The sequence below is a fragment of the Diceros bicornis genome, chromosome 4, assembly GCF_020826845.1.
Source record: "Diceros bicornis minor isolate mBicDic1 chromosome 4, mDicBic1.mat.cur, whole genome shotgun sequence".
Taxonomy (NCBI): Eukaryota; Metazoa; Chordata; class Mammalia; order Perissodactyla; family Rhinocerotidae; genus Diceros; species Diceros bicornis.
In genome coordinates, this window is record NC_080743.1 from 24,830,435 (window position 1) to 24,974,613 (window position 144,179).

The 144,179-nt window shown below is 38.9% G+C and overlaps 3 protein-coding genes across 12 annotated transcripts; all 3 read right to left on the reverse strand.

The window, feature by feature from the left end:
• Positions 1-4,711: 4,711 nt before the first annotated feature.
• On the reverse strand, positions 4,712-35,280 carry GTF2B (general transcription factor IIB). Its single transcript, XM_058538455.1, has 7 exons — positions 35,182-35,280; positions 30,506-30,612; positions 12,654-12,787; positions 10,090-10,236; positions 9,829-9,958; positions 8,367-8,648; positions 4,712-5,294 (listed from the first exon to the last, which is right to left on the reverse strand). The coding sequence occupies exons 1-7, from the start codon at positions 35,196-35,198 to the stop codon at positions 5,161-5,163; spliced, it is 951 nt and encodes a 316-aa protein (XP_058394438.1). The 5' UTR covers positions 35,199-35,280; the 3' UTR covers positions 4,712-5,160.
• Positions 35,281-48,439: 13,159 nt separating this feature from the next.
• KYAT3 (kynurenine aminotransferase 3) lies at positions 48,440-111,630 on the reverse strand. 10 transcript variants are annotated; one of them, XM_058538452.1, is made up of 15 exons: positions 111,546-111,630; positions 110,770-111,049; positions 105,223-105,322; positions 88,637-88,695; positions 87,895-88,039; positions 84,631-84,780; positions 81,244-81,330; positions 80,315-80,440; positions 80,094-80,214; positions 74,092-74,168; positions 72,520-72,609; positions 62,141-62,327; positions 57,761-57,837; positions 57,409-57,495; positions 48,440-48,842 (listed from the first exon to the last, which is right to left on the reverse strand). In XM_058538452.1, the coding sequence occupies exons 3-15, from the start codon at positions 105,319-105,321 to the stop codon at positions 48,777-48,779; spliced, it is 1,371 nt and encodes a 456-aa protein (XP_058394435.1). In that variant the 5' UTR covers position 105,322; positions 110,770-111,049; positions 111,546-111,630; the 3' UTR covers positions 48,440-48,776. The 10 variants fall into 10 exon arrangements, with proteins under 10 accessions (XP_058394435.1, XP_058394428.1, XP_058394431.1 ...); XM_058538445.1 differs by having other exon boundaries at positions 110,789-111,049; positions 111,546-111,614; XM_058538448.1 differs by lacking the exon at positions 111,546-111,630 and adding an exon at positions 111,504-111,521 and having other exon boundaries at positions 110,789-111,049.
• Positions 111,631-134,839: 23,209 nt separating this feature from the next.
• On the reverse strand, positions 134,840-142,865 carry LOC131400903 (guanylate-binding protein 1-like). Its single transcript, XM_058535713.1, is given in 10 exon segments — positions 134,840-134,946; positions 135,178-135,280; positions 136,053-136,265; positions 136,906-137,186; positions 138,039-138,206; positions 138,209-138,280; positions 138,894-139,090; positions 139,362-139,471; positions 140,650-140,777; positions 142,676-142,865. Coding segments are annotated over 10 exon segments (1,569 nt in total).
• Between the last annotated feature and the right edge of the window lie 1,314 nt (positions 142,866-144,179).

Sequence of the window (144,179 nt, forward strand, 5' to 3'; positions counted from 1 at the left end):
TGTATGTGGGACGTGGCCTCAGCATGGCCGGAGAAGTGGTGCGTCGATGTGCGCCCGGGATCCGAACCCGGGCCGCCAGCAGCGGAGCGCGCGCACTTAACCTCTAAGCCACGGGGCCGCCCCAAATCTGTTGTTGATATGAATTGCCGTTGGGCTCCAACATAACAAAGGTGTCCCTCTGACAACCACCACAAGAATCATCCCTTATTTAAGTTTATTCATTCCTAATCTACAGAGAACTTCCACACACATGCCGTCACCTGAAATTTACAAGCATTTTGAAAATTAGCACTTGGAGGTAGTGAGAGGCCTGGGACTAGTCCTCATTTTGCTACTAACTAGTAGTGTGACCTTGGACAAGTTATTTCACCTCACTAGTGATATGTGAACATTTCACCCTAATGGTCTCATCTGTAAAATGAAGGAGTTACAGCAGTTCATTCATTTTTAGCCTTCCTTTTCAAACAAGATCTTCAGTGTTACTCCAACACATAACAGACAATCAGAGCAGAAGCAGGCTGGGGGCCCAGTTTGTTACTCACTAGAGCTACTTCTGAGGTCTTCCATAGAAGCCCCTGGCCTACATAGTTTGATGTCCATGCTACCAGAGGACCCTTAAAATGCCATTTTAGAGCTGTCATTGAATATTTACCATCTGCAGTATGCAGATAGAAGAACAGGATGATAGACTTAATGTCACAGAGCTAAAATGGGGTATCAGAGCCAAGACTCAGGCCTGTATTGTATACTGAAGAGCAGACCACCCCTCACATTAACACATTAGAACAGTGAGAGAAGCTGATTGCATAGCAGATAATATTTGTTGGGCCACAGTAATGTAGGCGGGGCTGAGAGTTCTGAGTCCATCATTAAGTTTGCTGGTGTCTTATAGCCATAGAGCTAGAAGGAACCACAGAGGCAATAAGGTCATTCCAGAGAAATCTCTGACAAATCAACCAAGTCTCTGCTTAAATACCTTCAGTGAGGTATTCAACATGATTGACGTGTTCCTCTGGGAGCTCCATGTAACTTTTCCAGCCTAGACTTGACTTTTGGAGCAGTATAGAACAAACTAGCCTTTCTAACATCTCTAAGAGGACTGGACCCAATTCTTTTGTGGTTTTGTCACCTATGTCTATTTAAAACAAAATATCTTTTTGCAGAATCTTAAATTCAACATAACATCACTTCAACTTGATTTTTCTTACTCTTATTAAATACTTTGCATACCAGTGATCGTCCCTCTTTCTCATGTCTCAAAACATTTATCATTTCAAATAATGGCTGTGCCAGCCACAGCTGTTGCAGATCAGAGAAAGGGCATGAGAACTGTCTGATACGCTGCAGAGGAAACGACAAGCTTTATGGTCACCTTTTCCCTCCTTCTCTTTCACCAGGTGCGAGCTTGAGCCTCCCAGAATGGCAGTTAGAAGTCCCTCCAGCCAGAGAAATGCCAGTGAGGGTTATGAATGTAAGTTTATGCCTGTGAAAGATGCTGGGAGGCCTCCATTCAGATCAACTGAATGGTGCTTTTGCAGTGACAACTTGAAATCTTGAGATCCTGATGAAAGGAGTGTGTATGTGTAAATATCTGGGAGATGGAGAGTGAGGAGGTATTTAGGGGCCAGGTAATCTTTCAGTAGCTCCACAATTGGCAGATGAGATTAAAACTCCAGCAACAGGAAAAGTCAGGACCATTGACAATTAAAAATATTGGCATGGGCCACAGAGGCCTCTTGGCTGGATTAGGACCAGATGGGTAATAGGCTGACCCCCTCAGCTGTTCATCTTGATAATTAAAGTAAATCTTACACCTGTGATACAAAATGAGCTCAGAAACCAAAGACAACCATGGGTAAAGTATGTTTGTTGCTTTGAACACAAAGGCTTACTATCAAGAGGCATCTAGTTTAAGCATTCAGTTTGGAGGAAGGGCTAAAGAACAATTTCTAGCTATTAACTCCTTATCACCTGGGCTGACTTAAAAATAATTCAAAAACTTACTCTGAAGAACTTTCAAGAAGCCAGATACAAGTATTGCATTAAATAATTTTTAATTTAGTAATTGAACACAATTTAGTAATTTCTATTTGAAAACTACAACTAAAGTCAGTCCTGAGGCAGCCTCCTGTGTAATAAGCTTCAATAGCATGGCTTAGTGGAAAAGAGCACTGGATTGAGTGATCAAGAGATCTGAGTCAGTCCCATCTCTGTCACTAAGTGAACTTGGACAGATCTTTTGGTTTCTCTGATCTACAAAATGGGGAGATTGGAGGAGAGTGCTCAAATTTAGATTCCATGAAACTTTAATCAAATCCTTGAACTCAGAATAATAGCAGAGATAGTCAATGAAAAGTGGCTTCCAGTGAGTCTTGATGAAGAAGCCACAATAAATAACCAAGATTTCAACTGCTAAAGATGCTAGCATGCACAGGATGAATCCACTTTATCTTCATAGAAATTGCCTTGCATGGCTAATATTCCTAACTTGCTAAAATGTAGGCCCAAACAGAAGCTGGCTTCAACTTGTACCATCAACTCAACAAGGTAGGTGTCCACCTATGTATGGAGAGTTTTTCACACCTTAAGAAATAAGTAGAAGTCCTGCCCAATCACTGGTTTAGACTGTATTGTTTTCAAAGTATGCTGGATTCCTTTCACTGGTAAGATCTGGCCATGATTTTTTGAATTTCTAAGTATTAGTAATTTTGCCATACTAAATATGATTAAGTTGTTGCAATTGAACACTCCACATCTCAACGAGATTTTAGTAGAAAATGAGCCAACCATAACCTCCATTTATGATATAACAGCCTTGGAGGAGAGAGACAAATAAGGACTAGGTCCTATTCAGGTGGAGAGAGAATGCTAGAGGGAGCTGAGCCCCCAATGTGGAATTGCTGGGGATTCCCTCTTCCCTGCTAAGTGAAAATGTTCCAGTAGTCAGATTAAATGATTCCCCAAAAGGGTCATTAACAATACATCCAATTTCAAACACACCTGTCCCTTATCAAGAACACCCAGACTGTGAGGCCAGGGGTGGAGAAAAGAGGAGTTGAGCCACTGCCATACTTGACCCTTTGACTAGGCATTTTTCCTTATTTCAGTCTTGGCAATTGAGTTAAACTGATTAAACCACATGCGTGGCTTAGGGAGAATTTAGAAAAACTAGCATTTTAATTCCTTATAGTTTTAATATCTACAGTGTAAGCTCCATTCCCTAAAAAAACCAAACATACCCTCTGTCCCCAGATTAATCTTTAAAATCAGTTCTGCTGATCCAAGCTTTTTCAATGTATAGAAAACAAAAAATAAACCAAGATGTTGACATATCTGAGTGGCAGGGGCTAGGTGGGTTTTTTTTTTCTCCTTTATGCTTATCTGCATTTTTCTAGGTAATCCATTTTTGTAACCAGGAAAATGAAAAGATTAAGCAAATCATATTACTACACCTGGACCACAACTATATTTAAATAATAAGGCATAGCAAAACAGGGGAAAAGAAACAATAACATACTGGTGGTTATTTCTGGGTGGCTTATGGGTGTTTTCAGTATGCATATTCCAGATGTTCTACAATGTGCTTGTACTGACCTTTGATAATTGCAAAAACTATTGCTTGCAGAGCAAGTCCCTACTGAATGGGAAGTTCTGTGGTCCATCACTAGAAACTGGGGAGCACAGAGGGGGAGGAAGACTGCTCTCGATCCACACCTGGGAAGATGGAGAGGTGTGGTGCTGGGGACCAACAATGGTGCCCAGGAGGAGGCACTGAACTAAGATTTCTTCTTTCTAGGTCTCACTCTGGGTAGGATAGTTCTGCCTGCATGGAGTATACCTTTCACCACTAGCCTAGTGATCTTGTATTTGGGTTATAGTCTTCTTGTGTTTGTTTCTCTCTGGTGTTCTCCCCCAGCTATGAGTAGTACTGTTTGAGTACCCTACATTTTGTGCAACGGAGTACCCTACCATTGTCTTGGTGGCCCAATACCTATCCCCCTTCCGTGGTCTACAGAAATGACAGTGGAGGTCTGATCTTCCAGAGGGGAAAGTCGCTCTCTGGACCAGAGACTGCTCAGCAGGCCACCATAGGAGACTGTCCTTCTAATCTAGTGCTAACCTCTTTACAGATGTCTCAGAACCATGACACCTGTTTTAGAGCAGTGCAGTTTACAGTGGTGATGTTGAGCATGGTTTCAAGTCCCCCATACAAACTACCTAGCTGGTAAAAGGGCAAAATTTTGTTGGTCTTTGCTTACATTGCCCAGCAGTCAAGAGAACTTAAATCAATGTTCCTCAAGGAGTGATATGCAAAACACCTACACATCACATTCACATGGGGAGGGTGGGCGGATGCTTGTTAAAAAAATTCCTGGATATTCCCAAAGCCAATAATCTCCATTTTAAATATTCTTTTTTAGTACCCCACGAAGTAAAAATAAGAATTGTAGATATACAGATTCTATAAAATGAAATGTTAACAACCGAAAATTGAAATCTGTTGATCTACTGCTAATTATTTGCCAGCATCATCATCTCTGCTCAATAAGCTCATTGAGGAAAAACACATACTTAAACATTTTTCTCTCTCTCAAGCCAGTGCCTCTCAAGGTCCATTCATCACTTCTTGCTTTTTAATATATATATTTATTAATAGATCATATCCACCTCCTTTCAAACTGCAAACTAAATAAGTTCTTGATATCAACCGTGGTTCTCAAAAGCTTTGCTATTTCGACTTTATTAAAATAAAAAAACTAATGAAAAGAAAAACAAAACAAGGACCTCTATCAGCTTTATTAGCTGCAATATGCATTATTTGCAATTGTATATTATAAATTATAAATTACATATAACATGTAATTGTAACAAAAAATTTAGTTTTGAAAAATGTTTTATTCAAGAATTACATAATTTCAAATATCTTCCAAAATACAGTTTCCTAGATTGCTACAAAAGAAAGCAAATTCAATAAGAAATTTAAATCATTAAATATGTTTCACTAGTATATACATACAGAATGCCAAGCAATTAATATTTAGCCCTGGAATGCGTACCATGTCTTTCATTTCCTTATTAAAGGCTCAATCCAGCACTTTGTATAGCTATGTACAATAGGCAAAGTTCAGTGTTTAAGAGTTTGACATTAGCTGCCTCAATTTATAGCTGTGGTAGTTTGTCCACAGGAGTGTCAAATTTGAAGTCTGTAGGAAACAGATCTGGGGCTCGAGGATAGATTAGTCTGTAGGACTGTCTGATTGTAACATCAGCAACACCAGCAATATCTCCAATTTCTAAAAGACAAAAATCACAATATTAAGTATAACTTCCATCCTACCTCCCCTTCTACTACCTGCATTCCAATTTGTGAGATAGATATGATGGTATAAAATGCCAAAGTGAAAAAACCAAAACCAAAAATACTGATTTTTAAAAACTGATAATGGAAATACATACTAAAACGTAGAAAGCAAGGCTAAAGTTAATAACAACAATAATAATGGTGGTAGTACTTAATACCTCAAAGGGTTGTCAGATTAGTATTAAAAGGCTGACTATAAGGTTGACTATATGTAAAGCATTTGAATGGTGCTCAGGCCATAGCACTATGAGTGATAACTATTATACAGTCACGTCACTTAACAACGGGGATACGGTCTGAGAAAGGCGTCGTTAGGTGACTTTGTTGTTTTGTGAACGTCATAGAGTGTACTTAAGGGGAACAAAATTTGCCACCCCAAAATGTGTCTCTTTAACAAGAGGATTCTGTTAGGCTGGCTATTTTTAAGAAACACAAGACTCAAAGTTTTTCTTGTTATCTCCCCTTAACTGCCTAGAGAATTCAGATAAAAAAACCTGTCTCAGTGGGGCTGGCCTGGTCGCACAAGCAGCTAAGTGTGCGCACTCTGCTGCAGCGGCCTGGGGTTCGCTGGTTCGGATCCCAGGCACGCACCAATGCACCGCTTGTCAAGCCATGTTGTGGCGGCATCCCATATAAAGTGGAGGAAGATGGGCATGGATGTTAGCTCAGGGCCAGTCTTCCTCAGCAAAAAGGAGGAAGACTGGCAGATGTTAGCTCAGAGACGATGTTCCTCACAAAAAAAAAAAAAAAAACCTGTCTCTGGAAACAAGCAATCATCTTAGCATAACATGAACTAGGTGGTAGACGGGGAGGAACCGAGAAAAGCCTGTCTGTTGGGGTCCCCTCTGTGTTGTTCTGTTTCTGTGTGGCCAACACTTGTTTTCCAAGCACTTGCTCCTTTTCACTTGCCTGTGAATTGCCCTCCTTCCTTTTGAAGTCCCTGACTCTCCCCACCCCCAACATCTTTTGTCTTTAGCTGAGGATGGTATTTAAGGTGAGGGCTTCAGCCACTCGGGTGAGTTACTTGATTTTGCTGGATTTCTCCCACATATATGTGTTATTAAACTTTTGTTTTTCTCCTATTAATCTGCATCATGTCAATTTAATTCTCAGACCAGCCAGAAGAACCTAGAAGGGTAGAATAAAATTTCTTCCTCCCCTACAGAACTTACACAAACCTAGACGGTATAGCTTACTGCACAACTAGGCTACATGGTACTCATCTTATGGGACCACCAACATATATGCAGTCCGTTGTTGACTGAAACGTCATTATGCGGTGCATGACTGTATTGGTAATCATATTTAGAACTGACTTCTCCTTTTTCTTCACAGTAAATATATTTTTTTTTGAGGAAGATTAGCCCTGAGCTAACATCTGTTGCCAATTCCCCTCTTTTAGCTGAGGAAGATTGGCCCTGGGCTAACATCTGTGCCCATCTTCCTCTACTTTATGTGGGACACCAGCCACAGCATGGCCTGACAAGCAGTGGGTCGGTCCACGCCTGGGATCTAAACCTGCAAATCCTGGGCCACTGAAGCAGAGCTCACGAACTTAACCGCTACACCACCGGGCCAGCCCCCACAGTAAATCTTTTTTTATCCATGAATACATTCTTGTAAAGAAGTTCACTTCATTATTTCCATATTTAAAAGTTCCCCTGCAATATCTCACCCTGGCTAACTTCCGTTAAAAGTTGCTTCTGTTACGACGTTAAAACCAAAATGGGATGATACCCAGGATCCAAACCTGTGAATCCCGGGCCACCGAAGCGGAGCGTGCAAACTTAACCACTATGCCACGGGGCCAGCCCCCAAAATGGATTTTTTTAAACACACCCTTTAACACAAACTCATTTTACCACCTTTTCATAGTCAGTTCAAATCAGTGAGGTTTTATGGATTTTCAGTGTGGATGCCTGCCATCAGTGTGAAATTAGCTAATTTTAAATTTCCTTATCTTGTGTTGCATTACATTATTCTAGACAGATACCAATGAATGTCAACTACAGGAATATCAACTGGCTGCTGGGCAGGGAAGAAAAAGGCCTTAAGAAAACGCTTCATGTACAACACAAGCAGCAGAAAGTGCCAAGACAAACATTTTTGTGTTGTTGGAAGACTTTACAACTAGGAATGAAGGTAAGGATAATCTGCCTAGCTGCACCTTCTCAACTACACCAGAAGACTCAAAATTTCCTTAAAGAATATGAGTGGAGGCCAAAGGGAATAGATAATGGCACATGTAAATAACTAATGGTTGGCTTCTTTTTTCTAGTCATTCTTCTATATACGAATAGGGTATTACAAAGTTATTGCAGCAAGTAACTGCACTACTTCACTTTTAAATTTAGAATTGACTGCTTTTTCTTTATAAATCTTTTTGAAGATCACAGAAGTAATTAATGAATACATGGTTGTAAAGAAATTCACTTAATACTTCTGTTTGAAGGTTCCCCTACAACACTAAATTCAAAAATGGCTTTAGAAGGTTGAACAACTTATGTCAGTATTTTCATTATGAAACTATGACTACTGTATCAAAGGAGAAACAGAACAGCTTCTCAGAATGTTAAAGCTTGATGGGCAACACATATGTACAGTTTGCCTACCTGCAGGTCCCATGCCAGGCAGTGAGAAAGAAAGCATGGCCCACTCCTCTCAAGATTTAAAAGGTAAGTTTTGAGAGGAAAAAAAGGACTTTTCAAAATAACCAGGAACATTTACAGGAAAAAAATAAAAACTTCTAAAAATGAAAAATGTACAGACTAAAAATACTTAATTCAAATGGGAAAAAAGTCTGTACACAGGGTTGTGCCTCCAAATATTTTTATTTCTGAGCCACTTAAAAGCAAAATAATGTATTTTCTTAAGTTTTGACGCTAAGGAAATACCTCTGACATGGGTTCTGGATATTTACCTGTTTTGTACTTAAAATCAAAATACAATCACACACTTCAGCCTGCGCAATTTCATCACTACTCTTCCTGATGAAGAATCCTACCTTTTTGGGTCCTCTTCTCAGCTGATGCCTGTGAGGCCATGTAAATGGCTGCTGCCGCCACAGATATCGGGCTCCTTCCAGGAACCAAGTCCAGTTCCACAGCTTTACGCGCTATATGTGTAGCTGCCATCTGCACTTGTTTAGGAAGACAGAGGTTGGAACAAAACCTGGACATGAAGTCCCCAGTTGTAATCAAATCCACACTGGTTTCTAAAGCTTTCAAAATAAGTTTAAAACATCGACCAATTTCTTTCTTAGAAATTCGTGATACGGCACATATTTCTAAAAGAAAAAAAATTTAAATAAATAAATCCACATAAGCCACATAGTTCATTTGAAAATCTATCATTTCTGATTCTAACTGCAAAAAGTTCAATCATGCCTTCAAGATGAATCTCTAATTCTCTCACTGATACTTACCATGGAGCTAATTTAAAATTTCTAATTTAAAAGTTTATCACACTTTAAAGAAGTTTTTTTAAAATGTTAAATGTAGGTGTTAACATTTCAAAATATTAACTTCTCTGAAGTTTCAATTCATGCAAGTAACTTTCTTCAAGTAATCAAAAACTTCTTTGATATTTACATATTGATCTGTTGTAAGTATATCAAGGAGAGGAAAGAAAATACTCAAGCTAAAGAGCGCTCCTCAAGCTACCCAACGCCCTGTGTACACGCCATCCCCACACTACAGCTGTAGCAGAATGAGACCCAACGCTTGACTGTTACTCTAAAAATTCAACTACCAAACACTTGCAGAATAAATTTAACAAAACCTTAGTTTCAGTTGTAATAACAAAAATGATGATAAAAGCCACTGCCTCTTCCCTTTGACATAAGAAAACTTAAAAAATAAATATTCATGGATGAATGGAGGGTAATTATAATCTTAAGCTAAAATGAACTTTGGCAGTGAAAGTCAGTGTAAGTCTCACAGCAAGTGGTGTGAATAGGCTGTCACGTATTCCTGGGTAAACTGCAAACTGAAAAACAGTAGTTCTCTCAACTCCTCCAACTTAAGTGTGAAAGTGCAAACCATATCCCTCAAAAGGAAAAACTTCACTGATGCTTTCTAAAGCTTGACTCCCTCACTTAGAGACACCTGTGCTAGGAGCAGAAACTGTTTTCTGTGCATCAGGTGTACAGACTCACTACAAAGGCTTGCTCTGGCTTATGACACCCGGCCTCAAAGCCCACAAAATACAGTCAGTGAGAAGATCTTACTAACAAAGAACACGGGGCTTACATGAACTAAAATGACTTTACAGGGGAAAACAGCCTGAAAAGAACATGGTCAATAAGATCACAGAATGAATTTTTGTCAGGGAACAAAGTAAGTAGGCATTTGGAAATGTAACCACGAAGACATGACTTAGCTACTTAATATCAAACCTGCTTGACTTTGGTCTGTTACTTTAATGTGACATAGATAATATTTTTATCTATGCAACTAAAAACTTACCTTTAAATGTCCTAGGAACCCCTTCTTGTCTACAGGCAATATAGAGACAAGCGGAAGCTATGGCATCATTAGCTCTTCCCTTCAGGCTCTTCTGTTCATACACTTGCTTGAATAAATTATTTGTTCGATCCTTCAAAGCAGAGAAACGAAGTTTAATTAACTCTAGGCCATTTAATAAGTTGCAATATCAAAATTTCATATGTTCATTAAATTATGCTAAGTTAATGCCAGAATGGCTTAAAGGAGAAGACAAGAACTTACAACTATGTTTCGAGGGAGGTTGATTCTGTCTGCCATGGTGGTGATCTCCTTGAATGCATTCATCATTGCCCGATCAGAACTACTCATTGTTCTCCGATTTTGGTACTTAGAATTGCCAAATTCATCAAAACTTGCAGCTCCTGTACCCTATAAAACAAAATTTTATAATTTTGTGCAAAAAAATTTTGAAAACCTGAACAATTTCTAAGAAAATATAATTTATATGGTCTGACTCCATATACCCAAGAAATCTACCCTATGCTCTTCTCTATTCCTCAATAGAGAAAGTACCAGGTTAAGATGGTTTTAAAGAGGTTTTCTATCACATACTTTAAATGTAAGAATATCTATTATTTGAGAATCTAATAATATAAACCATCATATTAATAGACCTAAGGAGAAAAATCAAATGATCACCTCCAAAGTTGCTAAAAAAGACAAGTAAACAAAACTCAAAATCCATTTTTTGATAAAAACTCTTAAAACACTACAAATGGGTACTTCCTCATATTAGAAAATTACTGTCCCAGGCCCAAAGCCAGCAAAATGATTAATGCAGAAACATTAGCAGCATTACCACTCAAGTCAGAAGATAAAGGCACTTCCTACCACTACCATATTGTAACACAGTATTAGAAAAACTAGCCAATATAATGCAATTGTTATATAATTATAATTATATAAATTAGTCTAAGTATATTAAAATTAGGAAAGAGAAAAATTAGAAGTACATATTTGGGAAGGAAGTGATAAACTCTTTGTAGATAGTATCTGTGTATACCTAGAATACTCAAGAAAATCACTGAAAAACTGCTATACGTAATACATGTATTATGTATACATGTATGTAATACATGTATACATAATAACAGAATTGATTAGAGTGGCAAGGTTGAAATTGACAAACAGAAATCAACAGCCTTCATATGTATAATCAACCAGTTAGAAGATAATGAAAGAACAATACTCCAATTACAACAGCAACAAAAAAAATAAAATATCTAGGAATCAACTTAAGAAACATGTAAGACCTTTGTAAAAAAAAAAAAACTTTAAAATATCCCTTGAAGAACACATATGACCTAAGGAAATGGAAAGGCATACTATGTTTTGGGACAGGAAGTTTTATCATGAAAAAGTTGATCTTCTCCAAGTCAATTTGCAAATAAATCTACCCAAAATCTCAGTGAAAATAACCAAGTTTTTCTGTTTTTTAGGATCGTTAAACAAAGCGATCCTAACCTTTAAATGGAAAAGACTAGTGAAGAAAATGCTGAAAAAGAAGAGCAATGAAGGAAGACTAAAGCTACCGGGTATTAAAACAGTGCAGTTTGGCGTTTGATTAACTAGACCAGGAGAGAGAAAGAAAAGAAAGTCCATAAATATTCCCCAAAACACACAGAAATTTACTATATAATAAATGTGGTATCCTGAAAAATTCTTTTTTGCCATATAGGCATAAACTTTCAAAGGATACAGGAGAAACTAATAATAGTGGTTACCTGTTTTTGACAGGGAAAGGGGGTTGCAGTGGGAACTGAGAGTTTGGGGGTCAAGGGTGAGGAAGATTTACTGTGTTCTTTTTACATTTTTGGTTTTGAGTCATGTATTTCCTATTGAAAAAAATTAAACATTAAAAAAAGTTGCAGTGTCAATTAGTTGCAATCTTACATTTTTAAAATGTCCTTAGTATACCTTTTTTCTAGCCTATAAGGCTAAAGCAAATGCAGAAATCACCTACTTAAAAATATTTCTGAATATTGTAAACTTTTTAACCTAGCCTACATCATCTTTTTCAAATTTGATATGTAATTTATAGAGCATGAAAAAATAATCAATGACCTCCTTTTTTTATGATACTTTCTTAAAAGCAGACTATGCAGTAAGTAGTACACAGTACATCCCAAAATAGCTAAGACTTCCTTGATTAGTCCTTTGGAAAACTGCCACTACTACTTCCAGTTCAGATAATAGAGCGAAAAAGAGCCTGGTTGCCAGGAAGATTATGCTACTGCCTTATATAACAGCAGTGGCTACCACTTACTGAACACATACTACACACTACATGTCGTGTTATAAATACTTTACACACATTCCCACGTAACTCTCAATATCTCTATGAAGTACTATTATTCTCACTTTACAGATGAGGGTGAAGCTTAGGTAAGTCATAAATTCACTAATATTAGAAAATAGGCTATACTGAGCTCTAATTTATCTTAGGTGGTGTGGAGGGAAAAGAGAAGACATTCCAAATATTCACGGAACATATCAATATGAACTCATAAAGATCATCTACATCCAACTTAATTTTTGTAGGAAATGTGCTTCATGAAAACAAGGGCCTGAGATATAAAGACTTGGTAATTTTGATCTGTTGGTTTCCCCTTTAAGATGGAAGAAATGCATAAGGCAACCATCATTCACAATGGTATTACTGGCAAATCTTATTCTCAGGTCAAGATTCCTCACTGGGGCAGTGACTGACACTCTTCCAAAGACTCCACACTCCCAGGTCTTTGGTCAGTCTGCACTTGGTATTTCCTGCCGAATGGATTTACTACCTTGCCAATCATGGTAGACAAATCTCCGTCACTTAGAAGAGGATTCTGAGAATCTCCAACTCGAGATGGATCTTTTGTTGCTTTATCGTTGCTGAAGGTTCTCCATTCAGATCCCACATCGATAACCCGGTCACCTAAGAATATAAGCACAAATCTAAATTGTCTTGTCAAGATAGGATTTACTTAACACTAATGCCCAACTCAGCCCTTTCATTCCCAGGAAATCTCAACACGGACATCTAGGCTCCAGCTTAAGTATGGTGCCTCAGGCATTTGTCCTAAAGCACTCCTTTAAGTCCAATAATAACCCTCTTTAAACATTATGCTATGATGAGTCATAGTCTAACTCCTGAAAGAAAAAAGAGTCAAAATAAAGACAAATAGCAAAATGAAGCTATTCATATGTGATGCAAAGATAAAGTAATATAATGATTCAGAACCAATATTTGCACAAAATGTGCTTTGCACAAAATGTGCAACAGGCGTGGAAAAAAACAGAAAACACTGTTCACAATGGTATTAATGCACATAGTGTAATATAAAAAAGTTACTAAGTTTTCATGGGAAATGCTTTGCAAAGAACTAAACCTAAGCTTATGTTTTAGTAACTATTTGATGAAAAAATATTTTTGGCCAAATAATTTATATGGAATAAACTAAGCCTAGCATCAGTAAGAAGAAAGCCAGGTAGGCAAACTTTTCTTTTTAGGCAATGAAGCAGTGGCTGAATATGACAAGAAACCAGACATGAATAGATCTGGTTGATTACTGCTTTGGGGGAACACTCAATGGCTGGTAACAGCTCCACAGCAGACAAGAGTTAACACTGAATACTTCCACGTGCTAGTCACTGCGCCCTTTGTAAATGTTCCCTTTTAATCCCCACAGCCTTATAACGGTAGGTACCACTTTTACTGCCACCTTAGAAATAAGATTCATTTGCCTAAGATCACACAGCTAGAACTGAAATGCGCACTGGATGCCAGAGTCTGTTCTATGCTGTATTTGTAAAGCATGAGCTTTTCCACCAAAGTGTGATAAAACTGATAGCAGGAACCAGACCATTTTCATCTTTGCCTATACACAACAAACAGAAAGGAGAGAGGAATGGCAGAGATCACTTACCTCAGCAATGAGAAGTTCTGGCACTGACAGTCAATTAATACAATGGGCAAGACTGTGGACTCTACCATTTGCAAATTAGCCTCGGACAAACTACCTCATTTCTGTGCCTTCACTTCCTCAGCTTTAAATTTCCCCAATAATTTCATATTTTAAATATTGTAAAGGTTAAATAAGCCGATACAGGTACAATGCACGTAAACTGCTTAAAAAGCAGTTCAAAGTGAGTGCTTGATATTAGCTATCTACTGCTATGAAAATGAAAATAAGATGACAGACATTTCCCCCCTTTTGGTGGGGGGAATAAGGAGAGGCACCAGTTGTAAAACACTAATCTCCATATTAGACTTTAAAAGTATCAGATCTCTGCTGCAGGTATTTGATCAGTAGGGAAGCAAAGGAGGTAGGGAGAAAACAGAAGGAAGGAACTCCATGTAGACTGTGCTAAATCTTGTAAACTATTTTATATACAGTACATTAATTAAAATGCTCATAAACAGTAGAGTGTAGCGATCATAATCTAATTTTAGTGTTTATTTAAGAAAGCTGGTAACTGCACAACAGAATCATTCATTCCTGATGATTTTGGAAAAATCCATTTTTCTCTGAACAATCGAATCACTTGGGAGTAAACCAGATATCACTGGACTATCATGTCACAAGGAAACTGCGGTGAGAGGAAGGGTCCCCATTCGCCACCCTGTATACAGTGAGAACGGCCAAGCGAGGCAGCAGCAGGGAGGGCAGTTACATAAGGCAACCTCAGTAGATCAGAGAGCAAGCAGGTGGCCCAAAATGAGGAGAAAGAGATTACACGGATAGGGCTGCCATGGATCTCTCTGCTTCCTCCTCATAACTAACTTGGGAACAAACATCTTAAACTTGGGAAGCAATTCTAATTATATAAATTAAAATTTTAAAAACTTACCTGAAAGTAGCATTAAATCTGTAATTGTGCACTGAAGCCTTAATACAATACTAAACAAGGCCCATGTCTCAAAGAGACCACTCTAAAGAGATCCAGTTTTCTTTCTTTTTATAAAAGAATAATACTTGCTTACAAAAACAAATAGACATATAAGCGAAACAAAATTACGTGTATTCTCAACACCCAGAGACAGCCACAGACAGTAAATATTTTGGTATATATTCTTTCCACTTTTTTCATTCATGTGTATAAATATGTTTTTTCCTAAAATTAAAATTAGATCATATTGTGCCTGTTCATGACAAACTCTTTTCACTAAATTTGCATCATAAACACCAAAACAAGATTTTTAGACGAAGTTCAGCCCCTTTAATAGCATCCACCGATTAAAATGATACCACGATGTCTCCACACACTTATGTTTTCAAAGGGAGAAAAGGGAATCTAACTTTCCAAGTCAACGAAATAAAAACACAAACATGCACACACACAAAAAACTACTTAGCCTTCAAATTTGGAGTTACTTGCTAAATTATAAGCTCACAAAAAAATGTCAAATGTCATCATTAGGGCCGGCCCTGTGGCTTGGTGGTTAAGTGCACGCGCTGCGATGCTGGTGGCCCGGGTTCGGATCCCGGGTGCGCATCGAGGCACCACTTCTCCGTCCATCCTGAGGCTGAGTCCCACATACAGCAACTAGAAGGATGTGCAGCTATGACACACAACTATCTACTGGGGCTTTGGGGGGAAAATATAAAATAAATAAAATCTTTAAAAAAAAAAAAGTCATCATTAACTTGTAATATTTTAATTAACACAATGAATTTATTAAGAGAACAGTGCAAATGAAAAGGCAGGTAGGTATGCTTACATCTTTTAAGTCTCTCTAGAAATCTAAAGATAAAATATTGGTTAGCCAAGATGCTTCATTTCATAGCATTTTCCTTTTGGCCCCAAAGTAACTTACCATGAGTTTCTTTTACTGCTTGCTTTCTACTGCCTCAAAAAAGACTAGATGGATTAGGGGGAAAAAAAAAAAAGCTGGCCTAGGATAGCATAAATAGAAAACCCAGAACTGGGTAGTGATGTAATTTTTCCACATACGTGGGAATGATTTACATGACTCATTCAACAATCTGTGGTTTGTGCTAAGAGCCATTCCTCTTTTTATATTTTACTGCTCAAAACACAGCATTTATAATAAATAAAATTTCCAAAATAACTCAAATAGCACATCATGAAACTATAACTAGATGATCAGATTAAGTGCATGAGTAACAAGAAATAGGGCAGACCATTCAGAAAAAAAGTCAGAATACATAAAGGATTTTCACTTGAAGAAAACCTAAATGAGGTACCATTTTTAAAGCTGCTCTGGAAGGAAATTGCAACACAGAGTCTTTTCAAGAGATCAGAGTACAAGGCAGCCACGTTTGGGTGTAATCAACCTTTGACAAGAAAGAAGCCTGCTAATTAATGCACACACACACAAAACCTCACATATCCTTTAATGTTCTAGAAACAGAGAAACAAGCCAACTTTCACTAGTTCCTTTCTTAACCACACACTCATTTTTGTAAAATTAACACCAGATAAAAAGTCTATATATGAAGACTTATAAAACCAAAATAATGGCACTACTATAATATGTATCATAGCTCTACTCCTCCATCTATAGAGTATGCTCTCTAACACTTTAATCAAGTTCCCCACTCAAAAGTAAACACACTCAATACATATGTATATTTATGTATTACACACATGTATAGTTCTCAACCCATATGTTAGAGTGGTGTCTAAAAATATTAACTAAGACATTTTATCATATTTTAAAGAGTGAGTTTCATCTCTTTATTTTTCAGGAAAAAATTGAGAATAATTGCCCAAATCATTCACAACATTGTTCAACTCCTTTGAACCAAAAATGGTTCAACTACTTTGGCACCTATCTTATGATTTGGCATTCCACTCTTAAGTATTTACCTACAAAAGTCTCATACGAGAATGTCCATAGCAGCATTATTCATATTAGCTAAAAACTAGAAACTACCCAAATGTCTATCAACAGAAAAAGGTATACAGTGGAGTATCTCTCAGCAAATAAACTACTGACACGTGCAGTAAGATAAATGCATTTCTTTTCTTTTTTTTTTTTTCTTTTGTGAGGAAGATCAGCCCTGAGCTAACATCCATGCCAATCCTCCTCTTTTTGCTGAGGAAGACTGGCCCTGAGCTAACATCTGTGCCCATCTTCCTCTACTTTATGTGGGACGCTGCCACAGCATGGCCTGACAAGTGGTGTGTTGGTACAGACCCCGGGGGCCAGCAGCAGAGTGCGCGCACTTAACTGCTAGGCCATGGGGCCGGTCCCGACAAATGCATTTCAAAAGCACTATTCTGAGCCAAAAAAGGTCAATCACAAAAAAGAACATACTATATGACTCCATTTATAGGAAGTTCAAAAACAGGCAAAATAATCTATGAGAACAGAAATCAGTACAGTGGCTGCTGGGTGGGTGGAGGGCAGAGCTGACTGACTAGAAAGAGGCAGAAGGGAACTCCTGAGGTGAGGCGAACGGGCTGAACATCCTGATCAGCGTGTGGGTTACAGCAGTACATTCAATGTCAGGATTCACACTGCACACCTGGGATCTGCACACTGTACTGTATGCAATTACACCGCAATCAACTAAAAATTAAAATTCACTCCTACCAAAATCCTGTTGATTCTGAATTAAACTACACCAAACCTATACATTATTTTGGGAATGATGGAACAATTTTTATCCATCTTCTTGGACAAGCAATATACTCTTTTTCAAGGTCTTCTTTCAGATTATATCTATGTCACATTTAAGACTAGACCTAATTTTTTTTTCTGTTAAAAATCTCATTTTCTAACTAGTAATTGCTATACTATTTTATATGCTTATATTCAGCCACTTTTAATAGACTATTAAGTTTTAAAATTTGATCTGAATATTCTAGATATAGAATCCCATCATTGGTAAAGAACTTTCCCCCTTTCCAATGCTTAACCCTCATTTCTATTTTATATCTAAAGCACTTGTCAGAACTTTCAAAACAATGCCTTCCATTTAAAACAGAAATGTCTCCAATATTTCAACATTATTCATAAAAGTAACAGGTGAACTGAAATAGTCTTCTATTAAAGCATCATTCTACTCTAATTCAGAGTATCTTATATTAGGAATAAGTGTTGAGTTTATTAAATGTCATCTTAGCAGACCATAGTGTTTCTTACACACTGCCTTCTTACATTATAAAAGCTAACCATACTTGTTTGTGGGTTATTCTTCTAGTACTTATGTGTTAGGATAAATTAAGTTATTCTGGGGTAATTAATAACTTCAGAAGTTCAGTGCCTTAAAATGAAGCTTTCTTTCTTGTTTATATTACATACTTCCTTATTCATACTCTATAGAGGGACAGGATGGCTTTTACGCAGTCCTTGTTCAAGATGATGAAATTCCTACTACTTGACAGATGCCAGTCACCATGCTAGGGAAAAGGGAACATGGTAAATTATGCACTGACTTAATGGCTTCTTAAATTTCCATTCACTTATCATTGGCCAAAGCCAGTCAAGGGTGATGCTTAACTTCAAAAGGAGTCGGGAAGTACGACTGTACCACGTAGCCCAAAGGAGAAGAACCGGAGATATCAGGGAATAGTCATCGGCACAGTTCCACATGACAAGTAGCAAACAGAATTCAGCACTGTAGTTTTTGGGATTTATGTATAAATTCATAAAAAAAGATTGTTCTATGACTTCCTTTTTATGCAACATGACAAACTGGGGAATAAGAGTTAACTTCATTGTGTTTTAGCACTTGTCACCGAGAAGTAATCCGTCAATAAAATTTTAAGTCCTTCCAAAATAATGGTTTTACTGGTTGCTTGCTTGTAAATCTTGATTAACAAAATTTTTTAAATGTTAAAGGATACATTCCCCAGTGATGTGTGGGATTCTTGATTTGCAACTCTGCGAGTCTTCTGCTGGGAATGTAAAGTTCTTCTGTTGTACCTTTAATACTTGATCATATTCACCTGGATCTTCAAGTAGTCTCATAACAGCTCTCGTCTTTACCACTCTCCCATTTACTCTTTATATTCTCAGGTCTGTTCTCTGCTTTACTGATTCAGTTTTCTAGAATGTTAAGTCAGTTAACTGCTATCTCAAACAGTTTTACTGTGTTTGTCTCCTTATGCTATTTTACTTCTTTCTGACCACACTTAAAAGAAACATCATGGAAGCTTTATTTCACTGATCACAAAAATCAGTTATTTTCTATAACTTTCTTCTAGTAAACTATGTCAGGAGTAGAATTTTCTGTTAAGTCCCTAGATTAATCAGGATCACTATTCCTCTTCATTGTAGTTTGTATTCATAAGCCTCATGTTGATTTTTATGCTTATTCATCCTGTAATAAAGAATTGTCGGGGCCGGCCCGGTGGCGCAAGCGGTTAGGTGCGCGCGCTCCGCTGCGGCGGCCCGGGGTTCGCTGGTTCGGATCCCGGGCGCGCACCGACGCACTGCTTGGTGGGCCATGCTGTGGCGGCGTCCCATATAAAGTGGAGGAAGATAGGCACCGATGTTAGCCCAGGGCCGTCTTCCTCAGCAAAAAAAAGGAGGAGGATTGGCGGATGTTAGCTCAGGGCTGATCTCCTCACAAAAAAAAAAAAAAAAAAGAATTGTCAATCCAAGCCCAGTGGTGGCAGTGATGTTGGAAAACCTTCCAATTCACCAGCACCCGTATTCTCAGTCTCTCTGGATACTCACGGTCCCTGGCAGATAACAGATGAACCAAACAAAACAACCTCCCAATACAATTCCAGAAATATATTAGGCAGGAAACATGTAGGTTTGTAACCAAAGCAAAAATCATAGTGACTTAAACAAGATACAACTTTCTCGTGTTAACAGTCCCCAGTTAATAGTCCTGGACTAGTGTGACCCAGGCTCCTCCTATGTTTTGATAAGCCATCTTCATCATGGCTTGTATTTTGTAGCATAAGATGGCTGTTGATAGTTCCCGCCATCATGTCTGCCTTCTAACCAGTGGAAGGGGAAAAAGGGAGGGCACATCCCTTAGGGCAGGATCTAGAGTTGCACACATCTCTTCTACTTAACAACCCACGGGTTAGAACCTAATCACATGGCCGTACTTAGCTACAAAGGAAGCTGGGAAATATAGTCAGCAGGGCAGCCACATGCTCAGTTAAAACTCAAGGATTCTACTACTAAAGAAAAAGGGGGAATAGATATTGGGGAAAAACCAGCAGCCTCTGCCACAAGGAATAATGGCATAGGGAGACAGGGAACATGAGAAAGAATGTCCAGTAGAATCAAGGTACTTTGCCTTATAGTCTAAGGAAATAGTACACAAGGACAAATTAAACAGGCATTTAACCTCCTTACCATGCAAGCTATCAACTGTAAATTCAGCCAAAGCTACTTTGCGGTACACTATCAAAACCAGAAGGGCTTAAGGTAGCAATCTTAATAGCGGAGGGGCTACAACATACCAAAAGCAGCCAAGAAGCCACTGCTGCAGATTCTGATTTTCTAGCCTGACCTAGACTCTTAGAACGTTTTTGTTTTCTGTCTCTTATTGGAAATTAATAAAGGGACTTTAAAAAAGGGAACATGAAGAGGAATTGCCCCAAATTTCAATTCTTTCAGCCATCTTCCTGAAAAATTATCTTACTCAAGCATTTTGGCATACAACCTGTAATAAAGAATTCAGAAGTAGGGGTCTGAGAACAATATTCCCTGAATTACTTGTTATCACAGGCTAGATTTATCTAAAACCATTTAGTTTATTTTTTTTAATATTTATTTATTTATTTTTATTTATTTATTTATTTATTTGGTGAGGGAGATCAGCCCTGAGCTAACATCCATGTTAATCCTCCTCTTTTTGCTGAGGAAGACCGGCTCTGAGCTAACGTCTATGGCCAATCCTCCTCCTTTTTTTCCCCAAAGCCCCAGTAGATAGTTGTATGTCACAGTTGCACATCCTTCTAGTTGCTGTATGTGGGACGTGGCCTCAGCATGGCCAGAGAAGCGGTGCGTCGGTGCGCGCCTGGGATCCGAACCCGGGCCGCCGGCAGCGGAGCGCGAGCACTTAACCGCTAAGGCACGGGGCTGGCCCCTAAAACCATTTAGTTTAAAACTACAAAATTTTTCAAAATGTTCTAAGTCTAAAAGTTCAATAATCACAATGTATTATTCTTCAAGATGGACAAACTCTAAGCATCAAATTTTTTTTAATTAAAAAAAAAAATCTAGGTGCTTTGGAAAATATTTAAGCCAACACACTAGATTCATAAAATCTAATGCTGAAAATGAAATGCATCATTAGCTTCCACACCTTCCTCAGTCATTTAACCCTTTCTACCATTCCTTCTCATATTTCAAAGAATCCTGATTTTTAGTCTAGGGTTACTATACATTCTTATCAAAAATTTTGCGTTAAAGACAATTTTGAAGAGAACTTTGATCAAGAGATACTTTATAAAGATATACTATTAATCATATAGCCAGTCTCTAAATCACAGTTTATGTTCCCAAAATGTAAACTGGGTACAAACTCAAAATGAATTATTCCCTAGAAACAAACCACATCATGGTTAATTTCCCAGACCAGCCCATAAAAACCTACTTTACCCATGATGTTTAGACTCTATACGAAAAAAAAAAAAACCTGTGCAGGTCAACAGTGTAATTAACATTTGGAAAAAAGTTTGTAAAGGAAAATGCATTATAAGTTCCATTTCTGAATATCTGAACACATCTTGTTCTTCCTCAAATAAAGGAAGGTCTGCAGCAGTAATGTCTAAGCTAAGACCCTTTGACTCTGATGGAAGATGCATCCTAACCTTAGTCACAATAAATTTAGTCATTCACATACTAATACTTTCAGGTCTCTATCCTTTGGCATGTTTCTTTTCCCTCTACTTGGAATGACTTTCCCTCCATAAACCCTTACTCATTCTTAATGATCATGTTTCAATGTAAATTCAACAGTAATTTCCCCAGGAAGTCACCACTTCCTACCTTTGTGTTCTCACCAAACTTGGAAGATCTGTAATAGAGCTTTTACCATGCTATGTTGTATTAATTTACCCTCCTCCCTTCCACACACTAGCCAAAGAGTTGCTCCAGAGCTTGCTTATAGTGTGTCATCTTTCTATCACTCCCCCTGCCAGGACAGTGCTTAACGGACACATGTAGTAGAAAGACCAAAGGCTTTTAGGTCCTACAGATCTGGATTTAAGTGGCTCTGTCACTGTGGTATCTTGAGCTAATTACCTAAGCACTCCAAGCCTCAGTTCCCTTTTCTGTAAAATGGAAAAAACTACCTCAAAGAGTGGTTGTGTTAACTGAATAAAATTATTAATTCTATAATGCTTAAGAGAAAGTACCATAATTCAAAATTCTACATTAGGCAAGAAGGCTGTCTCTGAGGGCTTACAAGAGATGCCAAAGCAAGAATTTGAAAGTGAATACAAATATTCCTTAATTTAAAAATATGGCATGGCCATATTAAACTAAACCTGAATTTTTTCCTTTAGGAAATACTGCTAACGTAAATTTAAAGATGGTAACCCAGTAATCTTTATAATACTACAACTGGGGCATTAAATATGCCGGGCCCAGTCAAACATATTTTGCAACTGACTTGCTATGAAGAATGGCATCTCATACTTAGAATCACCCTCTTTTTCTACAAAGTTAAGGAAAAAGGAGTAATTTGTATCCCCAAAATATGTTATCACTAAAATTTCATACTAAAGTTATACTATATATTTTATACATTATCTCATTTGCTTCTTAACAATTCCTAACAATTCTGAGATGTACTGTACCTGCCCTTTTTGGGGGGGGGGGGTCAGAGGGGAACTTATTTTACACATGAAGAAATTAAGCTTGGAGAAATTATATACCTATAGTTACATAGCTTATTACCTAGTAGAGCCAAGCCTAGACTTGAGGGCCACTGACTCCTAATTATACTAGGACCTATGGACACACGTAAGATATCTGCCCTAGAGGAATCGGCAGTCTAGGTATGGAGACATACAAAATACGAAAACTCTAAAAGTACAGAAGATCCGAAAAATGTGGTAAATTGTAAAGATAATAGTATAGATTTGTGTTTCTTAATGTGTTACCAATGTATGACCTGAGCTAGAATTTCTGGAAGTGAGGCCTGGAATCTTTTTTTTCTTTTTTTTTTGTGAGGAGATCAGCCCTGTGCTAACATCTGCCAATCCTCCTCTTTTTTTGCTGAGGAAGACTGGCCCTGGGCTAATATCCATGCCCATCTTCCTCCACTTTATATGGGACGCCGCCACAGCATGGCTTGCCAAGCGGTGCGTTGATGCACGCCTGGGATCCGAACTGGCGAACCCTGGGCTGCTGCAGTGGAGCGTGTGCACTTAACCGCTTGCGCCTCCGGGCCATGGAATCTTTTTAAACATATTTCCCAGCTGATTCTAAATGCATATTCATGCATTCAGGTCCCAGATTCAATACCAGTTAGATACCATTCATGTTCAAATGTCAGATACCAATAAACAATATCCAGAATGAGTTTAGGAGGGAGAGGTCAAATTGACTCATTTTTCTCTTTCAACTATACCTAAACTATTTTCCAGTATTTTCCTTATATTGCTTTTAAGAATAATGAAAGAATTCAGTTTTAAATAGTACACAAAAAGTGGCTTTAACTAGAAATGATACCACTAGTTCTAAAACAACACCTCATTGTGAAATCGTAATTTATAAAAGTCATGATAACCAATTTCATGTTTTAACAGCTATTACAGCAGCTTACTAACCTAATATTTTGCTGACTATAAATCAAGGTAGAAACAATGAACAAAGTCAAATTTATGAACAAATTGATAATCTAAATATGATTATACTGCCACCTAGTGCTCAACTTTTAAAGTGACACAATCACACTATTAGGATTTGGGGGAAAAACCCCACAAAACAGTGCTACTAGAGCCAATAGTTTCACGGTAGAAATGACAAAGCTTTGCTTTAAAAATTGGCCTTATTTTAGAGATCACTACCAATATCTTAAGGATCACTGATAAGACAGCCAATGACAAATCATAACACTTCATATGTTTAAAATAAAAATCCTATAATTCAAAGAGGAAAGTTAATTAGATAACTATTACATGTTAAACAGTATTAAAAACAGCCACAAAAAATTGAAAACAACCTAAGTTACAAGAGAGACTAAATCCTACACAACCATTTAAATATTGGTAAAAAAATTAAAGACATTAAACGTGTGACAAATTGTATTTTCCAAAGATGGCAGTAATAATATCTCCCAGCCTCACGTTCTTCTGCAACACGACCCTATCACTCTCACATTCAGGTGAAGCCTACTTCTCCATGCCCTCCAATCTAGGTGGGTCCTATGATTGCTTCGACTATAGAATACAGAAGTGATCCTGTTCCAGGCATAGCCCTGAACGACCTGAGTCCAGCTTTCACTCTCTCAAAACACTGGCTCTTGAGATATTTCTCCTGGAACTCAACCACCATGTATGAAACATGACTACTCTGAATCAACAATGGAGAAGCCCTAGAGGATGACAGACCCATGTAGGGAGGCCAAAGAGCACAGCGGCACCAGGAATGCAGGTGAAGAAGCCATTACAGAAGTGGATCCTCCAGGTCCTACCAGTGCCATGTGGAAAGAAACAATAGCCAAGATGAGTCCTTCCCAAATTAATGACCCATAAAATCATGAGCAAAATAAAATGGTTGTTATAAGCCACTAAGTTTTGAGGTAATTTTTCATGTAATTGAAACAGAAATTGGTTCCTGAAAGTATGACGTTGCTTTAAGAAAGTCCTAAAATATGTGGCACTGGTTTTGAGACTGAGTGGTGGGCCTCAAGGGGCCTATGAAAGAAGGTTTAAAGGACAGAGAGAAAAGTGTTACTAGAGAAAAGGTGCTCTATTATCATATAAGATAAATATATTTTTTGTATTATGAATAATTTCATTAGAAAAGATGATAATAATGGGCTCTCTTAGTTGCTGACTCAGTTGAGAGGAGTAATACATGGCTCTGAAGATGACAGTTGAGTGGCATCTAGTTTTGAGTTTGAGATAAAGGGGAGTTAGTAACAACAGGCTGCCCTAAGTTTCAAGCACAAATTAAACATTAAGTACAGAGTTGTCCAAAAACAATTCTAAGAGAGTTTCAGTTTTTTTTTTTTTGTGAGGAAGATCAGCCCTGAGCTAACATCCGTGCTAATCCTCCTCTTTTTGCTGAGGAAGACCGGCTCTGAGCTAACATCTATTGCCGATCCTCCTTCTTTTTTTCCCCAAAGCCCCAGTAGATAGTTGTATGTCACAGCTGCACATCCTTCTAGTTGCTGCACGTGGGACGCGGCCTCAGCATGGCCAGAGAAGCGGTGTGTCGGTGCGCACCCGGGATCCAAACCCGGGCCGCCGGCAGCGGAGCGCGCGCACCCAACCGCCAAGCCACCGGGCCGGCCCAGAGTTTCAGTTTTTAAGTTGTCTAGTGATTAAACTGAAGATTCAAAATGCTTATTCAATAAATATGATATAATCTAAAAAGTTTCAGACAACGTGAAATTTTATGGAAAGCACAATCAAACCATGTATATACCAAGATTATTTATTAGGAAACACATGATGATGTTTTCTGGATTTAAATCTCCATGAAGATCAATATCTCAAATATGAAAAAAGCCACAAATTTTCTGCCCTTAGTGGACTGTAGAATATTTAACCAGTTTAATTTCTTCCTGTCTCCACAGCATAAGAGAGAGAAGCTGAATTAAGCTGACAACAAAGAGCACATGCCTTTAAACCAGCAAGATGATGCAAACTCACTTAAATATATAATACAATCTAAATTTATCACTGACATGACAATGACATATATGTTGTGTATATATGTACATATGTATATGTATTTTTAAGATTTTATTTATTTATTTTTTCCCCCCAAAGCCCCAGTAGATAGTTGTGTGTCCCAGCCGCACATCCTTCCAGTTGCTGCACGTGGGACGCGGCCTCAGCATGGCCAGAGAAGCAGCGCGTCGGTGCGAGCCCGGGATCCGAACCCGGGTCGCCAGCAGCGGAGCGCACTCACCCAACCACTAAGCCACGGGGCCGGCCCTGTATATGTATTTTTAAAATTTAGACTCGTGGAGTGTCATGTTTAAGCTATTTTCAACATAATTTGATTGATGATATCTTCAGCAAAATAGAACTTTGTTAGCAGACTCTTGCCTGCCTGCCCGTTTGGTCGTGGAATAAATTCTTCACTTGCAAGACATCATATAAGACATTTAATCACAAATATCTGTGAATGAAGCTACTGCATATTGTAATACAAGTGTTTCTTATATTTTGTCAGAAAAACCAATATCATGAAGAGATATTTCTATATATAGAAAGAAAGTTTAATCAGATTATATTTTTAAATTTTCAAGCCTTAAAATTCAGTCTAGTAGTTTTAGTTAGAATAAAATATAGTAGTTCTGATGCTGGTATTCAAGACTAGTAAGTAAATAAAGCAGGGGCCGGCCCCGTGGCTTAGCGGTTAAGTGTGTGCGCTCCGATGCTGGCGGCCCGGGTTCGGATCCTGGGCGCGCACCGACGCACCACTTCTCCGGCCATGCTGAGGCCGCATCCCACATACAGCAACTAGAAGGATGTGCAACTATGACATACAACTATCTACTGGGGCTTTGGGGGAAAAATAAATAAATAAAAATTAAAAAAAAAAAAAAAAAGCAAAACTAAAAGAAAATTTACTTCCTTTGCTTTGATACAGCAGAAAAATGCAAGTAAAAATTAGGGATTCCAAGCACAAAAAAGCAGATAAGCCTTGTGAATTACATCTTCCTTCTCCAGTTGGTTAATCTTCCCCTACTGTCTTGCTGATCAAAGTTGAAGTGAAGCTGATGGAAGGGCTGGAATATAACTCAATATTTTTGCACTACTCTTTCAATGGCTACAGAGGTTAGGAGAGGCAAAAAGCTGAAATTATCTTCAATCTTCCACCTCAGTCTCACTGTTACACATTATCAGTTTGATCTTAACACTATGGAAGAATTAGAATGCTCTCATTTAACCTAGGGGTCAGCAAACATTTTCTGTAAAGGGCCATATAGTAAACATTTCAGGCTTTGTGGGTCAAGAGGTCAAATCGAGGATATTACATAGCTACTTAAATAAAAAGAAAAAAAAGATCAACCAATAATTTTTATTGATGACATTGAAAACATAATAATAATTAAGTATAATTTTTTGTAATACATATCTACTACTGAGAAGAATGATATTCTCTTTTGGGGGAAAACATTTCACTTAACCGAAATTCAAAGTTAGTGTTCCTTATCATCAAAATCAATTACAAATGTTAATCTGTCAATGCTGTGTTAAGATTTTATGCACTACATTTTTTAAAATGTCTTTTTCACACAGGTAAGTACTGCCAAATACTGATATTAATCTGCAAATGTATGATTTTAATTGAGCATATTCATTGCTTGGAAAGCATTTATAGAATTTTATTATATTCTTCTGATATTTGCCTTTTACCATGTCATTACATTGTAGATTAATCACTTCTAATTGAAGGTTAGGAGGAAGCTCCTTAACTGCAGTTAAACGGATTTTGAAATATGAAAATTTCCTTTGCATTTGCATCCAGGTCTGAAAAACACTGAAGAAAATACATTTTGGGTTTGGAAAAATATATCTGCTACAGATCTGTGTGGGGATGAAGATCTTAGTTCTTGTTTTAATTTTTGACAGCAATGAAAGTATATAAAATATATAAAGCAATTTGACATTGTGATTCAAATAATGTTAGTTGTCAAACTGACTTTACTACAGTTCAACTAAGTTTAACATATAAGCACTGTTTTGCCTTGCAATTCTAGGTTGAACTCATTGATATATTAGCAACATGCAGCAAAAGCTAATTTCTAAAGCTATTCCGAGTTCAACAGTAGTGGGTGAAGGCAGCACTGATTCATAGAACTGACGATGGCTGAGTCCATGAGAGTGAGTGAAGTTCACTACTGGCACTACTAATCAATAACACATGACCAATTCAAACTTTTTCTACAACGTATCTATTGATAAATAATACAACCAATAACTATAGGCTTTAAAAATCTTAAAATTTTTCACAATCATTGTAAATTTGTCCAACTAAGTCGCCTTCTGTTCCACACATATTTTTACCACCATCACTTATAACACATCTTAGCAGATTCCACTTCAGGTTGTACGGATTCAGTATTTTTGCATCTCTTTGAAAATATTTTCTCCTGTGCTTGTTCCATGCAGACGATTCAGAGTCACTTCCAACTGCAAACTGTGCATTGACTCCTTGAATAAGCAACAGCTCACCTGTATCAGTAACATCTGCCTAGTCATCAAGAGTCTAGGTAAAATACTTGAAATAATTTGCCTTGATTTTTAATTGACTACTGATGTTGTTCCCAATGTCCTTGACTTTTCAAGCAACTGTTCTTGCTGAGAGGCTAATAGTCTTAACTAAATAAGTTTTTTTTCTCTGAACACATTTCTTTCTTTTTTTGCTGAGGAAGATTTGCCCTGAGCTAACATCTGTCGCTAATCTTCCTCTTTTGCTGAGGAAGATTTGCCCTAACATCTCTTGTCAACCTTCCTCTATTTTGTATGTGAGCTGCCACCACAGCACGGCCACTGATAGACGAGTGGTGTAGGTCCATGCCTGGGAAACTGACCCAGGGCTGCTGAAGCAGAGTGCACTGAACTTAACCACTAGGCCCCTGGGACCAGCCCTGAATACATTTCATTATCTGCTATAATCAAACATGAATTAATTAACTCATCATTGGTAAATGGCTTTCCTTGCTTGGCCCACAAATGAGCCACTCAGAAACTTACTTTAGCTGCAGCCTTATTTCCATTCTTTTATATTTGTGAAGAAATTCTGCTGTGATGAGATACTTCACTTCACATTTTCTAAATGTTCTGCTCATTGTTTTCCTGAGTTGGGAGTACTGTGACGAGTGCTTAGTCTGGTTATGTCAAAGTGTGTGGTATTCTTTCAGCACAGCTATAGCATCATTGCATAATAAACACAATGCCTTGCCATCTAATTCAATAACAAAATAATCCACACTCCAATGTACCTTAAAAGCATGACATGCAAAGTTTACTTTTTTTCCTGTTTTTGACATGATGGGTATGCAATGGTAACAAAATAAATAAATAAAATGTTACAATATGGAGATATGCTTGGCACTCAAAATGCTGGGGGGTTATAACTGTATCACTGGGATTCCTAGTGCACTGAGCAGCAATATGAAGTGATGAGAGCACCACGTATGGTTTCTGTTGCAACTACTAAATTTTGCAGTTGTGAGAGCAGCCCTAGATAGTATGTAAACAAGTGTGGCTGAGTTCCAATAAAACTTTATTTATGGACACTGAAATTTGAATTTGATATTATTTTCACATGGCCCAAAATATTATTATTCTTTTCATTTTTTTTCAGCCATTTAAAAATGTAAAAGCCATTCTTAGCATGCAGGCCATATAAAAAGAGGCGGTGGGTCGTAATTTGCCAATCTCAGATTGAACTCATTTTATCACAAAAGGCAAAGGGGGATAGAAATTTGGCTCTCATGCACACAGTGGAGCTAGACTGCTCGACTACCTAAACTTGTCTCCTCATCTCTAAAATGAAGATAATGTTAGTACCCACCTCACAGGTTTCTCTGAGGATAAACTGAGTGAATATGTAAATCATTTAGAACAGTACCTAGTATACAATAAGTGTACTAGCCGTTAATATTGTTTAACGAGTAGAATACAATTAGAAATGGATTTCAACTTCTATTAGCAACTCTGTATGATTTAAAACTCACTCTGGAGGTCTGAGGCAAGCAGCCTACTTGGATGAATATTACAGACATCCTCCAAGTAAGATACTTCTCAGTATACCAACACCGATGTTTGCTATACCTCCCACAATCCTACCAGCACTGGCATTCCTAAGTATGTCAAACTGCTAAGCATTACTCCTTTTCTCAGGTGCTGGCCGCAACCTCGCCATAAGAATAATTTTTGCACAGACCATCTCTAATCTAAAGTTCTGCTGCATATCTAGATTAGTGAGCAAGTAGGAATAAAAGTGAAATTTTAAGAAGTAGTATTTTTGGCAATAATAATTTTATATTTGAAATTGATAAATAAATCATTCCACATGAGCAAATGAAAATTACAACAAATCTTTCTGCTGACTAAAAGGCCTTAGATGAGACTCAGTACAGATACACCTTAATTACTATGAAATCAATTATACTTAAATATATAAAAGCAACACAGTTGGATTACAATTATTCATTATTCCATATGTGTAAATGTCATCCCCCTGTCCACAATGCCCCCTTAAATATTTAAGACCAAGGACTCAAGAGACTAGGGACTGAGGGCCTTTTCTTTTCTTCTGGATCAGCTGTCTCAATTAGATGTTCCCTCCTACCCCACATTATGAAATATACACATTTGGACAGACAATAAAAGATGGTATACTTTACTTGTTTCTTTTTTTCTAATTCTTTTTGTTTGTTTTAAATAAATATGAATTACCTATAAGGGAAAAAATTCAAAATGTATTCATTAAAAGGTAGTTTGGAAAACACACAAAAGCAAAGTACCCAAAATAGTGATTTCAGTGAAAACCATAATAACTGCTTACCTACAACCAGGCCACATTCAGGACAGATCATATCACCAGCTCTGTAGTCCTCCACTAAAATCGCATCTGGATGGTTTGGACATGTGACTCTTGGAAGAGCATCCAAACTAAATGAAAAAAAATATATATATATTTTATATCCTCCCAACCAACATGTAACAAAGTAGTCTTTGGGGGGGAAAAAGGAGTATTTTGAACATTTTACCAATACTATATGTTTATAACACACTTAAGCTAAATTTTCAAAGTAAACATCCCAGGTTACTTTAAATTCTAGCTAGTAATTAACAAGTATATTCCACTGGAATTATTTTTTTATTTTATTGAGGTCATAATAGTTTATAACATTATGAAATTTCAGTTGTACATTTGTTAGTCACCATATAAATGTGCCCCTTTACCCCTTATGCCCACCCCTCAACCCCCTTCCCCTCTGGTAACCACTAAACTTGTCTCTCTGTTCATGTGTTAGTATATCTTCCACATATGAGTGAAATCACACAGTGTTTGTCTTTCTCTGTCTGGCTTAGTTCGCTTAACATAATACCCTCAAGGTCCATCTATGTTATTGCAAATGGACCGACTTTGTCTTTTTTTATGGCCAAGTAGCTGGAATTATTTTTTATAATAGTAACTGGTGTGTCGACATGGAAGGCTTTAAAAACTTAAAAGGAGAACAACTGTTTTTTCTATTAACATGCAGGCTACTAAGATTTTTTAAAAGCTTGATTAGGATAGAAATGACTAGCCACCATAATAACGTGCAACATTATTATATATAACCATCAGGCTTGTGCCCCTTGCCACTTATTTCTCTGGCCAGAGAATAAATTTCAAGTCTGTGTTTTTCTACTTGCTAGTTACCTTAGCAATAGATTTAGAATAGTACACTGAAACTAACGGGCATGTAAATGAGGGTGGTAGATGTGGCTCTGCTGAACTTAAGATCTGACGATTTCATTTGGTCCAGAATTAAGTTTGTTAGCATTCTACAAATGGTTTCAAAAGCTACTTTTTAACCTATTTGTGATCAATTATTTTATTTTGAAAATAAAGCAGTTTGGGGAAGACATATCAGGCTAAAATGACCCCCAGAATCAGTTTAAAAAAGAAACAAAGATACTTAGCATAGATTTAGTAGTTATTTCTGGGCATATGACTTCAAAATCACAAATGTTTGGTATCATTGAAAATAAGTCCTCTCTAAAAGTTCACATGAGTAACACAGTAAAAGGTTATTTTATGGCCATCACAAATATACATCTAAAAGACAACATCAACCATTCTTATAGTATGTAAATAAGTATTCGTGGTTTTGGATAAAGTTTCTGGTGCTAGCAAATACAATTCAGAATGTTAACTCTCAACATAAAAGGTGATCCCATTGAAAAACTGATAAAATAATCCATATTCCCCAAATCTATATATTCGAGTTAACCAGAACACATCTTCGATCTTTTCATTGGAAAAATGGGGGCTAGGGGCTTGGTTTATACTCTCACTTATTCCATAAATTTCTATTAGGAAAATATTTTAATAAATTATGACAAATAATATATTAAGAAAGTATAAATTATGAAAAAGTATGTCAAAATACAGGAAAATGTTAGCAGAGTAACAGTAATTACAAATGTGTAGAATGGGCAGCCATGTGGCACACAATGTACGAAGAAAACGACTGATATATTTTGCACTCTTAAAAAGTAGATAAAATATCTTGTAGAGTGTGTGTGTGTGTATATATATAAATGAAATGGAAACATCTCAAAGATATGTTAGGTGAAAAGAGTACGGTAGGGATTTTATACAAAACTGGAAAAAGTATGAACTACGGTTATATGCAATAACATGGATGAATCTCAAACGCTGATCAAAAGAAAGTAGACACAGAGGAATACATATGCCATTTATATAAACTTTAAAGCGGGCAGACAAACCTATGGTATCAGAGTCAGGATGTGGTTATCTTTGAGAAAGGGTAATGACTGAGGACACAAAGGAGGCTTCAGGGTGCTAGCGGTATTTGATTTCTTGACGTGGGTGGGGGCTGTGTGTATGTGCTCACTTTGTAATTGACGCGTGCACTTAAAATGTGTGTGTTAACCTCATAAGAAAGGTAAAAAGCAAGATAGACAACAGTGTGTACACTAGACTATATTTTGGGGGCAAGAGAGGTTAGAAGGATATGCATATAATTGTTAAAGCATAGAATCACTAGGAAAACACCACGAAACTGGTTACAATGTCTGCTTTGGGGGAGAATCAGACAGTTGGGAGACAGGGAAGGACGGAGACTGCTTTTCACTTTCCTTGTTTTTTGTACTATTTGTATATGTTACCTATCCAAAATAAAATGAAATCACGCTAAAGTAGTCAACTTTTAATCAAATTACCCACAACAGTAATACAAAAGAGGAACCAGAGGAGTGGTGGTGGGGGAAGTAAAGGAGAGAAACAATCGGAAGGAACGGAATAAACAACCACCACTGATATTAAACAACTGAGACTACTTAAGGAGCCAGATATTCCCAAACCTCATTTTAAAGCTATCATGTATTGGGTGCCTATGTGTCTAGTGCCAGACATCTATTATTAACCTTCACAGCAACTCTGCAACAGAAGCATTATCTCTATTTTAAAGATTACGCTCAGAGAACGATTTGTCTGAAGTCGCAGAACTAGTAAGTGATGGAGCTTACACATGAACTCAGAACATTTGTGCTCTTCTCTGTGAAGACACCAGGCAGTTTCATAGCCTAGCAACTGTATATCTTCTTCAGGGAAAAAACTACTAAAGGTAGAAATGCTAGCGTTTACCTTTGTTCTCACTGGTAGAAAAACTCGAGATAGATAACTGCAATGATACGTATATTTAAGAGCCGGCCCCGTGGCTTAGGGGTTAAGTGCACGCGCTCCGCTACTGGCAGCCCAGGTTTGGATGGCGGGCGCGCACCGACACACCGCTTCTCTGGCCATGCTGAGGCTGTGCCCCACATACAGCAACTAGAAGGATGTGCAACTATCTACTGGGGCTTTGGGGGAAAAAAGGAGAAGGACTGGCAATAGATGGTAGCTCAGAGCCGGTCTTCCTCAGCAAAAAGAGGAGATTAGCATGGATGTTAGCTCAGGGCTGATCTTCCTCACAAAAAAAAAAAAAAAAGAGCTGAATATGTTTAGAAAAAATTTATTTCAAACATTTTTTTTTTAACAAGTGAAGAAAATAAAGGCACACAAAGTTAAGTGTGCTCTTTGGGTAAAGAATCTATAAAGTGAATCTACTGTGTTTAACTCCTGCAACATTTCCTAAAAATACAATTTCCTATTCTACTATATGCAAAAGCTGTGCCCAAATAGGACCACATTCACCTTTGAGACCTACTGCCATGAGAGAATATGTCGTATGTATGTGTCTTTGGGAAGCTTACATTTTCCATTTACCTACAAGGAAGCCTTACCTGACAGAGCCACACCCAGACAGAATGATTGAGCATTCAATCATAGAATTAGAATCAGTAAACAAGAGTGTCACTGGCTTTAAGAGTTATTTTCAAACAGGCCATTAGCTAAAGCTGCCTCTCCCCACTTCCCCACCTTTTAAAAAAAAAACAGTAACATAAAGTAGTAAGTCTTGGCAGTTAACAGAAAGGGCCTGGACTTCTCTAGCTATTTTGTGATGATGGCTTTCATTGGGAACTCAATTCCACAGAGGATAACCAGCTTAGAAAAATTATTCCAGAGTTGCCATCCAGAAGCTATAGCACTCGATACTTTTAATACATTATGAGTTAACTTAAGGCCATTTGTATGATAACAGGAAATAGATATTTGAGACTCTACACTCTGTTCTAACACCAATCTTGGAAAAGTCACCAGTGGCATGACTCAGTTTACACGTATGCAAAAATACCAATATCTACCTCATAATAGTAATGAGAGATATAATTAGGGTCTGCAAGCATTTTCCAGGTCACAGGATTACGGGCTGTCTCTAAGAGCACTGCACGCATTTCCTGTAGATATGTATGCACCACATTTTAAAAACATATTAAAGAGTGACTTCCCAGCACATGTAAGTAATTTTCTGCAGGCAAGATTTTCTTCAGGAGTATGCAGAAGACAACATTGGTAAAGAAATCTCTTATAAGGGAACTTATCAACTCTTTGGAAATGCCTCAGCTTTCACTTAAGAGGGCCTCTGGGATGGTAACCAGTTTCCATCAGGCTTAGCAATGCTGACGTCCCTAACGTTCTAGCTGTCAGACTGACAGGGGCCTAGAATCCTTTCCCGCTCTTTGGACTCACGGCCCCTTGGGCTGGTTAAGCCGTAGGTGGAAAAACAAGCGCAGAAAGAAATAACAACAAGATAAGACGGCTGAAACATCCGCAAAAGAGGCGAGGCCGGGCCTGGGGAGACAGGGACCCCCACAGGGTGGTGCCTGGGTAAGAAGACGACCTAGGACGCCGGGGCGGTAACGCCGACGCTCGGTACCCGCTGCGACACCCCTGACAGCCCTGCCGTCTGGAAGTGCCTTTGTCCGGGCCGGCCGGCCAGCCCCGCCGCCTCTCCCCGCACCTCCGGGGCGCTCCGCCCGACGCAGCCGCCCCGGCGGCCGCCTGGCAAGCCCTGGCACTCCCGCCCGCACCCCTGCGAGCCCGGCTCGGCCGGACGTACTAACCGGCTGGTAGACGCCATCTTCACGGCCACTGCGGTCCAGCAAGGAGCAGCAACAGACGCGCCGCAAACAGGAAGACGTTGTGGCGACAGGACGCGCCAAGACGGGCTTTTATAGGCGAACGGCACACGCCGTCGTAAGGGGGAGCGGCTACGGGTCGCGAGAAGGACCAAGAAAGATGAGATCCTGTAGGCCACGTGCTTTGCGTGTCCTTATTCTCCTATTCCGTTTCTGTAATTTGCCGTGCTGCTGGGCGAATCAACAAAACTACCCAAGAAAACTTTCCAGGGAACCCTGAAAAGGAGCTACAACGGAGATACCCAGAACTTGACTGAATTAAAACATAAAAACAACCCGGGCTTCGTGGTGGGGGCAAAGCTAACTAACCCCTCCACCCGGGAGTCAGTTACTCTCGTTTAAGCGCAATTCTTACTTGCCCAGAGGCGTGATTCCCCTAAGGACTTTGGAATAAAAAGAGAAATTCACTTAGGTCAGCTAGAACAGGTGTAGGTTCAGGCTCTGTCATCGGCAAGCCAGCTGTGTCTTCTTAAGCACGTCCCTTCGCCTTCGGTGCAAGGGGTAATATTATGTGCCTTGCATACCCTTTCAGAATTGGCAGGAGATGAAACAAAACCATGTGAGAGCACAGTGCACTAGTGAGGCAGGGAGATATGGGGCCCTATCCTGATTGGTTTTTTTCATGGGCTTTGCAAATTTGGCTGACAGTTGAAGCATAGAGAACTTAGCAGAACGTTTAGATACCGCAAAAGGTCCCTAGATTTATTAATTAGCCAAACTAACATCAGAATAGTAATAATAATAACAATAACACTACCACCACTTTGCTGAAAACAAACCACCTTGACCCTGTGGGGATCGGCGGAAAGAGGGTGATCCGGGTTCTGTGAGGATGAGGACTTATAATGGCTGCTTTGTTCTTTTGGGCATAGGACTTAAACGCTGCTGAGCACTCGTTGTGTTCTTGAAAAGTGGGGAGGACTCACTTACTTAGAAAGAATAAGGGGTGTAAGAGGCAGGAGTTTTGGAACTGAAATCTAGATGGGGATGGAAGAGAAATTTTTTTTTCTGACTTCCAGTCTGTAATTCTGCAGTTTAAAAACTTGACTGTACGTGTGTGTGTGTCAGGGGAGCCTCTTAAGATTTGGAAAAGTTTCAGAAAGGCCAATTCATTTCAGCTGTGCCAATGCAACCAGGAAAGGGCTTGGGGGTGCTCCACACCAAGCCAGTAGGAAGTTTTCCTAGTAGAGCATCTTGGCTTGGGAGAAGAGGGAGAGGAGGAGCAGGGCAACCGGGCACCTCTTGAGGATCAAGAGTTAGGACCTACTATGTAATGGATTCATGGTAGGCATTCGGTAATGTTTGTGGAAGGAAGAAACCATCGGAGAAATTGACACCCCAGAGGAAGGTAGCTGGGCAATTGGTTAAATTACTCTGCCCCGCCTGGAGAGTCTCTTATCTGTCATAACCTAGTTAGGATTTCTTTTATATTAAATTAGAAGAAGTTTAGGTAGGTCAATCCTTTCCTTTTGTTAATACAGCATTGGCAATTGATAAAGTATTTTTATCAACATTATCCCATTTAATCTTTATATTTGACTCTGAGATTAAAACACACACACACACACACACACACACACACACACAGGCACAACTGGGGTTCGACACACAACCTAGGAATCAATGACTCAGACAGCATTTACCAAAACTTCTGGTTTGTTATTATCATCATTTTTATTTACCTTAATTATGTGGATTAATCAATTAAAATAATTTAAGTTAATTATTTAAATTAAATCATCTTTTTTTATTTAAAAATTTATTTTAAAAGTTTATGTCACTACTGTGGAATCGCAACTTGATGTGCTAGTTATAGTTCTTCTAAAGTATAAAATGCTTTACATACGTAGTGGATGATTTTTTAAAAGTTGTGACCCACCTAGATATATCTCTTTAAAAAAAAATTTAGTGAGGTATAATTACATACCACAGAATTCACCTGTTTAGAAGTGAATGATTTTTAGTAATTTTACCAAGTTGTGCAATAATCCCCACAATCCAGTTTTAATACATTTCCATCATCCCAGTAAGATCACTCATGTGCATGTACAGTCAATGCCCATTCCACGTCCAGCCCAGGAATCACTAATCTACTTTCTTTCTCTGTAGATTTGCCTTTTCTTGTCTTTTCATATAAATGGAATCGTATGATATATTGTCTTTTGGTCTGGCTTCTTTCACTTGGCATAATGTTGTGGAGGTTCATTAGATCTATCTTGTGGCCTCACTTTTGGAAACGCTGGTATATAAGTGTCTGTTATAAAAGGATCTGTATGGTGATGTTGGAGAAGATGACAATTTCCTAACTTGAGCAAGGTTTGACAAATATTTATTTGGACATTACATGGCATGTTCTGCTGGACTAGGAAGAACAGAGGATTCAGTGAAATGTATAATCAGATCTGACTTGGACTCTTTGGAAATGGGATGAAATGTCTAGAATATTAGACAAGCCTCATGTGCCTGGTGGCTAAGGGGCCATATGTATTGCTTCTAGAAATGTGAGGTTTTTACTTAATTTTTCAGTTTTTTTATCATGTATGAAGATGTTCAAACACACTAAAAATTAGAGTAATATAATGAATCCTCATTAAACAATTATCCTGATTAAACAATTATCAAGATTTTGCCACATTTGTTTCATGTATCCTTTGCTTGCCTTTTTTTCTCCCTTTGCTAAAGTATTTTAGAAACAAGTCCCATATATCACCTTGACCCATACATACTTGAGTGTACATTTCTAAAAAATATGGACTTTCAAATCTTTTTTATATAGCATTATAATACTCACTAAAGTACCAATGATGTCTTTCCACACTAAGTTTTCAGTTGGTGCTTAATTCTCCAGGGCCTGCTTCTTGGTGGTTTGGTTTCACCAGGCAGCAGGGTAAGCCCCTGCTGAAGGTGGCAGGGAGCCAGAGAGGGAACAGGGATGGCCGCACATGGAGCTGCAAGCAGTAGGGGAGTTCTTGAAAGTAGGCCTGAGGTCCTTCTGCTTTGGGCCATCTGTCAGGCACCTCACATGCATCCTGTCTAATTCTTGGTTATCTGGTCAGGCGAGTATTATTGTTTTCCTTCTAAAGGCTTAGAGAGGTTGAGTAGGTAGATTGCCCAGAGTCACACAATAAGTTAGTGGTGGAGATAGAATTCAAAGCCAGGAATGACTGACTCTAAGATTTTCCCACTTTTCTGCATGCCTGCTATATAACTGTTGTTGCAAGACTATATTTTTAGGCCCAAATTACTGTGCCCTGGGAAATACAGATTGTATTTGTAGAAGCATTCACTATCCTTTTGATTCCTTAATAAAGGAATAAAGTTTTATTTAAATTCAGGTAGAAGTAGTAATAAAAATGAATAATCATGATATTAAGAACAGCAGCAAACACTCATATAGTGCTTATTATGTGCCAGGTACTATTTTAAGGCTTTTTATATATTAGCTTATTTAATCTTTCCAACAGCTCCATGAGTTGGATACTATTATTGTCCCTATTTTATGGATGGAGAAATTGAGGCACAGAATAGTTAAGTAACTAGCCTGAAGTCACACAGCTAGTAAATGGCAAAGCTGGGATTGAACCCTGGTAATTTGGCTCCAGAGTCTATGCAATATGCCTCTTAATAGAAACTCAATATACAGAAATTCAATTTATAGACTTTAAGATCATGGAATGGATTCAACAAGCAGTGTACCTGCAGCAATCATGTGGGCTTGATTTTATGGGGCAGCTGTGCTCTAAAATATTTTGGCCAGCTGTCCACGTAACGACACTTGTGTTTGTAAAATTGTGTGCTACCTAAACTGAAATGTGGCTGGCTCATATCCCACTGCTAAACGTACTTGCATACGTGAACCTGAATTTAACTTTTCCATTTGTTTGTTTGTTGATTTATTTGAAATCTTTGATTCCTCAGTGTTGGTGGCTTGTCCTCCATTGGAGACTAAATCCAGCTTTTCACTGAGAAAAGCCAGCAGCTTCTCCAAGTGCTAGGAAGTAGAATACAGGCTTACAACTTTAATAAGCTACAAACAGAAAATATTAACCATCAGTTATTTCCTTACAGAATCAGGGAGGAAGATTGCTAGAAATTAATTCACTTTTTAATTCAATGTTCAGTGAGCAGTAGCTTTCTCTTACATTTCTAAATTACTCTGATAATAAAACAAAATAACTCAAAAGGGCTCACGTTAATAGCTTGTGACCTTTAAAATTAATATTTTTTCCAAAGAGATATCATTTGGCATTAAGAATGTGACTTCAAAAGTTATGCTGCACTATTTAGTGTTGTTTTATCATATGTCTTGAAGATAATATTTTTTCCCAAAATAACCACTTTCTCATTTTATAATAAAAAATATGGAGAAATTGAATGTTATATGAGACTATAATTTCCTTAAAATGTTTTTAAGTACATTTTAAGTACATTAATGTAGATAAGATTTGCCTTTAAAGTCTTATTAATGATTTTCAAGTGCTCTCAAAAACTACTGGGGAAAAATGAGAACATGAAACATGTCCATATTCATGTGACCTGTTACTTGACACTTTCTTCAAGACTGAATTTTAACATTAGATGTTTACTCTTTCCATGAAAATCACATGCTAAATACCTGCTTGTATAACCTAAGTACCTATTTTCAAATAATCTCATATTATTTAAATATTAAATTAAAACTCTGAAAGTATTACTTATAAAGTATAACCATGTGATGAGAATATAAAATTGCTTCTCTCATTACTGTCATGCATTGCTCACTGTATTATAAATTGATACAACCCTTTTAGAAAGCAATTTGACAATACTCCAAGAATGATTTAGATGTTAAAGCCTCTTGAGCAGTAATCCCACCTCTGAGAACTGGAGTAAGGAAATAATTTAAAATATGGGATGCTGTGTTCATGAAGATGTCCATTGGAGTGTTATTTATAATAATATAACATAGGAAGCAAGATAAATGCTAAAAATAGGAAAATTGTAATTTTGGTTGTAATGTTATAAAACAGGAAACAACTTATACCTTTGTAATAGGACAGTGATATACAGAAGGTCCCTAAAGTCTTAGTGCAATTTAGATGGTAAAACCAATGCATGTACCAAGGACCTTTTCTAAGCAACACTTTACCAGGGCCAATTCTGTTAGTTCAGGGGCTTAAAGGGAGCTGCAGTGAGCTCCCCGAGGGCTGAAGCACCCTCATTTTTCCTTTGGACCTTTGTGACTAACCTTTTGCACACAGAAGACATCCAATAAATATTGGTTTGTGAGAGTCATTGGTTGAGTGAATGAAAGAATATATTTTAAAATATCATTATTCTGACTGTTCTTCACAATAAAACCAAATTAGCGAGGCTTGCCAAGAGGATTTTCCCGTTATAGCTAGCTTTCCTTTTTTTCCTTTTTTTTTTCTCTTTGTGCTTTCTGTCTTCTACAAAATCGTCCATTATACCTGCTCATTCTCACTATTTTCTGACCTTTCTTACCTAGGATTTTGCTCTTTCACAGTAACGAGATGAAAGGACTCTGCCCCCAAACTTTTGTGAAGGAAAGCATTTGCCATCCACTATCCTACCACTGATCTTTGCCAAAAGGGGCAGTTTCTGCTCAGTGTCTCATGTTCAGACATCACAGGCGTCCACGTGACCATTACTAGTATTATTATTATCTGAGTGTTAACAATATACCCACTGCTAAACCAAGTCTCTTAGTGAGTGTTTTGAATGACAGTAAGATGAGCAGTTCCCAAATATAGCTTAATAAAGGTGGTATTTGGTACACCATCAGTTACATAGAATACTTTTATTGGGGTGGGTTTTTTCAGGTTAAAAAAAATCAAAGTTAACTTGAGTGTAGCTTTTCTATTAAAACCACAAAACCCACAATGGTTTAGCCATCTTCCACTATTTTAATGACTTGATTCTATGGCATTTACATCAAGATGCAGTATAAAAGCTGCATAAAAGCCCGTGCCACTATTTGTATTCATCTGTTCTATCCCGGTGTCTGGACCTCTCAAGCTAATTTTGTGGCACGCTCATCAAATGCTCACTCCTGACTTGTCTATAGATTATCATCTTTCTCTCTCAGTTATGTTCAACTCCGGCTGTAGTCTTACATCGTTGTCTATTTTGTGAATGAGGGCTTGGTTATATCTTTCTGCTTTCTTTTCTGTTACGTGGAAGCTAATGTTAAAGAAAACAATTCCCAGAGCCAGCCTGGTGGCGTAGCGGTTGAGTTCGCGCCCTCTGCTTTTGAAGCCCAGGGTTCGCAGGTTCGGATCCCGGGTGAGGACAGATGCAATGCTTATCAAGCCATGCTGTGGCAGGCTTCCCACATATACAGTGGAGGAAGATGGGCACGGATGTTAGCCTAGGGCCAATCTTCCTCAGAAAAAAGAGGAGGCTTGGCGTCGGATGTTAGCTCAGGGCTAATCTTCCTCACACACACACACAAAAAAACGAAAGATTCCCCACAAACCCAAGGTCAATAGTTTGCTTTTACAATAGAGATCCTGAGACTTTCCCACTAAACTAAATGGTCCCAAATCTCTACATCTACAATAACTAGACTTGTTTGATGTTTTCAAATTTTCAGAAAATTGTTCCAAAGCCATATACACTTTAAGTTAATGAGAATTTAGTTATGGCTTGCTTTCAAACAACTAAACTACACGGTGATAGATCATACCTTTGAGTACTTTTTTTTGGAACTTAAAAGTATTTGAATCTATTAATATTCCATTTAATTGATTATGAAATGAGGAAGGAGAAAGATTACGGGACTTAAGATCCTTCGTAGAGCGCTGTAGACAGCTACTCCCGCTTACTGCACAAAAGGCTGTTCGGGGAAAATGGTGCTGGGGCATCACACCCCAGCGGCAGCCATGCAACTCCTCCAACTTCCCCAGCTCCCTCCCACCTCAGCACCTTGGCCAAAAGATGGCGCTGTTTACAGCTCTGGTGACACAGCCCTGTTGCAGTTGTATAAGTACAGGGCCTGCCAGTCTTGAAATTATGTATTTTTTAAATAAATTTTTTTATTTGGGGAAATTAAAATTATATAAAATTCTTAGCACAAGAAAGACTGTATTAATATTTTTATATGGCCCAACACCTAATTTGCATAATTCAAATTCATGTAGAACGCATCCATATTGGACCCATGCATATTAATGTATTGATGCATTTTTGTTTTATTTGCACAAAACAGATTATGTTCAGTAGTATATTAGTTTTTTTCAAGTGACAGAGATGAACTGCATTCTTTGACTAGAGACCATAATTTATTTACACTGCCAATAATGGAGGAGCTGTCTGTTTCCAGTAAACAATGCTGTTTATAATGCTGTTTCCAGCATTATAAACAATGCTGTCGTGAACACTCATGTTCATATTTGTGGGTGAATGTTTGCATGTTCAAAGTGTAAACCTAGCAATAGAATGAGGGCATCAAAGGGCACACTCATATAACATTATGACAGATATTGTGAAATTGCCCTCCAGAAATGTTGCACGGATTTAAGTGCCCATTTCCCCATGTTTGGACAGCAGGGGCTGAGACATCCTCGCAATATCATTTTGGACTGACCCTAATTAGAAATATCTATTTGCCAGGCCAAAGGGAGATGGGTGTAATTCCAAGCTTTTGTGTCTGTGTGCAGGTGTGTGCATATGTGTGTGTATGTATGAACTACATGGCTTAAAAAGGCTTGTGGACCATTGCTCTATTGAATCTAATTGTCTGGGAGCCAGGAGCCAAGTGCAACTCTGAATCCTGAATCCTGGGATTGGGTTTCCAGTGGTCAGGTGGGGTCCCACATTATCAATGAGTTGAAGCCCTCAGCACCGGTAATTCAGAGCTGGGCTGAAGTGACTCAGACATCCAATCAGATCTGCAGATTTAGGAACAGTCTTGGGCACTTCAGGAAATCATTAATAAGTGAAAGTCAGGGCCAAAGAGAGACCTGAGGTTAAAAACGAAACAACAACAAAAAACCAATAGTGTTCCGAATGCCAAATTCAATTTGCAGAAATTCATTCTTTCATTCAGCAAATGTTTGTTGAGTGTCTGCTATACGCGGACTCCACAGTAGGTACTGAGGCTACAGCAGCGAACAGAACGTTAAAAATCCCTGGCCTCATGGAACATATATTAGTAGGGGATATAGATGATAAATTAAATGAGAGAAACATGTTGTAAGTTCTATGGTGGTAAGTGCTAAGAGGGGAAAAAAAAGGCAGGGAAGGAGATGGGGAGAGGCAGGACTTACAATTTTAAATGGGAGGTCAGACAAGTTCTCGCGAGGTGGCATTTGAGTAAAGATCTGAGGTGGCCAGGTGGACACTGCAGGGAAAGTATTCCAGGCAGAGGGAAGATCAGGTGCCAAGGCCTAATCTGGAAGAGGCCTGGTGATCAGGGGTCAGAAGGAGTGCGTGGAGGGAAGGGGAAGCAGCAGGAGGTGAGGTTGGGGAAGAGCAGGTCAGGTCGTGCAGGGCTCAAAGGTCAGAGTGACGATTCTGCCTTTTACTCTGGGTGAGATGGAGCAGTGTTGAAGTGCTTTCACCAGAGAAGTGTCACGAGCTGACTTTCCTTTAAAGTGGTCACTCCTCACAGTAGAGCAGGCAGACTAGCGTTTTACCAGAAGGGCATCCCAGAGAGAAACGATTTTAGAAAACTCAACAGTTTTCATGAGTTTTGTACTCTTGCATGCATCTATTGGTCAGCAGTCTGCTTCAAGAATAATAATTATGAAAGTATTGTTATGATAAGTCATCTCAGGAATTTACACAGAAAATGGAGTTATGGTGCTAGAAGATATAGCCCCAAGGTTTCAGCTAAAATGTGATGTTTATACTGTCAGTGGACAATTAATGAGAGGGATAAAGGAGTTTATGAAAATAATACTTCAGACAGGATAACCACTCTCATTGCTACAAATGAAAAGTTTTCCATATTATATGAAAAATAATGCTGTATCTAAATGTAAAAACAAGTGGCAGCTGTATAATAGATGAAGTTAATATTGATTAGAAAATCCAATTATTTCTACCATTTATTCTGGTATATCCCAAGAGAGCTGTTTGTTAGCAGGTGAACTTCCTGTTTAATTGGCCTGATTGAGTAATTAGATGTATTCTCAGAGCAGCAATGAAATGAAATTCTCATGTCTTAGGAACATGGTTGAGGGTTTTGTTTTACCCTTGGGTTTATCCAACTGAGACCAAGAAGACTCGTCGTTTTATCTGGGAATAATTTTTTGTTTAAAATAGTTAGTAACTATGTGGTTATATAATTGTTTTCATCATAAGGATGATGGGAAAAATTCAAGAATTTGACAAAGATTTGTGATTATTTGCCTTTCTCTCATACTAAATCCTTCAGGCCCTCCCCATCTTTTCCTGGACTCCTGCAAGAGCCCTCTGATTGGCCTCTCTCTCTGCCTCCAGGCCTTTTCATCAGGTCAATTTATCTTCTAGAAGAAAAATTTGATCTTTGTTCCATATTGTGCATATTATCAGGTAGTAATGCATTCATCTGTAAATGACAGAAAACCCTACTGCAGTGGCTTAAACAGAGGTTTATTTGTCTCATGCATTACAAGGTCTGGGGGTAGGTACAATGGCTCCAAATTGCTCCCGGGGTCCCAGTCTCTTCCCATATTTCTGCTCTGCCATCCTTATTATGTAGGCCTTTATGCCCCTGCTGGTTGCTGCCCAAAGGCAAGATGGCTGCTGTACCTCCAGACCTCACTACTACATTCCAGGCAGGAAGAAGGTAGAAAGGTGAAGAGGACAAAAAAGACAAAAAAGTCTCAGAATGACTTTGCTTTTTATCTTTTTCCATGAAGGAAAGCTCTTCTCAGACACTTTTGACTAGTTGCAAGGAAAGCTGAGAAATCGGGAATTTTGGCTTTTTAGCTTCTGTGTAGAAGTAGTCAAAGGTGAAGGTGGATATAATTGGCTTTTGGATAGCCAAACCATAGTTTTTTCCATACTTCCTCTCTTCCATAAAAATCTTCAGAAATTCATCATTGCTTACTGTGTAAAGTCCATATCTCTTATTATCATGTAATATAATGTCATAGAATGAACTTCTTACCTAACTTTGGATATTTATAGACAACTCATATTCACTTTTGCTAATCCATCTGTATCAGTCAGAATTCTCCAGAGAAACTAGAACACAAAATTAGAACCAATAAGATTTGTGTATATATATATATACACACACAGAGATTTATTTATTTATTTATTTATTTATTTTTACAAATTTGAGCCCATTTTATTTTACTTATTTATTTTTTTTTCCCTAAAGCCCCAGTAGATAGCAGTATGTCATAGTTGCACATCCCTCTAGTTGCTGCATGTGAGACGCGGCCTCAGCATGGCCGGAGAAGCGGTGCGCTGGTGGGCACCAGGAATCCGAACCTGGGCCGCCAGCAGCGGAGCGCGTGCACCTAACCGCCAAGCCATGGGGCCGGGCCCCAAAGAGATTTATTTTAAGAAATTGGCTGAGGCAATTATGGAGGCTGGCAAGTCCAAAATATGCAGGGTGGGCCAGCAGGCTGGAGACCCAAAAAGAGACAATGTTGCAGTTCAAGTCTGAAGCCCATCTGCTGGCAGAATTCCCTCTTGCTTAGGGGAGATCAGTGTTTTGTTCTATTCAGGCCTTCAACTGATTGGATGAGGCCCACCTACACTATGAAAGGCAATTTGCTTTACTCAAAGTCCACCAATTTAAATGTTAATATCATCCAAAAACACCCTTACAGGCACATCCAGAGTAATGTTTGACCACATATCTGGTCACCATGGCCCAGTGAAGTTAACACATAAAATTAAGCATTACACCACCTAAATTAATTAAGCATGCTTGAACATCAGGAAATGATATGTGCTAAAAGGAAGGGAGAAAAGGGTTCATTTAGAAATTGAAGTGAGTTCAGTATGACTAGACCTTTGAGTAGGAGAAAATGACTGGGAAAGGCGAGACTGGAGGAGTGAGAGAGATTATATCATGCAGGGCATTGTAAGCCCTGATGAGGAGAGTAGCCTCTACGTGAAGAGCAATGGAGAGCAATTACAGGGTTTTAAGTTACTTATGATGTTTGCTTATCCGTTTCCTCCCTTGTTCATTCTGGCCCTCTGGGAGTTGACCTTGGATTGGCCTAAGTTGTTTAGCATGTCCAATCCCCTTGGCCACAGCAGGTAGCTCAGGGATGGGCTGATACAACACAATATACCATTTGCTGGGGCTTCGGAGAGAGAAAGTGTCCTCTTCTGCTGGGTTTGCTAGTGTGACCATATGATAGAAACTGCTGCAGCCATGTTGCTATCACAGGACATGGCAACCTGAAGACAAAGCTGGCACAGAGAGGACAGAACTGCGAGATGGAGCTTGGTAACAGATTATAATCTGAGTCCTGGCTTCAAGCTTTAACTGAAACTAGACTACTCCTCAAATGTTCAGCAGAGTCAGAAAATTCCCTTTTGTTTGATTTAAATCAATATGGGTTAGGCTTTCTGTAGCTTGCAACATGAATATTCTTAACTAATATGTGCAACATGATCACATTTGCATTTTATAAAGCTCATTTGGTCTACAGGAGCAAGTCAGGGAGAACTGTCAGGAAGCTGACTAGTAATCTAGTTGGGGGATAACATTGGCCCCTTCCAGAGTGGTCGCAATTGGGGCAGAGAGAAGAGATGGATTTAAGAGACATTTAGGATAATATATAGAGTACTTGGGTGTGGGGAGAAAAGTCAAGAATGACTTCTAGATTCTCTGACTTGAGCACCTGGGTTGGTGGCGTCATTCATTGAGGTGAGAAGACCAGAGTGGATGGGGTTTGCCTGTGAAACGTGCATGTGAGATGACAAATGGGGTGTTGGATATATGGGCCTCAAATGCAACAGAAAAGACTAGGCTGGAGATACAGATTTGGGAGTCACTAGCATATTGAGAGTAAATGAAGTTATTAAGTGAGAAAGACAAAATTCCAATATTTAAGGAACAGGCAAAGGAGACCGAGAAGGAGCAGCCAGAGAGGTGGGAGGCAATTCACGGATGTGCAGCGTCACAGGAACAAGAACGGAAAGGGTTTAAGAAGGCCAGAGTGGTCTGCAGAGGTAAATAAGAGGTAGTGTCAGATGGCACTGAGAAGTTTCCTTTAAATCTAGGAATATGGAGGTCACTGTAGAACTTAGAACAATATTGGGTGTGGAATCCACATTGCAGAGGGTTGAGGGTAAGCGAGGTGTGTGTGTGTGTGTGTGTGTGAAAGTGGAGTCACCAAATGAGAAAACTCTTTCAAGAGTTATTCCGATTTCTAGTAAAATTTCTCAAAAATCCAGAGCTAAGTCATCAGCCCTCTTCTTGTTGCTGTTATTGACATATTTGGTGAATCTGTCTGGTCTCATGTCTTTAAATATCATCAATATGCTACAGACTCTCAAATGTATATATATCCAGTCTCTTCCCTAAAAGCCATACTCGACTCACCAGCTGCCTACCCTACACCTCCACCTGAAAGTTGAATGGACATCTCAAACATAACGTGTTCAAAACTGATCTGAAATTACTATCCAGTGGGTCTGGGGTGAAGACTAGAATCTATTTTCAACAAGGATCTGGGTGATTCTGATGTAAGATGGCCATGGACCATTTTTTTGAGAAATAGTGGATTTGAAATTATAGTGAGTTTAAAGAAGTGATATTTTGAGAGGAGCTGAGACAGAGAATACTGTAAGGATAGGTGGTTACAGTGTGAGATGACTAATTTATCTCAACGATGGAACAGCCTTGAATGATGAAAGGTTCAGGGTGTGCCCAAGGGAGTGGGTGGCTGAAGTGGAGAGTGGAGTGGAGGTGAATATCACCAGAGGTGAGGAGATCAAAGTACTGAAAGCCCAGGTGATCCAAGTGGAGCTTGAAGCCACCCCGGATGACGGCAGTACTGGGGACAGAAAGGCAAAACTGTGGGCAAAATTCAAAGCCATTGGTAAATGCAGGGGAGGGAACTGCAGGTGGGTAGACAAAGACACAGAGTGGAGCGGCCTGTAACTGGCTAAGGGTTCTACCTGATGGCTGAGAAGTGAAACTGGCTGACATTATTTGAGTGTTTACTGTTTGCAAGGCTTTACACACATCAGTCCTCACAAACAACAACTCACAAACTTCATATAAAGTAGGGGCTATTTTTTATTCGCCTTTTATGATAAGGAAACTAAAGCACAGAGAAGTTAAGCATCAACCATCATCTCACAGTTCTTATCCACAATGCTACATTACCTCTCATAAAATAATAGTGGAAGGTGTTTTAATACATTTCAACTGAAACAACCAAACACAAGATCTCCTGAATATTGTTAGGAGTGGGGTTAACTTCTTTGGAAAAATAATGGAAATATTTCTTTAAATTTCATCTGTACAGAAACATTTGTTTTTCACTATTCAGCAGGTGGCAGCACTAAATAACAATTCCATACTAATAGGTCATCTAAAAGCAACAAGTCTCCTCCTATCCAGACTTCTGTCCAGTCCATGCCTTGATAATTTCTTCAGCAGCATCCAGTGTACTGTCTTTCTGTAAATAAATGAAATAATCATCATTACATTTCAAAATAAATTCAAGATGAAGTAACAATTTAAATATCAAAAATATACCAAAGTCAGTCCATCGGGAAGAGCGGTGTAGTGATTTGGGAACCAAGTGCTCCCCAACCCTTGATAACTTGAGCCCAGGCCCGGTTGGGTGCCAGCTTGTCCCTGGCCTCCGCAGTTACGACAGAGCCCAAGAGCATGGATTCGAGGGGCACGGCTTCCCAGTGACTCGAGTCACCGGGAGCCTTGATTATATTAAGCTGCAACCTCAGCAGGGGTATAGACAGAGACTGGGAAACGGTGTTCGCAGCATCTTCCCTCACGTTGGTGGTCTAGTACACAGGTCTCAAGCTCTTTAAGGAGCCCAGTAACAAATCAATCTAGCCAATTATTTATAATGCTATATCCCATTGCTGTCTGGCTGGAAAAGTGAATGAACTTCAAAAGAATTCAATATTAGAGGAGCTAGAGAAGTGCGATGCCAATCAGTACATCATACTGTTTTGTGATGCTGGCTGCCAGTTCACGGCACTTTACTGCTACTATCTACTATCCTGACACTGAAGAAATGTACAGATTAACCGGCAGGGGGCCAAAGAGCATCACCAAGAAAATGATTGACAAACTGTATAAATTACAGCTCAAACTGAAAATGGTTAACCTGATCCCAGCAAAAATCATGTCCATCAGCGTGGATGCTCTCATTATTCATAACCACTTGTGGCAGCCCAAGCAGTCCTCAGTGCCAAAGAAGACCCACACTCGAGAGTGTCACTGACGCGAGCAGAGAGTCTGAAGGATGTGCTGATGGGATCGATATTTATTATTCTCATCCATTTGGGTACGAAGTGTGCAAAATCACAGACTTTCTTCAAAGACACTTCTAGACAACAAAAGAAAACCCCTCCCTTAGCTCCCAACACACACAGAGGATGCCAGCTGGAGCAGGAATGGAGGAATAAACCCTGTGTTTTAATGGTTCACAGCTACTGTGGTCGCTGCTAACCACCAAGGCTTTCAGACAAGAGAGGTGCGGGTAGAAAGATCTCTAGGCAGTGAGGTCCCCTTACTTGAAGTTCTCCCTCAGTATAAATTAAAAGTGATTCACTTTGCTTTCTTGACTCTCACCTCACCCCCTTTTGCACGTGACCTGACACACTCAAGTGGGCCAGCTATAATCTTGTGACACTGTAGGATTGAGACTCAATCTTGTGTCAGGCTGTTTGAATGTCTTTAGGAAAGGAATTCGTATTGGGGAAATCTTTTTTATTTGAGAAACTGTATGATATTTATTGACTGTGTCTACTGCCAATGTTTATATCCAATTCTAAGATTTCTGAAAAGAATTCTTATTCTTTGCTGCTCAGAAAAAGTTTACTGAAAATACCAGTTCACTAAAAGCACTGAAATCTGTAACACCTGTCTTCTGCTAAAATAACATTTATAAATATGGAAATGATTCTTTCTGACACACAACTATGGTGAATGGTCCTATTAGGCGGCATTTGCCTAATTGAAAATAGGCAAGTTGAGCAAATTACAGCCATCATTCATTAAGTTTTGGATAGTACTCGAACAATCTGTTCACTTTAATAAAGATAGATTTTGGTAAAGTAGAAAAAAAATAAAACATAACTAAATGAAGATTTAAGTAAATATCTGATCTCAAGTGAAGAGAATTTTTCAAAGTAAAAATGCAAAGGCAGACTTCCAAAAGGAACACAATCACATTAATATACACAGTAGTCCTCCCTTATCTGTGGGGGATACCTTCCCAGACCCCCAGTCGATGATTGAAACCGTGGATAGGACTGAATCCCATATATAATATGTTTTTTCCTATACATACATACCTATGATAAAGTTTAATTTATAAATTAGGCACAGTAAGAGATTAACAAAGTTGGCTTTGGGGCCATTATTAAGTAAAATAAGGGTTACTTAACCACAAGCATCGCAATACCACCACAGTTAATCTGATAACCCAGACGATGACTAAGTGACTATCAGCTGGGTAGCGTATACAGCGTGGATACACTGGACAAAGGGATGATTTGTCTCTCCGGGAAGGACGGAGAGGGGTGGTGTGAGATTTCATCACACTACTCAGAACAGCACACAATTTTTTTCCCCCCAAAGCCCCAGTAGATAGTTGTATGTCATAGCTGCACATCCTTCTACTTGCTGTATGTGGGATGTGGCCTCAGCATGGCTGGACAAGTGGTGCGTTGGTGCACGCCCAGGATCCGAACCCGGGCCGCCAGCAGCGGAGCCCACACACTTAACCGCTAAGCCACGGGCCAGCCCAGAACAGCACACAATTTAAAACTTAAAAATTGTTTATTTCTAGAACTTTTCATTTAATATTTTGGGACCGAGGTTGATGGTGGGTAACTGAAACCACAGAAAGTGAAACTGCAGATAAGGCAGACTACTGTAAGTGCAAAAACAAGTCAAAGAGTACAGAAGAGCTTACACTGAAAAATAACCGTCTGCTCCTCCCCTCCTCACCCTTCCTACTACACCTGCCATCCCCAAGACAACCTTTTACGGCAATTTCTGGTTTTAGTTCTAGTGGTTACCACCAAAATCTAAATAATGCATATGTTTCTATTTCCTTACGTATCAACTTGAGACAATCTTCACCATTCTCTGCTCTGAATGAGGAAAAACTCATTCAGACTGACTACTCTGCTCCCTCCTATCAAAGTTTCATAGTTATAATTACTGAAAAAATTCATTTATGTTTTGAACAGGTAATACCTGCATATGGTATACAATTAAATTGGTGGGTTAATGGTGAAAATCAAGCCTCCTGTTCTTCCTCCTTTGCTTTCTCTTTCTTCTTTACAGAATCATTTAGTCCAAAAGCCACTGGGTGGGCTGAGTGAAGTAGGTGTCCACATATGGGGGCAGGCGGGTCCTTGGCAGCCTGGTGCAGGACGTCACAGCCAGAGTGGAGTGAGGAGGGTTTCCAATGTGGGTGGCATGAGGTGGTGGTGATGGCAGGGGCAGGGCTGACCAGAAACAGAATGTTAAAGTTCAAATGGGGTAAGCAAGCCATCTGTATGGCAGGGTGTTGGAGCCTGAATGGGATGAGGCAGGCATCTGCCAAGGCAGACTGGCATGGGGTGTCAGAGCCCATGATGGGTGAGGGCTTCTATACAGTGGGTGACAGTGGTGGCTTGGTGTGCAGTGTTGGAGAGTCAGAGGAGGGCAGCTCTGCAGGAGGGTGACAGCAGCAGCAGACTGGTACAAAGTGTCAAAGCCTGAGTGGGGCAAAGGGTGACCATTAGGGGTGGTGGATGGAGGGGCAGTGGCACTGATAGGAGACTGGTCACATACAGAGGTACTAATTAAAGAAGTGATTACATGATGACAGGCAGGTTTTTCACTGTCAAAGAAGGGAGTTACAAATACGGAAAGGGAAAAAGCTAGAATAAACCCTGTGGTGGTTTCAATATATTTAGATAGACATAGAAATAAGTGCAGATGTAAATATGTGTATTTATGTATAAACGTGTGTGTAGGCATGTACAGACATTCATATATTCCCTATCTCTGTCCATTGGGAGGGCTTGGGAGCACCATTATCCCAATAGCGATGAGCACTCCTAATGCCCAGATCTTGGTTTCTAAATACCATTCTCCACTAAAAGGTGACTCCAGACTAGGGTAGATAATGACAAGATGAACCTGGTGCCTCCTGCTATGCCAGTAAGTAAGGAAATGCTCAAAAATGATGGGACACAGCAAAGGAAACAGAGGCCAGCTTAAAGGGGCCCCTAATGGGAAAATTTGAGCATCAAAATAAGTAATAATAATAATACATTATAACCCACTGAATAAAACAGGAATCCATGAATCCTTACATATATGAATAAACAGCTAAATGAATAAATTGCTTAGTGAGATACGGAATATTTTCATAGTTTCAAAGTACCTCACTGCAAAATATTCATTATTTATCAAGGGAAAAATCTAAGTTTACAGTAGAGAAGCCTGGCAGACACCACCTTAATCAAGGGATTAAAGTTAACATCACCAGTAATAGGAAAAACTAAAATCAAGTGCCACCTGATAGAATGCAACAAAACGAAAAGAGTATGACTTCTGTGGTTTCCTGCCAAAGGCACATAACCTGAATGTAATATGAGGAAACGTCAAATGAACGTTGAGGGACTTTCTTCAAAAAAATTGGCCAATAATTTTCAAAAGTATCAAGGTGATAAAAGTCAAAGAAAACTGAGGAACCATTCCAGCTTGAAGGAGACATGACAACTAAATGCAATGCATGATTCTGGCCTGGATTGCCAGAATAAAAAGGACATTATTGGGACAGTTAGTGAAACTTGAATTGGATGAGATCTGAGGATTAGATAGAATGATACAGCAATGTTAACTTCATGAGTTGATGGTTACATTGTGGTTTTATAGGAGAATGTCATTTATGGGGAATATACAATAAAGCATTTGGGGGTGATAGAAGCATCATCAGTAATTAAGTCACCAACTTACTCTAAAATGGTTCAGAAAAAATGTTCTTGCAACTTATATATTGAAAGAATTTCAAAATATTGTTTTAAAGTAAGCCAGCCTCCCACCCATCTTGCTCAGCCACTCTGTCCTCCTGAGGCAACACTGGGATTTTATCATGTATCTTTCCAGAGACAGTCTAGGCATTAAAGAGCATCTATCTTCCTCCCTCGCTCCCTTCCTTCCTTTTCCTTCTTATACAAATGACAGCATTCCATAGAAACTGTTCTGCTCCTTGCTTTAAGCTTATGCTCTATTACTACATGGAGAGCTGCTTTATTCTTTTTTTTTTTTTGAGGAAGATTAGCCCTGAGCTAACATCTGTTGCCAATCCTTCTCTTTTTGCTGAAGAAGACTGGCCCTGGGCTAACATCCGTGCCCATCTTCCTCTACTTTATATGGGACACCACCACAGCATGGCTTGATGAGTGCGTAGGTCCGTGCCCAGGATCCGAACCTGCCCACCCCGGGCCACCGAAGTGGAGCACGCCAACTTAACCGCTACGCCACCGGGTTAGTCCCTGCTTCATTCTTTTATTGATGTGAATGTGCCGTAATTTATTCAAGCAGCCCTCACTGGTGAATATTTTGCTTCTTTATAATCTTTTGACATTATAAACAATGCTTCCCTGAAAATCCTTGAACACAAGTCATTCAAAATGTGCAAGTAAACCCACAGACAAAAATCCTAGAAGTAGATTTGCTGGGTCTAAGGGTACGTGCATTTACATTTGGATGGAAATTTTCAAACTAACCACTGTAGAGATTTTACAAATTCTACTTCCACTCTCGATCTATGAGAATGTCTGACAGAACTTTTCAGCTGCTTTGGTGGTTTCCAATCTAATAGATAATATAAAATTTCATTGCAGTTTTAACTTTCATTTCTCTTATTACAAGTGAGGTGGAGCATTCTTTCATATAGTTGACAGCTACTGAGTATTCTACCTATAACCATTGTCAAGTGCTGCTTTTTGGCTTATTTTGCCCTAAATTCAACCTACTTTCTTTCAATTTCCATGTGCTTGGCATGTTTTGCCCTCCTTTAATTTTTACCCTTTCCAAGACGTTGAGTTAGGTGTGCCGCCTTTCCCCGGGGATTTCTTAGTATTGCTCCACTATCTTCCAACAGCGAATGCTGACGTAAAGGAGGTGAGTTCACGCTGATCCTCCTCTCCTGCCCCTTGAAGGCCTGGATCTTTTTGTCTAGATGCCAAAGGGTCATTTCTTTATCTTTAAAGTCCAATATAGTAAACAAAGTACAGCTCAGTGTTAATTATTCTGTGACAATTTTTCCTGATACAAGGCATTCCCTTTCAATTTTTAGATCTGTTTGTTTTTTTTCAATGGAAAGCATTGTCAAAACAAAGTTGTAAAATTCTTTCCTGGTTCCATTTGTTCTGCTTTTTTCCCAGGGACTCTACATATTTCATTTGTCCTATACATCTATAATTTTTCTCTTTAGTATTTTAAAATTATTTGTCCCTTTCCACTTTTTTTGCTCACTTTTCTCAATCCCTAATGTGTTTACAGAGGTATTTAGCGTTCTGTGTGCTGTTTCCAACGTCACTACAATTACCAGTATCTTTAGTTTTTCCCCTCAATTTCTTACCTGAGCTCTGACAGCTGCCATTTCATCTTTTTATATTATCTTACTCTATCTTCCCTGAACTTTTAAAACCTCTGCTTTAATCTCATTTTAAAAGTTCTGAATTTGAAATATGTTAATTTTTATTTGCTCTATGGAGACATTTTTCTGGTTGAATATTTTCGGACATTTGTTTTTCCTTGTACCTTTCTGCTTCTTTCCTTATAGTATCTTTTTCTATATTCATAGCTGATTTCTTTTTATGACTCATTTTTGATTGAATCCTCTTTATAAGCTCCCACTGACAGTGCACCTACTGTTCCCATTGTTCTGGGTAATGAGTATGCTACCTGCTGGCTTTGTCTATGATTTGAAGATGTATTTGCAGGTTTGTGTAAGGGAGGAGCCAGGGCAGCACGAGAAGAGAGCAGAAATTCTCCCTGGTTCACAGTAAAGTTTAATATGATTGATGTAGAGTTCAGTGAGGGGGAGTTCTTTTAGACTTTATTTCTGCCCAACTAATTTAATTGGCTACCTCCAATGTAATATTTCTTCTCCACATTGCCTCAAGACAGCTTTTAGCAAAAATGACAGAGGTGAATGAGCAAATCTATAGCCCAACCAGAATCTCCTCTCTACCCTGCCTCACATAGATTTCAGATAACATGACTGTATGTTTCTACTCTGCCTCTCCCATGATGCCAGATGGGTCTGGAGAAGCTCGCACTGCCAGTGCACTTACTGTTCCTATTGTTGTGGAGAAAGAGTAGGCTACCTCCTGGCTCTCTCTATAACGTGAAGACGCAGAAGCAGGAGCCTTTCTAGGTGTCTTCCCTCTACCATTACCTTCACTGTATTTGGCAGCTCTTCTTCATCTACTGGGGAATTTGTGAATTTGTTTTTCATTCTCCTAGTCGTTTTTTAATAATTTCTAAGAAGAGAATGGGGAAGGGCTGTTTTACCATTTTAAAACTGAAAGTCTTACGTTACTTGTTTCTTCTATTAGTTCTGTTTATTATGTCAAATAATACACCTATACCTCTATTTCTAGATCCACTGTAAGATGAGAATATTAATGGCCTTACTCTTTCTTCTACATTTCAGTCAATTAAATGTTGACATTGCTAGGTTAACATCTATATTCTATTCTGGATAAGTCTTCCATCCTTTATCTATAGGTTGTCTCTAAAAGTTTAAAACAATGTTTACATCATTCTCTCTAGGTCTATAGATGAATGTGTTGGTATAGAGTGCTTTGATCTCAGTAAGACTGTTTTCAGTAGCAATGACATCTTAAAAACAGCAATAATACATTCAGTATTTTTTAGTACAGATCTGGTAGTGATGAATTTTCTCATTTATCAGGGATGTATATTTCATTTTCAGTTTTAAAGGATATTTTCCTGGATATAGAATTCTAGGCTGATATATTTTTTATTTCAGTATTTTGAAGATGTCATTTCAGGTATTCTGGTGTCCACTGTTTCTGATAAGAAGTTGGCTAACATTCATACCTTTGCTCCCATGCATGTGAGGTATAGTTTTTCTCTGGCTGCTTTCAAGATCCTATTACCTTCGGTTTTCAGCAGTTTGATTATAATGTGTCTAGGTGTGGTTTCTTTATATCCTGTGTGGTTCACTGAACTTTTAGATTTCTAAGTTGCTTTTTACCAACTATGGGGAAATTTTGGCCATTATTTCTCAAAATACTTTTTCTGCCACATTCTTCTTGTTTTGGTACTCCAATTATATGTATATTATCACTTAATATTGCCTCATAGATCTGAGGCTCTATTCATTTTTCAAAAATAATATTTTCTTCTGTTTTTCAGATTGGATAATTTCTATAGATCTGTATTCAAGTGGGCCCTTTTTTTCTGACATCTTCAATCCTCTGTGTGTTAAGCCCCATACATTTTTCATATCAGATATGACACTTTTAAGTTCTTGAATTTCCACTTGATTCTTTTTTTAGTTTTAATCTGTTCACTCATTAGGACCATACTCTCCTTTAATTTCTTGAACACACTTATAATATCTGTTTTAAAGTCCTTGTCTGCTAATTCTTATAGAATTACAGAATTTTTCTTATCTGGGTCACCTTGAGATCTGCTTCTGTTGACTGCTTTTTTTTTTAGTAAGGGTCACATTTTGTTGGGTCTTCAGATGTTTAGTAATTTTTGATTGCAGGCTGGACATTGTAATGTTACATGGTAAGAAGTCTGATTATGTTGCAATCCAGTAAACTCAATACCTCAAAGAGTGTTGAGTTTTGTTCTGATAGGCAGTTTATTTCATGGCAGCAAGCCAAAATTTAAAAACTGCCTATGAGCACATCATGCCTAGCAATAGAAAAAAAATGGTGTTTTATAAATCAGAAGGAAGGATATTATAAATGTGTTTTTGAGTAGAACAGGGAACTTACTTTAATGAAGCAAAATCGCACAAACTTCTCAAACTGTAATTTGGTATCTGCATTACAGAATGCTGAAACTGGGATGGCTGACAGTTTCTGAAAAATAAATAGAAAGCTGAAATAAGACAACTACTTACACTTCAAACATTAATTTTAGGACCATAAACATTAGAAACAGATAATTCTAAATATTCAATACAATTTCCAAAAAGAAAAATGTTTTTAAAATCTTCCAAATAATCACGAGTGGAATATCATGTAACAAAACGACAGTTAACATTGTTCAAAGCATGTCAACAGGTTTCCTTCATAAATTAACTATAAAATACAGCACAATATTGCAAAGGGCAATAAACATTACCTTATTTTTAGTCATCCATTTCACAAATTTATAGTCAAAAGGTTCATCGTTGTTCTTCATATCAGAGAGGTCTGCATCTAAAACAAAAATGAAAATTAGATGGCCTATGTATTATATCTGAGGCAACATGTATTTCATCTTAGTCCGTCAAGATTCAAAATTTTCTCGGAAGATATTCACAGAATCTGCTGGAGTCTCATACTGCATGGCGCGCTGGGAAGTGAGGAAGTCACAGATGAGCTTTACTGATGAGGCAGTACTCACATACACATCTGCTTGATCATGCTTGTGCATGCAGCTCCTAGCTCTGGAAGGGAGTTGGAAAGGCGAAGGAGAGAGGAGTGTTGCCTTTCCGTCTAGAAAAAATATAAGACTCTGTGATCATTATTAAGGAAATAACACCTAAGTTTATAAAATATTTATCAGTAATAGTTGTATCTCCAAATAGTCATTCATTATTAGATTGTAAGCTCCACAAGTGTAAATTGTCTGTATTGCAACCTATCATTACCCCCAACTCCTATATCAGTGTTTAGCATATAAGTAATGAAAAGCATATTTGTTGAAGAAATTAATAATATTCATTATTTATAAAAGGAGAATGTCTGTGTAGATCTTCCAAATGATATATTATTGTTGACATCTTTCTTCCATATATTATGCTTTTAAAAATTTTTTTTTAATTTGGGAAAAAACTTCAAATATGTATTTTTATTCTTATCTCTTGCTCCAATCTTGCTTCAAGGTCTGGGCAAAATATTTCTCTGGCATTCAGTTTCAACAATCTACATTTCATATTTTCATATTGTTTCAATTTTATTGACCTGTACTCAGATCTTTTTGAATGCCCCAAAGCAAGTGACATTCATGGTTACTGTAATCAATGAAATTTACAATTTATTGCTCAAAACAAATTGAGGCAGTTATCTTTTTTCCTTTATTCACTAAATACTACTGGGTGACTTCACATTAACGGTGTAAAAACTTTGATATTGAAAAAAATTTCACGAGTATTTTTTTTAAGTCTTAAAATGTTTTTACTTAATGATTTTATTTACATTATCTCCTGTGCTTTAAGAATGTAATATTTCCATATAATAATGCTAATAATATCCTACCTTTATTGAGCACTTACTATTTGTTAAGCATGTTACATGATTCTCTCATTTATTTGTCCTACAATTCTGGTAGCTACAAAGAGGTAGCTACAATCTTCACTTTATAGATGAAGTTAAATTACTATCTAAGTTATATGTATGCAGGTGTGTTTAATTCAGGTTTGGCTCTAACAAAAATGACAACTTAAAAAAGTTAGAGTCTAGTTGTAAATTATGTGAAAACTCCATGTGACAAGTACACAACAGCAGTATATTCAAAGGTAACCCAGAGAAAGGAGTGCTTACCTATAGCAGCAGAAGGAAGAACAGGAGGGTATTAACTAACTGTAACTGACACTGGCTGTACTACTCATTTATTCTTTTAAAGCTTAGAAAATAGGAATTTATTGCCATAGTGCTCAAAAGGAAAGAAGTGAATAAACACAATTATAAAGATTTTATAGTTAGAAGAAAGTTTGAATCTAGTTCTTTTGAATGCTTGAGTCAGAGATCCTCAAAGGAACTAAACAAAATATTCCTTTATTGAAAGTAGGAGTTTGAACCATATTACATTAGCATTCGCGTATTTAAGTAACCCATGAAAATCAAAATTGGTTGTTGCATCCCCACTATCTCCTCCATAATTTTGGACCTTATTATCTCACTAGAAAAACTGTAATAATCTCCTTATTTGTTATCTTGTCTTCTATTCAGATGTTCTCCTTTTTAGTTCTAGGACGAAGCTCATGGGTCTGGAAAATTGCTTAGTATAGCAGAAAAAAGATAAGTTCACCAGTTAGGAACAAATCTCTGGATTCAGGGCCCAGCTCCACTACTTATTAGTTGATTAACTTCAGTAAATTTCTTGATTCTCTCTCTATCTCATCTTTCCCATCTATCATTAGGGATATAATAGCACCAATCTCATAGGGCTTTTGTGAGAATATGATATTTGTAAAGCTCTTAGCATAATACCTACTATATCATAAATGCTCAAAAAATATTAACCAGTTAGTCATTGCTGTGGATTTTAAAGGGAAGTAATCATTATGGTCATGAATTTTATGGCTTATTTTTATTTTCAAGCTACCACCAAAAGAAAATTTTGGTTTTTGCTTTTTTCTTTAGCAAATGGTGGGACCAACCTCTACTATATGAAAGAATTTCCACATTCAAATCAATCCGAGCAGATGAAAGAGTAAAATAAAATGAGCTTGTCTTCATATGTAGGAGGGTCCTATAGACATTAACACTTTTCCCCACAGGTAAAGGAGGTCTATAAAGAAGGGACATCTTTTTTTCCATCATCGCAAAAGATTTTCTAACCAAAACCCTTTGTGCTCCTATTACAAACACACTAGTTCAAGATCTAAGACCTAAACTAGTATTGCAAGCAGGATGGATCAACTGAAGATAGAATGGGAAAGTATTTAAGAGCTTAATGCAAAAATCCAAGCAAAAGTTGCATCATTGTCTTTTTGATGTTTAATGTCACCATGTGATAAATTCCTTTTAGAATTTACTATCTGGAAAGTTTGATTCCAGGAAAGGATTATTCTTATCTAAAAAGCTAGTAGGTTTCCTTTTTTCCTTTTATCTAAGAATTATGTAACTAATTCCATTTTTCTATTTGCCTCTGCTGCCACGAAGTTTGGTCTCAAGTTAATGCTAATTACAATATTCTATGAACCCAGGTGACTGAAATATTTGCTTCCTCCCCCTCCAATGTGACATTGATTTTCTATTATATATATAAACATTTATAGTTACATATTTATTGCATAGAATTTTTTTTTTTTTTTGTGAGGACTAGCCCTGAGCTAACATCTGATGCCAATCCTCCCCCGCCTTTTTTTTTTCCTTGAGGAAGACTGGCCCTGAGCTAACATCCGCTGCCATCTTCCTCCACTTTATATGGGACGCTGCCACAGCATGGCTTAAACAAGCGGTGTGTCGGTGCACGCCCGGGATCAGAACCTGCGAACCCTGGGCCGCCGCAGCGGAGTGTGCGCACTTAACCGCTTGCGCCACCCGGCCAGCCACGCATAGAAAAATTTTTAATATGAGTTAGCTCAAATTCTTTTTGGAAGCAGATGAAGTATAAATAAAATTCTTCTAAACAAAATAATTCATGTTGAAATCTTGTGGATTTCCAATTCAAAAGTAAAAATGTAAGTGATGAAAGCTGTGCTATTTCTTTTTATCATTGCATGAAATAAGCTGTACATTTAGAACCAATATAGGAAAAGTGATTTCCAAACATCCGAGTACAGAACATCTTAAGTGGGTTTATATAGGAATGGAGCTTGGGAGCTGGACAAATACAGCTCTCTGGCAACAGGACAGCAAGAACCTCTGGTCACCACGGCCTCTGCTGTTCTCACAGCACATGAAGAAATAACCATCACTGTTTGGTTATAAAATCGAAAGTTTCCAGCTTGATAAAATTTGGTATATATAAAAGGCTTTTCAAGTTCAGTGGCATATAATTTCATTGTAATAAAACCTTAAAACATTTAAAACTATTTAGAATGGCTGCAATATCTGCCAGAATACATTCTGCTTTTAAATTTACTATTATCAACATTATTGTTTTTTTGAAGAAAAATAAGTTATATAGAAAACATTATCAGGCTTCTAACTTTAGATTTGTAGGGCATGTCAGAATTACATATCACAGTTTCAGGCAATATGACCATTGTTTTTTGGAGACAACTATTTGGAACCTAGCTGTGTGACTTCAGGCAAGTTATTAAAAACTTTCTAAGGCTTCATATTCTTAAAAATGGAGCTAACAATGCTTTCATCAAAAGGGTATTTGAAAGTTCTAGGCATGTAGTAAACCCTCAATAAATATTTTCCTTCTTTACTTCATTTCAGTATTTTCTAAAATAGAAAATAGTCCCCAGTGGCATCAACATTCTAGAAATCTTATTTTTCTCAAGTAAAAAGGAAACTAAAATTTTACTCAAAAGAACACAGAGTACATATACTATTTCATGTACCTGTGTTTTAAATTACATAGCAGAACAAGATGACAGCAAATTCTACGTTTAATAGAATACCTAGAACAACGGACTCCATAACCATGTAACAATAGTCACATTTAAGGTCAAGGGTGTAGACATCAAGCTGACTGTAGAAAAACACTGACATTGTGAAAATCCATTTTTCCACAGATAAAATGCTTATATGGCTTTGACACTAATCTTTTCTCCATAATTCTGATATAATTTCACACATAATTTTGCATATATTTAAAATAATAAAAACCATTACAAACCTAGCAAAGACACATCAGCAATGATGAAGTAGCCCCCATCAGGAACGATGGGTTTTAGGCCAACACTTTCAAGTAAATGCACCATCCGATCTCTTTTTACTTCTAACTCTTTTGGCAAAGAATTAAAGTAACACTGTGGGTCATCCATGCGCTTGATGTCAATCCAAAAAGCTTGAGCCAAGGCTTCCTGTATGTTAAGATTGAAAAATGAGGAAAGAAAATACGATAATATTATTTATTGCTGAGTTTATTGGTATAATAAATAAGAGTGTTTGAATAATAGTACTGGCAAAAAAGTCATTAAGGGAATTACAATTGAATTCCTGTGAACTTATGTTAAACTCTATAAATTAACGGAGGAATCAGTTACATGTAAATGATTAAATCTAATGTAAAGAACTGAGAATGAGCCATGAAAATCCAAATTGAAAAAGAGATATTATATAAAGATGGCTTTCTTGGAAACAAAAAGACATTAAGTTATTTTCCATTGAGTCTAGAATGACTTGCTAGGTCTCAGTCTGAAAGATGACCAGAGAAATGATGACCTAGCCAGCCCTTCCCCATTACCTTGGAGGATGCAGTGGAAATGAAAGCTGACCTACTGTGTCATTCTCCACAGGTGTGCAAATCCCTGCTCTAATCATTCATATCCCAGGAAGGTAGTCTAAGGGCCATAGAGATTAGACACGAGTTTCTGGGGCATGTGGAGTTACTTCTCTACCATTCTTCAGGAAAGTTAGAAGAGACAGAAGAGAAATTGAGCCAAGGAAAAAAGCCAATGTGGTTAAGGATCAGGCAGGCATCTGAGAAGGCAACAGGTCAGGAACAGGTAAACAAGTCCGAATCAGGGTATACCTAAAGAACAAGGATCTAAGCAAGCAGGAGGGCAGAAGCTTGGTAGGCAAGTGTGAACTGGGACAACTCAGAAATATTGGTTCTCAGAGAAAACCAGGAGATCCAAGAAAATAATCAAGAACCTGGAATGGCTGGGAGATGAGGGGCAGAGCAAAGTGCCCAAAGTTTAAGGAAATTAATCAGAATCAAGAGATATCAAGAACTAAAGAATAAATTCATTCACTCAGTAAATATATATCAAGCACCTGTGTTAAACCTGGCATTGTGATAAATGCTGGGAATACGGTGATAAAGAAGAATAACATAGTCCTTGTCTTTCTGGAGCTTCCAATTAGTGTGTTTTGGTGGGGGCATATGGGAGGGATGAGAAAGAAAACAAATACATGAAAAAGGCAGGATATAGTTTGTTCTGATGGAAGAACTGAGATGTCTGGTGTGGCTGAAGGGTAGCAGAGAGACATCATGGCAACAGATGACACCTAGAGACAGAGAAGGGCAAGATCGCAGAGAAGACTGCACGCCAATAGACTTCAGCAGGAACAAAGATTTAATAATAATTCCCCAGGACTAAAAAAATCTTGGATAAATAAGGATCAGTTGCTTCAGCCTAGGAATCTGTGGTTCCCCTGGAAGCATGGGCCAATTTCCAAACATGAGCGTCTGAGGACATGGAAAAAAAAAACAGGCATTTAACTGAAATGGAGAATAAGATGGTTCAGAAAAAGATGTCCCAGATTCTTAGCTGAATCTTTCTTTTTCTCAGCAACTTATTCATTCCTTATAATAGGAGATATTGCCTTAGAAAATTCAAAGCCCAGGAGACACAAACATCCGTCCTAACTGTAGAATTATACTGGACTCCTCTCTTCTTCTCCTACATGTGATCTATCGGCAAATACCGTCAGCTCTACCTTCAAAATACATTCAGAACCCAGTCACTCTCTACCACTGCTACCACCCCATCTTGGTTCAGTCTACTGTCACCACTTCAACAGTCTTCAACTCAACCAAGCAGCCAGAGTCCTTCGGTAACACAAGTTGGATCAAGTCACTCCTGTGCTCAAAACTCTCCAGAGGCTTCCTATCTCGCTCAGTCTTTATATTGACAAACATGACCCTATCAGATCTGGCTCCCAGCTACCTTCCAATTTATTTCCTCCTACCCTTCTCCCTTGATCATCCCATCCCTGCCTCTGTGCTTTTCACTGATATAGACAGGAAAGCCAGGCTGCCTACCCCAGACCTTGCACTGGTTCTCAATCTGGAGGGTTCTTCTCCAGGTAACCATGTGACTACTTAACCTCCATTAATTCATAGCTCAAATGTCACAATCTCAGTGAGGCTTTCAAAGATTGCTCCATTTAACATTGTATATTCCCCTGCTTAGCCCTATATATTCTTCCTCTTCCCTACTTTATTTTTCTCTGTTACATCTCTCAACAGCTGACATATATTATTAACATATTTATTTGTTATTATCTGTTCCCCCCACTAGGCTGTAAGCTCCATGAGGGCAGGAATTTTTGTCTAAATATTTGTTGAATAAGTGAATAGATTTATCTTGAGAGGATGAAATGAGTTTAATATATAATAAAACTAAATGTCAGAACTAGCCTTTATCATGATATTACTTTACAGTCACTGGAAAAAGAACTTTACAATAGAACTTTTTCTCATTCAGTAGGTATTTTTTTTTATTGATGTTTTAATAGTTTTTAACATTGTGAAATTTTGGGTTGTACATTTTTGTTTGTCCATCACCATATATATGTCTTCCTTCACCCCTTGTGCCCACCCCCCACCCCCACTCCCACAGCCCCTGGTAACCACAATACAGTTTTCTCTGTCCATGTGTTGGTTTATATGCCACATATGAGTGAGATCATACAGCGTTTGTCTTGCTCCTTCTGGCTTACTTCACTTAACATAATACCTTCCAGGCCCATCCACGTCGTTGCAAATGGGACAATTTTGTCTTTTTTTATGGCTGAGTAGTATTCCATTATATATATACCACATTTTCTTGATCCAATCGTCAGTCGAGGGACACTTAGGTTGCTTCCACTTCTTGGCTATGGTGAATAATGCTGCAATGAACATAGCGGTGCATAAGCCTCTTTGGATTGTTGATTTCAGGTTCGTTGGATAGATTCCCAGTAATGGGACGGCTGGATCATAGGGCATCTCTATTTTTAATTCTTTGAGGAATCTCCATACCGTTTTCCATAGAGGCTGCACCAGTTTGCATTCCCACCCGCTGTGTATGAGGGTTCCTGTTTCTCCACATCCTCTCCAACATTTGTTGTTTTTGGTCTTGGTGATTATAGCCATTCTAACGGGCGTGAGGTGATATCTTAGTGTTGTTTTGATTTGCATTGCCCTGATGATTAATGATGTTGAACATCTTTTCATGTGCCTATTGGCCATCTGTATATCTTCTTTGGAGAAGTGTCTGTTCATTTCCTCTGCCCATTTTTTGATTGGTTTGTTTGTTTTTTTGTTGTTCAGTTGTGTGAGTTCTTTATATATTATGGAGATCAACCCCTTGTCAGATGTATGTTTTGCAAATATTCTCTCCCAGCTGGTGGGTTGTCTGTTCATCTTGATTTTGCTTTGGTTTGTCTTCTAGAAGCTCTTTAATCTGATAAAGTCCCAGTTGTTTATTTTTTTTTAGTTTCCCTAGTCTGGGTAGGCATGTCATCCGAAAAGATTCCTTTATGACCAATGTCAAATAGTATGTTGCCTATATTTTCTTCTATGAGTTTTATAGTTTCAGTTCTCACCTTCAGGTCTTTGATCCACTTTGAGTTAATTTTTGTGAATGGTGATAGCAGATGGTCCACTTTCATTCTTTTGCATGTGGCTGTCCAGTTTTCTCAACACCATTTATTGAAGAGACTTTCCTTTCTCCATTGTATGTTCTTAGCTCCTTTGTCAAAAATTAGCTGGTGGTTTTATTTCTGGGCTTTCAGTTCTGTTCCATTGATCTGTATGTCTGTTTTTGTACCAGGACCATGCTGTTTTGATTACTATTGCTTTGTAGTATGTTTTGAAGTAAGGGATTGTGATGCCTCCTGCTTTGTTCTTTTTTCTTAGGTTTGCTTCAGCTATTCGGGGTCTTTTGTTGCCCCATATAAATTTTAGTATTCTTTTTTCTATTTCTGTGAAGAATGTCATTGGGATTCTGATTGGGATTGCATTGAATCTGTAGATTGCTTTAGGTAATATAGACATGTTTAACTATGTTTATTCTTCCAATCCATGTGCATGGGATATCTTTCTATTTCTTTATGTCATCATTGATTTCTTTTAATAATGTCTTGTAGTTTTCATTGTATAGGTCATTCACCTCCTTGGTAAGATTTATTCCTAGGTATTTTATTCTTTTTGATGCAATTGTAAATGGTATTATCTTTTTGAGCTCTCTTTCTGTTGGTTCATTATTAGCATACAGAAATGCAACTGATTTTTGTAGATTGATTTTGTACCCTGCAACTTTGCTGTAGTTGTTGATTATTTCTAATAGTTTTCCAACAGATTCTTTGGGGTTTTCTACATATAAAATCATGTCATCAGCAAATAGTGAGAGTTTCACCTCTTCGTTACCTATTTGAATTCCTTTTATTCCTTTTTCTTGCCTAACTGCTCTGGCCAAAACCTCCAGTACTATGTTGAACAGGAGTGGCGAGAGTGGGCAGTCTTGCCTCGTTCCTGTTCTTAGAGGACTGGCTTTCAGTCTTTCCCTGTTGAGTATGATGTTGGCTGTGGGTTTGTCATAAGTAGTCTTTATTATGTTGAGGTACTTTCCTTCTAGTCCCCTTTTGTTGAGGGTTTTTATCATAAATGGATGTTGTATTTTGTCAAATGCCTTCTCTGCGTCTATTGAGATGACCATGTGGTTTTTATTCTTTGTTTTGTTGATGTGATGTATCACGTTGATTGATTTGTGGATGTTGAACCATCCCTGCATCCCTGGTATAAATCCCACTTGATCATGGCGTATGATCTTTTTATTGCTGTATTTGGTTTGCCAAAATTTTGTTGAGGATTTTTGCATCTATGTTCATCAGCGATATTGGCCTGTAATTTTCTTTCTTTGTATTGTCTTTGTCTGGCTTTGGTATCAGGGTGATGTTGGCCTCGTAGAATGATTTAGGAAGTGTTCCATCTTCCCCTATTTTTTGGAACAGTTTGAGAAGGATGGGTATTAAATCTTCCTTGAATGTTTGGTAAAATTCACCGGAGAAGCCATCTGGTCCTGGACTTTTATTTTTTGGGAGATTTTTGATTACTATTTCAATCTCTTTACTTGTGATTGGTCTATTGAGATTCTCCATTTCTTCTTGGTTCAGTTTTGGGAGGTTGTATGAGTCTAAGAATTTATCCATTTCTTCTAGATTGTCCAATTTGTTGGCATATAATTTCTCATAGTATTCTCTTATAATCCTCTGTATTTCTGTGGTATCCGTTGTAATTTCTCCTCTTTCATTTCTAATTTTATTTACTTGAGTCTTTTCTCTTTTTTTCTTAGTAAGCCTGGCTAAGGGTTTGTCGATTTTGTTTATCTTCTCAAAGAACTGACTCTTTGTTTCATTAATCCTTTCTACTGTTTTTTTGGTCTCAATTTCATTTATTTCTGCTCTGATTTTTATTATTTCTCTCCTTCTGCTGACTTTGGGCTTTGTTTGTTCTTCTTTTTCTAGTTCTGTTAGGTATAATTTAAGGTTGCTTATTTGGGCTTTTTCTTGTTTGTTAAGGTGGGCTTGTATTGCTATGAGTTTCCCTCTCAGTACTGCTTTGGCTGCATCCCATACGGTTTGGTATGGCATATTTTCATTTTCGTTTGTTTCCAGATAGTTTTTGATTTCTCCTTTAATTTCATCAATGATCCTTTGGTTGTTCAGTAGCATGTTGTTTAATCTCCACATTTTTGTCACTTTCCCAGTTTATTTTTCATGGTTCATTTCCAGTTTCATAGCATTATGGTCTGAAAAGATGCTTGCTATGATTTCAATCTTCTTAACTTTATTGAGGCTTGCTTTGTTTCCCTACATATGGTCTATCCTTGAGAATGTTCCATGTGCGCTTGATAAGAAGGTGTAGTCAGCTGTTTTTGGATGGAGTGCTCTGTATATGTCTACTAGGTCCCTCTCGTCCAGTTTTTCATTTAAGTCTACTATTTCTTTATTGACTTTTTGTCTGGATGATCTATCCATTGATGTAAGTGGGGTATTAAGATCCCCTACTATTATTGAGTTGTTGTTAATGTCTCCTTTTAGGTTTGTTAATAGTTGCTTTATATACATCGGTGCTCGTATGTTGGGTGCATATATATTTAAAAGTGATATGTCATCTTGGTGGAGTGTCCCTTTTATCATTATATATTTCCCTTCTTTGTCTTTCTTCGCCTGTTTTATCTTGAAGTCTACATTGTCTGATATGAGTATGGCAACACCTGCTTTCTTTTGTTTGCCATTAGCTTGGAGTATTGTCTTCCATCCTTTCACTCTGAGCCTGTGCTTGTCTTTAGAGCTGAGATGTGTTTCCTGGAGGCAGCATATTGTTGGGTCCTGCTTTTTAATCCATCCTGCCACTCCATATCTTTTGATTGGAGAGTTCAATCCATTTACATTTAGGGTAATTATTAGTCATTTTTTTTTTTTTTGAGGAAGATCAGCCCCGAGCTAACATCCATGCTAATCCTCCACTTTTTGCTGAGGAAGACCGGCTCTGAGCTAACATCTATTGCCAACCCTCCTCCTTTTTTTTTCCCAAAGCCCCAGTAGATAGTTGTATGTCATAGCTGCACATCCTTCTAGTTGCTGCACATCCTTCTAGTTGCTGTATGTGGGACGCAGCCTCAGCATGGCCAGAGAAGCGGTGCGTTGGTGCGCGCCCGGGATCCGAACCCGGGCCGCCAGTAGCAGAGCACGCGCACTTAACCGCTAAGCCACGGGGCCAGCCCAAGGGTAATTATTGATATACGAGGGCTTAATGTTGCTGTTTTGTCACTTATTTTCTGGTTCTTTTGCGTTTCCTTTGTTTTTGTCCCATGTGTTTTGGGCTGCCAATTCAGTTTGGTTGTTCTGTCTTATGACTCTTCTAGTTTTCTCTTTGTTTATCATATGTGATTTTCTTTTGATTATTTGTTTAGTGGTTACCTTGAGGTTTGTGTAAAAAATCTTGCGTATGAGATAGTCCATTATCTGATGGCCTTCTATTTCCTTATACTAAGTCAATTCAATCACTTTCCTCTTCCCCTTCTAAGTCGTTCTTGTTATACCTTATTCTATCTTGTGTTGTGGCTGTGTGTTTACAGTGATGAGGTTAAATTTATTTTTGGTGAATTCCTTCCTTTGATCTTTGATTTTGGTATTTAAGTGGTTGCTAACCTATTCCGGTAAAGATCTACTATTTTTCTGAGTTTATCTACCTATTTTTCTCCTTGCTCCAAGCTTTGTATTCCCTTTCTCTTCTTTTTTTCAGGCCTGAGGGCCTTCTTGAGTATTGCTTGTAGTGGGGGTCTTGTGGTCATGAACTCCTTTAGCTTTTGTTTATCTGGGACAGTTACTATTTCTCCATCATATTTGAAGGATATTTTTTCTGGATAGAGTATTCTTGGCTGAAAGTTTTTGTCTTTCAGTACTTTGAATATATCATTCCAGTCTCTCCTAGCCTGTAAAGTTTCTGTTGAGAAATCCGCTGAGAGCCTGATGAGAATTCCTTTGTACGTTATTTTTTGTTTTTGTCTAGCTGCCCTTAATATTGTTTCTTTGTCATTGACTCTGGCTAGCCTTACCACTAGGTGGTGTGGTGTGGGCCTTTGCCTGTTGACATGTTTAGGTGACCTGTTGGCTTCGCTTAGTGGTATTTCCTGCTCCTTCCCCAGATTTGGGAAATTCTCAGCTATTATTTCCTTGAATAGGCTCTCTGTTCCTCTTTCCCTCTCTTCTCCCTCAGGAATACATATAATTCTTATGTTACATTTCCTAATAGAGTCAGATATTTCTCGGAGACTTTCTTCATTTCTTTTTAGTCTTAGTTCTCTCTCCTCTTCTATCTGGAGCATATCTGTGTTCCTATCCTCTGAAATGCTAATTCTTTCCTCCATATTGTCAGCTCTGTTCTTTAAAGATTCCAGATTCTCCTTTATCTCCTCCATTGTGTTCTTCATCTCCATCAGCACTGATTGGTTTTTCTTTATGATTTCAATCTCTTTTGTGAAGAAACTCCTAATCTCACTGAATTGTTTGTCTGTGTTGTCTCATATTTCGCTGAGTGTTTTTACGATAGCTATTTTGAAATCTCTGTCATTTAGGTTATGTATTTCTGTGTCTTCAGGGTTGGTTTCTGGGTGCTTCTCATTTTCCTTCTGGTCTGGTGATTTCATGTATCTTTGCATTGTGGTTCCTGTGTTGGCTGTGTTTTTCCTCATCCTGGAAATCTCTGGTTGTAATTTCCACCCATGCCACTGTGTGGTGGTAAAAGGCTGCTTAATCTGAGCCTCCTGCACTCTACCTCAGTTTTTCCGCTGCGATCTGCGGGTCGGATCACTTGGTCTGGTCTGCCGCGGATCGCTTGGTCTGGTCTGGCCGGCTGTGCTTCAGGGTCCAGTTTGCGGGGAGGGGTGGTTCTCTCTTTTGCCCGCTGGGTCCCTGGAGTGGGGGGCTTCTCGTTCGCCCCTTGTTATCTGCTCTCTGGGGTGCTCAGATGTTGATGGTACCCTGTAGCAATTCTGAGTCCTGTGTGTGGGAGTTTCCCACTGGCTGAGAGAGCCCGAAGAGCTATGGTTTCCCCGCAGAGGGCCGCCCCTCCCCCCCTCTGGGAGCCGCGGGGACCTGGATCGTTGATCTGATGGGGAGGGAGAGGAGTTCTCCTTACCTCTCCCCACTTCCTCTGGGGGCCCAGCACGTTCCACTCTCAGAAGTGTGGCAGTGTGGATCTTTCTGATCCTGCTTTTCTCTGTCTAGGATTCCATTGTTGGTCTGTGACTGTTCCTTTTGTTGTGTCTTATCGGGGGAAGAGTTTACGGGAAAGCTTACTCCACCATGCTCTCAGTAGGTCACTCTCAGTAGGTATTTTTGACAGGAAGCAAAAAATTAAGCTTATTGTAGTCAACATATTTCATTCTTCTGGCCTTTTAACTACCTTCCAGAAAAATAATTGTTTTTCAGTGTTCTGATTATTCACAGAATGATGGTACATAGATCCCTGTTTTGTAAATTTTTTTTTAAAAAAATAGTAACAATACAAAAAAAAAGATACACATTAAAAAATCTTACACTCACCCTGTCCCTATCTACTAATTTCACCTATTCTCCTTACCCCTACAAATAGCCACTTTTACTAGTTTCTTATGGATCCTTCCAGAGATCCTTTAAGAAAACATAAGCAAATAGCTTCCCCCTTTCTTATACAGAATATAGCATAAATACACACTGCCCTGTATCTTGCTTTTTTTACTTTACAATATATTCTGGAAATCTTGCCATATTAGTAATTATAGAGCTTCCTCATTCTTTTCCTTTCCTTTCTTTTTTTTTTCTTTTTTAAACAGCCATGATGATAGACAAAATAATGGCCCCCAAAGCTGTCCATATCTTAAAACCCAGAATCTGTAAATATGTTACCTTGCATGGTAAAACAAATTTTGCAAATGTGATTAAACTTAAGGATCTTGAGATGGAGAGATTATCGTGGATTATCCATGGGCCTAATGCAATCACAAGGACTCTTATAAGAGAAAGAAGGTGGCAGGAGTTAGAGTTACAGGAAGATATGTGTCAACAGAAGCAGAGGTTGGAGTGATGTGACCAGGAGCCAAGGAATGCGAGCAGCCCCTAGAAGCTGGAAAAGACAAAGAGCGGATTCTCCCTCAGCCTCCAGAAGGAACAGCAATGCTGACACCTTGCTTTTAGCCCTGTAAGACCCATTTTGGACTGCTGATCTCCAGAACTGTAAGATAAAAAATATGTGTTATTTTAAACCACTAAGTTTGTGGTAATTTGTTACAAAGACATAGGAAACTAATATAGTCATATAATATTTAAATGTTTGGATGGTTTATTTAACCAGTCATCTGTAGAAGAATAACAACTATCCCTTATCTTCTGCAATGAATGATGTACCTACATCATTCAATGAATGTATGTACCTAAGAGCTTCTTACATGTGCAGATAAGACTACAGGTCAAATTCCCAGAAGATGGATTGCTGCTTTGTAGGGCATGCACATCTGTAACTTTGCTTGGTGCTATCACTGTCTTCCAGAGAGTTTACAGTACTATGTAATCCCACCAGCGACGTATGAATGTTCAAAGCTAAAACTTGATGTATTAAAAAACCAACAAACTATTCTGGATAGTAATGAATATGTGCTGCTCCTAAATTCCCAAATTATACTAGAAAGCCCTGCTCAAGAAGGACATGAAGAAAGAACTAAGCCAATTCAAATACACAATATAGAAATAACACCTTCACCAAAGGACCATGCTTCAACCCCAGGCTACTATGACACCTACCTGTAAAGGAGTGGCACAAGTGTAAACGGTGTTTTGTTGAACTGTCTGTAAGTGTTTTATCAAATGATTAGGACCAATGGACCAGCCAAGCTGGGAAAGAAAAAGATAAAACAGATTTCAAAAATGAATCTAATTTTATGTACTAAATCTGAGAGAGTAGCTAAACTTGATGCAATTATTAAATATATGTAATTCTAAAATGTTTACACTATGAAAGTAGTGCAGCATGAGTAGTTAGAATCACTTCAACACTGTCCTTTTTGTGGAAAAGTTTCCAACTAGTCACTAAACTCTGCCTTCAGAAGGTGAAGAGCGCCTGCAATCATTATTATTCTTACCTACTTTTCAGATTTGCTACTTCTCATATTCTGGAGACCTAAAAACCAGTAACAAAGCTTGTTTGAATTAGATATAGATAAAAGTAACTCTGAATGAGGGCCTAAGGGACTCTTCCACAATTCGGTTCTGCAGGCATCATTTCTGATAATCCCTGCTTCTTAGCCATGTTCCACAGAGGTGAGGTTGGAAGATAACCAAGTCTCATTGGGATAAACTGTTATTGTATTACATAGTACAGGGTTATGGGCATGGTCTCTGAAGCTGGACTGCCTGCCCTGGCTTGACTTTATTAGCAGTGTAACCTGAGGGAAGTTACTTAACTTCTCTGTGCTTTAGTTTTATTGTCTGTAAAATGGGGACAATACGTTACACTTACCTCATAATGCGGTTAAGAGAGTGAAAGGAATCAGCGTATGTAAAGTGCTAAGAGCCTGGCACAGAGTAAGTGCCAAAACATTAGCTACTATTGTTTTTTCTCCTTTTTATATTAATATGCACTAATGTGAACATTCTTTGCAAAGAAAAGAGTGTTAGTTGATGACTTATAAAATGAAAGATTACCTAATTTTTTTTTTTTTTTTTTTTGGTGAGGAAGATTAGCTCTGAGCTAACATCCGCACCCATCTTTTTCTATTTTATATGTGGGACACCTGCCACAGCATGGCTTGATAAGCAGTGCATAGGTCCGTGCCCGGGATCCAAACCTGTGAACCCCGGGCCGCCCAAGCGGAGCGTGGGAACTTAATCACTATGCCACCGGCCTGGCCCCTAATTTTTCTCATTTGTAAATAAATAATTAGGTCTCAAAAAGGATAAAGGTCAACATGAAAGCTGAACGAGTAAATAATAAGCTAAGATCAACAAGTATAAAAACCTGTGTAAACTGAATATGTATGCATTTAACACACAAAAACTGTACAGGAAATAAAATACATGCCTATTTTTTTTTTTTTTTTTTGTGAGGAGATCAGCCCTGAGCTAACATCCGCCAATCCTCCTCTTTTTTTTGCTGAGGAAGACGGCCCTGGGCTAACATCGGTGCCTATCTTCCTCCACTTTATATGGGACGCCGCCACAGCATGGCTTACCAAGCAGTGCGTCGGTGCGCGCCCGGGATCCGAACCAGCGAACCCCGGGCCGCCGCAGCGGAGCGCGCGCACTTAACCGCTTGCGCCACCGGGCCGGCCCCAATACATGCCTATTTTTAAGCAATTAAATTCTTATTCATCTTACCTTCCAGCCAGTCACACTGAAAGTCTTTCCAGCACTTCCTATTGTTACTGTTCTCTCCCACATACCAGGAAAAGTGGCTGAACAGGAAAAAGAAAAAAAAAAAGGTGAAATAACTGCTTTCCAATCAATCTAGATTCAGTATAATCTAAAAACATAAGATACATGAATTCAATGAAAATGAACATATTATAGTGTAGTCAGTATAGTTATTTCAATAGTTTTTTTTTAAGATAATGTAACTTTAACCCAAACACAGTTGAAAATGTTACAATGCTTTAGAACACTGTAACATCACACCAAAGTAATATGTAAACAGACTGAATAATTTTAAGTAGCAAAATTATTTCCAGGGCCAGGAGTGACAGAGGTGCCAGTAGGCAGTGTTCCGAGCTGGTTCCGTGCAACACCCAGCGATCAGTGTTAGTAGTAGCTGTGCGTTCAGTGTAATCATTCTGTGGCACAGTTTTGGTTGTGGTCCTGGCTACTGTTTAGCCCACCTCTACTCTGCCCATTTTCTGAGTCTATTTCTACAGGATTCCTAGGGCAATGGTTCTCAAAATGTGGTCCCCACACCAGCAAAGTCAGTATCACTGGGACCTTGTAAGAAAGGCAAATTCTTGGGCCTCATCCCAGACCTACTGAGTCAGAAACTCTGGGGGTGTGGCCCAGCAATCTGTGTGCGTATGTGTGTGTGTGTTTTGCTAACAAGTTTATTGAGATATAAATCCCACAACATATAACTCACTCATTTAAAGTATACAATTCAGTGGTTTTTAGTATAGCCACAGAGTTCTGCAACCATCACCACAATCAATTTTAGAACATTTTTTTTACTTCAAAAGAAGCCCTGTACCTTTTAGGTATCACTCCCTAACAACCCCATGGCCACCAGCACTAGTACTTGTGCCTAAATGGAGCTTATCTACCACACATCTTTTCTCTGAAATGCATATCACAGCTTCCTGCCGTTAAGAACATCAGACAGCAATTTAGCACAATGCTTAGGGCCATTTTAAATAGCAAAATCACCATGTAAAGGACTCTTGCTCATAGAATGAGCTGAAACAAGAAAGCAAAGTGTTGTCTCGTTCCACCTCAACTGGGAACATGCATATAGGGTAACAAATTTTTCGTACTTCTACGCATGTCTCCAAATGAAGTGCTGTGAGTATTGCTTTTGAGGTTACAAGTATATTTTAGTAAGTAGGTGAATTCACAAATACAGATTCCATGAATAACGAGAAATGACTGTATAAAGATTTTCAAGTTGATTAATAACTTGAATAAAATCATTCATTTACTCATTCACTCATCAAACGTTAGTGCCAGGGACTAAGCCAGGTCTAGGGGAAGCAAAGACGATTAAGATACAGTTCCTATCTTCAAGGAGCTTAATGTCTAATGGGGGTATAAGACAAGTAAAGCAACAATTGTAGCACAGTGTCGTAAGTGCTATAAGAGCAATAGGCTTGGAGTATTATGCAAGGATAGAAGAAGGGGTGAAGGCAGCTTTCTGCAGCCAGTAACGCTTGAGCTGAGACTTGGAAGACTATACAGGCTTTGCCAAGCAGAGAAGGGGAAGAAAAGTATTCTGAACAAAGGGAATGCAGGAAACAAAGTCATGGAGGTATAAAATGCAGAAGTTTGCAAATTTTGTTGGATATTGGTAAATTATTCCTCTATTAATCTTCTGATAATGCTACCTACAACACTGCTTATTGGATTCCTTAAGTAATTTAGTTGTGAAATTCTTCACATGCAATCCTGCAAGTTTTTCACCTGTTTTTCAGAGGTACAATGGATGCTCTTGTTTTGTTCTAAAGGTGTTGGTACACACAAAACGGAAAATAAATACTCATTTCTGGGGTCTATACTACTGTTTTTTTAAAGTAATATGCTCATAAGCAAGTTAAGTGCCCAGTAAAATGTAAGGTAGCTAAAGAAATTCCCCAAAAGGATGCATTCATAATTTCAGTCCATCATGAAATACCTACCAGTATTTGCAAAGGTAGGAAAACTATACAAATCAGAAATGTTACAATTGTATTCTCTGTGGAGCATACCAAAAAACCAAAAGGATAAATGAAGAAAATATTTAGAGGGTCCATTTAAAGAAGGAATTTTCTAACATTTGATATAAATAATTACATCCCTTCAAGTTCTGAGACATTTCTAGTCTTCTAAAGTATTCCAAAAGACCACCATGACACATCCCACTTTTCCATTTGACTAGAGAAAATCTAAACTATGTATAACACAAAGTATCACTTCCTTTAAAGTAATAATATATATCCAAAATCAGGAAGGCCTATTAGTAAGAACATTTAGAAATAAATTCTTTGACAGCAAGAATTACCCAGAGAAACTAATACAATCCTAACCTGTTCTCACTATAAGTTATATATGAAGAAAATCAAAACTACTCATGTCAAATGTAGGTTTTGTTCACAACATATCAAATCCAATTACAGTATTTAAAAGGAGAGCTAACTAATTTGTTAATGACTATTTTAGCCATATAAAAGTAGATATCTTTTTTTCAAAGAGTAAGCTGATCAGCTGAATAACTTACAAGGAATTTTATACTAATTTTCTAAATATCAATGTATTAGTATATCTCTCTTCTAGAAGAGAGTTTTCTTTTCGTTGACTGAAATGTTGTTTTACTCAAACCTGGAGACACAATTTGAATCAAGAAACTGGTCCAATAAGAATTAGTTCTACTATTTCAATATAAAGGGCCTTCAGTAATTTTAAAACATCTAGATGTTCATATCGTCTCAATCTCAGAGATTTGGGGAGCCACAGAAGTTAATGCAAAGGGATGACCACGCCACTGCATAGGCCAAAAAAAAGAAATAATCTTTGCAGGTCTGATGATTTTAAAAAACTGTATCAGTATACCGTAAGTTTAGCTTGCAGTTATATCTGAAAGGCACCTGATCTTTGCACTTCCCATTTGTGACTCTGGATCTTTACATCAGCTACAGCAGCTGTAACAGTTATTCGTAAGGGACTTAGGCTTCAGTAGAATTCAGATAGAGATGAGAGGCATGATGAAGAGTGTGACACCAGGGAAAACCGCCTCTGTGACAACATGAAGATGATGCTAATTTCCCAATATATGCCTAGAAAGCCTTATTGCATTGTATTAAAGAACTACTATCGCACTCTGCAAACTGATGGAATAGCCATTTTACATCTTTCATGTAACAAAGGCCACTGTATTTGATGAAATATCTAAGTTTTCATGCAACTGAATTGCATTCTCTAAGTAATGAAATAGTGAATTCATTTTTTTCTTCTTTTAACTTTATGGGCTGTTACAACAACTAAAAAGTCTGAGTTAAAAATGTATGTCTTGATATCTTTAGCAAATAATACTATCAGTTACACTTTTACCATGAAGGGCTTATAATACTATAACATAAAGTTTAAACAATATACTAATAAAGGTTTACACAATAAATTTCAAGATCATTTAAAGTAGTCTTTTGGAAAGAATATTGCTAAACTGAGTTAACTAAAATTCTAAAGCTTTGAGTTATTATCACATAGACATGAATATATATAAAATAATATTTATTCATTCAATAGATGCCTCTTCCTCTCTCTGGTTAATCCAAAAAAATTACAAAAGTTATTAATTGTCCAAGTCAGTCTGATTTTCAACTGGGGAATAGTTCCAATGACCAGAGACAGAGGTCATCAACAAGATGGTGACGGTGAACTCTGATGTGATTTTGACAGGTAACAACAGTTTGCTGCGTTAAGGCACCACACCTTGCAAATCTCTGGCCTTCTTCTCTTTATACATTCTCCCTGAGAGAAATTCTTTCTGTTCCATGAGTTCTACTATCCATAAAATTTTGATGACAGCTGAAAATATATCCCCCCATAATTTGATCCTGGGCATCAGGCCTGCAATTCCACTTGTCTCCAGATGTCTCCTCCTCTATGTCCCACAGACACTGAAACTTAGCAAGTCTATAGCATGAGAAGCAGGAATTTCCTTTGCTCAGCTCTTCCCTACAGATCTGCTCCTCCTCTCCACACCTCTGTCTCTGGTTAAGGGCCTCATTACTGCTGAGTGTCCAGGCTAGAGATCCCAGAATCACACTTGCTTGTTCCCTTCCCGCCTTCAAATGCCATACTCTGTGCCCTACGGTTGTTACTTACAAATAGCCCCCACGTATCGTGTCCACTGCCGGGGCATCTGACTTGCTTAAGATCCTTACCAGTAGCTGGCTGTTACCTTTATAAAACAAATCTAATCATGTATCCAATTCCCCTGCCTTGTCACACTTTTGCAGTAGTACTCAAAGTAGGCTCATTGGTAATCTGGTGATCAAATTAATGTACAGAACTTTTTTTAAAAAAATCAATTTTAAGTTTTCTTCTGCAAAATGTTCTTAAGCCACAAAATTTTCTTAAGCATTTAAGATAAGTGCTACCACTTATCTGATAGTGAATCTATCAATAGTTGACACAAATGAGCATTTAGTAAGTGAATGTTAATGGCAAAATCAGAAACACTCAGATGTATTTATTTCAATAGCTCTTTGTTATAGACAAATACGCACAGAATCGTGATCTTTATACTGACTTATCCTACTTACTAGATTTCTGTTAGGTAAATTGCTTCTAATTTCGGAAGGGAATGCAATCACTAAAGTGATTAAGTGATTAAACTCTATCACTGAAGCAAGTTTCAGAACCATGACCTCCTCAACAAAGTTTGGACTCTTTCTTCTCCTTCAAAGTCCTTCAGAATCACTCTACTTTTCCACCTCATCTGCGCCAATTACTACAACACATCTCATAAACCACTTATCTTTCTTAAGTGTACTTGATTTTTCATGCTTCTTTGCCTCAGAACATGCTAGCGTTATGTGATAGGAATTTTCTTCCTACTTCTCTGTCTAGCTAATTCCATCTTTTGCCCACTCTTTTGTTGATCCTCTCAAGCATTTGCTTTCTCCTCTGTGTCTCTATAACAATATGTAATGTACCATAGCGATAATTATGATATGTACAACAACTATTTATACCTAAGTGCACTAATTTTTTTCTATTGGTTTCTGCCACAACAATTTTAGTTATCCTTCCCTGATCCTTTTCACACTTCCTATTCATTTATTCAACAATTACTTTCTGATTGTCTACCATGTACGGGACCATATTGTGGGAACTGGGGATTCAGAAGAGACCAAAGCAAACAAAAATCCCTACTTTCTTGCAGATAAGAAGTAAAAAATATATATCTTGATATTTGCTTAGGAAAAAAAAGCAAAACAGAATAGAACAGAAAAAAGACAGAGCAAAAGCTGGAAGGAGAGATGTAACTATCTAACATGTTGTGGTCAGAAAAACTGATATCTGAATAAAGACCTGAGGGAGGTGGGAGACTGAGCCATGTGGAGATCTGGGGAAAAAGTGTTTCCAGGCATAGAAAGGGCAAGTGCAAAGACCCAAAGGTTGTAGCCCAGCTTATTATCCTATAGCTGATACAAGTTTGGATTAACCCAGAAGACACCAGGGCATTTGTGAGATGGCCTAGTAGTAATGGCAAAATCGCAGGCAAGGGCCAAGCAGCAATAGCTTACTGTCCCTGTAATTTTTTGCTGTTGACCTGGCATTTTGTCAACTTACTCAGCAAAGACAGTCAAGTTCGGGAACAAGTAAGCCCCCTGTGTCTTCTGTACCAGGTAATAGCTGGTTTCTTGATATAAGCCAAGGATACAGGCAAAGGTACTATTTCTCTGGTTTCCTAGCTTTATAGTGTGATCTGAAATCTCTTCCCCTAAGTTTGTACTATTTGTCCTTCAATCTGTTCATTAATCCACTCAAGCATCATTTATTTAAATCCCATGGTTAAGTGCTCATATGGACAGATGCCTGTTACCACACTATTTTAAAGCTGTTCTGGGATCCATTCCAATCAGTTGTTCCACATGTGCCCAATCACACTTAGATTTGTGACGCTATGTAATAATCAGTACCTATTTTTAAATGCTTATTTCCAGTATATACAAGCCATTCATAAACCTCATCACTGATGCAGAGTGTGTCGTGTTTGATGCACAGGTCAGCAATTACTTGGAGCTCCTCTTTGGTATACACCTACACAGGCAAGGAAACAAAAGAGCAGAGCCAATTAGGATTCAACACATGAGAAATCATGGGCGAGAAGACTGTCTAAAGAGATCAAAGACTCACTCACCTTGCCCATGGGGTTATGTGGAGTATTTAGTATAATTGCTTTGGTTCTGGAGTTAAATTTACTTGCCAGTTCTTGAGGATCTAATGTCCAGTCAGAACTAGACCATTTTTTTCCATGAACAGGTTTCTAAGCATGAAGAATGAAGATGTGATTTAATTCAATTAACTCATGTTTGCTGTCTTATATTTAAATAACCCAATAAGGGAAAAAATTAGAGAAAGACATGGCAAAGGTAACTGAATAAATGACTAACAAAGAAAATACACAGAAACAACTAAGCTTTAGTGCTGCCTTAAGAGCCCAAGAGCACTTAAGTCTCATGCTCACTCCTGTTAAATGGAAACAAGAACTCCGTCAATATTAAAAGCTGTTAAAGGGTCTACGTTCCTTCAAAGGAGCCAGTGATAACTATGGTTAACCTGTCTGATACTGTAAGGCTAATAGAAGATTCTGTGATTCACCTTAGTGTATTACTTATTTTTATAAGACTATTTAAAAGACAATGGTAGTATACCTTCTTATATTCCTAAAGATAATAGCAGAATAAAAAAAATCACTTCACTGAGAATTCAACAAGCGTTTACTGAGCGCCTAGCGTATACCCTGCACTGTCAGCCACTGGGGAGCAGTGCTGTAAAAGTGAGTCAGAAAATGGTCTCTGACCTGGGGGTGCTCACCATTGGTGGGGGAGACACACGGCCACAGAAGACAATATTACATACAGTGTGGATGCTGACACAACAGAGACACATGGCAAACACATGTTTGATTAATACAAGTTCCCTTCTTAAAGTTGGTGATGACCTTCAGTCACAGTAGAGACATACAGTAAATCCCAAAATGTAATCCAAGTAGAAACTTCATTGGTGACAAAGTAATCGGTATTTTCAAAACTTCTTAAAGCATGTGAATCATCTTGGCAAACTTACAGATCTCAGGGGAATAAAAACAGGTGTTGCTCCAGCCATTCTCACCATGGACTCATAGCAGTCATAGAAAGGCACTATTACTATGACCTAGAATAAAACCACATAAGAACACAGAGTAGCAATCATTAACTCATTTAACAAATACTGTGTATCTACTATGTGGGAGGCACTGTACTACAAGCTGAGATGCAGCAGTGAAAAAAGCAGGTCACAACGGAGAGCATTTCAGTGCTCTCTTCTCTTATAGCCTTGCTTCTGTCACTATGAAGTGCTGATGTATAAGTATGATCCCGAGAGTAAAGATGTTTCTTTTCTCAAAAGCATCCTGAAACAAAGAGTGCATGCAGGGAGACCAGTTATTTTATTGTTATTGTCCGACACCCACAATTTCCCTCCAGGTGACATGTCTCATTCTGTCTTTTGTGCTAGCCCCTTGAGATGCACTCCTTGCCCCTTTGCCCCTATATGCTCTCTCAGTGGCCTGGCTTTTGGGTCAGTGGGCCAATCCAACCAGCCCAGTCAGTATGCCACCTGCAATCCACAGGCTGGATCTAGCATCCCTGACTTTTTCCTTTTCTATAAGGAGAGTTTGAACACATAGTTTGTAACCATGGTAGACATTCAATTTTTCTATCTTTTTTAAACCTAGCAATATTTCACAAAATTTCATATTATTGTAGTTTAATATTTATTATTTTAATGGTTATTTGAGAGTCTACCAAATTCTAGAATAATTTTCTTATCATTTGCTTGTATAAATTACAATGCTATGTTCATTTGTATGTGTAGTTTCTCTATTTTTAAAGAGTTTGCTGAATAAATTGACATGATTGCTATTGCTAGATTAAAGGGTATAAACATCTTTATGGCACTTTAAATATATAGCCAAACTGCTTTTGAAAAACCTGGCAACAATTTATAATTTCACAAGTCTACACTAAATTGTCTCATTTAACTTTTTGTTGGTTAAATTAATGAAACCTAATTATTGTTTTAAATTTGCACTTTTTTTTTTTAAAAGCTTCAGTACATGGTTGTGTATCCTGGTTGTTGGTTTCTAGTTCTCTATGTGAGCTGCCACCACAGTATGACAACTGACAGACGAGTGGTGTGGTTCCACGACCAGGAAACGAACCCATGCCGTGGTGGTGAGAGCGTCGAATCTTAACTACTAAACCACTGGGGCTGGCTCAAATTTGTACTTTTCATTGTTTGTATTTCTTATGATGTGAAATATCTGTTCAAGCCCTTTCTCAGAGGAGTCATATGAGGCCCTTACATTCTAAAGCCCCTTTGTTTGTCCTAGTCATTCAACAAACGTTGAGCATCTACTCTACAATGTGCTATGGTAGGCGTTAGGTACTGTGCAGAACAAAGAAGTGAACCAGGAACAGGTCTTTCCCTCAAGTGGACTATAAGTTCTTAATAGCCTGTGAAATTCTAGGGACTAAGACGACCTATCTTTGCAACCCTGGTGAGAAACACAGTGCCTGATATGAAGTGAGAGCTCAATAAAGGAAAATAAATTGGCGAGGGACATAAAATTGAAATAATATACTTGACACTTTTTGCTGTAATTTCTTTATTTTTACAATTGGAATAATTCTCCTTTCTTTCTGAAGAATATTCATTGAGCACTCAGTATTATAGATGCTGGCAGTACAGCAATAAACTAGTTCTCCTGGAACTTACATTCTTTTTTTTGTTCTTTGAGGAAGATCGGCCCTGAGATAACATCTGCCAATCCTCCTCTTTTTTTGCTGAGGAAGACTGGCCCTGGGCTAACATCCATGCCCGTCTTCCTCTACTTTATATGGGACGCCGCCACAGTATGGCTTAACAAGCGGTGCGTCAGTGCGAGCCTGGGATCCGAACCGGCGAACCCCGGGCTGCTTCAGTGGAGCGCGCGCACTTAACCGCTTGCCCCACCGGGCCGGCCCCTACATTCTATTGAGAGAGATAATAAACAAGAAAACAAGGAGGTAAATGAGATAATTTCAGATAGTAATAAATGCTATAAAGAAAATAAAATAGGTCAGTATGATAGAAAGTGCCGTGTGTGTGGTTTCCAAATGTTAGATAAGGTGATCAGGGCGGAAAGAACAAAGAAGGCCAAGGGCTGAGCCTTGGGATCTCCAACAGAGTGCAGAGGAGGAGGCAGCAAAGGATTAACAACCTAATGCACGAGACAAAACTTTCAACTATTTCACAGGATTAAAGGAGATGATGTATATGACAGTAGAACTGCACTTCCTTAACACGTTTCCTTAAGTAGCTTATTGTCTGGCTGAGTAGAGGGAATTAGAGACGTAAAAGAATAACATAACACAGAGTAACGTGGTATCTGTTATAAAAAAGGGACAGATAAAGTGCATGAGCATTCAAAGAAAGGAATTAACAATATAGATCAGGGCAAATATTCATTCAGCGTAAGCAGCGCCTCTCTGGAGCTTTCCAGACCCACATTAGCAGAGTTGATCACTTCTTTTCTTGGTACCACCATTACTGATACACTCTCCACTACTGGCCATCGCATCACATTCCTATTCTTCTGTGCACAAGCCTGTCTCCTCTACTAGATAGAGAACTCCTTCCACGTGGAAGCTGTCTTTTAAAAATCTTCTTTCCCACAGGACCTAGCACTGGGAGATCCTCAATAATTTCTGAACAAATGAAAGAGGTCAGGAAATATTGAAGCAGGGGTCCTGGAATGCTAATGGGGAGGTAGGGGCAGAGCTGACTGAGCTCGGTGCCAAAGTGGGTCACAGTACTAACCAGTAGAAATCACTCAACCTTCTCGTTACACATCCCTCACACGGTGCTGCTAACAGTACCGGGCACAAAAAGACATTGACCAAATACTTATTGATTGAGTTCAGATGAAAGGTTATTTTAGCAGTGCAAACTAAAGATTTATTTTCCCCATCATTGCTAGCCCTTCCACCTGCCTTCATCTAAATAGGCTGTAAAAATAAGAATGAACTACATGTAACAAAACGGATGAATCTCACAGACATAATGATAAATGAAAAAAGCCAGACTCGAGTACATACTGTATGATTCTATTTATATCAAGTTAAAGAGCAGGCAAAAAGAACCTATGGTGACAGAAGACAGCAGAGTAGTTACCTCTGGGAGCATTTAGACTAGGACGGGGCAAAAGGGAGCCTTTTGGGGTGCTGGAAATGTACTGTATCTTCACCTGGTGTGTGGTTACATGGATACATACAAAAATTTATCAAGCTGTACACTTAAGATTTGTGAATTTTATTGCATATGCATTCCACTTCAAAAATAATTAAAAATAAAATAAAGCATAAAATAAGTAAAAGATTCAAAGGCAGGACAAATGATAACGATTAATACAGGTAACATGATAATACTTACTTCATCTCCTTCATCAATTAATCCTTGCATGGCATTAAAAAGAGATCCATATGCTCCTACTGTCACAAGGATTTCTTTATCTGGATTGATTTGCTTCTGATAAAATTTTCCATATAGACAGGACAGAGCTTTCACAAGTGATGGATGACCCTGTTGAATAAAAAAGAAGAAAAATACCTTGAATTTGATTATGGGATCTACTTCTTGGAGGTAATTTGGCTCTAAAATGCAAGAATTTTAAAAATTTGGGTTTTATAATTATCCAAAGAAAATTTGTATTTTTAAATGGCAGTAAATTAAAAAATTTTTTTTCTTACCCTCAGAGGGTTCCTACGTGAATGGTCATGAAGACTTGCTAATGATTAAAAACTTCCTATTAAATTGGTTTTGGAATACAACATTTCAACGTATTTGCTTTGAATAAATATTGACTTCAATACCAAATATATTTTTGACAGTACATTTTTTGTGTGTGTGTGTGAGGAAGATTGGCCCTAAGCTAACATTGGTTGCCAACCTTTCTCTTTTTGCTGAGGAAGATTAGCCCTAAGCTAACATCTGTGCCCATCTTGCTCTATTTTGTATATGGGATACCGCCACAGCGTGGCTTAATGAGCAGTGCATAGGTCCAAGCCTGGGATCCGAATCAGCGTACCCAAGGCCACCAAAATGGAGCACGCGAACTTAACCCACTAACACCACCGGGCTGGCACTGGCAGTATATTTTTTGACAATTAAATCACATGCAATTACTTTATTTTTAACAATAATTAAATCATATTGAATAGAGTTGGATTTTTTTCCCCAATTAAAATAAGCCAAAAAACCAGCATTAACTGTATATCCCGGAAATTGGTTCTTCCAAATTGCTGAAGGAAAGGTTATGCTAACCAATGGACTACGGAGAGAGCACAAAAACAAATTCACCAACGACATGCACAGTAGTGCTGGTGTGACAGTACACGTTAGGAAGAAGTGGAACATTATTCACAGCGAGACCCAAGAGAGCAGTGGTTACCTAGGAGAACTGTCACCAGAGGAACGAGACGGTGGAAAGGCACAAAGTCTGAGGCGTGGGGACTCTTAGGACTCCCTGATTAGCTCTTCCTCAATTCTTCTATGTTCTCTGCCCTTCCCTCCTTCTCTTTGTTTTCCTTCCCTTTTCCTTTCCTTGTCTTATTTGGTATCAAAGTCAGTATTTCTTATTTTCTTCTGTCCAGCATGTACTTCCCCTTTTTGCTTTTGGGGAATTACTCTGATTTTCTGTTAGTTGCGAGAGTCCCAGTGCAGGTCATGGGGCTTTGTTCGGAAAGCCCTCGGGCTCCCGAGGAATAAACTGGGTCAGGTTGCAGAAAAGGGAGGCTGGGTGGATATGCCCCAGGTTTGTGACGTAAAAAAAGGACTTTAGTTCCTTCAAAGTTGTCCACTCCAGTTCATGTGAAGAAAAAGAGGCACTTTTTGTCAATGATGCATTTACTTGCCACCTTTTTATTCCTTTCAGAACACTGGCTAGTATGTCCCAGACTCTCACCCAGTTAAAATCAATAAAAACAAAGCTATAGCACATTTTTCACATTTTGAAATCAGGAGATATTATATTAAAGAAACTAGGTATAATTAATAATAGAGGAAGTGATAGATCACAGCCAGTAAACTAAAAAATATTAGCAAAAAGAAAAGATCACTTAAATTCAAGCTCAAAAAATACACTTGAAATGTGGAAAGAGCAAGAGAAGGTTGTCAGCACTCCTAGAAATCCAAAATTTCCTTCGAATTTCATTTTAATACCAGGTCTAACAAATTCTAGTAAAGAGTGATCTGAAAGCAACTATAAACACCATACATCTTTCCTTAGAATGATAAGGGTCTGTGTTTTAAAAATTTTTTAATTACAAAAATAATTCATGCTTCATATAATAAGTAAAAGTAGACAAAGATGTGTAAAGAAAAATTATGATCTCTCCTCAACGTCACTTCCTTCCCATCCCTAAGGTGACCAATGTCCACAACCTGGTGGTAGTGCAAAGCCGTTCGTTCCCAGTGATACCAACACAGACACACACGCACACTCACATACATTTACAACAACTGGAAAATACGGAAATGAACGGGCATAGTGATGTTCGAATAAAACTTCATTTACAAAATCAGGGGTGGGTCAGATTTGGCCCAGAGGCCTTATCTTTCCAAACTCTGCTATGGATCAATTTAGGGAGAAATGACATCTTAACAATATTTAGTCTCCCAATCCATGAACATCATCTATCACTCCATTTATTTAGGTAACTTTTACTTTTTCTCAGCAATGTTTTGTAGTTTTCAGTACACAGATCTGGCATATATTTAAAAATTCAGTTCTAAATATTTCATGGTTTTGGATGCTATGCTTATTCTAAAAAATTTTATTTTCAAACTGTTTATTTTTAGTACCGTACATAAAAATACAACTGATTTTTGAATACTAGCTTGTGTCCTGCAACCCTGCTCAATTCAATAAGTTGTGGTAGTTTTTTTGTAGAACCTAGGAAATCTCTGGATATCCGAGGCATTTCATCACAGAAGGAGGGAGGTTGGGCTGAGGTAGAGAGGAAGAAAGTACAGTCATCCCTCAGTATCCGAGGGGGACTGAGATACCAAATCCCAGGGATACCGAAATCCTCAGGTGCTCAAGTCTCTAAAATAAAACGGCTAGTATCTGCATATAACCTACACACATCCTCCCCTATACTGTAAATCATCTTAGATCACTTATAATACCTAATGCAATGTAAAGGCAACGTAAATAGTTGTTGTACTGTATTGTTTAGGGAATAACAACAAGAAAAAAGTCTGTACGTGTTTAGTACAGACACAACTATTGGAGGCCTTTCCATCCCAGGTTGGTTGCATCTGCGCATGCAGAACTGCAGATATGGAGGGCTGACTCTAACTAGTTGGAAATAGAGGATATTAACTAAGAAGCCAGTGCTGAGGCTGCATAAGGGTTAATGGGAGAGAAAGTACATGACTCAAGAGAATATTCTCCCTCCCTTGTTGCCATAGGACCCCATCCTGGAACAACAGTAAAGGAAGGGCCAAGACTGGACTGTGGAGGGGGTGGAAGTAGGGGACGGCTCATCCTAGGAGATAAGGGCAAGTTCCTCTGGTTATCAGGTTGGGACGGCTGGTCCCAGAAAGCCAATTACACAGAAGTGGTAGAAGTACATTCACACAGAGTAGAATATAAAATACAAGCTCATGCCCACATGGTCCTCATATACTTACGAAGCCCCGTGTGTACTGGTTCAGGCTATCAATTGCTGCAATCTTTGACAATTCTTCCTTTACATACGTAGGAGGGGATATGTCTGGAAGGCCTTGGCCAAGATTCACAACAGAGGGGTCTGCAGCCAACTTGGTAAATTCAATCCTAATATAAAAAAATACTAATTTTAACAAGTACTATAGTTACAAAAATAGCTTTTTTATACTTCATAGTCTTATGAACGGAAAAATAAGACATAGTTTAGTTTTACAGATTAAAAAAAAATGAGTTTCCAACAAAAATTTTACCATCTACAAAATGACTTGACCTAATAAAATGATGGCTCAACTAATGAACTTAATGTTTCTTACAAATCTCAATTCCATGATACCCATATTTAAGTCATATATATATTTTTTAACCATACCAGCAGCTGCTAGGTTCTCTTAACAACCATGAGAGAGCAGAGCTGATCAGGACAGTTCATGGATTAGAAGGTAAGTTCCATCAGGGCATCAACAAAATTTGTCCTTTTCTCCACCCATTTCCAACTATTTCTAGCACAGGGCCTGACACATTTGCTAAATGAATAAATCAGTGCATGGATTGTTAACTCCCTTCCATTTCCATTTAATGGATGAATTAAAATAAGTGGCTTTATTTACAGACTATGAATAAGGCTAAAAATTCCCAACTAAGGATATAAAAATGTGCAGGGAGAAAACCTCACCGAATTATTATTGCTTATTCTAAGGTACTCACCACACATTACTATCAAGGCCTTCGATTCGTTTTGCATTTTTGAATTTTGAAGACATTTTCTGAAAGATATAAATATTGAAAGGGCTTTCAAACTTCTTGAATCAAAATACAAAAATGTCAGAAAATCATGGGTAAGTCTTCCTTTTCCATATTGTCACCATGGAAAAAGCAGTACCATAAAGATAAATTCTAGACTCCAGTACAAAATTCTGTAGAGGAGTTCATCTCCCACCTACTGCCCTAGGGAGGCTTTTTCTTAGATGTTTATCTTCTTGCACAACAACAAAAATATCATCCTAGCCTGAAATACAAGTTAGTATAAAGGCCTGAAATGCACTAAACAGAACAATAGTGATAATTTAAAAAGTCAGTTTGAAAAGATATCTTGAGTTGTGCTCTGAAGATCATTTTAGGTAAGACGTACTAACAGTTCACAAGTAAGTTCCTCGGATGGCATACGAGGCACTCAACAAATGGTTTTCAAACTACTCAATAAGGGGTTCCAAATAATCACACAGCTAATGTTAATGAGACTGAATGTTCCAGGCACTGTTCTAAGTGTTCTACATAAGTCACTCACTATTCACAACAACCCTCTGTAGTGGTTCTGTACGAGCCGTAATTTTCCTTTGAGGAAAGTGAGGGACAGAGAGGATAAGATCACATAACTTTACACATCTGCCCAAGTTTACGAAAGCAGTAACATTTAAACCCAAACAGATTCAACTCAGGATTTGAACCCAGGCAGTCTGACTCCAGAATACATACTCATAACTATATCCATATACTGTCTATTATGTAACAAGACCTTCTAAAAACATTACTGGAATGCCGCCTCTTAAAAAAGTGTATTAGAGGGCCGGCCCGTGGCTTAGCGGTTAAGTGCGCGCGTTCCGCTGCTGGCGGCCCAGGTTCGGATCCCCGGCGCGCACCGGCGTACCGCTTCTCCGGCCATGCTGAGACCCCGTCCCACATACAGCAACTAGAAGGATGTGCAGCTATGACATACAACTACCTACTGGGGCTTTGGCGGGGGGGGTGCGGAAAGTGTATTAGACACTTAGATCAGGTCTACTTACATCAAGCAAGCAAGGGCTGTGGTAGGAAAATATTAAAAGTTAAAATTATGACACAGCATATAATTTTTTAGTTCTTAAGATTCTAAAATTAAGTTTATACTATCTCTCAAAAGCACTGAATTAGCTTTGAGTTCAGGATAACAAGCTGCTGGAAATAAAGAAAATGATTGGCAGCCTTTTTATAAAGATTTTCCTAATAGAATATTAAAGTCATTTTAATTCAATCTGGGAGGAAGATAACGATAATGGTTACTAAATAGATCATTGTTCTCATTCTATTCCCAATAATGGAACCAAGAAAAATACTGTTTTACTCTCCTATTTTTAACCTTTAATACTCCAGTAAAGTGAATCACATGAAATTCCCCCAAGGGTAATGTGCTTCCAGAGCAGTGTTATGATTAAGTGCCCACCTGAACTTGATGCTATTCTAGAGACTACAATTATACAACAGAAAAGTCCCAGAATGACAGATAGAAAAAGATAATTTAACAACTGTCCTTTGCCATCTATAAAAAATGTTTAAAACTTAATGATTCATTTAGTATGTGACTACAAACACAAAGAGCAGATTCATATATAAAAAAGTGAGCAGTCTGTAGCAGAGAATCTAGACACCAAGTCCGATTTTACTTAATATATTCAGATAACTGAGGTCACAGTGCATTTTCAGATCTAATTTTCTTTAAAATTTGTGTCTAGAACAACCTTTTCTCTCACTACTCTCTCCCTGCCTCCACTCCTTCTCAACACTATGCCTCAACCATTCTCATATTTCAAATATTCCGTGTTCTCTCTCACTTCCGTAGCTTCACATGTGATCATTCCTCTACCTTACTGGTCTTTCTATTCCAATGCTTCCCAACCTCGTTTTCATCACTGCCCCCCAAGGAGACATTTTATCTAATCATCTCTCCCGCTCCTCCGTTAAATCTTAAACATTAAGATTTTGTCATATAAAGTTGAGCTTTGCATGGTCACAAAACATTGTAAAGCTAAGGTTTATTTCACCTGCCAAGCATCAATTTTCTCCCCCTTGGGGGCAATAATGCCCCTGTTGGGAATGCATGTTCTACACTCAGTCTAATCCCTGGTCCCCCACCACCCTGTCCCTGTACGTGGCTAACTCCCATTCTACCTGCCACCTTCAGTTCTCAGGTTAGACCTTATTTCCTCCAGGGAGCTTTCCCTGATTCCCCAAGTCAAGGTTAGTGCTCCTCTTACGTGCTCCTATCACATGGAGTACTGTCCAGCATTTACTACATAACGTTGTAAGTTTTCTATTTGTATCCTTCCTTAGATTGTAAGCTCTATGAGGACTATTTCTAGCTTGTTCAGTGATGTGTCTCTATATTAATCAGGATTCTCCAGAGAAACAGAACCAATAGGATGTGTATATATATACATAAATAGTGATATATTCTAAGGAACGGGCTCATGTGATTTCTGGGGGCTGCCCAGTCTAAGATCTGCAGAGCAGTCCAGCAGGTTGGAGACCCAAGGAAGAGCCGATGTTGCAGCTTGAGTCTGAAGGCAGTCTGGAGGCAGAATTCCCTCTTCCTGTGGGGGACCTCAGTCTTTTAAGGCCTTCAACTGATTGGATCAGGCCCACCCACATTATGGAGGGTAATTTGCTTAAAGTCTACTGATTTAAATGTTAATCTCATCTGAAAAATACCTTCACAGAGACATCTAGACTGGTATTTGACCAAATATCTGGGTACAGTGGCCTAGCCAAGTTGACACATAAAATTAACCATCCCAGAGTGACACAGAGTGCTATGCCTAGCACGTAGCAAGTTTTCAACAAATATCTGATGAATAAATGAAAAAAACCCCACACATCAGGAGTGAACTTATGGTGTTCGCTTAAGTTATGCTATGTACTTATTGTTTCAGTCAGCTTAAGTTAATTTATGCTTCAATAGCAAATGACCCCAAAATCTCAGTGGCTTAAAATCATAAAGGTTTATTTCTTTTTCATGCTGCATATCCTCTGAAGGTCAGCTAGTGCTGTTTCATGTCACTGTCACTCTGAGACAGTGAGCTAATGAAAACTGCCTCTATCTGGAACACTGCCAGTTTCATAGCACAGGGAAAAAAAATTCTTACAAGTTTTTGCTTAGCCGTACGCACATCACTTCCACTCACATTTAGCAATTTCACGGCTAAGCCTGCCAACAACATGGCACAATTGAAGTTTGGAGGTATAATGAGATAGGCAGTTGTTACGGCTTGAATTGTGTTCCCCCCAAATTCATATGTTGAAGTCTTAACACCCAGTACCTCAGAATGTGACCTTATTTGGAAATAAGTTCACTGCAGATGTCATAAGTTGAGGTCATTAGGGTGGGCCCTAATCCAAGATGACTGGTATAAAGAGAGGGAATTGGGAGACAGACTGGCATACAGGGAGAATGCCACTTGATGATGAAGACAGAGAATGAGGCGACACTTCTACAAGCCAAGGAACGCCAAACATTGCCAGCAAACCACCAGAAGTCAGGGGAGAGGCATGGAACAGATTCTTCCTCAGAGCCCTCAGAAGGAATCAACCCTGGCGACACCCTGATCTTGGACTTCTAGCCTCCCAAACTGTGAGGTAATACATTTTTGTTGTTTAAGCTGCTTAGTTTGTGGTACTTTGTTAAGGCAGCCGAAGGAAATTAATAAGTGGTGAAAATGTATAAGACAGCCTACAATGTCCAAAGACACCAAGATTCAGCAGTAGGTGCAAATGCTCACTGTCTAAGATGGACTTTCCAGAGTGGATCCAGTGTTGGGAAATTAAATAAACCTGGAATCCTATGGGGAATTAAGTGTGAGCCCCAGGTGTATAAATTCTATAATGCCTGTATAATTTCTGGACCAGCTAACTCCACAAGGTGGCTTCTGCTCCCACGTAGGCTAATGCCTGGCATACATATACTGGACTGCTATGTTATAAACACAAAACTGCTAGTGAAATAATTAGCAGCATCTTTTTTTTTTTTTTTTTTTTGAGGCTGAAAAATGCAGTTCTACAGAATCACCACTAGATGCCACTCTTGGCAGAGATGAGAAAAGGTTTCTTGTTATTAAGTCTTGAAAACGTTTACTGCGATGGTGCTGGAACAAGGAAAGTTCGGAAAGAAGAAAAAAAATATTACCCAGTATCCTAAGACCCTAAAATTTCAATTGTATATATTTTGAGGAGTCTGCCTTTAAGACCTGCTGCATTCAGGTGAGATAGGACAGGTGCAGAAAGTCTTCCCAAATGGTGGGCTGAAGCTGGGAAATCAAGGCTGGTAATATCGATGAAGCACAGGCTATGAGTCAAGCATAAAAAAGATAAAAGAGTGCAAGACAAGACCAGAAACAGAAATAACACAGCTAACGGTTGGAGACGTGAGGACAATAATCAGGTGTTAGAAGCAGGTAGACTCAAGTACTTCAAGACTAGGCTGGAACAGACAGTGAGCACCCGCATAATGGGCCCGCCTTGAACGTGGCACCTGGCTGCTGGGGTAGCCAAAACATGTATTCTCTTTTAGAGCTATGAATTAGGTGTTTATCATTGCAATCCCTTGTAATGTTTTTATACATCTTGCCTTTTCTCTCAAGAGTATCAAACATTTCATGAATTCTCTTAGTCATCATAAAATTTTCACTTTTGATTAGTAGGTAATATTTCAGGTTGTTCATGTAACACACTTGACTCATTCATTCTCCCAGTGTTTGGATATTGGTTGTTTCCAGTGTATGGTAATTGTAGGCAGTGCGTGTCTACTGTGCTCTGTGTCCTTTAGTTTTAAAGTTTGATGTGGAAGGTGAATGCCCTATTGTAACACAAGTATTAATTATCACAAGAAAGATGACAAAATTCTCAACATCACAGTCACCTGGTTCTATCTAAACTAACCAAACACAATAACTTTAGACTTACTTTTATGGAAATATATATATATATATTCCATATATATATATGGAATTTATAGATATATACATATATAAGGCATATATATATATATATAATTTGATGTTCCAACAACCACGGTGATGACACAGTATCATTTCCTTCATTCCTTAACACACCACTTCCTAGATGTCTTTTTCATTTAAATACAGATTTTATTTTACTTATTTTATTATTATTATTTTTCGTGAGGAAGATCGGCCCTGAGCTAACATCTGCCAATCCTCCTCTTTTTTTCGCTGAGGAAGACTGGCCCTGGGCTAACATCTATGCCCATCTTCCACTACTTTATACGGGACGCCGCCAAAGCATGGCTTGCCAAGCGGTGCATCGGTGCACGCCCGGAATCCGAACCGGCGAACCCCAGGCCGCTGCAGCAGAGCATGGGCACTTAACCGCTTGCGCCACCGGGCCAGCCTCTAAATACAGATTTTAAAAAGAAACTTTTCACATTTTTCCCTTTGGAAAGGCAATTTATTGACACATTACCGGTTTGAGAGTCTGCTAGAAGTCTGATGGTTCCCGACATGACTAAAAAGAAACTTAGTTACACTCTTTCCTGGCTTTGAGGGTGAGAAACAGTCCAGTGCATGGATGCCTTTGAAGCTCCAAAGCTGTATTAACCAGATCTCTTAGTTGCACAGACAGAAACTCAATCTGAAACAGTTTAGGCGACAAGAGTTGATTAGAAAGCTCACGTCACCACGACAAGGAAGGAAGCACAGCCAGGCTCAAGGGTAACTGAAACCAGAAACTTGAACCTAACCAGGGCTCTGCTTCATCTATGTTTCTACCCAGTCTTAGTCAGCTCTTCTCCACCTGAGACAAAACACAGTCATACCTCCCAATTTCACCACCAGAGAGAAACTGAGTGTTGCTTTCTCTGGTTCCAATTTAAAAAATTCTAGGAAGGAGCTCTGAATGGTCAAGCCTTGGCTAAAGAACTGTGGCATTTCCCCAACAATTTAAAAAGTGCTATATTAAAATGGTTATTAAGGGCCGGCCCCATGGCTTAGCGGTTAAGTGCGCACGCTCTGCTGCCAGCGGCCTGGGTTCGGATCCTGGGCGCGCACCGATGCACCGCTTCTCTAGCCATGCTGAGGCCGCGTCCCACATACAGCAACTAGAAGGATGTGCAGCTATGACATACAACTATCTACTGGGGCCTTGGGGGGATAAATAAATAAATAAATAAAAATTAAACAAAAATTAAAATGGTTATTAAGACTATGATAAAAAAATATTAGAGAAAGCAGTGTAGAGGAATATCATGAGGAGTGTAGAAGTGATTGACTAAATGATGTCTTTTAAAAAAATTTTTTTAATGATGATGTCCTTAATATGCCCACTACCCAATCAAAAAATGGTATAGACCTGACTCCACAATCCCCGGCCCTTCCAGGTGTTCTCCCTGAGCTGGAACCTGGCAGTGCCCCTGAAGACTATCTCTATAAATATACCAGCACCTATGAAACACATGGTTGGAATGGGGAAAAGATCATCTTCCAGAAAAACAGGAGGAAATGCTGTCCTTAGGAGGGAGGGTCTCAGGCCACAGCAGTCCATGCAAGTCCCTCTAAATGGGAAGGCTAATAGGGAGAGTGGTGTGGACACCCTGCCACTACAGCAGAGCTGAAGGACGGAGCTCAAGCTTCTATTGCTGGAACAGAGAGCCGGGGGAAGACAGATTGGAGGACCAAATTCTAAGGCAGGGTGAAATTAAGTTTCCCCTATGTGCCAACTCATTGATTGCTAGTGACTGTTATCTCATGTCTCCCTCATATCTAACCACACTGGCTTTCATTCATTCCTGCAACACATATTTACTGAATACTTACTATGTTCAAGGCACTTTTCTGCTTGGGATATATCAGTGAGCAGGATATATCACCTTTTCCGAAGGTGAGATTGGCCATGTGATTTGCTCTGGTCACTGAAGTGTGCGTGAATGTGACATATACTATGTCTGGGAGAAGCTTTAATAAATGCTGTTGCATTGTTTGGCTCGGCCTCTAGTTCTTCTCTCCTCTCCTAGGAGAAGACCATGTCTCAGAGAGGGGTTACTCCTTTAGCCCAGATCATGGAAGAAAAAGACACAGAGCAGAGCTGCCACTGGAAGCAAAGCCACAACTGACTGGTAGCCTACATATAACATGAATGAGAACGAAATGTTTACTGATATAAGAAGGTAAGATTTTGGGGTCTGCAGCAAAGCTGACTGACATAAGAGCCTTTGCAATCGCTGTGTCCTCTGCCTGGAACGCCCTTCTCTTAGATCTACACATGGCTGGCTCCTTATGTTGTTCTATTCAATACGCTCTCTACTGAAACAGAACTTTCGCAGAGACGGCTGCCAAAACTATATGCCCTAGCATTACCCATCCCTTCTCTCCCACTAGTACCACCAGAATTTTAGCATATTTCTTTACTGAATTTTCTTATGACATTCACCACTATTTGAAATTGTTTATTTTCACTTGTTAATTATCTGACTCTCTCACTAAAATGAAAACCTCAGAAAACAAAGACTTGTCTTGTTCAGATCCGTATCTCCAGTATGTAAAACGGCGTACGGAAGGTAATGTGTTCAAAAGTATTTTCTAAACACACGGATGAAATCTTTTTAATTATCCTCATTTTGAATTAATTCAATGGCATACTGCCTCTAATCCATCATTTGCGGTGCGTCAGAGTTATGTACTTAAAACATAGATTAGGGGATGCTACTATCTTGCTGTAAAATCTCCAGTGATTCCTCAATCTATGGAATGGAATTCAAATTCCAACCTGGCATTCAAGCCCCTTAATCTCTTTCCAGCCTTCTCTCCCACCATGTCATCCCCTCACCTACAATGATTCAATAGCATAGGACCACCTGCCATTCTGACTGCATTCAGTATGTGTCTATTTCCCATGATTTTATTTGAGTTCTCTCCTCTGTTTGATATGATCGTCTCCATATTGCCCAATGTGGTAGGCTCAGAAATGACCTCTCCAAACATATTCACATCCTGGAATCTGTGAAAGTTACCTTACATGGCAATATATCCTTATATCCTTGTAGATGTGATTAAATTAACGCTCTTGAGATGGGGAGAGTACTTTGACTTATCCAGGTGGGCCCTACATGTAATCACAGGTATCCTTACAAGAGGGAGGCAGAGGGAAACTATACACACACAGAGAAGGCCCCTTGAAGATGGAGCAGAGAGAGATTTGAAGATGCTGGCCATAAAGATTAGAGTGATGTGACCATAAGCCAAGGAATGCCAGCAGTCCCCAGAAGCTGGAAGCGGCAAGGAACGGATTCTCCCCTAGAGCCTCTGGAGGGAGTGTGGCCCTGCTGACACCTTGATTTTGCCCCAGTGATACTGGTTTTGGATTCTGGCCTCCAGAACTGTTTTTGGAACAGGCCTCCAGAGAATACATTTCTGTTGTATTAAGCCATCAAGTTTGTGATAATTTGTTACAGCAGCTATAGGAACTTAATGTATCCAGCTATTTAAATACAATCTACCTGACAAGATATACCTTAGATGGAATGTCTAAGGAATGTTTTCAGATCCCTAGTTACAATTAATCTTTTCTTCCCCTGTTCGCCCCTATATCTCTCTCCTTCTACCCATCCCAATTTCTATGGTATGTGTGCACATGTCTGTTTTCAGGTTTTCTTTTAGAACCTGAACTTTGTCTCATTTCTTATATCTTTCAGGTAGCCTAGAAAAAAAGTATACCTATATTTGTACATATATCTGTATCTTTATATTCATATATTAGACTCTCAGTAGGATATATGTATTGAACTAACAATAATTTTACTTAGGGACCCACACTATGGTGATTAAAGACATTAACAGTATGAATAAATAAAATTATTAAACCCTTCCAAACCCCTACTTCTTCATCACTAAATTGGAGATAAAAATGGTACTTACAATATAGGACAGTTACGAGGATTAAATGAGATATCACGTTAAGCACTTAATGCAGTGGCACATGGTGAACACTCAAAAAATGTTTATTATTACTGCTTGACTTAAAAAATCCATGAATCTATTATGCTATTATAAGAAATCAGGATATGTTACCCCAAAATATGCCACTTTGACATAAGGACATTTTGAGCTGAAGGTAATTCAGAAGAAGCAGACACAAGAAAAACTCTGCCCTCCCCTTCTCTACCAGGATAGGCAGGAGGATTCTTAATCACCAGAGACAATTCTAGACTCTTATCAGCTGAGATAGCACCAGAGGAATCTACACCACAAACCTTATTAAAACAACCCTACATTCCATTCCCAAACTCCTTTTCCTTCGTCTTGTCACTTCTCTACAAATTTACTGCTCTTTGTTAAGATGCTATAGAAGTCCAAGTTCTCACCTCCCTCACCTCATCACTGAGTTCTCCTGTGTGTATGTGCAATGCACATGTTAATAAACTCTTTGTTTTACTCTTGTTTTAATCTGTCTTTTTGTCAGTCTGATTCTTGTGCCTCAGCCAGAAAACCTAGAAGGGTAGAAGAAAAAGTTGTTTTTTTTTCATCCCCTGCAATATCACTCAGTGAGCTCAAATATCTCTTAAATAGTTGCCAGATGAGCCACAAAATGAGAGAAAGTATTTACAACACATGTATCTTACAAAAGACTTTTATTTAGAATACATTAAGGACTTTTACAACTCAACAAGAAGGCAAACAATCCAGTTGAAAATGGGCAAAAGATTCGACAGTCACTTCATAGAGGATATATGAATGGGCAAAAAGCACATAAAAGATGCTCAACATCATCAGTTATCAGGGAAATGCAAATTAAAGCCACAATGAGGTACTACTAGATACCCATCAGAATGACTAAAATTATAGATACCGGGTGTTGGCAAGGATGTGGCACAGGTGGAACTCTTAAACAACCCTGGTGGGAATGTAAAATGGTACAACCACTTTGGAAAACTGCTTAGCAGTTACTTAAAAATTAAACGTAAATCTACAACACAACCCAACCGTTCCACTGTTAGGCACTTACCCAAAACAAATCAAAACCTATGTCCACACGATGGCATGTACACAAGTGTTCATAACAACTTTATTCAAAATAGCTGAAAACTGGAAAGAATCCCAAGTCCATCAGCAGGTGAATGGATAAACAAATGATACATCCATAAGGGAATATTACCCAGCAATAAAAAGGAATGAACTACTGATACACCACACCATGGGTGAATTTCAAAATCATTATGCATGTGAAAGAAACCATAAATGAAAGAATACATACTACATGATTGCATTTATATAAAATAATAGTTTTTTAAAAAGCAAACTAATCTATGTTTGACAAAGAGCAAATCAGCAGAGTGAGGGATGGACTGCAAAGGAACATGAAGCATCTTCTAGTGGTGAAGGCAATGTTCTGTACATTGATTGTGGCAGTGGTTTCAAGGTATATACATCTTTAAATAATCATTGAGTTGTACACTCTAAATGGATGCAGTTTATTGTACCTTTATATAGCTGATTTTAAAAAGCCGCCAGGGTAGTTTCCTATAAAACTAAAGTTACTCTTACTGTACAATCTAGCAATCACTCTCCTTGGTATTTTACCCAAAGGAGCTGAAAAATTATGTCCATATAAAACCCTATACATGGATGTTTACAGCAGCTCTATCCATAACTGCCAAAACTTGGAAGAACCCAGATGTCCTTCAGTAGGTGAATGGATAAATAAGCTGTAGTACATCCAGACAACGGAATATTATCCAGCGCTAAAAAGAAACGAGCTATCAAGCCTTGAGAAGACATGGAGGAACATTAAATGCACATTACTAAGTGAAAGAAGTGAATCCGAAAAGGCTACATACTTTACGATTCTACCTATACACATTCTAGAAAAGGCAAAATCATGGAGACAATAAAAGTATCAGTGGTTTCCAGGAGTAGCGAGAAGGAGGGATGAATAGGTAGAAGACAGAGGATTTTTAGGGCAGTGAACCTATTCTGTATGATACCATACAGGTGAATTCATGTCATTATACATTTGCCAAAACCCATAGAATGTATACCACCAAGGGTGAACTCTAATGTAAACTATGGATTTTGGGTGACAATGATGTGTCAATGTAGTTTCATTGTTTGTAACAAATGTATGAGTCTGGTGGGGGATGTTGATAATGGGGAAGGCTATGCATATGTAGGGGCAGAGGATATATGGGAACTGCTTAGTTTTCCTCTGAACCCATGTTCTAAAAAGATCAAGTCTATTAAAAATAAGAAATTCTTTAAAATAAAAAAAACGAGCTTCCAAGGTATTCTGAAATCACGTCCTCTTTCTCCCTTTGGACAAAATGCTCCTCAAGCAAGCAGACATTAACAGAATTATCTCATAGATTCTAGATGTTTTCCAAGGTGTGACTATATATTCAAAAAAACAGACAAATTACATTCTTTTGCCACTGGATGGCATAGGAAAATAATAGAATGTTCCTGTAATGGTAGAAGAACTGAAAGGAAAACTCAGAAGTGGAAATGCAAAGTAGGGACGGTAAACTTAGAGATAAACAAGGGAAAAATCCAATCATAATGAACTCAAAGGCACACATATTTACCTGGAACTTTTAAGCAATACATATTTAGTTGTTTTATTTTATAATTACTTCTTCCTGATATGTGGTAGCTATTTGATGTTTGTTGACTAAACAAATGAGTGAAAGGGAAGAAATCTGGATCCCCTCTGAGAGAGAATATACTGTAGGAAAAAATGTGTACCTTAATGGAAAACGATGCAGTGGCTAGAGCATACCCTTACAAGGCTGATTGTAGCAGGGCTAGCACTGGTCTTTGAGCTATTTTGCACCTTTGTAAACTGAAGGTAACTGATAGGCATGCAAACTCTGGTTCTAGAGTATTGATTGACTTCCCTCCACCTTGTGGAAAAACCAGTTTTGTCTTTATTTACAATTCAGTTCCTTTACTGCATACAAATTTGTGCCTTTCAAATTTTCCTTGAATTGGTTATAACTTTTGCTTTGTTATCTCATATTATATGAATAAAATAAAAATCTTTAACACACGTTCATTTTGATATTTGTTTGAGTCACGGTTTTGCCTTTTTGTGAAAATTATCTTTTAACAATACCTTTAGAGAAACAAGCTTATTGGTATTAAAAACAAGAAAAGAGGCACAAAATGGAGTCACTTATGCCAAGCCCCACGTTGCCAAACTGAGACTTCACTTAAGTACACTTTTGGTCTCTCCCAGAAATGGAAACTTAAACCAGCCAATCAGGAATCACCTGATCAGCACTAGTGAGGTCATCTGTCTGATGGACCCCTGCCATCCCCTAAAGGAAGGTGACCATGCCATAACCAATCTGCTTTTTGCTACTATAACTCCCTTGTTCCAGCTCCCTTCTGTCTATAAAAGTCTTTCATTTTGTACAGCTCCTCAGAGCTCCTTTCTATCTGCTAGATTGGATGATGCCTGATTCATGAATCACTGAATAAAGCCAATAAGATCTTTAAAATGGACTCAGATGAATTTTGTTTTTTAACATTGGAAATAAGAGTTTCCCTAAACCCGAGAGCTGATAGAATAAGTAAATACATACCTAGAATACCAGGAAAGAGAGTCAGGTCAAGAAAAAAAGTCTGATTTATTATCTTTGAAAATTGGGTTAAGCAAAGACCTCATGAGTAAGCTAGTAGCTGGTGAGTGAGTTTACAGCCCCCACCCATGCTCACAGGGTGAGCTCTTTTGGCTGTCTAGACTACATAATCTCATTTGCCTTCCCCCCAGCCCCCAAACCAATCAGGATAACTCATGCAAATTTGCATTTGAGACTGACAGATAGGCATTTTCTCCTGGGCACTTATACCAAAAAGAGATGTAAAGCAAGACCCGGGGCAAGCCTGTGCACAATCCCTCACAGACTTGCCAAGCTCTGTGCTCCGTAATACACACCTACATTCTAATTAAAATTTCCAAGGTTGTTTAATGCAAAGAGCTTTCAAGCCACATAGATCTTAGTTTGAAATTAAATAACAAAACTACTGTGTTACAGTAGGCACGTTACTTGACTTCTCTGAAACTCAGTTTCCTCATTTGTTAAAAAAGGAAGATGAACACATACTCCATGCAATTGTTATGATGATTAAATAAACTAAATCTATAGTGGAAAAGCAGAGTTTTTGGTACCTACCATATACTAAAAAACTAGTGCCCACTCAAAAAGTGGAAAAGATTCTCTCAGATACAGAAAGGAAGAGTACAGTCGTGCACTGTAAAATGACGTTCTGGTCAATGAAAGACCACATATAGGACAGTGGTCACATAAGATTAGTATCAAATATCCTAGGTGTGTAGTAGGCTATACCATCTAGGTTTGTGTAAGTACACTCTGATGTTCGCACAACAAAATCGCCTAATGACACATTTCTTAGAAGGCATCTCCACTGTTAAGGACGAATGACTGTAACTTTACACCAAATAGGGTAAGCAGATGTTGGGTATGGACTAAACGTTCAACAGATAATGTTTTCACATCAGAAAAGAGGGCTGTGATTTCTTTAGGGAAGGACAGACTGAAGGAGAAGGGAAAGTTTTTGTTTTAGTTGCTATAAAATAAATGTTTTGTGCTTCTCTGGTGGGCATGTAATTTTAGAAATCCTTTTTTTTTTTTAAAAATTAATAGATTTTTTTTTAGAGCAGTTTTAGCTTATTAGCAAAATTGAGCAGAAAGTACAGAGAGTTCCCATTTATCCCCTTGCCACCCCTACAGCCTCCCCAACCAACAACATCCCCCATCAGAGTGGTCTGTTTGTTCCAAAAGATGAACCAACACTGTCACATCATTATCACCCAGAGTCCATAGTTTACATTGTCTTTCACTCTTGGTGTTTTATGTTCTATGAGTTTTGAGAAATGTGTTACATGTATCCACCATTACAGTATCATAAGAATAGTTTCCCTGAGAAGGCCTATTTAGGAAGGCTATTTTGAGGATATGCAGACAACAGATTAATGGAAGAAGAGTAGAAAACCAATGGGCTACAAACTGTAATCTGAATGGCTAAACTTTAAATGAAGACTAGACTAACAAACGGTGACATTGTTAGGTAGCAGGAGTTGGTGCTCCATGAGACCTCTCATCAACAATTACTCCTTCCTTCTTTCCTTGCTTCCTCCCTCCCTTCCTTCCTTCCATCTCTCTCTGTCTGGCTCTCTCTCATCTATCTATTAATTCATTCTCTGGCTTTCTGGCACCAGAGGATAATATAAATTTTATCTCCCAGTTTCTAAGCCTTTAAGATCTAGGTGCTAAAATAGGGGACAGGTAGTGATTTTCATCCTGGGTCCCTCTTGTTTCTTTTCTTGCTATATAGCAGTAATTTTTTTCCTTAACATTTAAAATATTATTTATTTAAAATTACAGAAGCAATAAAAATGTTTTTTGTAAACAAAGCAAATGATCCAGATAAAGGGCAGCCCATCCCCCATTATATTTCCTTCCTCAGAGGTAACTTTTATGGTAAGTTTCAATATTAATGATGTTGTGGATGAGAATAACTTTCTAGTGAAAAAACAGGTTGACAGTAAGTAGTCTGGCTGGTTCTATTAAGTCTTTCTTTTTTTTTTTTTTTTTGTGAGGAGATCAGCCCTGAGCTAACATCCGCCAATCCTCCTCTTTTTTTTTTTTTTGCTGAGGAAGACGGCCCTGGGCTAACATCGGTGCCCATCTTCCTCCACTTTATATGGGACGCCGCCACAGCATGGCTTACCAAGCGGTGCGTCGGTGCGCGCCCGGATCCGAACCAGCGAACCCCGGGCCGCCGCAGCGGAGCGCGCCCACCCAACCGCTTGCGCCACCGGGCCGGCCCCTATTAAGTCTTTCTTGATTTAAACTTATCACCACTACTCTTGATACCACTGATCAGTCTGCTTTTATCATTTGCCTAACAGCAGGAAGAATACTTATTTATCTGTGTGACTATTTAACTGCAAAGCCTCTGATAAACAGCAAAGTAGGGACTTTTCTGATGTGGTTGTTAAAGATGGAAAGGGTTGAACTCTATCCCAAATAATCTGCAGATTTGAATAATACACCACAGTAGTTTTTACCTGGGATGTACATCAGAATCACCCGGAAAGATTTTTCAAAATACACTCCAAACTTATCGAATCAGATTCTCTTAGGATGGGTCCTGGGCATGTACATTCTAACAGAGCTCTGCAGATAATAAATCTGCACACAAGCAGCCTTAATTTAGTACCATGGCCTTATGTGATCACCCTAGGTGATTGCACCCACTTCCTTGGTTTCAATCAACTTCTCTGTCTGGAGGAGGGCCTGAACGAAGGTAGTCACGGTGGTAATAAAGAGGAGATACAACTCAAGATATTTAAGGGGTAGAAATCATAGTGTCTACATATAAAGGAAGAAATTGATGATGGTTTTTATGAAAATTTCAAACCTACATAAAAGTTGAGAGACTAGAATTAGGTTGAACAATTTGAAACTGCCAATATTCACCCATTTTTTTGATCTACAAAAAGGACAATTTCATACGATTCAACATAATATAAAACACTCATATACACGTTACCCAGATTCATAATTATCAAGATTTTGCCTCTTTTGCTTAATCTCTTCCCTTTTACTTTTTATCTTTTTATTGCTGAGTAGTTTTAAAGCAAATCCGAGACCTTAAGTCATTTTACCCCTATATACTTGGCAGATAGCTCTAAAAAGTATTATGTAACTTCCATGTCATTATCACATTAATTAACAATAATTCTTTGGTATCATCTAATACCCAATCCACATTCGTATTTCTCTGGTCGTCTTTAAAAATATCTTTTTACACGTTGATTGATTGGATCAAGTCCCTCAACAAGGTCCACACATCGTGCTGGTGGTTGTGGTTCTTAGGTTTCTTTTCATCCTGGAGCAGCCCTCTGAAACACCCCCTCCCACGTTTTCCCCATGACACTGATTTGTTGAAGAAACTGGGTCAGTTACCTATCTTGTGGTTATGACCCACATTCTGAATTTGTTTCTTTTTCCACGTCACATAACCTGGCCCTCAATCTGCCGTCTTTCCCATAAACTGGAAGTTACGGGGCCTGCACTTATAGCCACTGCAATATCTTTTCTTGAGTAGACAGAGCCAGCCATGACCGAACTAGACAGGGGTGAGTGTACTATTTTGGTTATGCCACTTACAAGCTGTGTCACCTTGGGCAAGTTACTAAACCTATCTAAGCTTCCACTTTCTCCTTCGTAAAACAGGAAGATAACAATTCATAACTTGAAGAGATTTGTAAAGATAAAATGAGATAATGAATACACAATGCCTAGCAGTATGCCTGATAAAGAGACAGGCAAGCAGTTGCTCAGCGAATGTCAGATCTGGCCAATGAAAGAGATGACTTCAGCTTATAAAACAGAAATATTCCCTCCAATAAAATACTTATAAAGTATCTGATAAATTGCATCTTTTTTTTGACATATCGAAGAATATGTACAATATTTAATCTGTAAGGGATTAAGCAATACCTACAGCAGAAGTAGAGAGTCCGAGGATTTTTGAAGAATAAATTGTCTTCAGGAATTTAGTTCTACTGCCAAGGGAGCAGAGTCTCCTCTGGGCCAAAAACATGCTACAGGATAAAAGAAAAATTTTTAAAGGGAGTAAACCTGTGATACTTATATCACTATCAGACACTGTAGCTAGCTGATAGATCAGAAGCTATATACACTATATACACAATTTTTTGTGTATATAAAATATATACACAAATTTTTGATAGCTGAGTTTTCTATGATGTAATCTCATCACTAGAATCATTCTAATCATTCTAATAGAATACTCCTTATCTTATACAAATTTATGCATATGTCATTTTAAACTAGAGCTCTGTAAGGATATTGCAAATTTAAAAAATAAGGTTCTATTTAGTCAATAGCATTAAGCTACAGTAAGTAAAAGTTCCATTTCTTGCAGCTATAAAATTCAGAATATTTCAATCTAAGAACTACTCAAATTTTAGAATCGTCTGGATAACAGTCACTAGTAAAAGCACAATTTGTAACAGCAAATTGAAGTTGTTAGAAACAGATTATTTAGAAAATTATTTGAAAAGGATTAGAGTAAGCCCTTGTGGGGCATCAGAATTGGCCACCCCAAAATGTGTCTCTGGCGTGAAGATTATTTTGGGCTGGTTACTTTTAATACAAGCAGACATAGGAAAAGCTCTGAAAACCAAGTAAAAGTAGAAGTTATTCTCTGTAAGAGACATTTACGTTTGTAAGGGAAATCTCCGTTTATAAAAGTATCTCCTTCTTTGTACCAGGAAGAAGGGGGGATGACCTTATCTCTAAAAACTCTTATCAACGTGGAAGGCAGGACTTAAATCTGCATAACAACCTTACTCTTCTTGACTGTGCTTTTCTGGTAATCTCCCATAGCTGACTCCCCCCAACCCAACATCCTCCTTTGTCTCTAGCTGAAGATGGTATTTAAGATAAAAGCCTCCACCATTTTGGCGAGCTACTCAGTTTTTCCTGGGTCTCTCCCATGTATACATGTTATATAAAGCTTTGTTTGATTTTCTCCTGTTATTCTTTCTCATGTCAATTTAATTCGTACCCCAGCCAGAAGGACCCACTGGGTAGAGGATTTGTCTTCCAGCCCTACACCCTTGATAAATATAAAGAATATATGAATGAATCTTAGGTTATTTTCTCAAATGCTACTTCCCTCAACAATTCCATAGATAGCTAGGAAGCCAATTCAATAGATTCCAGTTACATAACAGGCATGCATTCTGAATCACTTCTCTACCTGTAAGGAAATCATCAATCATGAGTAAATGGAGGGAGATCAAAGCAAGAGAACGTATTGCTTGTACATAGAATGTACCGCCACTTAGAAGTGGAAGAAAACTCAGCTTTCAAAAAAGATTCAGGCAAACAGAAACTTCTCATAAGGTTTTACTCTGAGAATATTCTATCCATGGATCGCATTTCCTCTATCTCTAATAATCAAACTCTAGAAAAAGAGACATACTCTATGGATTCAAAGGGACCACTGAAGCTAGCTATGAATCTCTTTAAGTCACCAAAATATTAAGGTTTCAGAAAGTACTGGATATGAAAAGGAATATACTGGATGTTTCTGAAAAAGTGAAATATAAAATCCTGACCTTGTCAATAAAACCTCAGCTTAAATGACAGCCTCTTAGCCATTCTACATCTCATCAGCCTATTTTAATTCTCTCCAAAGCACTTTTTTGTTTGTTTGTTTGGCTGGCCACTCATTCGTTCATTCGATAATTTATAATGTAAGTTCCACGAGCAGGGGCCTGGTGTGTTTAGTTCACCACTGTGTTCTCTGGCGCATATTAGACACTTGATAAATAGAAGTGTTAAACGACTGAATGAATACATAAACTCATTATAAATGAATGATTTAAGTGGACTGTTTATAAGAGTGCTTTTATGAAATATTGATTTCTTTGGTAAAGTAAATAATTACCCCTTATGGTTTTATGTCTTTCAAGTCAAAGCCCAGGTTTTCTTAAATCAAGACATGCCTCTTGTTATATCATTAACTGTCCTGTTCAGGAATCAAATATTAAGCTGGTTAGGCAGTAAAAATAGTTTTAAGGAAAGGTATTACCAAACACCAGGAACTATACTGAACAATCTTCATTCAGTATCATGAAGTTATTTGATTATATATTTATAAATATATATATCAATATGTATTTTTGACAATATATATTTTTTAGGCAAATAAATGTCCATTTATTTAAGTTCAGCCTAATTTCTTAGCTATTTAAGCAAACTGCTTTCTTGCAAGTAGACAAATGAGAGAAACCTCTTCTAAGAGAAACCTCTTCTTCCTTCTTGAGATAAACTAGGGGAATAAACAGGACTAGGCATCAGGATACCTGGATTCTAATCCTTATCCTTAATACTAAAAACACGTTTCTCTCCTTGGACAAGTCACTGACTCTTGCTGAGCCTCAGTTTCCCCATTTTCCAAAACAGATGAATAAACAGATCGTTGGTTTGAAGGTAATCTCAGAAGGTACTAAGTCACTGGCTGGTCATGGGTGATCTTAGACTGCAGCTCTTGGGAAATTTCACCCCAGGTTGGGTGAGCCATGCCCTCTGGCCACCAGGCCATTCTCCTTGGGGAGCTGACACTAAATCCACCTGTTTTCATCTAGAAATTCCAAAGCCTAAAGTGCACATCTTCTCCTCTGTCGTCTACAGCACACTACCTCCATAATGCAATGTACTACCTGGCAACTGACCCAGCTCTTCACTTCTCTTCCACTCTCCAAACCTTCCAGTGTCTTTTGGAACAACTGCACCATAATCAGCAAATTCCATTATATCTTTATGTTCTCAGAGTGTTCTTGCTTTAACTCAAACCTTATTGTTCCCTGAAGATACCACTTCTATATTCCTCAGTGTTGGCTTTTGTTCTTAGATGCCCCACCTACCTCTTTCTTGCTGTCCATTTACCATGGCCAGACTATTACTCCTCTCATCTGCCTCACTGATGTTATCTCTTGACCTGTCGATAACCCCGTCATTCATTAAGGATTGTGTCATTAGGCATACAGCTTTCTTCTCAACTCAGAGTATCATCCCAGGTGATTTTAATGTCTTCAGAGATAACCCTTCCAACAACTGACACATCCCCACGTCCACTGCTCTTCTCCTCCATTCCACCTTAGTCACTCTCTCCTACAGTCATACCCTGCACCTTGCCATTACCTCAATCTGGTCTAATTCCAAAGTAATTAACTGAAGCAGTCTGCTCGTTGACCAGAAACTATCTATCCTTTCAATTTACTTAATTATTCCAACTATTGCTGTTCTTCAATATCATCAAGATCTCTAGGAGGCTGCCTCTCCTTTTCCCAATCAGCCCTCACCTTCCTCTATTTTCCAGTTTAGATACCAGTTCCACCACCTCCGTAACGTTTTTGACAATGCCCTAACCCGCCTTGTCTGTCTTTTCATCTGTCTGTAAAACTCTAGCTCTGGATGAACTTAACTACAGTGTCTGTGCTTCCTATGGTCCATGAAGCTGTGGACTGTCAGAGAAAGTCATGCAGGATAGGACTGGTTTCACCACAAATTCATGGTCATTAATCTCAAACTGACCCCCAACACTCTCTAGCATTTCTACTATATTTCATAGGTGAAGGATGGCAGAATATGCCATCCCAAAATATGCCACTCTGGCCTAAGGACTATTTTGAGCTAAAGGCACTTGAAAAACAACAGAAGCAAGAAGGGCGATCTGATCTCCCCCTTTCTTCCTGAAAACGAGAGATGAAATTCCCACGTGAAAGACGCCCTCCCTGTACCAGGAGGAAAGAAACATTCTTAGACGGGGGTCAGGGGTCGAAGCTGAGAGAATTCTGTACAAACAGACCTTGTTAAAATAATCCCTATCTTCCTTTAGCCTCCTCATATATTTTAGTTACTTTTTCATAATTGTCTCTCTTGGTTCAACCTGGTATAAAAGCATTTGGTTTGGCCACTCCTTTGGGTCTTCATTTCCTTATGAGATCTTCTGTGTCGTGTAGAATTTATATTAAACTTGTGTGCTTTTCTCCTGTTAATCTGTCTTATGTCACTATAATTCTCAGGACCGGTTGAAAACCCTAAGAGGACAGGCAATATTCTCTCTCATAGTCCACAATGAGTATTGTAACCTAAAACCCTCTTTAGTTTAAGCAGATGAGCTTGCTTCCTATCACAGAGAAAACAGAAGCCATCAGATGGGAACTCTCCCATGGTAAACACCAAACCTGAAATATCCCTTTTTCTTCGTTCCCATTACAACAAAGGAAGCAGCCCTCCTACAAAAGCATCATCCCCTCTCCCACACTCAGATCTCATTCCTCCCACCTCTGCAGGGACCTTGCTCCACTCATTATTACCTTTTCTCCTGTGTAGTCAGCTTTGCTTGCTCAAGTTTCTTCCAGTTAAAAAAACAACAAAAACAAAACAAAAATACAAATACACAAAAAATAAAATTCTTGACTCTACCTTCTCCTCCCTGTTGCTCATCTCCTCTTCAAATCAAAACTTTCCTTGTCACTTACTTTCTCTCAAAAGCAAAACTTTGAAAAAGGCATCATTTTATTAGCTGTCTCCTTGTCCTCAATCTATACTCAACCTGGTGCAATCTGACTTTTTTCCCCTTTAGTCCATAGAGGCAGCTCTCGCTCAAGTCAATTTTGACCTTCACATTGTTAAATCCAGTGGACATTTTGCAATTCTCATTTTCCTTGAGCAATCTGCAGCTTTAGATACTGCTGGACAAGCCCTGTCTCCACCAAGAAATACACGTTTCCTCGGCTCTTGAAGTACCATAATCCCACAGTTTCCTCCATTCTCTCCCCCGCCCTGCCATGAAATGACGGAATTCCTCAACACTAGGATCTAGGCTCTCTTTCCTTCTCACTCATTACTCTCTCACTAGGTAATCTCATTGTGGAAGGAACTGTGCGGGCATCAGTGGAAAAATGGCTCCAAGGAAATCTCAGCAGGCTGACAGATACAGATTTAGAACCTCTGAAGCTATTTTTCTTCTGTACTTCAAATAAACACTTTTTGAGTAGCACTTTTCTAAAGCAATTAACATTCCAGGTGTATATTCACCAATAAACTAAATAAATTTGGATGCCATTGAAAAGTTGGAGATAATCCAAAGGTATATGGCTTTTAATTCTAAATAATATTTTCACTTTTTAATTTCTCTAGTTTCTCCTTAAAAACAATGTTGTCTGAAGAAAATTAGGCAATTGTGAATCAGGGTGACCTAGTAAACGTGATTACAGCAAATATACAGAAGAAACACTCCATATTCAAATATGCATGATCAATAGAAAATCTGCCTATTTATTATCATCGGAGTAGACTGTTTAAAATGAAGATACAGAAGGGATGCGTGGCACATCTGGGGGTGACCTGAAGCTGAGAAGTTTGGTGAATTGATGCAGGCAGAATTCAGAGCTCACAGGTAAGCAAAGCAGTCAAAATGAGTTGTAAGAAGTTTGAACTCTCGACTTACATCCAAATGAGCAACTTACAAGCGCTTTGCGTCCGGGAGGACAGGTACAAGACACTTCTCCAGAGGGAAGGAGTAGGGCTCACTGGTTGAAGCGTGCAGGAATCAGCTCTCAGCACAACGTGAGCTGAAGCTTTCCAATGGCGGACCTGCAGCCTGCTGTGGGTGAGCAAGCCGCCCCGACTCTCCCTCGCGCAGCAGCGGAGCCGGCAGGACGCAGGAATGACTGCTGTGCTCGGCGGGGCTCGCACTCCAAAGGCTGACGGCACTGCGTTTCTTTTATCTAAAAACAACGGATTCCACTAAGCTTCACTTACGTGCCAAAGTTAACAGCCTTTGTTTCCCTTTTTTAAATTAAAAATCCAGGTTATGGATGAACTGGAGTCGGTGTTACCTTCCCACACTGTTTTCAAAATGCCAATACTGCAAAGGGGCAGACGATGACCCGGGTCCTGGGGTCCCACACTAGAAGGCCAGTCACCTAGGTGACACACTCTCCAGAGGAAACTGTCATTCCAGCGCGGACCCTCTGCAGCCACCCCCGCGGCCCGCCAGGGCGGGGGGTCAGGGGCCCAGGCCCTGGCTCGAGCATCGGCTCGAGGGCGAGTCCGAGTCCTGAAGGAAATCCGGCCCGGGCTCTTCTCCCAGCCCGCCCGGCGCGCGGCTCCAGGTACTGGCCCCAGCCGACTTCCCTCCCTCCCGGCAGCGCTCCTCGGACTCTGCTCGCCGGACCGCACCCGTCTCTCCGCTGCGGAGCGCCCGCCTCGCGCCCCACTCACCTCCCTCCCGCGACAACCGCGCCTCCCGGGGCTCGAGTCCGCGTGGGTCGAGGGCCTGGTGGGGCGGGATTCGGACGAGGGGGCGGGGCCTGGGCGGGGCTTGCCGCGGGTCTGGATTCAGAGCGCGGATTGGCTGAGGGCTCGGCCGGGATCGCGGACTGGATGGCACTGGGCGAGGGGCGGGGCAGGAGGCGGGGAAAGGTGCCGCGCTGACGAGAGTAAGGGGGCGGGATGGAAGCGGTGCTGGGAGGTGGCCGGGGATTAGCTATGAGGTCTGGGCTCAAGGCCCAATTGGCTGTGAGGAGAGCCGGCATCCGGGACCGGACAGGGCTCGTGGAGGTAAGGGCCAGTTAGGGCGGCGGGATAGAGACTGGCCTGGGTAAGGCCTGGGATTGGGTATGCAATTTAGGGCCAGGGCTCTAACTGGATATGTGTGACTGGGTTGGAGTAGGTTATAGGGCAAAGAGTGATTTGAAGCAAAGGCAAGCTATGGGGCCACAGAGGTTAGGCAAGGGGAGGATTGTAGTTAGAACAATGTTGGAAGGTGCAGGAGAGAGGGCAAAGCTAAAGAGGATGTGCAAAAGGGTTTGTAGGTGTGTTTATCACGTGTGCTGCGGGTGGAAAAGAAAGCTGAAGAACTTTATATTCCTGAACAGTAAAATAAGTTTGATCAGAGAGCTGAGAATGAAAAGGGGAGGTCAGACTGAAGGAGGAAAATAAGTGACACTGAAAGTGAGGAAGAAAAATCAGCTAAGAGAAAAAGGAACACCATGAATTACTCCTTTGGGGAGGGCGGTGTTGACAAAGGGAGAGCTTCTGTTAAGAATCAAGTTTCATAATTAGATTTTCTTCCTCTCCTGTTTTAAGAAGATGAGAGGAGAGATGGAATGGGAATGGCAGTAGCATTGCTCTTCAGGCCTAGAGCAAAGAACAAAGAGGATCTTTTGTTGAAGGACTATACTCTTGAAGTAGGCACAAGGAGGTTCAGAAGAGGTTAGGTGAATGGAGAAATTATTGTGGCCGATAGAGAATCTGCCCCTAGATTGTGAGCTCTGGTGAGGGGCATTCATTTGTCAATACTATCCAGCCAAAAGACCACCAGGAGCACACCTATAGTCAGAAAGTTGGGTTTATTACTCATTGTAAAGAGGGAGAACACACACCTTGGGGAGCTGTGGGTCATTTCAATGACAGAGTGTTAGAAATGGCTTCTGCTAGGATCTGGGCTTGTATTAGGTGATTTAGGGAGAGGGTTCAAGGAAATGGAGATTTGTTCTGCTTTGGATGCTGTCAGAAAGTGGGGGTAATTATAAGATTGGGTATCATAATACATCTTATGTAGGACAAGGGAGGGAAATTGCAAGGCTAAATCTGTAACTGGTAAAAAAGCAACAGTTTTACTTGTTGGTAGAGGAGGAAGTTGGATATTTTTGTTGTTTGCACAGTGGCCTTGCTTTTATCTGTGTGTAGAGAAGATTATTAAGTGATCTTGTCTGTTGTCCCACTTCATCGTGATCACAGAGTGACTTTGATGTCGGTGTTCCGTCAGATTGTTATGTTTCACGAGGGAACACGACGGCTAGTTCCTAACAGCACTGAAGCCTTCAGGGTAAGTGTCAGTTCAGTTCCCGATGCCAGGTGCTGCTGTTCTTTTTCTTACATTGAAGGAATATAAATTGAGGACATAGGTGCTGAGGCTACTGGGGAACACGAGGCAGAACAAGTGTGAGTCTTAAGCCTTACGGAGGGAGAAACAGACAATAGACAAGTAAATGTAAACAATGACTTCAGTGGGTGGTGAGTGTTATGAGAGAAGCAGGGAGGGGTGGAGACAGCAGACAGTTTAAACAGGATGGTCACCAAAGGCTTTATTTGATGAGGTGACGTTTGAACCCAGAATGAATGAAGAAGAGGCAACCTTGCAAAAATTGATTCTGGAAAGGAAAACAGCAGTTGAAAAGGCCGTGATATGGTAACAAACTTGGCATGTTCAAGGAGTAAGAGAGAGACCAGTGTGTTTAAAACATAGTGATTTGGGGCGGAAAGTGCTTCCAGGTTAGGGCAGAGAGAAAGGCAGGGGCCAGTCATGCAGAGCCTTGAAGACCACAGAAAGGAGTTTAGATTTTATTCTGAAGCAGCCATTGGAAAATCTTAAGCAGAGGAATAATGTAATCTTAATTCCATTTTTTAAAGATCCTCTAGCTGCCTTGGAGAAGGGACTCGTGGGCAGGCAAGTGTAGAAGCAGGAAGCTCTATGGGAGGTTGTTCGAGTGAGAGATGATGTTGGCGAGGACTAGGGGGATGGCAGAGGAGAGAAAGAGGGCAAAGGAGCTCCACATTCGTTATGCTGACATTCACTAATTACCTCTATTTCAGCACTGTCCCTCCACCATCAACTAGGCCCGATTTCTCCTAATTCACACTCTCTGCTTACCCTCTTCAGAGTATAAACTGCTAATCTCTTGCTGAGGTGAAGGAGGACCAATTGGTGGGCCTCTGCAGACCAGGGGTAGGGGTCTAGAGATGTAGTTGTTTCTTAGAAAGTCATTTAAATGGTCCTCCTGTTTTTAGTCGTGAGCCTTTAGAGAGTTCTGTTGGGGGAAATCTGGTTCCTTTTTTGGCTTTCTTCATGACTGTCTAGGATTCAGCGTGTTTGAATCTGCTGTCAGTTACTCCCTGCCCATCTGCTTTCTTACTTCTATCATTTTGTTACAACTGTCCTTCCCTTTGTTGTTTTTGTTCTTGTGGGTTTATGACTTACTTGGATCTCCCTACTGCTGTTTTAGTGGGGCTTAAGTAGAGAGAAAAGGTAAGTGCATTTGGTTTCCCATCTCTTGTTGTTGTTGTCAACAAAAATCTCTAGAATACAAGAATTTAGTTAGGAAAGTTTTATTGCTCATACAGTTTGCAAACTGGAGCGACATGCCATGTGCAGCAAATCAAAAGTATGCTCTGGGAGAACAAAGAAAAGGGGGCTGCCTTTATAGAAAATGTTCCCGCCCAGGTTCCCCGTTCCCACTCAGTCCTGTTTATGCAATGAGAGATGCAAGCCAGGTCCACTAGTACAAATGAGGGATGCAAGCCTGCTTAATCCTGTTTGGTTGACGCAGGTCACAGTTTTATGGGTTAGGTCTGAGTGGCTGTTAGGGGCTTTGTAAAATCAGGAACGCTGGCAGACTCCAAGCTTAAGAGCGCGTTCTGTGGTTTTTCCGAGAACAGACTACATGACTGCGTTCGGTCCCATTATGGCTGCTTCACTCCATTTTGTTTTAAGGTCCCCGTTAGCCACAGAGAGTCCATCTTGTTCTCAGGGGTCTTTTGTTTTTGTTTTTGTTTTTTTTGCTGAGGAAGATTTGCCCTGAGCTAACATCTGTTGCCCATCTTCCTCTTTTTTTGCTTGAGGAAGATTAGCCCTGAGCTAACATCTGTGCCCATCTTCCTCTAATTTATATGTGGGACACCACCACAGCATGACCAGTGAGGGGAGTAGGTCTGCACCTGGGATCTGAACCCGAGAACCTGGGCCTCCGAAGCAGAGTATGTGGAACTTTAACCACTTGGCCATGGGCCCAGGCCCTCTCAGGGGTCTGTTTGATTTTGAAACAGCACATAAAACATTGACCAGCTTGAATTAGTTTTGCTTCCTTAAAACAGGTTTTTGATTAATCAAACCTTGCTCAATAACAGAGACAGCGCTGCACATGTGCCAGGTGGAAACCCATAGCCTCAGGATGACCCGAGAACCAAGAATTTTCAGAAATGTTGCCACCTGAGCCCTTTATGAAGCAAGAAGTCCTTCAGTAAGGAAAACCTGACTTCCAGCAGCCCAAGTAGCTTGATTATGGACTGATTTGAGACTAGCCAGTCAGCTTCCAGGGGCCTAGATACAGCTTAGGAGCCCCTAACTCCTTAAATTTCACCCTGAACCCTGGATTGGAGAGACAGATATGAGAGCTTTGCCTCCTGTCGCTTTGCTGGCTGACCTCACAATAAAGCTCTTCTCTTTCTTTTCTCCAAAGCTGGTGCCATAGTATTGGCTCCTATATGTGTTGGGTAGTGAACCCCCTTGCTTGGTAAGAATTTTATTTTGTTCCATATTGTTATTGGTTTACATGCTTGTTCGTTAAATGACTGACTGTCCAAATGCTGGGCATTTGAATCGTGTGTTCATATGTCAAGCATTGTGTCATTCTTTATACTCATGTTGGTGTTTAAAAGAGAAATGTAAGTGACTCCCTGGAATTAATAGCCAATAGGTGTATTTTCCTTATACCTTCTGCTTTTGTTTTCTAAATAAAAAGACAGTATCTTCCTTATATAGATAAAGCCTTTTCCATTGCCTTATGTAGAGGACTGAAAATCTTCTGAAATATAGCAGAGAGAAGGCAGTATAGCATAGTAGGTAAGCCAAACTGTCTGGTTCTAATCCCAGCTCTGCCATTTTCTAGATGTGTAACCTTGGGCAAGTTGCTTCATTTCTATGTGCTTCAATTTCCTCATCTGTAAAATCTGGATAATAGAACCTTACTAATAGCACTATTTTGAGGATTGAATGATTTATTAGACCTAAAAAAACTGAGAACAGTGCTTGGTTCTTAGTAAGTACCATAACATTTTTCCCTGAGATGAAGGGAAAGAGAATCTTTAGGACTGGGCTGCTAGTTATTTCTCAATATTTAGTTTTCTCTTCCTCTGTAGTAATAGGACCCCCAAATTTCAGCAGAGTATGTGAGTGCTTGGTATGAAGACTGCATTTCCAGCCTCTGTTGTAGCTGAGTTCGCCATAAGATTAAATCCTGGCCAGTGGGATATATGTGGAAACTGAATGTGCTTCTTCCAGGAAAAGTCTTAAAGGGGTAGTATGCCCTTCTCACTCTCTTGGCTTTTTGAGTTCCCTGACAGTTGAAGTGCTGACATGATGGCTGCAGCCCTCCTGGACCAGCAGGTGGAATTTGCAAGTTGACGATGGTGGAGCGATAGGATGGGAGAGAGGGAGCCTGAGCCCTGACGTCATGGAGCCGCCACTCCAACCCTGGACCTACTGTACTTACGTGAGAGAGAAATCAGCTTCAGTTTTGTTTAACTCTTTTTTTGTGTGTGTGTGAGGAGATCAGCCCTGTGCTAACATCTGCCAACCCTCCTCTTTTTGCTGAGGAAGACTGGCCCTGGGCTAACATCCGTGCCCATCTTCCTCTACTTTATATGGGATGCCACCACAGCATGGCTTGCCAAGCGGTGCGTTGGTGGCGCCCGGGATCCGAACCTGCGAACCCCGGGCCGCTGCAGCGGAGCACGCGCACTTAACTACTTGCGCCACTAGGCCGGCCCCTTTAACTCTTTTACGTGGACTTTCTGATATACAATCATAGTATGGCTGTGATGGTTTACTCACTCTTCAGGTTGCTCACCGAAGGCATCCCACTCTACTTTTACATGGTCCTTCCAGTGACAACAGAGGAGTGTCAGGGAGGAGAAGCGATGCCTCATTATCTGGAAATGCTTCTCAAAAGTCATCTGTCCCTTCTAGGTGCTAAGAGTGAGGCCAGCAGAACTACCTTCTTCCTTTATCTCATAGCCCTAGAACAGTACTAAGAAGGACCAGCCATAGGGGGAAAAAAACCCAATTAAGGTGGATTTGTAAGTTCCTAAAGCCTTTTTCACCTTACATTCCTGCTGTAACGAGTTACGTTCTTGAAAGTTGCTGAGAGTAGATCTTAAGCATTCTCACCACATACACACACACACACAAAGAGTTAACTGTGCTATGTGAGGTGATGGATGTGGTAATTACCTTGATCTTGTAATCATTCTACAATGTATATATATATCAAATCACTACGTTGTATACTTTAAATATATACAGTTATATTTGTCAAAAAAAGAGTTATGTTCAGTTTTCAACCTCATGTATCTATTTTAAATGCAATCGTTTTTGTGTGTGTGTATTATTATAGTAAATTAATGCTTTCCAGCCAGGTAATAATAGCTGTACAAACATTAGTTTAAATATTTTAAAAACTGTAGTAGAAATTGTACTTTACCCACAGAAAAGGCTGCCCAGGCTAACTATGTATCTATTTATTTCTGTCTGTCTGCCTGTCTGTCTATCTACACACACATTTGGCTGGATTTAGAGCAATTTAACTCATAGCATTGGTTACTCAAGCCGATCAGAAAGTCTTCACAGTCTTTGAACAACTTTTAAAAAGAGAAAATGAATTTTGACTTTACAAATCAGTTTGGTAGGAAGAAAGTTATCCAAAACATTGGGTCCATGTGTAAGATATAATAATAAAAATTGTTCTCAGTGAAAACTTTGGCAAGTACTGTGCCCTTCAAGGCATGGACTAGGTGTGTGGCTTCTGGCTAATAGTGTTAGAGAATGTTGCTACACATGCAAGCATCAGTGCATAGAACCTGGAAGAAATTGCTCTTCTCAGGAACATGTCGTGTTTCCTTTCTCAATCTGACTTTGGTTCTGGAATTCCTGGTTCACATTCATGATGGAGCTCTTAAGCTTTCAGAGGCCTCTGTCTTGCAGGCTATCTGTAGGTTCTCAGCTCCTGGGGAATTTCTATGGGGCTACCTTTTGCTCCCCCAATTTGTCATAGTGTGCAATGTCCTTTTGGCGCTGCCGCTCCAAAGTCAGTACTACATGCTTTATGCCAGGTAGATCCCCAGAGCAATGGCAGCAATGTAAATCAACACCAGGTTCTCTAGGTCTGTAAAGAAGGGATTATGATGAAATCCTTTGTGGAGCGAGAGCAGGAGAAGAGTACTCGAAATAATATGAATAACTATCAAATTCCTGTGACATTCAATAAGATGTTAAATGATCAAATGATAAACTTTTTAATTTTTTTTTGTGAGGAAGATCAGCCCTGAGCTAACATCCAGGCCAATCCTCTTCCTTTTTTTTTTCCCTTTTTCTCCCCAAAGCCCCAGTAGATAGTTGTATGTCATAATTGCACATCCTTCTAGTTGCTGCACGTGGGACGCCGCATCAGCATGGCCGGACAAGCGGTGCGTTGGTGCGCGCCCGGAATCTGAACCCAGGCTGCCAGTAGCGGAGCGTGCACACTTAACCGCTAAGCCACGGGGCCAGCCCCAGCAAGTGATAAACTTTTAAGGAGAAACATCAGGAATGGAGTTGGGATGATAAACAGTGTATATAAGATGTTTGTTCATATGTCTAAAAATACTTATTGTATGGAGTGTTTACTGTGTGCCTGGCACCCTTCTGGACTCTGCTGATTCATGATGAACAAAATAGACAAAGTTCCTGCCCACACGGAGCTTACATTCTAGCAGAGGGGGCTGGAGATAGGCAGTAAATATGAACAAACCAACTCAGAAGATGTAAGGTGGTGATAAAATACCGTGAAGAAAAATTAAAATGTTGGCCACTTCATGGAGCGCGTTGTCTTCTTCATTTCTTGCACTTCCCCATTCACTCAAAAAGATGGAGATGCTGAGTGCATGATAACACTGTTCAAGTTATGTTTGGGGGCCAGGTGATAGGCCTCTTGCTCCCTCAATTTCTCTCTCTTCCTGTCCTGCCCTCCCAATTTGCATTTCTTTTTTTCTACTAATTGACTGATAAGGGGAAACATGGTTAAGACATACTAAGGAGCCATCTGAGGTATCTTGGTGTAGGGGAATTATATCAACTCCTTCCTAAGTCGTAGAAACCCTCTCCCCTCTATTTCCTGGGTATTTAATTTTCTGTGTTTATTTGTTTAATATCTGTATTCACCACTGGACTGTTAGCTCCTTAAGAGAGGGGCTACACCTATGTTTCCCAGTCCTTGGCAGAGTACCTGGTGGATATTCAACAAGTGACTTTTGAGTGAATAAATCCCTTTAGCGCAAGCAATTGCTGTTTTCCATGTGGTCTCATCTAACTCCCTAGGGGGACTGTTTTGGAAATGGGCTGGAAAAAAAATCTCCATAATAAAAACTGGGTGAGTGCCTGTCTTGTGTTCTATGACTTCCTCTTTGTCAAGGAACTCCCAATGGGTGGGAAGGGTGGGATATGTGTTTGTATATGGTAGGCATATGATTTGGCATTCTGAGCTCTGGGCCATATTTTTTCCTTTTTCTATTTGGATAAAAGCCTAACACAACAATGGACATATTTTCAGTGCTCAGTGGAACTTAACCAATGTTGAGCACATGCTTTTGTTAGGGCTAACTCTAGAAAAAGGGTCTTGAACTTTCTGCTCTACAGTGACTAGAAGGAACATTGTAAAAACTACTAGGGAGATGGAATCTAAGGAGATTCATGGATCATGATCTATCCTGTAATCTCTTAGTCTTAGAATGGTTTTCAACAGAGACCCTGTACATATTTTGTTAGATTTATACCTAAGTATTTCATTTTTTTGGTAGCTGTTGTAAATGGCATTGTTTTTTAAATTCTGGTTTCCCGTTGTTCATTGCTTGTATATAAAAATACAACAGAAGATTGATTTTGTGTGTTGATCTTGTGTCTTATGACCCCGTTAAACTCATTTATTAGTTCTAAGAGGTTTTTTTTGTAGATTCTCTGGGATTTTCTATATAGATCATCATTTTGTCAGAGAATAAAGACAGTTTTATCCTTTCTGATCTATCTGCCTTTTATTTCCTTTTCTTGCCATATAGTGCTAAGACTTTCAGTATAATGTTGAACAGAAATGGTGAGAGTAGACATCCTTGCTTTATTCCAGAGTTAGGGGCAAAACATTCAGTATTTCATCATTAACTATGATGTTAGCTGTAGGTTTTTGTAGATGCATTTTCTCAGCTTGAAGAAGTTCACTTTTACTCCTAGTTTGCTGAGAGTTTTATCATAAATAGATATCATATTTTGTCAAGGTTTTTCTCCATTTGTTTACATAATTAAGTGGTTTTTCTTCACCAGGCTTTTAGTATGGTGAATTACATTCGTTGATTTTGAACTAGCCTTGCATTCACAGGATAAACCCTGCTTGATTGAGGTGCATTATTTTTATACGTTGCTGGATTCAACTTGCTAATATTTCACTGAAGATTTTTGCATATATGTTCATGAGAGATAATGAGCTGTAGTTTTCTTTTTTTATACTGTTCCTTTTTTGCTTGTTTGATTGTGGTATCAGGACAATGCTGCCCCTATAAAATGATTTGGGAAATGTTCCCTCTTCTATTTTCTGGAGGAAATTGTTTACAATTGGTATTGTTTCTTCTTTAAATGCTTGGTAAAATTCACCAGTCAGGAGGAACCACCTGGATCTCAAGAATTGTGTTCCAGAACTTTTTTAAATGGCTTAATGAGGTATAATTGACATACAAAGAATTGTATTCATTTAATGTGTACAATTTGATGAGTTTGGACTTGTGCAAACACTCGTGATATCATCACCACAACCAAGGTAATGGACATATCTGTTTTCCTAACCCCGTCCCCCTTTTTGGTGGTAAGAATGCTAAACATGATTTCTACTCTCTTAACAGTTTTTTTTTTTTTTTTGGTGAGGAAGATTGGCCCTGAGCTAACATCCATTGCCAATCTTCCACTTTTTGCTTGAGAAAGATTTCCCCTGAGCTAACATCTGTGCCAATCTTCCTCTACTTTGTATGCAGGACACTGCCTCAACATGGCTTGATGAGCTGTATGTAGGTCTGCACCCAGAATCTGAACACACGAACCCCGGACACTGAAGCAGAGTGTGCGAACTTAACCACTATGCCACTGGGCTGGCCCCTCTTAACAAATTTTGAAGTGCACAATACCATATTTTTAACTATCAAGCATGTGCTGCATAATGACATTTCAGTCAATGACAGACGGCATATACAACGGGGGTCCCATAATTTGTAACAGAGCTGAAAAATTCCTATCGCCTAGTGACATCGTAGCCTCTATAACGTCATGGAACAATGCATTCCTCACGAGTTTGTGGTGATGCTGGTGTAAACAAACCTACTGCGCTGCCAATCATATAAAAGTATAGCACATACAATCATGTACAGTATATAATGCTTGATAATGATAATAAATGACTATGTTACTGGTTTATATATTTATTATACTGTTTATTTTATTTTAGAGTGTACTGTTTCTACTTACAGGAAAAAAAGGCTTACTGTAAACCGGTATATTGTGTTATGGCAGCAGCAGCAGCCTCATACCTCTTGTGTTTACCATGTCTCCCAATTTTATCATTTTCTCTTTTGCTTGATTTAATCTCATGTTGTTTTGCTCATCATGGCCTCTAGGCATACAAAATCCACTACTAAGAGGCCATGATGAGTGACTGACCTGGAAACGAAATTAAAAGAGATTAAGGACTATGAAGGTGGAAAATCAGCAATGGTTATTGCTCGCCCGTCAGGCATGTCCCATTCCACCATAGCTATGATCTTGAACAAGAACAAAGTGACGGAAGCTGTTAAAGGATCTGCTTCACTGAAGGTAGCGAGACTAACAAAAATTCAGGAAGGGCCTATATCAGACATGGGGAAACTTCTAATGACCTGGATTGAAGATCAGACACAGAAGCGTATCCCTGTCAGCAGCATGATGATCACAGCAGTGCAAAAAGTTTGTTTGCAATGTTGAAAGAAAAGACTGGACCTGACTGTGATGTTGAATTTACTGCTAGCTCTGGGTGGTTTAAGCAATTCCAGAATCGTTATTCATTACATAATGTCAAAGTGGGTGTTGAGTCTGTGAGTGCTGATGTGAAGGCAGCTGAAGAAGTTTTTGAGACTCTAGATAAGCTGATTGTGGAGGAAGATTACTTGCCAGAGCAAATATTCAATATGGAGGAAATCTCCCTATTCTAGAAATGGACTCCTGAGAGGACTTTCATCTGTAAAGAGGCCAAGTCAATACTCAATTTCAAGGCTTTTAAGGACCTAATAACAGTTTTGCTTGGGGGCAATGTTGCAGGTTACAAATTTAAACCCTTTGTGATCTGGCACAGTGAGAACCCCCGGACTTTCAAACATATTAGTAAGGACACACTGCCAGTGTACTACAGGAGCAAGAAGTCATGGGTGACCCAGCTCCTCTTCGAAGATGCCCTCCTGAATTGCTATGCCAGTGAAATGGAGAAGTACTGCTTGGAGAATAACATACCTTTCAAGATTTTGCTTATTGTTGATAATGCTCCCAGACATCCTCCTTTTGTTGGCGATCTTCCTCCCAGCATCAAAGCAGGGTTTTTCCATCCGAACATCAGCTCTTGGATGTAAAAAGTAGATCAAGGAGTTATAACAGCTCTTAAGGCCTGCTGTCTGAGGAGGACCTTTGTCCAGGCTATTGCTGCAACTGAGGAAGACACTGATGCAATTCTGGCAGGATTACAACATCTATAACTGCATCAAGAATTTTGCTTGGGCTTGGGGTGATGTCACCAAGGAGTGTATGAATGGCATCTGGAAGAAGACACTCGAGATTTGTCCTTGACCTCAAAGGATTTTCCCAGGATAAGGAGGAGGTTGCAAAAATCGACAAGGCTATGGTTGTGATGGCAAGCAACTTTAATCTGGGAATGGATGAGGATGACAGTGAGGAGGTCCTGGAGGTGGTTCCCGAGGAATTGACTAATGAGGAGTTGTTGGAACTGGAACAGAAATGCATAGCTGAAGAAGAGTCAAAGGAAAAGGAAATTGTGGGATAAGAAAAAGAAGAAGAAGCTCCAAGAAAATTCACAGTGAAGGGTTTAGCAGAAGCTTTTGCAGGCCTTGACAAGATCCTTTAAAAGTTTGAAAACATGGACCCCAACACTGAATGGTTTTCATTGATAGAGATGAGTGTTCATAGTTCATTATCTGCTTACAGAAAAATCTATGGTAAAAGAAGAAGTAAAACACCATGGACATATTTCTGAAAAGAATGACACTTCCTCAAGAAAGGCCTCAGGCAGGTTCTTCAGGAGGTATTCCAGGACAAGGTATTGTTAGCATAGGAGATGACAGCTCCCTGCGCGTTATTACCCCAAAGACCTTCCAGTGGGACAAGATGTGGAGGTGGAAGACAGTGATATTGATGTTCCTGACACTGTGTAGGCCTAGGCTGATGTGTGTGTTTGTGTCTTAGTTTTTAATGAAAAAGTTTAAAAAGTAAAAAAAAAATTTTTGAAAAATAGTAAAAAGCTTATGGAATAAGGATATAAAGAAAGAAAATGTTTTGGTATAGTTGTACAATGTGTTTGTATTTTAAGGTAAGTGTTATAGGAAGAGTCAAAAAATTAAAAAAATTTATAAAGTAAAAAAGTTACAGTAAGCTAAGGTTAATTTATAGATTTAGTGTAGCCTAAGTGTACAGTGTTTATAAAGTCTACAGTAGTTACAGTAATGTCCTAGGCCTTCACATTCACTGACCACTGACTCACTGACTCACTCAAAGCAACTTCTAGTTCTGTAAGCTCCATTCAGGGTAAGTTCACTATACACATGTACCATTTTTTAAATCTTTTAAACCGTATTTTTACTGTACAGTCTACGTTTAGATACGTTTAGATCCACAAATACTTACTATTGTGTTACAAATGCCCATAGTATTCAGTACAGTAACATGCTGTACAGGTTTGTAGCCTAGGAGCAATAGGCTATACCATATAGCCTAGGTGTGTAGTAGGCTATACCATCTAGGTGTGTGTAAATACAGTCTGTGATGTTCACACAATGACGAAATTGCCTAATGATGCATTTCTCAGAACGTATCCCTCTCGTTGTGACTCATGACTGTATAGGCATTATGTTGTACAGCAGATATCAAGAACTGTTTCATCTAGCATAACTGAAACTTTATACCCATTGGACAGTACCTCCCCATCCCCACCCCATCCCTAGACCCCTGGCAACCACTATTGTATTCTCTGCTCCTGTGGGTTTGATGATTTTAGATACCTCATATGAGTGGAAATGCACAATATTTGTCCTTTTGTAACTGGCTTATTTCACTTAGCATAATGTCCTCCAAGTTCGTCCATGTTGTTGCAAATGGCAGGATTTCCTTCTTTTTAAGGCTGAATAATATTCCATAGAATATATATATAGCACATTTTCTTTATCCATTAATCTATCGATGGACACTTAGGTTGTTTCCATATCTTGGCTATTGTGAGTAATGCGTCAATGAGCACGAGACTGCAGATATCTCTTCAAGATACTGATTTCAATTCTTATGTATGTATAACCAGAAGTAGGATTGTTGGATCCTATTTTGGATTGTTAGGATTGTTGGTAGTCCTATGTTTAATTTTTTGAGGAACCTCCGTATTATTTTTCACAGTTTTTGCACCATTTTACATTCCCATTAGCAGTGTATAAGGGTTCCAATTTCTTCACATCCTTGCCAGCATTTGTAATCTGTTTTTTTTTGATAATACCTCTCTAATAGGTATGAAGTGATATCTCACTGTAGTTTTGATTTGCATTTCCTGATTATTAGTGATGTTGAGTAGATTTTCATATGTTGGCCATTTGAATGTCTTCTTTAGAGAAATGTCTGTTCAAGTGCCCATTATTAATCAAGTTATTTGTGTTGAGTTGCAGGAATTGCTTATATATTTTGGAAATCAACCCCTTATCAGATACATGTTTTACAAATATTTTCTCTCATTCCATAGGTTACTTTTTCATTCTGTTGATTGTTTCCTTTGCTGTGCAGAAGCTTTTTGGTTTGATGTAGTCTCACTCGTCTATTTTGCTTTTGTTGCCTATATTTTTGGTGTCATATCCAAGAAATCATTGTCAAGACCAATGTCAAGAAGGCTTTTGCCCTATTTTCTTCTAGGAGTTTACAGTTTTAGGGCTTATATTGAAGACTTTAATCCATTTTGAGTTGATTTTTGTGTATGGTGTAAAGTTGGTGTTCAATTTCATTTTCTTTTGCATATGTCTATTCAATTTTCCTAACACCATTTATTGAAGAGACTGTTCTTTCTCCATTGTGTATTCTTGGCACCATTGTCAAATATTAGTTGATGTATGCCAGGAATGCAAGGATAGTTCAACATATGCAAATCAATAAATGTGATACACCACATTAACAGAATGAAGGGTGAAAATCATATGATCATCTCAATATAGGCACATAAAGCATTTGACAAAATTCAACATTCTTTGCTGATAAAAACACTCAATAAATTAAGGATAGAAGGAATGTACTTCAACAAAATACATGCCATATATGACAAGACCACAACTAACATCATACTCAATGATGAAAAACTGACAGCTTTTCCTCTAAGATTAGGAACAAGACAAGTGTACCCATTCTTACCACTTCTATTCAACATAGTACTGGAGTCCTAGCCAGAGCAATTAGACAAGAAAGAGAAATACAAGAAATCCAAATCAGAAAGAAAGAATAAAATTATCTCTGCATAAGCCATGATCCTAAATGTAGAAAACCTTAAACTCAGTAAAAACTGTTAGAACTAATAAATGAAGTCAACAAAGTTACAGGATACAAAATCAACATACAAAAATTGCATTTCTATACACTGACAATTAACAATCTGAAAATCAAATTGAGAAAACGATCCCACTTACAACGCAGGCATACCTCATTTTATTGCACTTCACTTTATTGTGCTTCACAGATATTGTGTTTTACAAGACCCTCCACCAGCAAAAGTATTACAACTTGCTGAAGGCTCAGATGATGGTTAGAATTTTTTAGCAATAAAGTATTTTTAATTAAGGTGTGTATAGTGTTTTTTTAGACATAATGTTATTGCACACTTAATAGACTTCAGTGTAGTGTAAACATAACTTTTATATGCACTGGGAAACCAAAAAATTCATGTGACTCACTTTACTGTGATATTTGCATTATTGCAGTGATCTATATGTATGTGTGTGTGTCTAATATATAAATAAATATATATTTACGTCTGAAACCAAACCTGAAATATCTCTGATGGATGCCTATATTATCGAAAAGAAATAAAATCCTTAGGAATAAACTTAACCACAGAAGTGAAAGACGTGTACCCTGAAAAAATACAAGACATTGGTGTAGCAAATTGAAGATTCAAATAAATGGAAAGACATTTCCTGTCTCCCAATGGCATTGTTTATAGAAATAGGAAAAACTATGCTAAAATCCATATGGAACTATAAAAGATCCAGAATAGCCAAAGCAATCTTGCAAAAGAAAAGTAAATCTGGAGCTGGAGCATTATGCTTCCTGATTTCAAAATATATTACAAAGCTACAGTAATTAAAACAGTGTGGCATTGGCATAAAGACAGATATATAGACCAATGGAACAGAACAGAGAGGCCTGAAATAAACCCATGCATGTACCATTAATTGTACTGCTGTGGTCAGAAAAAGATACTTCCTATGATTTCAATCTTCTTAAATTTGTTAAGACTTGTTATGTGGCCTAACATATGACCTGTTCTGGAGAATGTTCTGTGTGCACTTGAGAAGAGTGTATTTCTGCTGCCATTGGATGGAATGTTCTGTATATATCTGTTAGGTCCATTTGGTCTATAGTGTTCTTCAAGTCTGTTGTTTTCTTATTGATTTTCTGTCTGGATGATCTTTCCATTGTTAACCTTGCAGGACATTTGGTCCTATCCAAAATATTCATCAGATATTTGGTTCATGCCAAAAGGTCCTTGACCGAATGTCTGATGGATGTTTTGGACGGGACAATTGTCTGCTAATCATTGTTAAAAGTGGAGTATTGAAGTTCCCTACTATATTGTATTGCTGTCTATTTCTCCTCTCAGATCTGTTAATATTTGCTTTATATATTTAAGTGCTCCAATGTTGGGTACATATATACTTAGAAATTATTATATTCTCTTGATGAATTAACCCCTTTATCATCATAAATGACCTTCCTTGTGTCTTGTGATTGTTTTTGAATTAAAGTATATTTTGTCTGATATATGTATAGCCACCCCTGCTCTCTTTTGCTTACCATTTGCATGGAATATCTTTTTCTACCTCTTCACTTTCAGACTATGTGTGTTCTCAAAGCTAAAATGAGTCTCTTTTAGGCAGCATATTGTTGGATCTTGTTTGTTATCCATTCAGCTACTCTATGTCTTTTGATTGGAGAATTTAATCCACTTACTTTTAAAGTAATAATTGATAGGTAAGGACTTACTCTTGCCATTTTACTAATTGTTTTCTGTCTGTCTTGTAGTTTCTTTGTTCCTTTCTTCCTCTCTTCCTTTGTGATTTGTTGATTTTTTGTAGTGGTATGCTTTGGTTCCTTTATTTATATCTTTTATGTATCTAATAGAGGGTTTTTCTTTGTGGCTACTATGAGATTTACATAAACCATCTTATATTTATAACAGTCTATTTTAAGCTGATAACAACTTAACTTGAATCACATGTAAAAACTCTACACTTTTACATCACCCCTCTACACATTTTGTGCTATTCGTGTCATACTGAATGTCCCTTTAAATAGTGTATCTATTAAAAATTAGTGCTACTGTAGTTATTTTTAATAACTTGTCTTTGAACTTTTATACTAGAGTTAAAAGTGATGCAACTCTTTTTTTTTTTGTGAGGAAGATCAGCCCTGAGCTAACATCCATGCCAATCCTCCTCTTTTTTTTTTGCTGAGGAAGACTGGCCTTGGGCTAACGTCCATGCCCATCTTCCTCCACTTTGTATGGGACACCGCCACAGCATGGCCTGACAAGCGGTGCATCGGTGCGTGCCTGGGATCTGAACGCGGGCCGCCAGCAACGGAGCGTGCACACTTAACCACTACACCACGGGGCCGGCCCCTAGAGTTAAAGGTGATTTACACACTACCATTACAGTATTAGAGTATTCTGAATTTGACTATATATTTATCAGAGAGATTTTTACTTTCATATGTTTTTATTTTGTTACTTAGCATTCTTTTGTTTCAACTTATAGAAGTCCCTGTAGCATTTCTTGTAAGATAAGTCTTTACAAGGTGAAGAATTCCCTCAGCTTTTGTTTGTCTGTGACTGTCTTTATCTCTCCTTCATTTCTGAAAGATGGCTTTGCTGGGCATAGTATTCTTGATTGGCATACTTTTCTTTCAGCATTTTGAATCCCACTGCAAGGTTCCCGTTGAGAAATCACCAGTAGCCTTATGGCAATTTCCTTGTATGTAACAAGTCACTTTTCCTTTGCTGCATTCAAAATTCTCTTTTTGTCTTTGAATTTTGAGCATTTGACTATAATGTTTCTTGGGGTAATCTTCTACGATTGATCTTGCTTGGGGTCCTTTGAGTTTTATGAATATGGATGTCCATATTTCTCCCAAGATTTGGGGAATTTTGAGCCATTATTTCTTTAAGTAAGCTTTCTGCCCTTATTTCTCTCTCTTCTCCTTCTGGGACTCTCATAATGCATATATTTCTTTGCTTTATACTGTCCCATAGGTCCCATGTGCTTTCCTCACTCTTTTTCTTTTTCTTTTTGTTCCTCTAACTGGCTAATTTCAAATGACCTGTCTTCAAGGTCATTGATTCTTTCTTCTGAATGATTGAGTCTGCTATTGAAGCTCTCTATTGAATTTTTCAGTTTAGTTATTGTATTCTTCAGCTCCAGAATTTCCGTTTAGTTCTTTTTTATGGTTTCTATTTCTTTTTCGATATTATCATTTTGTTGATATATTGTTTTCTTGATTTTTTTAGTTGCCTATCTGTGTTCTTTTGTGGTTCACCACACTTCTTTATGATGTTTATTTTGAAATCTTTTCAGGCAATTCATAGTAATCCATGTCTTTAGGGTCAGTTACTGGAGATTTAGTTTGTCCCTTTCATTTTGTCATATTTCCCTGATTCTTCACTCTCCTTGTAGCTTTATGTTGTTATCTGTGCATCTGAAGAAGCAGTCACCTTTTCCAGTCTTCATGGATTGGTTTTGGCAGGGAAAGATATTCACCCATCAGCCCAGCTAGAGATTCTAAGAGTGTCTCAAACATTTTCTGTGGATGTGCACTCTCCAGTCCCCTCCTTCCTTTCTAGGGCATAAGTTTCAGGGTTATACATCTTCCAATTTCACAGAGCCATGTCCACTGCTGTAAGCCAGCTTCCCTTTCCCCTAGTGCAGTGCACTGATAGGCTGACTCATCAGATACGCACTCCATTCCTGTCCCTCTCTCTTGTGGGAGAAGTCTCCAGATTGTGCACCTTCTTCCAATCTCACAGAGCCACGCAGGCCACCATAAGCCTCCTGCCCCTTTCCTCTAGGTTAGTGTACTGAAATGCTGAGTCGTTGATGCAAGCTCCACTTCTCTCTCTCTCTTCTGAAGAAGAAGATTCTGGATTGTGTGTCTTCTCCCTGTCCCACAGAGCCATGCCAGCTGTTGAGAGCCACCTGCTCCTTCTCCATAGGGTGGTATACTAAATGTATATTATATACATGTACTGAAATGGTAGGAGGCTGGGTGCAAGCTCTACTTCTCTCCCTTTCTTCTGAAGGATAAGTATCAGAGTTGTGCACCTTCTCTCAATCCCATAGAGCCGTGCAGGCTGCTGAGAACTCCTGCCCCTTTTCTTTGTTCTTGGCTGCCCACGGGCATTCTAACTGTGCTGGTTGTCTCAGTGCTTTGAGTGAGGGAAGACAGAAGTAGGTCTTTTGGGCAGCACCAGGAAAGGCTAGGAATGTCGGATGCATGCTTCACTCATTCTTTATCAAGGGAGAAATTGTGGGCTGAGTGGATTTCTCTAGGTGCTGAGCTGTTTCAGCTTGACGGAGGGACTGACGTGTAAAGTACAACTGCTATTTTTAGCCATTTCAAATAGGTTTTTCTCAGTTTTGTGCTCACTTGGGGTGTTGCAAATTCTTAACTGGATTCGAGAGGTCTCATAAAGGTATTTTGGCCCAAAGGACATTGTTTTATTTGTGTTTCTGTGGAGGGATGAGGGCTGGGGCTTCTTCCCCATCTTGCTGATGTCACTTCAGAATTTTTTATTTCACTATAAATTAAATTTCTTTAGAAGTTACAGGACAATTCAGGTCTTCTATTTCACCTTGTGTGAGTTTTGGTAGTTTGTGCTTTTTGAGAAATTGCTCCATTTCATCTAAGTTGTTGAAATTATGCATGTAAAGTGGTAATAATGTTGATTTTTAGTTTGTCTATTTGTATATCAAATAGTAAAAAGATTTCCTAAATCTTTATGTGTGTGTTTATTTTTCAGTGAATACATTTTCATTGGCCTAATTGATTATTGACCCTGGAGGTGCGTAGGGCACTTTCACTGAGGGAGTTCTACTGTTTTGTCAGGATCAAATTTCCTGGCATGTTCTTTCCTTCTAGATCAAGGGAGCTTATATTTCCTTTCACTAAACCCATAGAAGGAAAAGTAACAACCTGTCAGTTAAAACAAGAGAAGACATACTTCTCTAGGCTGAAAAGAATTTTGACACAGGAATATCATAAGTGTTAACAAAAGTAGGCGCTAACACGTGGTAGCTTCGCCAGACTGAAAGTGTGTAACCTTGAATTGCCCTTTTCTTGTCTTTGTAGCACTCAATGACCCATCTCAGATCTACTGTATCAGAAAGTCAGGGGAAGGGTAGGAGCCAGGGAATCTATATTTAATATATTGATTTTAATGCACAGGTGGATTGAAGACCACTGTTGAAAGCAACATGCCTCCCTGGAAAGAGAGAGCATTATTTTATTATCTGTCTGTAGATATTGCAGAAAAAAGCACTAAACCAGAAGTCAGATGATTTGGAATCTGGTATAGACTCATGCTACCAAGCTAGGAAGGAAGTTACTGAATTTTGCTTGGTTTCAATTTCCCTGTTTTTAAAGATTTTATTTATTTTTCCCCCCAAAGCCCCAGTAGATAGTTGTATGTCATAGCTGTACATACTTCCAGTTGCTGTATGTGGGACGCGGCCCCAGCATGGCCAGAGAAGCGGTGCGTGCCCGGGATCCGAACCCGGGCTGCCAGCAGCGGAGTGCGTGCACTTAACCGCTAAGCCACGGGGCCGGCCCTCAATTTCCCTGTTTTTAAATGGTTAATGAAGAAACCACTATTTGATTTGAAAACAGAGTTATTCTTTTCTACCATGAAGTTTCTTCAAGTAATAAAAATGTATTTTATTTACTCCTTTGTTGCAGTGCAGCTTGGAAAAGAAAATACAAAACACATCTATATCTAAACACTCCATCTAATATGCTGTGTTTCACCTGGTCCCCTATCAAGTTACAGTTCAAGTAAAGAAATACTGCTTAGCCACATGTAGTCAACTGTGGAAGGAGGCATTCTCCATGTGATAGGAGGGAAGGGGGTTCAATGGAATAAAATGTCCTAACACAATCAGAAAAAGCAGGTTTATTAATGTGGATTTAATGGCATTAGCTGCTTCCCTGCTTTTCTCTCATCATGTAATATTTTGAAACACTGCATAATTATTATCACAATCCTAACACATACAATCTAATCCATATGTTCCTTACAATGTAAGCAAGATAAAGCAGATGCATCGAACTTTGACCAGTGTTTCTGCAAACTATGGCTTGTGGGCTCCACCTATTTTCGAAAATAAAGTTATATTGGAACACAGCCAGGCCCATCCATTTATGTATTTTCTGTGACTGCTGTTGTACTACATGGCAGAGTTGAGCAGCTGAGACAGACAGTATGGCCCACAAAGCCATGAATAGTTACTTTCTGGTCTTTTACAGCAAAGTTAGCCAACCACTGCTATGAAAACTAAAGTCTTATTTTTGGTGAAAACTTAAAAAAACCACATCAAAAATAAAAAGCCTAGTGAAGCATATTTTATTTTATTATTAAGAAAATAACTCATAATTGCTTTAAGAAACACCAACCATTTACCTAGGACTTTCGATAATTAGGATGAAGTCTACGTATACTAAGTAATACCAAGAGCATCATTTTATTGGTCAAAAAAATGTCTAAAACAATCCATGTTCTCTTTCGGGAAAATCAGTAGGCTTTCAAGTATGACTGTTAAAAAGTGGGAAAAGATGGCTTATGCTTTAGGATTATAAACAATCTAATAAGTTATCTCAGTTTTGTAACACATTATCTGTCATCATTTAATGTCCATCTTTGTGAATTATACGTTACTACAAATACACAATGCATAATTGTCATCATGTTACTATTAGTCCAGTGTCAATTATTTAAAGTTCTAAAGTGTCCCATTACAGTTATAGTCTGGGCGAATTGAGCAAAAAGGGAAAGTTTCCTTTTTTAGCCCATTTGTTTATGACCCAACTCATGCTAATTGTTTCTTCCATCTTCCTATGGAAATTCTGTAGAGATTCTAGATCTCTATATAAGATGGTTGGCTTTAGCTTAGAATCCATCAGTGAGGAATTTCCACTCCCGGGGTCCAGGAATCACATCACTGCTCACAGACTCTACAGTCTTGATACAGTGGAAAACTGTACCTTGTCTTCACTAAGAAGTTAGGATGATTGTTCTGGACATTGGAATCCATTGTACACTTGGCTAAACTGATGCCCAACTATGTCTCAAGACTTTTACCTAAGACTTTGCTCTTGATCCATTTGTCTACTAGTTGTCATCTGGAAGAATAAGCTTCTCCTGAGTGGTCCCAGCTCATGATATCTCCTATGTTGGTACAGAGGTAAAATCATTGTTATACAATTTATAATATTGTTAGGAAGATGGACATGATTTCAATTATAGTACTGCATATCTTTGCAAATTTTTGGTGTTATAAAAATGCAAGACCTAATTATTATCAAGTGTAGTGACATTTTTCCAAATTCTAAAACAGCTTGAGTTATGCCTTGGGTAAGAGTGACCAGGAAAGCTCTATTCTTTAGGCCTTTAGCTTATGACACATCTCCCTCTTGCTTCTTCCATACTCTTCTGGATGTTGCGTATCTCATTTTGAAGTTGTCTGCGTTCCTTTTCGAATCCTTCCTCTAGTAGTCGGCGTTTTTCCTAAAAAGGGACAGATGGAGCCTGAATAAGGTGTAGCATTAAGTAAATCTCTAACTTCTATCTAGTTTCCCCATTCATAGATTTTTTTAGTATTTAATTTGTTCTCGAAATTTTCTCTATCCTTAGTCTTCATTATACTTTCTCTTGGGCAACCTAGCTTTGTGATTACTTTACCTACACCTCCTATAACTAAGAGAGATTTTTGGCTTATACCTCCAGGTATATTTATGATCCTAAATTACAGGTCTTGATCTTTTCCTCATTAATTTTACACAAGCTTTGTGGGCAATCTTACTCATATGTTTGGTTTCAAGTCTTATCTATGCATTATAGAACTTTTATACACACATACACACACACGCACATACATACATATGTAACATAGAAATAAAGAATTCCCAAAATCTGATGAAATATCTGAGTCTTAGATCAGGAAATTTGATCTACGTCTCCACAACTTGGTGGTGGAGGTAGCAGAATATAGATAAGGAAATCAGTGCCCCAGACTGATCATACGGAATTTCTGCACGTAATTCCCAACACAACAGAAACTGGGAGCAGGGCATAGAAAACAGGTAGGAGTGGCAGACTGTCACACAGATCTGAGAGTCAGGGTGTCTCTCTGCTCACAAAAGTTCTCCTAGAGCTAAAGTAATACCAGGTGTACAGAAAAGAGAAATCACTGTGGATCCCACTAAGTGGTGAAGACAGTTCAGATATCTTACCAAGATGCGTGACCCTATAAAAGTTATTTAGTCTTTTCTGAACCTCTGTTTTTTCTATTAAGTTATAGGGACATAGCAGTTCTTGTATTAAGCTAGAAATACAGATAAGACATCTTTATAATGCCTAGCAGAAAGCAGCTACCATTGATTGAAGGATATACTGATAAAGGACTGGATGTGACAGAACTGCAAATAAAATCTCTTTTTTTTTCTGTGAGGAAGATTGGTCCTGAGCTAACGTCCGTGCCAATCTTCCCCTATGTTATATGTGAGATGCCACCACAACATGGCTGATGAGTGGTGTGTAGGTTTGTGCCCGGTAACCGGGCCTGTAAACCCTGGGTCGCCGAAGTGGAGCAGGCGAACTTAACCACTATGCCACCGGGCCAGCCCCCAAATAAAATCTTTTAATAACCAGACACAGGCAGGGCGAGGTCAAGCAGGCACGCAGAATTGAAAAGTACAAGCGGCAAGCAGGTTCCTTCTTCCGGGTTTCGTGTTCTCACTGCAACTCTAAGATGTGATCAGGGAGAGTGGAGGGAAAACAGAAAAACAGAAACCTCAAGGTGATGTAATGAAATACCTGAAGTTTGAGAGCGAGAATCCTCTCCAGCTGCTCCAGCAGCTGGGCTCTATCCCTCTCCATCTGCTCAGTCAATTGTTTCACACGTTACTGATGACTCTTTTCTTTCTGTGCCATCATCTGCTCATTCTTTATTCGCATTTCCTCCAACAGTTTTGCTGCAGCCAGTGCAGCTTCTGCTTTCACACGTTCCACTGTCAAGAGGAGAAGGAGGAGAAAAATCTATGTGGGTGAGCATGTTGCGTGTTTCTTTCTTGTACACTTGCCTGTCATTGTTGCTGCTGACTGCATATGCCCTACTCAGAAATGACTTCAGCAAGGGACAGGCATTTTTGCTCATCTTGCTCTAGTTTAAGGATCCCAGCAGAATTATTGAAACTTTTAAGAGCTTTTGAGGTTATCCAGTCTCGTGACTCACTGCTCACCTTCAATCTCCTTTTCCTTTTCTGTGAGAGCCTGGTCTGTCTGTCGAATTGCATCACTAATAGCCTCCTTGGACTTCAAGTATGTCTGAAGAATCTCTTCAGCCTAGGACCCAGAGATGATAGAGTTAGTAATAGGAAATGGCTGTGGGCACTTATTTCTATTTGTCCACCATCTTTTCCTCTAGGAATTGCTCCTTTTGGCTCTGGTGTGCCTAATGGTCAAGATTCCCCGTCACAGGAGTGGACACGCACTCCAGACTGGCCAATCATGGCACACTACTAAGAAGAATCCTTACAAGAGATTGATAGAGATATAGATTCTTTGTTCTTTTAGACTGAGGGCTGTAATTTTGGAGCTGTTGGCTGTGGTTCCATATGGGGTGAGCTTGCTGGAGCATGAAGCCATCACGCAGAAAGCAGATCAGAGAAAAGGAGGCAGAGGGAGGGAAGTATGAGGTTGAGGGGAGCCACAGAGAGACAGATGATGAAGACATTATTTGAAATCTTGGATCTAGCGGTCCTTAAAGCCAGTTTGAAGCCTAAACTGATGAATTACTATTTTTGTTTAAGTGACTATCATTGAGTTTCTGTCCCTTACAACGTGAAGATCCGGCTGTTATAGTGGATTGCAATAACAACCTGGTGATAAATCTGATAATTCAATTTTTAACTCAATTGTTAATAGAATGCATCTGTTGGACGAGCACATAGGATCTATCTGGTATAACAGGCTCCCTGCACATGTTTATTGAATGAAAGTGTGAATGCTGTCAGACCTGTAATTGTACATCTGTGTGCAATTACACTTGGTGACGTTGGTGTTTCAAGGAGGCGTGTCAACAGCTTACCAGAATCAACAGACAAATCTTGGTTACCTGTATTCCCTTCCTGGGTTCCTGAAGGTACTTTTCCTTCAGCTCTTGTGTCTTCTGGATGAAGAGACGATACCCTCCTGGTTTGCAGTAAATCCCCAGCTTCACGTTTTTTTCTAGAGGACTGAAAATATCCTTAAGTAAAGCTGAGCAGCGATCTGATGATAATTTCATGTTCTGTTTACAAAAGTCATCCCACTTTTTTTCTAGCTGGTCCTTTAATGTAAAAATAGGAAGTAAAAAGGATAGGGAAAAGATGTTAGCTTGACCTCAGAATTTCTTGAAAGGCTTCTCAAAAAAAAGCGTTTATGACTCCTAGGCACACTTAGAGGCACCTAGCAGGACCATATCCCTCTTCCTGATCCTGACTTTCTTCTGAAGTCCCTTTCTCCTTGGAGGTGAAGTTCAGAGCAGAGATTACTAGCTTTATGCTACACCTTTAGAGATAAACTTCTGCTTTTCAGATTGGACAAAGCATTGCCTATGAAATAAAGGTGGCTCAACATAAGCCAGCTCAAGATAACTATGACTATAATTTTCTTGCTTTTGGCTAGAATGTCAAATCAATTTGATAACAGTGGGCATGTAACTTGATTAGAAGCTCTCATTGTTACTTATATGCATTAATTGAATTATGGGGAAGATTATTAGTTTATTTGTGAAAGAAAAAATGTTGTAAAACCTGGAGTCTATCATAATAAAATTGTTTCTTGTTATTATGATAATAACAAATAGTGGTTATCCCCATTTTAAAGACTAGTCAGAATTGCTTCTCTCAAAATAAATATCCATTTCATTTTCTAGTAGTACTTTGCTTTCTGAGACTCTATCCATATAAACTTGAGAAAAAATTTACCGCTAATTCCTTTTGAAATAAATGGTCTTCATCTGTGATGGAACTCCTGAAGAAGACTTTGATGGCCTCTTTCTCCCTGGCCCTGTGCAGGTCCAGCAGCTCCTGGAGGGTTTCCGTGGGCAGCTGCACCTTCTGGCTCATCTGCTGGTCATAGTGGGCCATGGCCTTTTGCACTGCGGCCGAGTTCTCTATCTGGGCCAAGGTCAAGACTGCATTCTCCATGCAGGGCAGATGCCCACTGTTGATGGCATCAACAAAGGTCAGCACCAGGTACTTCAGACCTACAAGTGGAAAAAAATGATGATGTTTGTTGTAGGTGGGGTGAGGAAACATTCTATTGTGTGTAATTCTGATGATGTCCATTACCACACATTTGCCTCACAGCATCAATGTCTTTAGCATCACCTGAAAGCTTGCTAGAAAGGCAGACTCTCAGCCTCTGCCTTAGATCAACTGAATTAGAACCTCTTTGGCAAGATCCTCAAGTGATATGTATGCACATCAAAGGTTGAGAACCTCTGTTGTAGATAGCATAGGCCTGTGTTCATTGAGTGTATCCACTTTATCCCTAAGCACCGTTAGGACAGGAACCGTACTTCTCTCATCTATGTCTATATAATCAACCCTGGTCCATGGTAAGCATTTGATCAATATTTGTGGAACAAACAAAAGAAGTCCTCCATTTTGTTTTTTCTGGCAGAACATTGTCCCAGAGAACTTTCTGTGATGATGAAAGTGTTGTATATGTACTGTCCAGTGTGGTAGCCACTAACCACATGTAGGTATGAGCCCTTGAAATATAGCTGTGTGATCAGAATTTTAAGTTTTCTTTAATTTAATTAATTTACATTTAAATTTAGATAGCCACAATTTTCTGGTGGCTACCACATTGGACAGTCAAGTCCACTTCACTAGGGCAATTTTAAGCAATAGACCTTTTTTTCTTTGGCCTTTCCTATCTTTTCTCACCCAAGAAATTTGACTAATAAAATCTATTAGAAATGTTGTTGTCATCTAGAATTTAACACGATAATAGCAGTAGATTTGCATTTTTCAAAGGTGAAACTAGGTAGATGTTATTCTACCCTCCTTTAGTCTTAACAGTGAGAGTAAAGACTGGGAAGAGGACTCACGAGGTCCGTTGACCTTGATGCCTCCTGAAAGAGTTTTAGTTGTGGAGTTGCTGAAGATGTAGGAACAGAAGACTGCAACTTGTTGCACAAATTCGGGCTCTAGCTCATCATCATGCAGCATCTCAAGCTGGCCTAGCTTCTTCTGGTAAGTGGGCCAATCGAAGACAAACATTTCTTCTTTGGGAAGAACTTCCGGATACAGAGTCGGGGCAGATTAAAATTTTTATCTTTTTGACTGGTACCTGGAGGAAGATAAGTAGGACTTTGCCTAATATAGGGGCTTGCAGACTTTTTCTGTAAAGGGCCAAACAGTAACTATTTTAGGCTTTGCAAGCCAGGTCTCTTTTCCAAGTACTCAGTTCTGCTGTCGTAGCATGAAAGCAGCCCATAGACAATCTATAAATGAACGGGCATAGCATGATTCCAATAAAACCTTAATTACGAAGACAGCTGGCAGGCTGGACTGGCCATCATTTACCTGTGGGCCATAGTTTACCAACCCCTGGACTAGTGCACTCTTCATGCTTCAATCTATTTTCTTCAAGTAAATGCCTATTCTACTCCACATTCTTTGGTTAATTACACTATCACAAGCCGTAAGCAGGGAGATAAAATCAATGTGATCACAGCACAGGGAAAGGTGAAAGAAAAAGAAACTTGTTCTTAGCACAGGGTAGAAGATAATTTAAAATCAAATTTATTAATTTGGATATTAAACAAGCATTAATTCTTAGTAATAGCCAGCAGAGAATAAATAGAAAACTATGAATATAAGAAAACTGTAAATAGAAAACTAAAAAGGGATAGTTTCTAGTGTTTTGTCATTCCCATTTATCAATTCTAAGTCCTCTTTACCTTGCTTAAGCTTGAGTGAATTCTCCAGGTACTCATCTGCTGTGATGGGTTGTCCATCTACTTCCAACTCTAGGGAGAAATCTCTCAGCGTCCACACAAAGTCTGGAAAGAAGCTCACAAAGTCAGCTGAATCCTCAACCTCATTATCAACAGATGAGGATTTTGCCCTGATTCGATTTGACAGCTCTGTCACGTAGCTGAGTAATGAACTAAGGAAACCGGCAGAAAAGAACAGTGCCCCCCATCCCATATTAGTTCCACATATTCCAAAACCTTCATTTCATCTTTGTTCTTAACCCAGGTCTCAATGCTTTGGTAGCTACATGAGATCTTTCCCATGCCCTTGAATGATCTTTTATGTTTTCTCTTTTTGTGCCTGATTCACCAGGATTCAGAGTCAGGCAGCCAGCTTTTTAAATACAGTTCTCCTTCTGACTTTGGTGCTGTTCTGGACCACTAAAAGGATACTGCAATTGGTCCATGGCCTGCTGGTTGATGGTTCCCATGCTGTTGTATATGAAGGTGCTGCTCAGGAGTATTGCTAGGGCAAAGATCCAGGAGTCATTCTGGTTGTCACCCTGGAAGTCAGAACACATTGGGCCAGGAGTAAGTTTAATTCTCATGGCATTTTTCAAATGAGTATTTGTAACAGTATGCTCGTTTAATTAGACTGTCTTTTTAGACTAATGACCTATAGGAGGAACCCAAATCCAAACAAAAATGATTGTTAGTAAAGGACTCAGACTTTGAATAGTTTTCTGATTAGCGTTTTTGGGTTACACTGATTTTTACTAGGCCCTCTCATGATCATTGGCAGATCATGGCAAAAAAAAATAGTCAAGGTTGCTGGGCAGTCTAAGACCTTAAATATAATTTAATGTTAAAATTTTCTCTTATTTTTTATAGCAAAATTTTGACTTATGTAAGAATAATAATACTCGTAGCTTTTTTTTTTTTTGGTGAGGAAGATTGACCCTGAGCTATCATCTGTTGCCAGTCTTCCTCTTTTTGCTTAAGGACGACTGTCCCTGAGCTAACCTCTGTGACAACCTTTCTCTACTTTTGTATATGGGACACCGCCACAGCATGGCTTGACAGGCGGTGTGTAGGTCTGTGCCTGGGATCTGAACCTGCCAACCCTAGGCCACTGAAGTGGAGCGTGCAAACTTAACCACTATGCCACTGTTCCGGCCCCTTTGTAGCTACTTTATTGAGCAATTATTATGCACTCAATACTTCCTATTACTTATCTTATTAAATATTTAAAACAATTCTATGGGGCAAATATAGATCTGTTACATCCATTTCAGAGATCCGAAAACTGAGGTTAAACAGGTCAAATAATTTGCTAAGGTCACTGAGGTAGTGACAGAGTTCAAATTTAAACACAAGGGTATGGGGCTTCAGAACCTAAATCTTTAACTAAAGTTCTCTGCAGGATAAGACTCATGATACTGATTTTATTTGCACTACCATTGTGCCTCTGGGTTAGCTTACAGCCTGCTGTTAATAATTAGAATATTGTCTACTGACCACTGTGCTCTTCTGCAAGGATTCTGCCTTATGAATATTTTCCTGACCCCTGGTTGCTAAACTTGGTTTCATGACATGTAAACAGAAATGAAAAGATATATTATGGTTAAGTACAAGTTCTTATTTAAAGAAACATTAAAGAACTATTTAAAGAAACATTAAATAGTCTAGAAAATAGTCAGAGACGACGGGCTTATTCCAAAATGCAATCCTCAATCCTTACCTTCTCCACGTCTCCCAGGCCCTCAGTGTCAAGCAGAACTAAGACACGGTTTCGTTTCTCGGGATGGGGCACACACCACATCCAGATTCCTTTGGTGTGAGACTGCACTGTGGAGCCCATTGAGAAGCCTGCAAGGGGGAGTGGTGATAAGAGAGGGTGGAGTTTTAACAGCAGATGGATTTGGAAATTGAGACAAAGCTTAACATAATAAAAAGTTAACCTAAGTTAGGAGACAGAACTGAAACCTCAACCAGTATTAATCTTACTTACAATCAGGGAAATAATAAAATTAGAATATCCAATACTTGAAGAAATTCAACACTTTTTCATGATAAAAACCATCAACAAACTAGAAATAGAAGGAAATTACCTCACCATAATAAAGGCCATATGTGAAAAACCCACAGCCAGCAACAAACTCAATGGTGAAAGACAGAAAGCTTTCTTTCTATAAAAATTAACTCAAAATGGATCCAAATTAACTCAAAATTAACTCTAAATGTAAGAGCTGAAACTATAAAACTCTTAGAAGAAAGCATAGGGTAAAAGCTTCATGATATTGAAGTTGGCAATGATTTCTTGGATATACCATCAAAAGCATAGGCAACAACAAAAAGATAGATCCGTTGGACTTCATCAAAATTAAAACTTCTGTGCATAAAAGGACACTATCAACAGAGTTAAAAAGGTAACCCATGGAATGGCAGAATATAGAAAATATTTGCTATTTATGAATTTGCTATACATCCACAGTATATAAAGAATTCTCGTAATGCAACGCAGAAAAACAACAACCGGATTAAAAAAATGGGCAAAAGACTTGAATAGACATTTCTCCAAAGAAAACATTCAAGTGACCAATAAACACATGAAAAGATGCTCAACATCGTTAGTCACTAGGGAAATACAAATCAAAACCACAATGAGATACTACTTCCCACCCATTAGGATGGCTACTATCAAAAACACAGAAAATAACAAGTGTTGGCAAGGATGTGGAGAAATTAGAACCCTTGTGAATTTCTGGTAGAAATATAAATTGGTACAGTTGCTGTGGAAAATGATATGACGATTTCTTAAAAAATTAAACATAGAATTACCATATGATCCAGCAATTCCACTTCTTGTGTTTATACCCCAAAGAAGTGAAAGCAGGGACTTGAACCGATATTTGTACACCCGTGTTCTTAACAACATTATTCATAATAGCCAAAAGGTGGAAGCAACCCAAGTGTCTATCAACAGATAAATGAATAAACAAATTGGTATACACATACAGTTATTCAGATTTACAAAGGAAGGGAATTTTGACACATACTACCACATCGATGAACCTTGAAGACATTATGCTAAGTGAAACAAGCCAATCACAAAAGGACAAATAACGTATAATTCCTCTTATATGAGATTCCTGGAGTAGTCAGATTCCTAGAGACAGACTGTAGAATGGTGGTTGCCAGGGGCTGGGAGGGATGGAAGAGTAGAGAGTTACTGTTTAATAGGTACAGAGTTTCTGTTGGGGAAGATGAAAACTTCTGGAGATGGATGTGGTGATGGTTGCACAACAATGTGAATTTACTTAAGGGCATTGAACTGTACACTTAAAAATGGTTACAATGGTAAATTTTATGTTACGTATATTTTACAACAGTAAAAAAAAAACAGCCAACACAGATTTAAACATTTTTTTAAATCTTAAAGATCAGTGGAAACTTGCTCTTACTACATGAACATTTCGGTAAATGTCTTACAGTTTATTATTATTTACATTCATTATTTTTATTGCTGCCTTATTTCTTCTAGGAAAGGAACAATTTACACTTTTAAAAGGGAAACTAAGGCGAAGTGGGAAGAGAGATAAGCTGACTCTTTCAGATCATAGTGAAGACAAGAGCACAACTGCATTGAAAGTTAGGTTTCCATACTCCTCGCCATCTCCAACTTGCTCTCCTCGCATCACTGTACTCCGTGTTGGTAGTGTTCGTGGACAGAGGGGACTCGGCAGAGCTTTGCTGGTGCCACTCACCCTTTTTCTTCCCAGCCAGCTTGTTCATCAGGTAGGACTTGCCTGTGCGGTAGAGGCCCACGATGGCCACCACCACAATAGGCTGTGAAATGGCAGACAGGATCTTCAGAGCTTCCTGATTAGCCACTAGTCGCCCGTTAGTGTTCTCAATGAGGCACACTGGACCTGGCATGCGGATGTCTGAGGCCATGTTCACAGTGTTCCTTTGCCTGCAAGGGAAGAGATGGGATGACTTAGAATTTCCAGTCTAAGTAGATCAAGAACTTTCACCAGGTTATTTTGCATTTGGAAGATAGAGGCATAAAATTCCCCAACATAACCAAAAGTTTTGTGTGTAACAGTGAGATAGACGAGGGGAGCCATCATTTTAGAAAGTTACAAAAGTATTATCAAAATAGTCCATTGAAAAAAGTATTGATATGACAGTGACTTATCAACACTTAACCACTTTCACAATCAAAATTTTTTGTTTAATTTACCATCGAAAACTTTCGTTTTGGATTCTCATTAAAAATTTACACTATACATTAAATGGAGAATAGAATAGGAGTTAAAGGAATTTATTTTACATTTTGGCTATATGTAAGAAATTCAATCTTATTTTATTTATTCATTAATTCTTAAAATGAATAAACACATACATGAATAAATGTTTCATTCTTTGGTGTGTGCCCTTTTTGACAGTTTCCGGATATTTTAAACGTGTGTGTGTTTCCACTAGTTATGCTTTTCTTCGCTGGAATGAAGGACCACAGAACTCCTCACACTGCCATTCTGGAAGTGGAACCACTATAACTCACCGTTCCAAATTTTATAAAAATATATGGCCATGTGAAACACATGACTAGGGACTCTTCCAAAGCCTTGGAACGGGCTTGTGCAAGCAAGGGGGGCTCAACCTTAATCTTCATTTACAATAAGTTAGCCTCCAACTAAGTGGGGGTATGACCGCACAGTTGCAAATACTGAATGTTGCTAAAAGTAATGTGTGTCTGTATGTGCGTGTAAGGGAACAAAAGACTGTGAAATATGGATGAAAATATCAGGAGGCAGATCAGGAGAGCTAGAGAGGAAGTTGTTCAAAGAAAAATCTATAATTTCCAGCTGTACAGTTCTAGGTTTTCTGTTTTGTTCCGTTTTTCCATTTGGTAGAGGAGAAGGAGAATGAGGAAGAGGAAGAAGAGGGATAGGGATGGGGTGGGATAGGGAAGGGGAGAGACAGGGAGAAGGGGAGAAGGAGATGAAATGAAGAGGGAAAGCCATCAAACAAGTAGGTGAATGAAGCTAATTCTGTGCCAAGGAATTCAGGAGAGATGTTTTCAGAAGGCAGCATCAAAACTGCATGACAGCACAGAGAGGTCAAGGTAAACAAAGATGTTGGCTTTAGTGATGGGCTCCCCTAGAGTCTTGAAAGAGGAAGCTTTTGAGTAAGGTAGTTGGGCCCAGTTGTCGTCAACTGTGTCAGATGGCTGTTGACACTGCATCTCATTTACTATTCTTTCTT

What these genes read in the sequence shown, in the direction of transcription:
- GTF2B (XM_058538455.1), bottom strand. An exon ending in TGTCTACCATGATTGGCAAG is followed by an intron (nt 10,237 to 12,653) that starts GTAGTAAATCCA and finishes TTTGTTTTATAG; the next exon opens with GGTACAGGAGCTGCAAGTTT. An exon ending in GGTTCCTAGGACATTTAAAG is followed by an intron (nt 8,649 to 9,828) that starts GTAAGTTTTTAG and finishes TTTTTCTTTTAG; the next exon opens with AAATATGTGCCGTATCACGA.
- KYAT3 (XM_058538452.1), bottom strand. Translation starts at nt 105,321, where the DNA reads ATGTTTTTGGCCCAGAGGAGACTCTGCTCCCTTGGCAGTAGAACTAAA. An exon ending in TCGGACTCTCTACTTCTGCT is followed by an intron (nt 88,696 to 105,222) that starts GTAGGTATTGCT and finishes TATATCTTTCAG; the next exon opens with AAAATGTCTTCAAAATTCAA. An exon ending in TGCTGATGTGTCTTTGCTAG is followed by an intron (nt 57,838 to 62,140) that starts GTTTGTAATGGT and finishes TTTTTGTTTTAG; the next exon opens with ATGCAGACCTCTCTGATATG.